We start from the raw sequence: 144,179 nt of genomic DNA, 5'->3' as shown, positions 1-144,179 counted from the left end.
ATGATGTTCATTTACGGCCCTGGAACCACTGCTAGGAACCAGGGCCTACTATGTCTCGCTGCTTGCCCTCCTGCCTGCTGCTAAATGCCAGTCTGCCACACACTTATCCTCCTCACGCTGCCTGCTGTTACATTTCCTCCTGCTGTCTGTGTCTCCTCTCCACTGCTAGGGAACACATTACAAGGTGCTGCTGCCCATGCACCACTAGCTATTACGCTCAACAATAGCTGCATTATTTTGAAAAAAAACAATTGTAATTAATTTAGAGGTGTCCAGGTTGAAAACTGTGATGTCCCAATGGTGTATTGGACACAATATGGGCTTCACGACCGCTGTCTAGAACCTCATGATGTTCATTTACGGCCCTGGAACCACCGCTAGGAACCAGGGCCTACTATGTCTCGCTGCCTGCCCTCATGCCTGCTGCCAAATGCCATTCTACCACACACACTCATCCTCCTCACGCTGCCTGCTGCTGTATTGCCTCCTGCTGTCTGTGTGTTTCCACTGCCAGGGAACACATTACAAGGTGCTGCTGCCCATGCGCCACCAGCTATTATGCTCAACAATAGCTGCATTAATTTGAAAAAAAAAATTGTAATTATTTTAGAGGTGTCCGGGTTGAAAACTGTGATGTCCCAATTGTGTATTGGACACAATGTGGGCTTCACAACCGCTGTCTGGAACCTCATGCTGTGTATTTACGGCCCTGGAACCACCGCTAGGACCCAGGGCCTACTATGTCTCGCTGCCTGCCCTCCTGCCTGCTGCCAAATGCCAGTCTGCCACACACTTATCCTCCTCACGCTGCCTGCTGTTATATTTCCTCCTGCTGTCTGTGTCTCCTCTCCACTGCCAGGGAACACATTACAAGGTGCTGCTGCCCATGCACCACCAGCTATTACGCTCAACAATAGCTGCAATAATTTAAAAACAAAAAAAAGAATTGTAATTATTTTAGAGGTGTCCGGGTTCAAAACTGTGCTGTCCCAATTGTGTATTGGACACAATGTGGGCTTCACGACCGCTGTCTGGAACCTCATGATGTTCATTTACGGCCCTGGAACCACTGCTAGGAACCAGGGCCTACTATGTCTCGCTGCCTGCCCTCCTGCCTGCTGCCAAATGCCAGTCTGCCACACACTTATCCTCCTCACGCTGCCTGCTGTTATATTTCCTCCTGCTGTCTGTGTCTCCTCTCCACTGCCAGGGAACACATTACAAGGTGCTGCTGCCCATGCACCACCAGCTATTACGCTCAACAATAGCTGCAATAATTTAAAAACAAAAAAAAATTGTAATTAATTTAGAGGTGTCCTGGTTGAAAACTGTGATGTCCCAATTGTGTATTGGACACAATGTGGGCTTCACGATCACTGTCTGGAACCTCATGCTGTGTATTTACGGCTCTGGAACCACCGCTAGGACCCAGGGCCTACTATGTCTCGCTGCCTGCCCTCCTACCTGCTGCCAAATGCCAGTCTGCCACACAAACTCATCCTCATCACGCTGCCTGCTGCTGTATTGCTTCCTACTGTCTGTGTGTTTCCACTGCCAGGGAACACATTACAAGGTGCTGCTGCCCATGCGCCAGCAGCTATTATGCTCAACAATAGCTGCATTAATTTGAAAAAAAAAATTGTAATTATTTTAGAGGTGTCCGGGTTGAAAACTGTGATGTCCCAATTGTGTATTGGACACAATGTGGGCTTCACGACCGCTGTCTGGAACCTCATGCTGTGTATTTACGGCCCTGGAACCACTGCTAGGACCCAGGGCCTACTATGTCTCGCTGCCTGCCCTCCTGCCTGCTGCCAAATGCCAGTCTGCCACACACTTATCCTCCTCACGCTGCCTGCTGTTATATTTCCTCCTGCTGTCTGTGTCTCCTCTCCACTGCCAGGGAACACATTACAAGGTGCTGCTGCCCATGCACCACCAGCTATTACGCTCAACAATAGCTGCAATAATTTGAAAACAAAAAAAAGAATTGTAATTATTTTAGAGGTGTCCGGGTTGAAAACTGTGCTGTCCCAATTGTGTATTGGACACAATGTGGGCTTTACGACCGCTGTCTGGAACCTCATGATGTTCATTTACGGCCCTGGAACCACCGCTAGGACCCAGGGCCTACTATGTCTCGCTGCCTGCCATCCTGCCTGCTGCCAAATGCCAGTCTGCCACACACACTCATCCTCCTCACGCTGCCTGCTGCTGTATTGCCTCCTGCTGTCTGTTTGTTTCCACTGCCAGGGAACACATTACAAGGTGCTGCTGCCCATGTGCCACCAGCTATTACGCTCAACAATAGCTGCATTAATTTGAAAAAAAAATTTGTAATTATTTTAGAGGTGTCTGGGTTGAAAACTGTGATGTCCCAATTGTGTATTGGACACAATGTGGGCTTCACGATCGCTGTCTGGAACCTCATGCTGTGTATTTACGGCTCTGGAACCACCGCTAGGACCCAGGGCCTACTATGTCTCGCTGCCTGCCCTCCTGCCTGCTGCCAAATGCCAGTCTGCCACACACTTATACTCCTCATGCTGCCTGCATTTATATTTCCTCCTGCTGTCTGTGTTTCCTCTCCACTGCCAGGGAACACATTACAAGGTGCTGCTGCCCATGCACCACCAGCTATTACGCTCAACAATAGCTGCAATAATTTGAAAACCAAAAAAAGAATTGTAATTATTTTAGAGGTGTCCGGGTTGAAAACTGTGCTGTCCCAATTGTGTATTGGACACAATGTGGGCTTCACGACCACTGTCTGGAACCTCATGATGTTCATTTACGGCCCTGGAACCACCGCTAGGACCCAGGGCCTACTATGTCTCGCTGCCTGCCATCCTGCCTGCTGCCAAATGCCAGTCTGCCACACACACTCATCCTCCTCACGCTGCCTGCTGCTGTATTGCCTCCTGCTGTCTGTTTGTTTCCACTGCCAGGGAACACATTACAAGGTGCTGCTGCCCATGCACCACCAGCTATTACGCTCAACAATAGCTGCAATAATTTAAAAACAAAAAAAAAGAATTGTAATTAATTTAGAGGTGTCCGGGTTGAAAACTGTGCTGTCCCAATTGTGTATTGGACACAATGTGGGCTTCACGACCGCTGTCTGGAACCTCATGATGTTCATTTACGGCCCTGGAACCACTGCTAGGAACCAGGGCCTACTATGTCTCGCTGCTTGCCCTCCTGCCTGCTGCTAAATGCCAGTCTGCCACACACTTATCCTCCTCACGCTGCCTGCTGTTACATTTCCTCCTGCTGTCTGTGTCTCCTCTCCACTGCTAGGGAACACATTACAAGGTGCTCCTGCCCATGCACCACTAGCTATTACGCTCAACAATAGCTGCATTATTTTGAAAAAAACAATTGTAATTAATTTAGAGGTGTCCAGGTTGAAAACTGTGATGTCCCAATTGTGTATTGGACACAATATGGGCTTCACGACCCTGTCTAGAACCTCATGATGTTCATTTACGGCCCTGGAACCACCGCAAGGAACCAGGGCCTACTATGTCTCGCTGCCTGCCCTCCTGCCTGCTGCCAAATGCCATTCTACCACACACACTCATCCTCCTCACGCTGCCTGCTGCTGTTTTGCCTCCTGCTGTCTGTGTGTTTCCACTGCCAGGGAACACATTACAAGGTGCTGCTGCCCATGCGCCACCAGCTATTATGCTCAACAATAGCTGCATTAATTTGAAAAAAAAAATTGTAATTATTTTAGAGGTGTCCGGGTTGAAAACTGTGATGTCCCAATTGTGTATTGGACACAATGTGGGCTTCACAACCGCTGTCTGGAACCTCATGCTGTGTATTTACGACCCTGGAACCACCGCTAGGACCCAGGGCCTACTATGTCTCGCTGCCTGCCCTCCTGCCTGCTGCCAAATGCCAGTCTGCCACACACTTATCCTCCTCACGCTGCCTGCTGTTATATTTCCTCCTGCTGTCTGTGTCTCCTCTCCACTGCCAGGGAACACATTACAAGGTGCTGCTGCCCATGCACCACCAGCTATTACGCTCAACAATAGCTGCAATAATTTAAAAACAAAAAAAAGAATTGTAATTATTTTAGAGGTGTCCGGGTTCAAAACTGTGCTGTCCCAATTGTGTATTGGACACAATGTGGGCTTCACGACCGCTGTCTGGAACCTCATGCTGTGTATTTACGGCCCTGGAACCACCGCTAGGACCCAGGGCCTACTATGTCTCGCTGCCTGCCATCCTGCCTGCTGCCAAATGCCAGTCTGCCACACACACTCATCCTCCTCACGCTGCCTGCTGCTGTATTGCCTCCTGCTGTCTGTTTGTTTCCACTGCCAGGGAACACATTACAAGGTGCTGCTGCCCATGTGCCACCAGCTATTACGCTCAACAATAGCTGCATTAATTTGAAAAAAAAATTTGTAATTATTTTAGAGGTGTCTGGGTTGAAAACTGTGATGTCCCAATTGTGTATTGGACACAATGTGGGCTTCACGATCGCTGTCTGGAACCTCATGCTGTGTATTTACGGCTCTGGAACCACCGCTAGGACCCAGGGCCTACTATGTCTCGCTGCCTGCCCTCCTGCCTGCTGCCAAATGCCAGTCTGCCACACACTTATACTCCTCATGCTGCCTGCATTTATATTTCCTCCTGCTGTCTGTGTTTCCTCTCCACTGCCAGGGAACACATTACAAGGTGCTGCTGCCCATGCACCACCAGCTATTACGCTCAACAATAGCTGCAATAATTTGAAAACCAAAAAAAGAATTGTAATTATTTTAGAGGTGTCCGGGTTGAAAACTGTGCTGTCCCAATTGTGTATTGGACACAATGTGGGCTTCACGACCACTGTCTGGAACCTCATGATGTTCATTTACGGCCCTGGAACCACCGCTAGGACCCAGGGCCTACTATGTCTCGCTGCCTGCCATCCTGCCTGCTGCCAAATGCCAGTCTGCCACACACACTCATCCTCCTCACGCTGCCTGCTGCTGTATTGCCTCCTGCTGTCTGTTTGTTTCCACTGCCAGGGAACACATTACAAGGTGCTGCTGCCCATGCACCACCAGCTATTACGCTCAACAATAGCTGCAATAATTTAAAAACAAAAAAAAAGAATTGTAATTAATTTAGAGGTGTCCGGGTTGAAAACTGTGCTGTCCCAATTGTGTATTGGACACAATGTGGGCTTCACGACCGCTGTCTGGAACCTCATGATGTTCATTTACGGCCCTGGAACCACTGCTAGGAACCAGGGCCTACTATGTCTCGCTGCTTGCCCTCCTGCCTGCTGCTAAATGCCAGTCTGCCACACACTTATCCTCCTCACGCTGCCTGCTGTTACATTTCCTCCTGCTGTCTGTGTCTCCTCTCCACTGCTAGGGAACACATTACAAGGTGCTCCTGCCCATGCACCACTAGCTATTACGCTCAACAATAGCTGCATTATTTTGAAAAAAACAATTGTAATTAATTTAGAGGTGTCCAGGTTGAAAACTGTGATGTCCCAATTGTGTATTGGACACAATATGGGCTTCACGACCCTGTCTAGAACCTCATGATGTTCATTTACGGCCCTGGAACCACCGCAAGGAACCAGGGCCTACTATGTCTCGCTGCCTGCCCTCCTGCCTGCTGCCAAATGCCATTCTACCACACACACTCATCCTCCTCACGCTGCCTGCTGCTGTTTTGCCTCCTGCTGTCTGTGTGTTTCCACTGCCAGGGAACACATTACAAGGTGCTGCTGCCCATGCGCCACCAGCTATTATGCTCAACAATAGCTGCATTAATTTGAAAAAAAAAATTGTAATTATTTTAGAGGTGTCCGGGTTGAAAACTGTGATGTCCCAATTGTGTATTGGACACAATGTGGGCTTCACAACCGCTGTCTGGAACCTCATGCTGTGTATTTACGACCCTGGAACCACCGCTAGGACCCAGGGCCTACTATGTCTCGCTGCCTGCCCTCCTGCCTGCTGCCAAATGCCAGTCTGCCACACACTTATCCTCCTCACGCTGCCTGCTGTTATATTTCCTCCTGCTGTCTGTGTCTCCTCTCCACTGCCAGGGAACACATTACAAGGTGCTGCTGCCCATGCACCACCAGCTATTACGCTCAACAATAGCTGCAATAATTTAAAAACAAAAAAAAGAATTGTAATTATTTTAGAGGTGTCCGGGTTCAAAACTGTGCTGTCCCAATTGTGTATTGGACACAATGTGGGCTTCACGACCGCTGTCTGGAACCTCATGCTGTGTATTTACGGCCCTGGAACCACTGCTAGGACCCAGGGCCTACTATGTCTCGCTGCCTGCCCTCCTGCCTGCTGCCAAATGCCAGTCTGCCACACACTTATCCTCCTCACGCTGCCTGCTGTTATATTTCCTCCTGCTGTCTGTGTCTCCTCTCCACTGCCAGGGAACACATTACAAGGTGCTGCTGCCCATGCACCACCAGCTATTACGCTCAACAATAGCTGCAATAATTTAAAAACAAAAAAAAGAATTGTAATTATTTTAGAGGTGTCCGGGTTGAAAACTGTGCTGTCCCAATTGTGTATTGGACACAATGTGGGCTTCACGACCGCTGTCTGGAACCTCATGATGTTCATTTACGGCCCTGGAACCACCGCTAGGACCCAGGGCCTACTATGTCTCGCTGCCTGCCATCCTGCCTGCTGCCAAATGCCAGTCTGCCACACACACTCATCCTCCTCACGCTGCCTGCTGCTGTATTGCCTCCTGCTGTCTGTTTGTTTCCACTGCCAGGGAACACATTACCAGATGCTGCTGCCCATGCGCCACCAGCTATTACGCTCAACAATAGCTGCATTAATTTGAAAAAAAAAATTGTAATTATTTTAGAGGTGTCTGGGTTGAAAACTGTGATGTCCCAATTGTGTATTGGACACAATGTGGGCTTCACGATCGCTGTCTGGAACCTCATGCTGTGTATTTACGGCTCTGGAACCACCGCTAGGACCCAGGGCCTACTATGTCTCGCTGCCTGCCCTCCTACCTGCTGCCAAATGCCAGTCTGCCACACACACTCATCCTCATCACGCTGCCTGCTGCTGTATTGCTTCCTACTGTCTGTGTGTTTCCACTGCAGGGAACACATTACAAGGTGCTGCTGCCCATGCGCCAGCAGCTATTATGCTCAACAATAGCTGCATTAATTTGAAAAAAAAATTGTAATTATTTTAGAGGTGTCCGGGTTGAAAACTGTGATGTCCCAATTGTGTATTGGACACAATGTGGGCTTCACGACCGCTGTCTGGAACCTCATGCTGTGTATTTACGGCGCTGGAAGCACCGCTAGGACCCAGGGCCTACTATGTCTCGCTGCCTGCCCTCCTGCCTGCTGCCAAATGCCAGTCTGCCACACACACTCAACCTCCTCACGCTGCCTGCTGCTGTATTGCCTCCTGCTGTCTGTGTGTTTCCACTGCCAGGGAACACATTACAAGGTGCTGCTGCCCATGCGCCACCAGCTATTACGCTCAACAATAGCTGCATTAATTTGAAAAAAAAATTGTAATTATTTTAGAGGTGTCCGGGTTGAAAACTGTGATGTCCCAATTGTGTATTGGACACAATGTGGGCTTCACGACCGCTGTCTGGAACCTCATGCTGTGTATTTACGGCCCTGGAACCACTGCTAGGACCCAGGGCCTACTATGTCTCGCTGCCTGCCCTCCTGCCTGCTGCCAAATGCCAGTCTGCCACACACTTATCCTCCTCACGCTGCCTGCTGTTATATTTCCTCCTGCTGTCTGTGTCTCCTCTCCACTGCCAGGGAACACATTACAAGGTGCTGCTGCCCATGCACCACCAGCTATTACGCTCAACAATAGCTGCATTATTTCGAATTTTTTTTTAATTAATTTAGAGGTCTCCGGGTTGAAAACTGTGCTGTCCCAATTGTGTATTGGACACAATGTGGGCTTCACAACTGCTGTCTGGAACCTCATGATGTTTATTTACGGCCCTGGAACCACCGCTAGGAACCAGGGCCTACTATGTCTCGCTGCCTGCCCTCCTGCCTGCTGCCAAATGCCAGTCTGCCACACACTTATCCTCCTCACGCTGCCTGCTGTTATATTTCCTCCTGCTGTCTGTGTCTCCTCTCCACTGCCAGGGAACACATTACAAGGTGCTGCTGCCCATGCACCACCAGCTATTACGCTCAACAATAGCTGCAATAATTTAAAAACAAAAAAAAGAATTGTAATTATTTTAGAGGTGTCCGGGTTGAAAACTGTGCTGTCCCAATTGTGTATTGGACACAATGTGGGCTTCACGACCGCTGTCTGGAACCTCATGATGTTCATTTACGGCCCTGGAACCACCGCTAGGAACCAGGGCCTACTATGTCTCGCTGCCTGCCATCCTGCCTGCTGCCAAATGCCAGTCTGCCACACACACTCATCCTCCTCACGCTGCCTGCTGCTGTATTGCCTCCTGCTGTCTGTGTGTTTCCACTGCCAGGGAACACATTACAAGGTGCCGCTGCCCATGCGCCACCAGCTATTACGCTCAACAATAGCTGCAATAATTAAAAAAAAAATCTGTATATATTTTAGAGGTGTCCGGGTTGAAAACTGTGCTGTCCCAATTGTGTATTGGACACAATGTGGGCTTCACAACCGCTGTCTGGAACCTCATGATGTTCATTTACGGCCCTGGTACCACCGCTAGGAACCAGGGCCTATTATGTCAGTCACATCACACTGCCTGACACACATTACTCCTCCTCCTGTAGCTGCATTGAGCTTCTGCTGTCTGTGTGCTGCTACCACTGCCAGGGAGAACAGAAGAAGAACTATTTTCTGCTGCCACCTGCCCACCCACTCTCCTACCGAGTAACGACCGACTATTACCACACACTACAAATAGCTGCAAGCCTGCAACTACTTCCTCCTCCTGCTGATGTCTATGTTTTACTACCACCAGGGTACACAGAAAAAGGCGCTGTGGCTTGCAATGTGCCACTACCTACCTATTATGCCATCAACACAAATATAACTATGGTGTTATTAAAATAAAAATTTTCCACAAATGAAGTAAAAAAAAATATTACAAAAGAAAGGAAAACAAAGACACATAATACAATGATAGAGAAGAAGAGGAAGAAGAAGAAGAAGATGAAGAAGAAGATATAGAAGAAGAAGATGTAGAATAAGATGAAGAAGATGAAGAAGATATAGAAGAAGAAGATATAGAAGAAGAAGATATAGAAGAAGATGAAGAAGAAGAAGAAGAAGAAGAAGAAGATATAGAAGATGAAGAAGATATAGAAGAAGCAGATATAGAAGAAGCAGATATAGAAGAAGATGAAGAAGATATAGAAGAAAAAGATATAGAAGAAGAAGAAGAAGAAGAAGAAGAAGAAGAAGAAGATATAGAAGAAGAAGAAGATATAGAAGAAGAAGAAGATATAGAAGAAGAAGAAGTTATAGAAGAAGAAGAGGAAGAAGAAGATATAGAAGAAGAAGAAGATATAGAAGAAGAAGAGGAAGAAGAAGATATAGAAGAAGAAGAGGAAGAAGAAGATATAGAAGAAGAAGAAGATATAGAAGAAGAAGATGAAGATGACGTAAATGAAGACTTCCAACTTACAACCATTTTGGACACACCTTCTCATGCAAACACTTTTCATGAAGTTAATTTACTATTTTTGATACCTTTTTTATAACTACTACATCACTACCTAATCACTTGATGTTTTTCTTCATAAAAAAGGTGGTTTCATGCATCATTGACCTCCAATACAAGTTATACAAGCTATTTAAGGCCAGCTCGAATATTTAACTCGAATACAGACTCGGATAGTGACGTCGGATATCCGAGGTCGAATCGGATATTCGATTACATCGGATATTGAACTTCGAGTGAATTCGAATAGTTTACTATCCGAATTCGACCAAACTCGAATAGGATAATGAGGTATTCGAGCAACACTACTTTACAAGGGTTATGTGACAGTACAACGCAATAAAGGTACCACTGGCAGTATTCCTCCTCCTTCTCACCAGTCCACGCAGGCAAGGACAGGACGCTCCAGCGATCTCGGGGTGATGTCGGACATGCGGACATTCTTTAGTCCAACGCCTCGCAGTAGCCCTTCGGGATCCACCCTCCACCAATGCCTGGACCGGCATGTAGCCGACTACCTGGCCTTAAGTGTGGATGTACACACTGCGACTGCGAGCAGCGAGGATGAACCCTTGCTCTACTGGTTGCGCATGCTTGACCTGTGGCCAGAGCTGTCGCAATTTGCCATACAACTTCTCTCTTGCCCTGCCACAAGCGTCCTGTCAGAAAGGACCTTCAGTGCAGCTGGAGGCATTGTCACTGAGAAGAGAAGTCGCCTAAGTCATGACAGTGTTCAGTACCTGACCTTTATTAAAATGAACGAGGCATGGATCCCTGAGGGCTATTGCATGACCGAAGACTAAGTCAGTCCCCACACACAGCATCTCTGCCTGCAGGCCGTTTGACTGCCTTCTCCGCCACCACCACCAGGGTCCAGGACTCTAGGCGGATTTCAGAATTTTTAAGGCCGCTGCTAGCAGCGGCCGCTATACTAACTTTTCTTGGGCAGGCACATGCCTGCCTAATTTTTATGGCTGAACTGCAGGCGGCTGCAACAAAAAACAAAAGGTTTGTACATGTGCCCATCCCCCTTCGTGATCATTACCTTGCCGTATTGAAGGGGCTTGCGTATCACAATAACGCAATGACCGCCGGCTATATGAGTGTCTCGGGTGGGGGTGGCACACCAAAGTGAATAAGGTTGTTGTTTCATTGTGGTCAGACCAAATTTGATCAGCTGGACAGTCACTGTTCTGTCATTCAGCTACATCAGCGAGCATATGGGATGAAAAGCCACCATCACCAGCACTCTCGTCATGGTGCGCACCAGTCCAGCACGGCCGTCACTACACAAACGGCTGTTTGCAGTCACTGCATACCTTTCACTGCATCTGTGACTGCACATTATACCTGGCAGTCAGTGCATAACTTGCACTTGAATGGATACAGTTTCAAACAATTTAAAAATACAACCATCTAAAGTTTCAAACAATTTAAAAATACAACCATCTACATTTTCATATGTATACATGTGTGATTCATCCAACACCAGACCACTCCTACATATATGCACAATGAACACCTATAAATATGACTCCGAGTGACTGGGTTAGAGAATTTAGAAAAAAGCAAGCAGTACCCATCTGCACCCAAGTCTCACTTCAATGAGTCATGGACACAAAATGTATATAAGTAAAAATTTACATGTATTAATACAATTAAAAAGGTTAATATTAATCATACAACTTTAGGTGATCTGAATGTCTGGGCAGCTAAGGGAAAAAGATGTAACATTGAACAGCAGCAAATGTCGAATAATGGAACATATTTCAAACCAAGGAAGGATGGCAATGCATTCTAGTTTTTAGAGGGTAACCCATATGGCTGGAGAGTCCTTCAATATAGGGATGCTAGAATGCAAAGGAATATAATAGCAGCAATCAATTGACACAAAGTTCCTGACCAAAAGCAGGCAACTGATAATACTGTGACGTTCTTGTCCACAGGCAGGCCACTGATTGTGTATAGAATTTCTGTCCAACAGCAGGCAGTTAGTGATTTTGAGGAATCAGGGATTGCCTATAGGCCATGCTGGGCCCCAGATTAATGATAGATTAGCGTCATGACAGCAGATGTCCAGCTCAATGTTCCTGTCCAGAAGCAGGCAACTGTATATCAAGAGAGTCTCAAGATGTGGTAATAGAACACTGTGTCCATGAAATGCAATATATGGCAATCAAAAGTAATCCGAAGTTCCTGTCCAGAAGCAGGCAACTGTTGTAACCACTGTAGTTGATTTGGATGGTTCAGATAATATCCATCTTTAGCATATAGTGCATGTCATAAGCATAATCATTGCATCATGTGGAACAGATAAAGCATCCATAGGATCGAATAATGGCTCAATATGAGTAATTTGTAAACAGTCCCAATGTGAGGCAAAAGAATAATCCTCAACATACTGTAAATGATGAAACAGGTTTGTGGTGCTGTTGCAAGCTTACATGTCCTTATGTAGATGCCAGATGCCAGCCTTTCCCAAGAGAAGTGATGGGTATTGCTGCAGTAAGGTCTTCCCCAGGCCGCCCAGACCTTGTCTACCGGTTTCGCCGAAAGATTCGGCTCATCAGAACACAGGCCGCCAGGTATGTATGTCAGGAGCGGTCTCCATGCGCCTTAAATGGCGTTTACGTCGAGGAGGCCCAAGCCACGTGACTTCCGTGGGCGCGGCTTCTGCGCTCCGGCGTGGTCCGTCCGGCCGGAACTGACGCATGCACGCATGCCCAATGCGTACATCGCGCCGTTCCGGTCGGTAGCCTGGCAACACAGGGAGCTGGGCCAGGGGCTGGCCAGATCTAGCCGATCCCGCCCCTCTCCTTGCCAGGCTAAGTGCTGGGCGTATGGCGAAGAAATGGAGCGGACCCTAAAGGGAGGGCAGAAGAGGAAGGTAAAGACACACATACATTAAGGAGAAGGGGGAAAAAGGAAAATAGAGCCAGCTCCAAAGAAAGCGCCCCCACCCAGCACAATGGACTCTTAAAGGAGACCCTACCTGAAACAAAATATACTATTTCAGTTCAAGATATCCTATACATCTTATATAAATAAGACAAGGAACATAGACATTTGTCAATAAGGCATCTCATATCAGGAGAGCAAATTCAACACAAAAGTACTATACAGAGGAGTTTGCATATATATAAGACAAAAAAGCAGAAAAGCAAAAAAGCAAAAAAGGGGGGACTGCCAAGACATAGAAAGTGCAGTCCTGAATTTGGGATGCTGCGGGTAGTCCCCCCACCCAACCAAAAGACTCCAAAAACAGGCGGAGGGGGCCTTATGCCCACCCACCCCAAAACACATAACCCCCTCCCTCACCCCATCCCCAAGTATATATACCCCCCTCATAGAGGTTATTATTATATATAGTTCACAAAAAAGGAGCATACTTTAAATTGTCATTACGTCCTGGAGGTTTCGTTGCCTTAAGATTATAGATCCAACGGCACTCACGTTGTGTCAGAATCTTATCAAAATCACCTACTCTCAGGGGTGGATGTATCCTATCCACAGCACTGAAAGAGATTTTATTGGATGGATTCAATTCACATGCTATGACATGTCTTGCGACCGGGGAGCCAAAATTATGGCTATCCACATAGTTGACATGTTCATAGATTCGGCGACGTAAATTTCTGGTCGTTTTGCCTATATAGAAGGCGCCACATACGCACCAAAGTACATATACGACACCCTCTGTGGCACAATTATTAAAATGTCTAATCTTAACAGTCCGATTCACATGTGGAAAGACATTAAGTTGGCCCACCTTGATATAGGGGCACTGGTTGCAGGAGCCACATCTGTAGATCCCCCAATCGGTGCATGAATCTCCTCGTTGGTTCCCCTGATAGTGACTTCTGGTAAGTTTATTTGAAATGGTAGGGGCTTTCCTTAATGTCAATTTGGGTTTATCTGAAACACATTGGCGTATCCTCACATCATCAGTGAGGACATGCCAGTGTCTCTTTAGGATTTTATGGAATTGGTCCTGTTGTTTGTTATACTTAGTAATGAGAGGGACAGTATCGAGCAAGCTGTTGCTTTTCTTAGACTTTCTCTAGACAATCAGAGTATCTTGGTCTGAGTCTATTGCTCTCTTATAGGCCTTTTTAATGCATGACCCCGAGTATCCTCTAGCTTTAAATCTAGAATTTAGTTCTGTTGCTTCCAGCTTGAAATCCTCCAAATTTGAGCATTTTCTTCTGGCCCTCAAGTATTGTCCCACAGGTATACTGTTAGGCCCGGTTCACATTAGCGGTCGCCGTCCGGAATCGCCGTGCCGGAGCCGGACCGCATGCAGAACGGACAGAACGGACGCACGGCATAGCAATGAAAGCCTATGCGTCCGTTCACATGCGTCCGTTTCGTCCGGACCGGATCCCAACATGCGCTATTTTTTGGTCCGGCTCCTCCGGCAGCCGTATCCGGAGCGGAGCCGGACTGCACCATCCGGCCAATACAAACCAATGAGAACCGGAGAGCGCACAACACACTGGCTAAAAATCTGGATGTTCTACCCCACTTCCTATGCGTATAGTAGCGGCGATTTTGGATGGGGACACATGGGCAAGCATTTTAGAGTGGAGCAGCAGTGACTTTAAACGTGCTGGAGATGTTGGCAGTATGTCGGAGGTGGAGGTGAGTGCTAAACAGCGGAGGGCCTGATTCCACAGGGCTACCTTCTGCTGACCTCCCAGACCCCACCATTTTTATTCTATTTCTACTATCTTTTGCCAAACGGATCTGGATCGCATCCTGATGAACACCTGATGCAACCTGACCGGATCCGGATCGGATCCGGATCAGAACCGTGCGGTTCCGATCCGGTCCGGATCCGGTCAGGTCATCCGGTCCGTTTGGCAGAGAACCGCAAGTGTGTACCGGGCCTCCATCAGGTGTGCAGGGTGAAAACTTTCTGCATGTAATATTGTATTGGAGGCAGTTGGCCTCCGATACAGCTTAGTAGTAATCATCCCAACTTCCTTTATCCCCACCAAGGGTCAAGGAAGGGTATTGATAATCTATCAAAAGCACATGTCAGATTCAAATTCAAAGTGTTAGTATTTAACATTTCCACAAATTCCAGGAGGAGTTCCTCCCCTCCTGTCCACAGCATAAAAATGTCGTCGATGTACCTGTGCCACACATCAATATGACACAGGTACTCGACAATGTCATCATTGGAAAATATATCCGCCTCCCACCCCCCAGGTACAGGTTGGCGTATGATGGGGCAAATGTTGTCCCCATCGCCGTCCCCTGCACCTGGAGGTAGTGGGAGGTACCAAACACAAAATGGTTGTGTGTAAGTAGAAATTCCAATAATTGAAGAAGAAAGAAGGAGTGATCCTTCTCTGTACATGGTAAGGTATTTAAGTATCTAGCCACAGTGCGGAGCCCCCCACTGTGGGGTATACTTGAGTATAGGGCCTCAACATCCAATGCGACTAGGAGGGCACCAGGCGGCGCACACACTCCATCAAGGACCCGCAGCATATGGGAGGTATCTTGTACATATGAAGACAATGTTTGCACATGTTTCTGCAAATGAAAATCCAAATATTTACTTATATTTTCCATCAAAGAACCACAAGCCAATATAATCGGTCTTCCCGGAGGGTGCACCAAAGACTTGTGCACTTTGGGCAACGCATAAAATGTGGGTATTATAGGATGTTGAATTTTAAGAAACACAGCCGTTTGCGAAGAAATAATATTCTGACTAGCTGCGTGATTGATGATGGCGAAGAGCGCCCCCTGGTCCCTCAGCACATTGGACGCGGAAGCCCTCGAATACCATTCGCGATTCCTCAGAATGCGTAGGCACATTTCCTCATATTGTTCATTGTCCATGACCACGACATTGCCCCCTTTGTCGGAGGGCTTAATCGTGATCTGTGACATCTGAGATAGTTCCTGTAAAGCCTCAAATTGGGCAGTCATGAGGTTGTCACTGCCTCTTTGAATATGTATGGAGTCCAGATCCTTTAATACCATCTCAACAAACACACTAACCCTGGGACTTGCTGACAGGGAGGGAAAATAGCGTGATTTGTTTTTAACCACTTAAGGACTGCAGTCATAAAACCCCTTAAGGACCAGAGCCTTTTTTTCCATTCGGACCACTGCAGCTTTCACGGTTTATTGCTCAGTCATACAACCTACCACCTAAATGAATTTTACCTCCTTTTCTTGTCACTAATACAGCTTTCTTTCGGTGCTATTTGATTGCTGCTGCGAGTTTTACTTTTTATTATATTCATCAAAAAAGACATGAATTTTGTCAAAAAAATTACTTTTTTAACTTTCTGTGCTGACATTTTTCAAATAAAGTAAAATTTCCTATACATTTGAGCGCGAAAGTTATTCTGCTACATGTCTTTGATAAAAAAAAACCCATTCAGTGTATATTTATTGGATTGGGTAAAAGTTATAGCGTTTACAAACTATGGTGCCAAAAGTGAATTTTCCCATTTTCAAGCATCTCTGACTTTTCTGCTCACCTGTCAGGTTTCATGAGGGGCTAAAATTCCAGGATAGTACAAATCCCCCCCAAATGACCCCATTTTGGAAAGAAGACATCCCAAAGTATTCAGTGAGAGGCATGGTGAGTTCATAGAAGATTTTATTTTTTGTCACAAGTTAGCGGAAAATGACACTTTGTAACAAAAAAAAAAGTTTCCATTTCTTCTAACTTGCGACAAAAAAAAATGAAATCTGCCACGGACTCACTATGCTACTCTCTGAATACCTTGAAGTGTCTACTTTCCAAAATGGGGTCATTTGTGGGGTGTGTTCACTGTCCTGGCATTTTGGGGGGTGCCTAATTGTAAGCACCCCTGTAAAGCCTAAAGATGCTCATTGGACTTTGGGCCCCTTAGCGCAGTTAGGCTGCAAAAAAGTGCCACACACGTGGTATTGCCGTACTCAGGAGAAGTAGTATAATGTGTTTTGGGGTGTATTTTTACACATACCCATGCTGGGTGGGAGAAATATCTCCGTAAATGACAATTGTTTTATTTTTTTTACACACAATTGTCAATTTATAGAGATATTTCTCCCACTCAGCATGGGTATGTGGAAAAATACACCCCAAAACACATTATACTACTTCTCCTGAGTACGGCGATACCATATGTGTGGCACTTTTTTGCACCCTAACTGCGCTAAGGGGCCCAAAGTCCAATGAGTACCTTTAGGATTTCACAGGTCATTTTGAGAAATTTCGTTTCAAGACTGCTCCTCACGGTTTAGGGCTCCTAAAATGCCAGGACAGTATAGGAATCCCACAAATTACCCCATTTTAGAAAGAAGACACCCCAAGGTATTCCATTAGGAGGATGGTGAGTTCATAGAAGATTTTTTTTTTTTGTCACAAGTTAGCGGAAATTGATTTTAATTGTTTTTTTTCACAAAGTGTCATTTTCTGCTAACTTGTGACAAAAATAAAATCTTCTATGAACTCACCATACTCCTAACGGAATACCTTGGGGTGTCTTCTTTCTAGAATGGGGTCATTTGTGGGGTTCCAATACTGCCCTGGCATTTTAGGGGCCCTAAACCGTGAGGAGTAGTCTTGAACCCAAATGTCTCAAAATGACCTGTGAAATCCTAAAGGTACTCATTGGACTTTGGGCCCCTTAGCACAGTTAGGCTGCAAAAAAGTGTCACACATGTGGTATCGCCGTACTCAGAAGAAGTAGTATAATGTGTTTTGTGGTGTATTTTTACATATAACCATGCTGGGTGGGAGAAATATCTCTGTAAATGACACATTTTTGATTTTTTTTCCACACAATTGTCCATTTACAGAGAGATTTCTCCCACCCAGCATGGGTATGTGTAAAAATACACCACAAAATACATTATACTACTTCTCCTGAGTATGGCGATACTACATGTGTGACACTTTTTTGCAGCCTAGGTGCGCTAAGGGGCCCAACGTCCTATTCACAGGTCATTTTGAGGCATTTGTTTTCTAGACTACTCCTCACGGTTTAGGGCCCCTAAAATGCCAGGGCAGTATAGGAACCCCACAAGTGACCCCATTTTAGAAAGACGACACCCCAAGGTATTCCGTTAGGGGTATGGTGAGTTCATAGAAGATTTTATTTTTTGTCACAAGTTAGTGAAAAATGACACTTTGTGAAAAAAATAATAAAAATCCAATTTCCGCTAACTTTTGACAAAAAATAAAATCTTCTATGAACTCATCATACACCTAACAGAATACCTTGGGGTGTCTTCTTTCTAAAATGGGGTCACTTGTGGGGTTCCTATACTGCCCTGGCATTTTACGGGCCCAAAACTGTGAGTAGTCTGGAAACCAAATTTCTCAAAATGACTGTTCAGGGGTATAAGCATCTGCAAATTTTGATGACAGGTGGTCTATGAGGGGGCACATTTTGTGGAAGCGGTCATAAGCAGGGTGGCCTCTTAGATGACAGGATGTATTGGGCCTGATCTGATGGATAGGAGTGCTAGGGGGGTGACAGGAGGTGATTGATGGGTGTCTCAGGGGGCGGTTAGAGGGGAAAATAGATGCAATCAATGCACTGGGGAGGTGATCGGAAGGGGGTCTGAGGGGGATCTGAGGGTTTGGCCGAGTGATCAGGAGCCCACACGGGGCAAATTAGGGCCTGATCTGATGGGTAGGTGTGCTAGGAGGTGACAGGAGGTGATTGATGGGTGTCTCAAGGTGTGATTAGAGGGGGGAAATAGATGCAAGCAATGCACTAGCGAGGTGATCAGGGCTGGGGTCTGAGGGCGTTCTGAGGTGTGGGCGGGTGATTGGGTGCCCGCAAGGGGCAGATTAGGGTCTAATCTGATGGGTAACAGTGACAGGTGGTGATAGGGGGTGATTGATGGGTAATTAGTGGGTGTTTAGAGGAGAGAAGAGATGTAAACACTGCGCTTGGGAGGTGATCTGATGTCGGATCTGCGGGCGATCTATTGGTGTGGGTGGGTGATCAGATTGCCCGCAAGGGGCAGGTTAGGGGCTGATTGATGGGTGGCAGTGACAGGGGGTGATTGATGGGTGGCAGTGACAGGGGGTGATTGATGGGTGATTGACAGGTGATCAGTGGGTTATTACAGGGAATAACAGATGTAAATATTGCACTGGCGAATTGATAAGGGGGGGGTCTGAGGGCAATCTGAGCGTGTGGGCGGGTGATTGGGTGCCCGCAAGGGGCAGATTAGGGTCTAATCTGATGGGTAACAGTGACAGGTGGTGATAGGGGGTGATTGATGGGTAATTAGTGGGTGTTTAGAGGAGAGAATAGATGTAAACACTGCGCTTGGGAGGTGATCTGATGTCGGATCTGCGGGCGATCTATTGGTGTGGGTGGGTGATCAGATTGCCCGCAAGGGGCAGGTTAGGGGCTGATTGATGGGTGGCAGTGACAGGGGGTGATTGATGGGTGGCAGTGACAGGGGGTGATTGACAGGTGATCAGTGGGTTATTACAGGGAAGAACGGATGTAAATAATGCACTGGCGAATCGATAAGGGGGGGTTTGAGGGCAATCTGAGCGTGTGGGCGGGCGATTGGGTGCCCGCAAGGGTCTAATCTGATGGGTAACAGTGACAGGTGGTGATAGGGGGTGATTGATGGGTGATTGATGGGTAATTAGTGGGTGTTTAGAGGAGAGAATAGATGTAAACGATGGATTTGGGAGGTGATCTGATGTCGGATCTGCGGGCGATCTATTGGTGTGGGTGGGTGATCAGATTATATAACAGCAACAATCCACAAGGACTCGACCCTCCAGGAGTGTAATACAGCACAATATTTATTTTTATACAGCGGTGTTACAGCACACTAAAAAGCACTGTGCTTTTTAGTGTGCTGTAACACCGCTGTATAAAAATAAATATTGTGCTGTATTACACTCCTGGAGGGTCGAGTCCTTGTGGATTGTTGCTGTTATATGGACTTTATGGTGAGGTGTGATGGGCCTCTGACCGCATTGGACTCCCCGTGTGATTAATGATCCCTCTGAGGCCGGCAGGCACACCGTGTTCTTGGGTGATCAGATTGCCCGCAAGGGGCAGGTTAGGGGCTGATTGATGGGTGGCAGTGACAGGGGGTGATTGACGGGTGATTGACGGGTGATTGATGGGTGATTGACGGGTGATTGACAGGTGATCAGGGGGGATAGATGCATACAGTACACAGGGGGGGGGAGGGTCTGGGGGGGTCTGGGGAGAATCTGAGGGGTGGGGGGGTGATCAGGAGGGAGCAGGGGGCAGTTTAGGGACTAAAAAAAAAATAGCGTTGACAGATAGTGACAGGGAGTGATTGATGGGTGATTAGGGGGTGATTGTGTGCAAATGGTGGTCTGGGGGGTGGGCAGGGGGGGGTCTGAGGGGTACTGTGGGCGATCAGGGGGCAGGGGGGGGGCAGATCAGTGTGTTTGGGTGCAGACTAGGGTGGCTGCAGCCTGCCCTGGTGGTCCCTCGGACACTGGGACCACCAGGGCAGGAGGCAGCCTGTATAATACACTTTGTAAACATTACAAAGCGTATTATACGCTTCCTATCCGGGGATCGTCGGGTTAACAACCCGCCGGCGCTTCCGATTGGCCGGCGGGTTGACGTCGCGGGTGGGCGGAGCCTATTGCCGGTGGATGCGCGCGCATCCCAGCGCGCGATCCCCGGCCAGAGAGTGCCCCAGGACCTGACGCCAATCTGCGTTACGTGGTCCTGGGGCTGCCACTTTGCCTCCGCCAATATGAAGTAGGCGGTCGGCAAGTGGTTAAATTTGTTTTTATCAGGGTCAGTTTGTATAGGATCAAGTTGCTCCTCTGGGATATAGCCCTCTTCTCAGAGGGCTGTTAGATCTCGCAGGGCCCTATAATCTTTTTTTGTAAAATCTGACCAATCGCGAATAGCTCCACCTAGTGGAGCTTCTTCCTTCTGCATATGTTGTAACCTTAAAATTATTTTGCGTGCAAATAGGTTCAAATCCTTTGCACATTCAAATGTATCGATATTTGTTGACAATTTAAAGTATGCTCCTTTTTTGTGAACTATATATAATAATAACCTCTATAACGGGGGTATATATACTTGGGGATGGGGTGGGGGGTGGGGGAGGGGGTTATGTGTTTTGGGGTGGATGGGCATAAGGCCCCCTTCGCCTGTTTTTGGAGTCTTTTGGTTGGGTGGGGGGACTACCCGCAGCATCCCAAATTCAGGACTGCACTTTCTATGTCTTGGCAGTCCCCCCTTTTTTGCTTTTTTGCTTTTCTGCTTTTTTGTCTTATATATATGCAAACTCCTCTGTATAGTACTATAGTGTTGAATTTGCTCTCCTGATATGAGATGCCTTATTGACAAATGTCTATGTTCCTTGTCTTATTTATATAAGATTTATATGATATCTTGATCTGAAATAGTATATTTTGTTTCAGGTAGGGTCTCCTTTAAGAGTCCGTTGCGCTGGGTGGGGGCGCTTTCTTTGGAGCTGGCTCTATTTTCCTTTTTCCCCCTTCTCCTTAATGTATGTGTGTCTTTACCTTCCCCTTCTGCCCTCCCTTTAGGGTCCGCTCCATTTCTTTGCCATACGTCCGGCACTTAGCCTGGCAAGGAGAGGGGCGGGATCGGCTAGATCTGGCCAGCCCCTGGCCCATCTCCCTGTGTTGCCAGGCTACCGACCGGAACTGCGCGATGTACACATTGGGCATGCGTGCATGCGTCAGTTCTGGCCGGACGGATCACGCTGGAGCGCAGAAGCCACGCCCACGGAAGTCACGCGGCTTGGGCCTCCTCGACATAAACGCCATTTAAGGCGTATGGAGGCCGCTCCTGACATACATACCTGGCAGTCTGTGTTCTGATGAGCCGAATCTTTCGGCGAAACCGGTAGACAAGGTCTGGGCGGCCTGGGGAAGACCTTACTGCAGCAATACCCATCACTTCTCTTGGGAAAGGCTGGCATCTGGCATCTACATAAGGACATGTAAGCTTGCAACAGCACCACAAACCTGTTTCATCATTTACAGTATGTTGAGGATTATTCTTTTGCAAAAATTCACATACATTTGTGTGCTAAGCACACTATGACACTAATGAAAAAAGTTCAAAAACCCGTAATTGCAAAAGTATAAATCCATTTATTGCTAAATATTCTATAAAAGATAACGCAGTGTGAACCCCAGAGTGCAAACCCCCCCCATATAAAAAGACCCAGGATTCAAGCCCCAACACCACCCACAAGCAATACCCCTGACATGGGAGAGAAACCACCACAGGTAGACCTCCCTGTCTTCAACCCTCAGAGCTCTTATAGGACAGGCCTGCCCAAGAAAAAGTTCTTGATGTTGTCAGCAAAGCAACATGCTGTGTGGCATCTAGCTGGAGAAGTTCATATTATGGCATGTAGCACAATTCCTGCATGCAGACTAGAGAAGTAAAACGCTATCATTCAATTCACTGATACTGATGAAATTTCTCAGTCTCTCCAATGATGATGGCACAAATATTCATCCAGCACGATTGCTATGCACTGCTTAAGCGGCAGGTAACAGTTCATAATTCAAATATATGGACATGATGCAATTGTAATCCACAATGGAGTTATACTGTTGCTTACCAGCTCCTTCCTGGGTGTGCTGTGGGAGTGGTGCAGCAAAGGATCCGGGCTAGGTGGCTGAGTCACCATACAGAAAGTGAGTCCAGATAGCAACTGGTTTTCTACCCTGTCAGGGACGTCTCCCTGTCACAGGGAAAAGTAGATGTGGAGATAACCAGGGGACACGCCAGAGCCTCTCCCCTCTTCACACAGTTCAATCGAACGCTGTAGTCAGCATGAACTTCCTAGTGACATCACTCACTCTCCTCCTACGGTGGCTCTGCACAACCACAAAGGATTGACGTTTCAGCTGTGAGCCAGCTTTCCTCAGAATCAAAAGCCTTTCTTGGGCAGGCCTGTCCTATAAGAGCTCTGAGGGTTGAAGACAGGGAGGTCTACCTGTGGTGGTTTCTCTCCCATGTCAGGGGTATTGCTTGTGGGTGGTGTTGGGGCTTGAATCCTGGGTCTTTTTATATGGGGGGGGTTTGCACTCTGGGGTTCACACTGCGTTATCTTTTATAGAATATTTAGCAATAAATGGATTTATACTTTTGCAATTACGGGTTTTTGAACTTTTTTGATTATTCTTTTGCCTCACATTGGGACTGTTTACAAATTACTCATATTGAGCCATTATTCGATCCTATGGATGCTTTATCTGTTCCACATGATGCAATGATTATGCTTATGACATGCACTATATGCTAAAGATGGATATTATCTGAACCATCCAAATCAACTACAGTGGTTACAACAGTTGCCTGCTTCTGGACAGGAACTTCGGATTACTTTTGATTGCCATATATTGCATTTCATGGACACAGTGTTCTATTACCACATCTTGAGACTCTCTTGATATACAGTTGCCTGCTTCTGGACAGGAACATTGAGCTGGACATCTGCTGTCATGACGCTAATCTATCATTAATCTGGGGCCCAGCATGGCCTATAGGCAATCCCTGATTCCTCAAAATCACTAACTGCCTGCTGTTGGACAGAAATTCTATACACAATCAGTGGCCTGCCTGTGGACAAGAACGTCACAGTATTATCAGTTGCCTGCTTTTGGTCAGGAACTTTGTGTCAATTGATTGCTGCTATTATATTCCTTTGCATCCTAGCATCCCTATATTGAAGGACTCTCCAGCCATATGGGTTACCCTCTAAAAACTAGAATGCATTGCCATCCTTCCTTGGTTTGAAATATGTTCCATTATTCGACATTTGCTGCTGTTCAAAGTTACATATTTTTCCCTTAGCTGCCCAGACATTCAGATCACCTAAAGCTGTATGATTAATATTAACATTTTTAATTGTATTAATAAATGCTAATTTTTACTTTACATTTTGTGTCTATGACTCATTGAAGTGAGACTTGGGTGCAGATGGGTTCTGCTTGCTTTTTTCTAAACCATCTACATTTTCAAACAATTTACAAAAATGCCAACAAAAATTGCCCTCCGTAAAACATTCTTGGCAAATGCTTTCGACTTGGTTTGTCTTCCGCTGGCTCAAGGGTCCATCTGACCACAGATGCCTGGTCTGCAAAGCACGGTCAGGGCAGCTACAGCATAGGTCTCAGCAGGCTCCCACTTCGGGCCGGAATCCAACCTTCAATCCCCGCGGTGACAATGTCAGACTTGCCATCCATAACGGATTCCCGTTAAAGGATTTAAAGTTGATTCATTACAATTTGGGCCTCAAAGTCCTGTATTGCATGCCTGCCTGCTGCCCTCCTTGGATGTGCAGTGGTAGCCGTTGCTCAGGCTCCACACCGGATTCCATCCCTCATTCCCCGGCCATTACCCGGGGTCACAATGCCAGACTTGCCCGCCTCCATATGATTCTCGTGAAAGGAATGTGGTGTCATCTTTGCCCACCATAACTGGTTCTCGTTAAAGGATTTAAAGTACATTCATTTCAAATACACAGCAGGGCCTCGAAAGTCCTCTTCCTGTATTGTTATTTTTGGTCACTACCTCGGGGCGGGCGTGCATGCCTGCCTGCTGCCCTCCTTGGATGTGTAGCGTTTCTCAGGCTCCACACCGGATTCCATCCCTCATTCCCCGGCCATTACCCGGGGTCACAAATGGCAGACTTGCCCGCCTCCATATGATTCTCGTGAAAGGAATGTGGTGTCATCTTTGCCCGCCATAACTGGTTCTCGTTAAAGGATTTAAAGTACATTCATTTCAAATACACAGCAGGGCCTCGAAAGTCCTCCTCCTGTATTGTTATTTTTGGTCACTACCTCGAGTCGGGGCGAGCGTGCATGCCTGCCTGCTGCCCTCTTTGGATGTGTAGCGTCGCTCAGGCTCCACACTGGATTCCATCCCTCATTCCCCGGCCTTTACCCGGGGTCACAATGTCAGACTTGCCCGCCTCCATAGGATTCTCATTGTAACAAGTACACAGCAAAAAAAAAAACATAAGCTTTTTAACAGTGCCATGGAAAGTTGAGAAGGAAGTCATACATTACCTGACATCACTGAGTGAGGAAGAGCAATCTCGCCATGTTGCGCAGTAGTCCAGCACGGCCGTCACAACACACAACAAACCGCTATTTGCGGTGCGTTACACAGTGAGTTTGGTGTGTCAGTGTGAAGCAGTACTCTAATTACACTCCCTGATTGATGTATACACATGCAAGATGTTTGAAAGCACGTTAGGCCTGCAATTTAGCATTCAATGTGATTTCTGCCCTTAAAACGCTGCTTTGCGTCACATCCAGATTTTTCCCCGGGACTTTTGGCATGTATCCCACTCCGCCATGCCCCCGTCCAGGTGTTAGACCCCTTGAAACATCTTTTCCATCACTTTTGTGGCCAGCATAATTTTTTCTATTTTTCAAAGTTCGCCTCCCCATTGAAGTCTATTGCGGTTCGCAAACTTTTCCTCGAACCGAACCTTCCGCGGAAGTTCGCGAACCCGGTTCGCGAACCTAAAATCAGAGGTTCGGCCCATCTCTAGCCCTCTGTGTTTATGTGCTCCGATGTCCTCCTGGTGGTGTCTTGTCCAGAAGGCGTCGGTAGCGCCACATGCCTTAATATGGTTCTAATTCCTAAAAACTCTGTTTGTGACAGTTGTCCTTGTGACTTTGGCTTGGGGGTTTCCCTGAGTCATGTGGGGGGTCCTGTTGGATCACCATGTGACTCTCTGGGATCTTCTAATCTCTTGGGGTCTCTTTGGAATTGTGAGTCATTCTGGGAGATTCCTGGGGGGTCTTGCCTTGGTACTTTGGACTGGTCCAATAATGAGTATTATGCTGGAGAAGACCGTTGTAGTGGGCACAACTCTGAAGGTTTCAGATTCTTTGGACTTGACCTGGGGGACTGGGCGTATCATGCCAAGGCTCTCGGTGAGCATTGCTCTGGTAGTCGCGGTACTGATGGGTATCACTTTGGAACTTGTTGTACTGATGGGCATGGCTTTTGGGATTCTGGGGCTGATTGTTTCCGTCATGGTTTAGTCAGTTCAGGAAGCATGCCCGGTTGCTCTACCCCGGCCGTTCTGAATCATCTTTTTGATTGTTTTGCGGGGAGGAGGGTCTTCTGTTTTGAAAGACGTCTGGCATCCGTCTTTAAAAGGGGGGGGGGGTAATGTCAGAATCCGCTCTGCTGGCCTTGATTCTCTGGACAGTTTCTTGGTTTCCTATGCAGGCTGCATAGTTCAGTCCAGGGAAAAGAGGCCTTTTTATCAGCTTGCATGATTCGGGAGGCTTGCTGCTGTGGTGACTGATTTGCATCCACTTATCTTGCAATTTGCATTTCTGCTTCCCTTGAAGGTTTTCAATATAAATGTCACTTCCTCCCAGAATTCCTGGCTCGTCATAGGTTCTGTTTTATGAGACTGACCTTAGAGCCTCAGCCTCTTTGTATCTTGTTGCTAAAATATGCTAGTGTAGTTAATTCTTGGGGAGTGCATTTTGCACTCCTACTAGTGCAGTCAGGTTTGTGTATTATTTGTACAGCCTAGTCTTGTCTTGTCCTGTCCTTGCGATTGCACTATCTCCAGCGGTGGCTGATAGTGAATCGTTCAGTCCTGTTCCTTGATCGCATTCGCCCTAGCTCTAGAGGTGGTGGATCTTCCTTGTCTGTGTCTTGGATCATAACCTTGGCAGCGGTTGCTACTGGTTACTCCATCAGTCTGTTTTGTCTGGAACGAACACTTGCTGTTGTCTGGTGTTAGGCAACCAATTAGCAAGCGTTCCCGCTATCTGTTTGTCTTTGTTTTCCGTGTTCATTCGTTAGTCAGAGTTGGTACGTTTGTCACTGTTGTGCTTCTCGTGTGGTTACCGTGCTATTAACGCGCTTGTCACTGTTGCGCATAACGTGCGGTGACCGCGTTTAGTTAGTTAATTTGTTATTTTCCTTGGCGTTCGGATTGTAGTTATTTGCTGTGTCTTCCTTTACTCAATTCATGCTCTGTCTTTGCTCAGTCTTGTGTTTCTGATAGCAATCGCCTCTCTTGCGATTGGCTTTCTCACTCTGGTCTGTTCGGTTGTTATATGTCTACCCTCGCCGGGTGGCGACTAGATTGGTAGACATTCATATAGTCTGTCTCTGTTCTTGCTCTCTATTGAGTTGCTACCTTGTTCCTATTGCCCAGTGCTGCTTCACATCGTACAATTTCAATCTGGCATCTGTGTTTGTACAGAGGTCTTGTTCCTCTGTACTCCACAGCTCCACTTGCTGGTTGGAATTCCCCTTTACAAATGTATTTGCATATACTGGGTACTCTGCTTCTGTGATTGTGGGGATTCCCATCTGCTTCAGCGCACTTGGTGTACGCTGACTGTGGAAATCGACCCCAAATCATTACACCAGGGTTCAGTTTGTGCGGCTGAATAATAGGGTAGCTGGACAAATAAAGGACGGTAGCGTCGTTTATTAAAAATGCAATATGAATAATTAATATATAAAGAAAATACAGTCAACAATTATAGAAACATTAGTAGCCAGTATGAAAATAAAAGGAAGGAGAACATACTTAGGTTCGTGGAAATATGTCCTTTCTGGGAAAGAAATACGTCCTTGGTTTCAGAGTGGAGGACTCAGTATCAAAGTCCAAACAAGCCAGATGCCAGCATGTTCTCAAGCTGGCAAGGATGTAATCAGGATGATATTTCAAAGTGGAGGACGTTGATTTTGGGTCCTCTGCCATTCTTATACCCCTGATCCAGTAGGAGCAGGGGAGGACTGGGACCTTTTGGCCAGGGGGGAAAACACAAACTAGAGGCCCGTTTTCACGGTAGCCCCAGCCCAAATGACATCACACACGTGCCCCACGTGCTATATGTCAGTAGTCACGTGGGAAATACAGCAAGGACACTCGAGGGACAGCGTGACAGGTAAAGTATAAATGCACTGGCTCCGGGGGGCACATAATACATTTTGAGTTACAACGGTTAGGGTTTCTATCACTTACACAAGTCCTGCAAGCAGCCCTTCTGGAGTCTAGGGACTGTCTGCAAGCAGCCCTTCTGGAGTCTAGGGACTGTCGAAAACTTTTCAACCTAGACAATAGCTGTGCACATGCAGTTAACAATGGTGAGAGACAAGACAGATTTTTTTTCCCACGGACCCTGCAGGCAAGCCTCTGCTCTGTATCATGCTGTGTATACTTACTAGCTTGCCCGTCCTGCAATTGCTCTGTAATTGGGCATTTATTTCCCTCATTCAGCCTAGTGTTTCACATTGCCTTATACAAAAACCTGAATTCACCAGGCACAGTGCCAGCCCTAAATCACTAAATGAGAGGCAGCCTGGGGGGAAATCTCCCCCCGTCCCCCCTGGCCAGTCCTCCCCTGAGTAGGAGGGAGTGAGGGCGGGAACCACACACCCCCTTAGAACATGAGATGAGTCCTCCCCCTTTCCTGGGGAACAAAAATCATATCTAACCATATATGGGCTCTATCTCACAGAACCGTACAGGTCAAGGCAGATTTACTAACATTTTCAGGTCCGTCCCGATTTACCTAGCCCCCTTGTAAGAAATACGATATTGCTGAAAATATTGCCTCAACAATGGGATATTAATAAAGACAACAATACCGATTTCTCGTAAGTTCTAGGTGGTCGTTTGGCAAAGAAATACACATCAACAACAGTATAAATAAAGTTTATATTGCAAGTGGTATTTGCGATACAGGTACAGATACTGATGAACTACAGAAAACAACATGTACAGAGCAATCCAACATTATAAACACATAAAGCTTAGAAACCAATGCCCACAATGTATACATTAATACATAACATTAGTGCAGCTTCCCAATATATCCTAAAATACAGCCCACAATGCGCAGATACAGCTTACCTAGCCATGGTTTCCCGCTAACAGCCTCACCAGTCCATTCCAGCAAAAGCCCCATTTCAGCAAAAGACCCCTCTCACACCTGGTCAAAGACTCTATATACTTCTTGACTCCACCCCCTCACCACACATCACTTCCCTTCAGGGAGGCGCAATGTCATTGGCTGAAAGGATGCTTTTCAGGAGATTTAAACTTTATCTCCGCCTAAGGTCAGTTAAGCAGGAAGTTAATTATTTTGTCTGAAACATGTGCTCTAAGAATGGATTTTCAAACAGTCCAATTCTTACAATCCCCCACTTGAAGGTGATCGAAATTTATGAGAGAACCTTCACCAAAATGCAACAGTCCATAGATCCATGAATGGGACTAAATTGGATTCCAATGTCCATATAAAGAATCCATCAATGTAAATTTCCCACAAAAAACGGTCCATAAAGTTCTCCTTTTATGCAAATATTTTCCAAATTGCAGATGTAAAAGTTCATAACGACTCCAGTGTGGATGCATTCAGTCTCTTGCACAGTCCCAGAAGTTATCAAGACATCTGCAGATAGCAGATCCGGCTCAGGGTTCCAGCACACTGGATTCTTGGTTAACCTACATTTGCGCAAAATAACAGAACACAAAACAACACAGTTCACAGAATCACAAGTCCTACCCCATTATTTACTTTAAGCAGCTTTGATAGGACTTCTGATTGAAAATGACAATGATATATCAAGACACTGCATGGGACCCATACAATTTTCCAAGATTATCAATTTAGAGACTAGCGCATGCTCTATCCACTACCTCTCCAATATCAGGCCACGCCTAGAATGCACACATCTGCAATTGTCTGCTTAGCTCACAGTCTCAGCTCTCTGATCACTCACCACTCTGGGTGGTCACACTCCAGCTCTGTGTGGCTTCTGCTGCCGAGTCCCTCTCCCAGCTCATACTGGTTCACAGTGGTTTTGCGCGGTTGCTGAGATTTAGACTTCTATGGCAAGTTACACCTGCCTCTCCACTTACTCAGCCCGCACTGACAGTACCACGTCATACTCTGGCAGCACTCAAGCATGCCACTTACCAAGCCAGGATGGACTCATGATGCTCCCACACTCAGTTTGTTAGGCACACAGCACCTTATTTGCCACATGCACTGGAAAATTAGCCAAAGAGCTCTCCACTCCGTGATTCTGAAACAGACAGGTTAGCAGACAAAGCCAGGCAATGGAACCTCATTATGATTTCATAGCTTCAAAAGCATATGCGTGAACTATATTACCCAAAAAGTATAATAGTACTGCAAACTGATTTCAATCACTAGGGTCACCCATGTTCTTGTACATCAGCATTAAATCCAATTGTGACTCTGTAAACTTGCAACACATAGAAACATTATAAAAACATAACCAACTTTGATATCTGGACTGTAACACTCTAAATGCAATGCCATTACAACTCTCTGCAAAAGGATCTCTGTTAGATGTAGACATACACAGTTCAATCCCATTACACAGTTTTACAATCTTGTGGACCTCTAACTGCAGACTGGATTTACAAAAACACATCTCCAGGGTGAAGATACTCATAATGAGTGCACATGGGGCTGTCAACATTTGCTGAATCTGATTAATAATTCTGGCTAAATCTTGGCTAAGATAGCTAAGATATGATCTGCAAATGGAAACTGTACAATTATTTGGGCATCTACAATAACAATAGGAACAGTTTAAATTGTGCTTTCTGTAACAACCCATCTGTACTAGAGCAAACATCCCCCACTTGACTATCTATAAAACCCCCCAACCCAGTAAAAGGATTGAAAGCAAAAACTGTTGTTGTGTGCTTTGCAATTCTCAAGTATATGCAAAGTACCTGAAACAAAGCTCATAACCAGAAACAAAAACTCCAGATTGAACAAGGCCTTACCATTTGTTCATTAACATAATTGACCTTACATTACAAATTTTAAGGCATTTTAAATCTGGTTTTCCCAAAATAAATTGTTGCCTTTGTAAAACGCTATATTCAAAAACATTTCAATGGCCCGCAACTTTGTGCATGGATCCTTACAAGAGGTGAGAAAACAAAAATACAATCTCACCTGCCATGCCTTCAGGCCATTCACAAAACCCTCTACTATAGTAAAGTAACAAAGGCAACCCATTCACATTTCCATGGCTACAGTCAGAACCTGAAACTACAAAAGTAATTTAGAATTTAACTTTTCTGACTGCAGATAAAATGATCAATTAAATAAAGAGGCTTATTCCTAACTCTAAAAAAATATGTTAGGATCCTCTTTATACATAAATGCATACATAGACAGACAAACAACAAAACACAGCCAGGATCTTCTTTTGTTCCTCGGTTTCCTACGAAATAGAAACTGAAAAACCATTATTAACATTTGACAAAGTTCCTCCTAGGAAAACTGTGTTTTGGAATGTTCCTCATTGTTCTACATTCCAGTATCTCCTGCTTTATTTCACTAACCTCCTGAGCAAATTTCCCTCGAAGCCAACTTACCTCAGCTTGTAATTGCTCAGTATGTGATCTGAGAACTTTGTAAGGAACCCAGGCCCTGTACTGGCTCCTCTGCCTGCTCCCCCACCTGGGAGAATACACCTCAGTTTCTCTCCTCATGGTACGGTAGCTATTATTTCTCATAACATTATTCCTGTCTCCTCCAAGAGATGGACAAAACCACTTGATGTGGCCTTGTTTCCGACAATGGAAGCACCTCCGTATCTCATTGCTGTGGAAAGCCTGTGGTAGAGGTGCTCTTGCTTGATGGAAGGAACAGTTTTGTGCAATATGGTTACTGCTTCCACATGCAAAACATTTCTTAGAGGGATCTCTGAATTGGGGCGAGGGCTTACTATGAACTCTATGGGCTGGAGCAGGCCTCTCCATAATTGGCAAGCTACATTGATTAGACCTGTTATGTTCTTTTAACATTGCTTCAGCCCTCTTAAAACAGTTTATAATTTCAGTGTAAGAGCTTTGGGCTGAAATCACAAATCCCACTAATCTACGGATTTCAGGGAGGGCTCTGTTGAGTAACGCACGTTTATAGAGTTCATCGTTTAATGTCCCTTGTGTTTCAACTGGCAATGTATATTTGTACAAGGTAAATAATCGGTCGGTGAAACCCTGGACAGATTCTTGCCCTCTTTGTGTACAGTTCCCAAAACGGGCATGATAATCTATCTCTTCAATACCCAGAGACTTCAACACCTCATTCACTAAATTATGTTTAATTCTGGGTTCAGTAAACACTGAATGAGGCAAGCTTGATCTTAGAGCATTATCCAGACTGGCCACAATGACATCAAACACATCAATATTGGGATTCAGATTCTTATGCACTTTTTCAAACTGCTCAATTCTCATCAGAATTTCTATAGGATCATCATTCAAATCGATACATCCTAACTCCTGACTTAAAGCATGAATTTCTGAGCTGGACAATGGTCTTACAACAGTAGTCTGTGAGATAAGCATGCCTAGAGGATCCACCCTGTGTTCTGTACTTATAGGAGCCATTTTTAACTCTCTATCATAGCAAGCCTCCTCACCATCCATCTCATTCATCCATGCATCATCCCAGTCACACTCATCACTCTCTGACATGGAAACATTAAAAGCAGCAACCACTGCACTGTGTTTTCCCAACTGTTGCTTCAAATACTCTATCTGGGCTAAACACTGAGAGTGATCAATGTCTGCCTGTGTATGGGACACTGCTAAAGATCTTATGGCTGCCTCTGCATCTTTGAGACGTTCAGTTAATCTCTCATTCTCACTTTGCAACTCCTTATTTTTCTCCATTGTCTTCTGATTATTTAATCCTAGAGCAGCAGCATTTTGAGCAGAAATGGTCAATCTGCTGACTGCACTATTTAAATATTCCACCCTGTCTTCTAATTTTCTTTTCTCTATTCTCATACATTCAAACTCTTTTGCCATCCAACAGGCTGCAAATACCAAGGCATGTATTGCTTCTGTCTTGGAATATTTCTTGGCCAACATAGCCTCAGATATAAAACTTTTAATCTGAAGCCATGGTTTTTCTGAGTCCTGTATCTGGTTAACTATTGTTTGGAAATCTTTAACTTTTGTGATTTTACCAAGCAATAGCTCCACAGCATTGTCCATTCTGTTTACCCCCAAAACAAGTCAATGGCCAATCTATTAAATGCGAACACTTTGATCTCTGTACACAGGCAGGGTTTACAGTGAAACTCACTTGGCTATCTCACTACATGGCTGCTTGCTCAAATTCCTCACAATATATCTGTAGTATAACATCAATATCAAACCTAAATCACAAATCCAACATCCAACATTATACAGTTATTAATATGCTTTCCCGCCAAATCATAACACACCTCCTCCCTGGCTCACCATTTATGTAAGAAATACGATATTGCTGAAAATATTGCCTCAACAATGGGATATTAATAAAGACAACAATACCAATTTCTTGTAAGTTCTAGGTGGTCGTTTGGCAAAGAAATACACATCAACAACAGTATAAATAAAGTTTATATTGCAAGTGGTATTTGCGATACAGGTACAGATACTGATGAACTACAGAAAACAACATGTACAGAGCAATCCAACATTATAAACACATAAAGCTTAGAAACCAATGCCCACAATGTATACATTAATACATAGCATTAGTGCAGCTTCCCAATATATCCTAAAATACAGCCCACAATGCGCAGATACAGCTTACCTAGCCATGGTTTCCCGCTAACAGCCTCACCAGTCCATTCCAGCAAAAGCCCCATTCCAGCAAAAGACCCCTCTCACACCTGGTCAAAGACTCTATATACTTCTTGACTCCACCCCCTCACCACACATCACTTCCCTTCAGGGAGGCGCAATGTCATTGGCTGAAAGGATGCTTTTCAGGAGATTTAAACTTTATCTCCGCCTAAGGTCAGTTAAGCAGGAAGTTAATTATTTTGTCTGAAACATGTGCTCTAAGAATGGATTTTCAAACAGTCCAATTCTTACACCCTGATACCAAACATGAGGGGTAGGACCTCTGTGGCATCACCAGGGCACTTTCAAACTGCCTGACAGCCCTTACCTCAGAATGTTCTGAAACTTTCTCAGTACCAGCGCCAGACAAAGCCCGGCACACGCTGTGAGTTTGGAGGGCCTGCCAGCCTTGTAACACAGGAAATATGACAAATATAGCAGTTTATGGATTATTATAGACATCTAGGAATTACAGCAGGTCAGTTCTAGGTGAAGGGCTCTTTGAAGCTAGGACAGCAGGCTATGTGTCGGCTTCCCTGCTGAGACCAAGGCCGAGAAGTCTCACTCTCTCTCCTCTAAATTGGTTCTGTCAGGCTACTTATCTGACTTCATCTGATGGATGGGCCCTTAGCACAGCTGGGTGCCTGGGTCAGTTCCTGCTGAAGGCTTCCTGCTATTTGGTAAAAAGAAAAAAAAACTGTTTTCAAAAGAAGTAATGTCATTCTGTTCGCTGCAATGACTGCGCAAATCTAACCAGGAAGCGATCAGAAAATGGACTGCGCAAATTTTCCCGATTCGCCTGCGTTTCTCACGGCTTGTTCCGTGACACCTACCTTTTGTGTTGAGTGAACCTACCTCACTGCATATACCTACCTTTTGTGTTCAGTGAACCCACCTCATCACAGCATATACCTAGCTGTTGTGTTCAGTGAACCCACATCACTGCATATACCTAGCTGTTGTGTTTAGTGAACCCACCTCACTGCATGTACCTACCTTTTGTGTTGAGTGAACCCACCTCACTGCAAATACCTACCTGTTGTATTCAGTGAACCCACATCACTGTATATACCTACCTTTTGTGTTGAGTGAACCCACCTCACTGCATATACCTAGCTGTTGTGTTCAGTGAACCCACCTCACTGCATACACCTACCTTTTGCGTTGAATGAACCCACCTCACTGCATATACCTACCTTTTGTGTTCAGTGAACCCACCTCATCACAGCATATACCTACCTTTTGTGTTGAGTGAACCCACCTCACTGCATATACCTAGCTGTTGTGTTCAGTGAACCCACCTCACTGCATATACCTACCTTTTGTGTTGAGTGAACCCACCTCACTGCAAATACCTACCTGTTGTATTCAGTGAACCCACATCACTGTATATACCTACCTTTTGTGTTGAGTGAACCCACCTCACTGCATATACCTACCTTTTGTGTTGAGTGCACCCACCTCATCACTGCATATACCTAGATTTTGTGTTCAGTGAACCCACCTCATCACAGCATATACCTAGCTGTTGTGTTCAGTAAACCCACCTCATCACAGCATATACTTAGCTGTTGTGTTCAGTGAACCCACCTCATCACAGCATATACCATCACCCTCCCCCCCCCCCCCCCCGAGATGGACTAAACGGACAAACCAGGTAGAGGAAGAGTTAGAGGCAGGTCCAGAGGAAGGACACCCGGCACCGGCAGGTCTGTGTGAGGTCGTGTTGATGTGATTTATTGCGGCCCTGACCCCAAGTACAGTGCTCAGAAGAAGGCACGTGCCATCACCTCCCAAGATTGTCAGGACGTGGTTGACTATTTAACACAGAACACCTCATCTACCGCAGCCACCAGCGCTACTACAAGCACCACATCCGCTGCATTTGACACTTTGCAGGAGTTATTTGGTGGTGAAATCACTGGTTTCCAGCCACTACTGCAACAACAAGATGAAGGCGCTAAGCAAGTTACACCACCTCATATGTGTGAGTTAGGCGACACTATGGACGTAACGTGTGAAGATGAGGATTATGAAGTACCTGCTGTTGGTGCAGTTTTGGAGGTGTCTGAGGCAAGCGAAGCTGGGCAGGATGATTATGATGATGACGATGATACGGATCCCACGTTTGTTCCCAATAGAGGAGATGAACAGGGGGACAGTTCAGAGGGGGAGTCAGAGAGGAGTAGGAGGAGACGAGTTACTGAAAGAAGCAGGGGGAGCTCGACGTCAGAAACAGCTGGTTGCAGCGTCCGGCGCCATGTATCGCCACCTATGGACAGCCAGCCAACATTCCCTTCAACGTCAGCTGCTGAGGCCACCATGACTACAGGGGGGCTCAGCAGTTTGGAAATTTTTTAGTCTGTGCGCCTCAGATCGGAGCAAAGCCATCTGTACTCTCTGCCAGCAAAAATTGAGCCGTGGAAAGGCCAACACCCACGTAGGGACAAGTGCCTTACGAAGGCACCTGGAGAAAAGGCATAAACTGTAATGGGAAGAGCACCTGAGGAAAAGCAGCACACAAAAGAAAAGCCACCCTCCTTCTCTTCTTCCTCCTTCAGGTGCAGCGTCTTCAGCCACTTTCTCCCTTGCACCTTCACAGCCACCCTCCTCCACTCCGCCTCTGACCTTGAGCGGTTCCTGCTCCTCTGCCCACAGTAGCCAGGTGTCCGTGAAGGAAATTGTTGAGCGGAAGAAGCCAATTTCTGCCATTCACCCCCTTGCTCGGCGTCTGACAGCTGGCGTGGCGGAACTGTTAGCTCGCCAGCTGTTGCCATACAAGCTGGTGGACTCTGAGGCCTTCCGTAAATTTGTGGCTATTGGGACACCGCAGTGGAAGATGCCAGGCCACAATTATTTCTCTAAAAAGGCGATACCCAAACTGTACCGTGAAGTGGAGAGGCAAGTGGTGTCATCTCTGGCACACAGCGTTAGGTCAAGGGTCCACCTGACCACGGATGCCTGGTCTGCCAAGCACGGTCAGGGCCGCTACATTACTTACACAGCCCATTGGGTAAACCTGGTGACCGATGGCAAGCAGGGAGTACGTGGCTGTGCAGCGGACCAACTTGTGACACCTCCACGGCTTGCAGGCAGGCCTCCTGCCACCTCCTCTCTGCCTGCTACATCCTCTTCGCTGTTGTCATCTTCCTCCTCCTTGGCTGGTGCTGCGATCTCCTCTCCAGCTACACAGCCCCAGCTACACAGGGCCTATGCTGCATGCCAGGTACAATGGTGTCATGCCATCTTAGACATGTCTTGCCTCAAAGCGGAGAGTCACACTGGAGCAGCTCTCCTGGCTGCTCTTAACAAACAGGTGGATCAGTGGCTGACCCCGCACCAGCTGGAGATCGGCAACGTGGTGTGTGACAACGGCAGCAATCTCCTTTCCGCTTTGAATTTGGGAAAGCTGACACATGTACACTGCATGGCACATGTGCTGAATCTAGTCATTCAAAGATTTATGTCAAAGTTCCCAGGCTTAGAGGACGTCCTGAAGCAGGCTAGGAAGTTATGTGGGCATTTTAGGCGGTCTTACACGGCCATGGCACGCTTTGCGGACATTCAGCTGAGAAAAAACTTGCCGGTGAGACGCTTGATATGTGATAGCCCGACTCGCTGGAATTCGACCCTGCTCATGTTTTCTCACCTGCTAGAACAGGAGAAAGCTGTCACCCAGTACCTGTACAATTACAGTAGAAGGACACAATCTGGGGAGATGGGGATGTTCTGGCCCCCGAACTGGACACTGATGTGAAATGCATGCAGGCTCATGCAGCCTTTTGAGGAGGTGACCAACCTGGTGAGTCGCAGTGAAGGCACCATCAGTGATTTGATCCCCTACGCTTACTTCCTGGAGCGTGCCATGCATAGAGTGGTGGATCAAGCTGTGGAGGAGCATGAAGAGGAACAGTTACGGCAGGAACAGTTGTGGGAGCAATTTTCATCAGAACCAGATTTTTCCTAAACACCTGCGGCAGCACCGAGGCGGGAGGAGGAGGAGGAAGAGTCGTGTGGGGAAAAGGAGTCAGACTCGGATGATGAGGAATGTGTTTCTGGCTTGTGCTGCTCAACGTCCCCGTGGTATTGTTCGTGGCTGGGGGGAGGCGGAGGAGGACTTACCTGACGCCACTGAGGAAGAGCAAGAGGAGATAGAGAGTATGTCTGGATCCAACTTTGTGCAGATGGCATCTTTCATGCTGTCCAGCCTGTTGAGGTACCCCCGTATAAAAAAACTCAAGGTTAATGAGCTGTACTGGGTGGCCACGCTACTAGACCCTCGGTATAGGCACAAAGTGGCGGACATGTTACCAACTCACCTGAAGGCAGAAAGGATGCAGCATATGCAGAACAAGGTGGCAACTATGCTTTACAATGCGTATAAGGGTGATGTCACAGCACAACGCCATAAAGGTGCCATTGCCAGTAATCCTTCTCCCATGTCCATGCAGGCAAGGACAGGATGCTCCAACGATCTCATGGTGATGTCGGACATGCGGACATTCTTTAATCCAATGCCTTACTTTAACGCTTCCGGATCCACCCTCCACCAATGCCTGGACCGGCAGGTAGCCGACTACCTGGCCTTAAGTGTGGATGTAAACACTGTGAGCAGCGATGAACCCTTGGACTACTGAGTGCGCAGGCTTGACTTGTGTCCAGAGCTGTCCCAATTTGCCATCCAACTTCTGACTTGCCCTGCCTCAAGCGTCCTGTCAGAAAGGACCTTCAGCGCAGCTGGAGGCATTGTCACTGAGAAGAGAAGTCGCCTAAGTCACAAAAGTGTTAAGTACCTCACCTTTATCAAAATGAATGAGGCATGGATCCCGGAGGGCTGCTGCTCGCCCCAAGACTAAGTCAGTCCCCGCACACACAGCATCTCTGCCTGCACGCCGTGTGACTGGCTGCCTGGCCTGCCCCAAGAAGACTAAGTCGCTCCCAGTCCCTCCACACAGCATGTCTGCCTGCAGGCCGCTTGACTACCTTCTCCGCCACCACCAACAGGGTCCGGGACTCCAGGCGGATTGCTGAATTTTTTAGGCCGCTGCTAGCAGCGGCCGCTGTAATAATTTTTCTGGTGCGTGTACATGACTGCCTAATTTTTCTGGCTGCACTGCGGGCAGCTGCAACAACAAAAGAAAAGGCATGTACATGCGCCCATTCCCCTTCGTGATCATTACCTTGCCGTGGTGAAGGGGCTTGCGTATCACAATGAAGCAATGACCGGCGCCTAGATGAGTGTCTCGGGGGGCACACAAAAGATAATAAGGTCGTTGCTTCATTGTGGTCAGACCAAATTTGATCAGCTGGACAGTCACTGTTCTGTCATTCAGCTACATCAGCCAGGCGACCATATGGGCTGTAAAGCCAACAAAACCTGCACTCTCGCCATGGTGCGCACCAGTCCAGCACGGCCGTCACTACACAAACAGCTGTTTGCGGTGCGTTACACGGTGAGTTTGGTGTGTCAGTGTGAAGCAGTACCTTAATTACACTACCTGATTGAGCATGGATCCCGGAGGGCTACTGCCCGCCCGAAGACTAAGTCAGTCCCCACACACAGCATCTCTGCCTGCAGGCCGCTTGCCTTCTCCGCCACCACCAACAGGGTCCAGGACTCCAGGCGGATTCCTGAATTTTTAAGGCCGCTGCTAGCAGCGGCTGCTATACTACTTTTTCTGGTGCGTGTACATGCCTCCCTAATTTTTCTGGCTGCACTGTGGCTGCAACAACAAAACAAAAGGCATGTACATGTGCCCATTCCCCTTCGTGATCATTACCTTGCCGCGGTGAAGGGGCTTGCATATCACAATGAAGCATTGTCCGCCGGCTATATGAGTGTCTTGGGGAAGTGGCACACCAAAGATAATAAGGTCATTGCTTCATTGTGGACAGACCAGATTTGATCAGCTGGACAGTCACTGTTGTTCTATCATTGAGCTACCACAGCCCGGCGACCATATGGGCTTGAACACCGCCACGGCCTGCACTCTTTCCATGGTGCGCACCAGTCCAGCACGGCCGTCACTACGCAAAGAGCTGTTTGTGGTGCATTACACAGTGAGTTTGGTGTGTCAGTGTGAAGCAGTACTCTAATTACACTCCCTGGTTGATGTATACACATGCAAGATGTTTGAAAGCACTTTCGTCCTGCAATTTAGCATTCAATGTGATTTCTGTCCTTAAAACGCTGCTTTGCATTTCCCCAGGACTTTAGGCGTCTATCCCACTCATCCATGCCCCCCCCTCCAGGTGTTAGACCCCTTGAAACATCTTTCCCATCACTTTTGTGGCCAGCATAATTTTTTTTTAGTTTTCAAAGTTTGCCTCCCCATTGAAGTCTATGGCAGTTCGCGAACAATTGCAAGTTCGCGAACCTAAAATCAGAGCTTCGGGCCATCACTATTCATAATCCAGATCCATGGAGGACGCCATCCGTGCCCTCCCGTTCATTCCGCCATGGCTCCTGCAGTATACTGGCCCCGGTCGGGTCCCGACCCCTCCGAACGGGTCGGGTTCTCATTCCCCCCTCAATATGGCCGCCACATATTTCCACATCTGTGCAGTCCGCATAGACGCGATTGCGGCTCCGCAGCTCTAGGAACTCCTCCTGATGCGCCCGATGTATGCACGCATATTGATGACGCGGTGGGAGGAGGCCCTAGAGCTGCACAGCCGCAATCGCGTGTATGCGGAATGTGCAGCCGCGGCAATCTGTGGCGGCCATATTAAGGGGGAATGAGAACCCGACTCATTCAGAAGGATCGGGACCCGACCGGGGCCGGTATTACGGCAAGTGCCATGGTGGAATGAACGGGAGGGCGCGGATGGCGTCCTCCATGGATCTGGATTAAGAAAAGGTATTTCACTTTTTCACATTTGTGGCCTCGAAAGTCCTTTAAAAAAAATAAAAATATTATTTTTATGTGCTGAGTGTGGGAAATCTGAAAAAAAAAATGGCGTGGGGTCCCCCCTCCCGAGCCTCTGTAACACCTTGTCCCCCATGTAGGCTGGGATAGCCAGAATGCGGAGACCTGGCCGACTGGGGCTTCACACCCTGAGCTATACCAGCCCGTATGGTCCATGGTATGGGGGGCTCTGGGGGGGAGGGGTGGCCAAGCCTTCCCCTCCCCCCCCTCCCCGCACCCTTGTCCAATCCATGGACAAGGTGCTCTTCCCCACCTCCGGTGCCCCAGGAGGAGGTGGGGGCGATGACTCCCTGGGGGGGTTCATGGTGGCATCTGGGAGTCCCCTTTAAGAAGGGGACTACAGATACCCACCCCCCTCCCAGGAGAACTGAGTATAGGAGTATAAAGTACCCCTTACCCATTTCCACAAAGGGTTAAATGAAATAAAAACACAACCACGAGAAAAGTATTTTATTATTCTAAATTAACCATAAATATTTACCTGTACCTTTAAAAAAATTCCCACGCCAATATCCTCGGTAAATGATCCAATGAATACAGTATCCTCTTATCTTACGATCTTCAATTAAATTGATTGAAGATCTCCGACGCCTCCCACATAGCAGATAATGCATCCTTTGGGATGCATAGCTGCCGGCTCCCGCTGTCTCTCCCCACCTGCCTTCACCTGTCACCCTTACCTAGCCTGGCACCTGGTGCACCCATGGGTGCACCAGGTGCGGCAGCTATACGTCCTGCTCAGGATGCATTGTAAGCTATACTATCGGTTCATGAATCATCCGGTTCTTTTTAATGAATTGGTTCTTTTTTTAATGAATCAACTCTTTTTTTTCTTTGAAACTTTAAAGTTGATTTTCTCAAAAAGTATAAGGTCTTTTTGAAAAAAAAAATTTCCTCTTGTAGTCACTGAAAAAAAACTCAAGTGTTAGACACCTTGAAACATCTTTTCCATCACTTTTGTGGCCAGCATAAATGTTTCTAGTTTTCAAAGTTCACCTCCCCATTAAAGTCTACTGCAGTTCGCAAAAGTTCCTGCGAACCAAACTATTTGCAGAAGTTCGCAAACCGAAAATCGGAGGTTCGGGCCATCTCTATTGGTAACATCTCTGCCATGTTGTGCTTATACCGATGGTCTAGTAGCGTTGTCACCCAGTACAGGTCATTCCCCTTGAGTTTTTTTATATGGGGGTCCCTCAACAGGCTGGACACAATGAAAGTCGACATCTGCACAAAGTTGGATGCAGACGTACGATCCATCTCCTCTTGCTCTTCCTAAGTGATGTCAGGTAAGTTCTCCTCCTCCCCCCAGCCACGAACAATACCACAGGGACGTTGAGCAGCACAGGCCCCCTGCAACGCCTGCTGCGGTTGTTCTTCAGCCTCCTCAAAAAAAAAAAAACACCTTCCTCATCATCTGACTCCTCTTCCCTACATGACTTTTCCTCCTTTTCCTCCCCCCTCTGTGCTGCCGCAGATGCTGAGGAAACATCTGGTTCTGATGAGAATTGATCCCACAACTCTTCCTCCTGTTTCTGTAACTGTTCCTTTTCACGCTCCTCCACAGCTTGATCCACCACGTTACGCATGGCACGCTCCAGGAAGAAAGCATATGGGATGAAGTCATTGATGGCACCTTCACTGCGACTCACCATGTTTGTCACCTCCTCAAACGGCTGCATGAGCCTGCAGGCATTTCGCATAAGTGTCTAGTACTTCGGCCAGAACAACACCATCTCCCAAGAGCATGTCCTTTTACAGTAGTTGTAGAGATACTGGTTGATGGCTTTCTCCTGTTGTAGCAGGCGGTTAAACATCAGGAGCATTAAATTCCAGCGAGTCGGGCTATCGCAAATCAAGAGCCTCACTGGCAAGTTGTTTCTCCGCTGAATATCGGCCAAGTGTACCATGGCCATGTAAGACCGCCTGAAATGCCCACACACCTTCCTGGACTGCTTCAGGACGTCCTGTAAGCCTGGGTACTTACACACAAATCTCTGAATTATTAGATTCAGCACATGTGCCATGCAGGGTACATGTGTCAACCTTCCCAAATTCAAAGCCGAAATGAGATTGCTGCCGTTGTCACACACCACGTTGCCGATCTCCAGTTGGTGCGGGGTCAGCCACTGATCCACCTGTTTGTTAAGAGCAGCCAGGAGAGCTGCTCCAGTGTGATTCTCCACTTTCAGGCAAGACATGTCTAAGATGGCGTGACACCGTCGTACCTGGCATGCAGCATAGGCCCTGGGGAGCCGGGGCTGTGTAGCTGGAGAGGAGATTGCAGCACCAGTAAAGTAGCACTGCCACTCAGCCAAGTGGGGGGATGACAGCGAAGAGGATGTAGCAGGAAGAGTAGGAGGAGAAGGAGAGGAGGTGGAAGCAGGCCTACCTGCAAGCCGTGGAGGTGTCACAATTAGGTCTGCTGCACAGCCACATACTCCCTGCTTGCCAGCGGTCACCAGGTTGATCCAATGGGCTGTGTAAGTAATGTATCTGCCCTGACCGTGCTTGGCAGACCAGGCATCCGTGGTCAGATGGACCCTTGACCCAACGCTGTGTGCCAGAGATGACACCACTTGCCTTTCAACTTCATGGTACAGTTTGGGTATCACCTTTTTTAAAAAATAATTGTGGCCTGGTATCTTCCACTGCAGTGTCCCAAAGGCCACAAATTTTCTGAAGGCCTCAGAGTCCACCAGCTGGTATGGTGACAGCTGGAAAGCTAACAGTTCCGCCAAGCCAGCTGTCAGACGCCGGGCAAGGGGGTGACTGACTGGCAGACATTGGCTTCTTCCTGTAACGATCGGTATAACGCAGAGAGGATCTGATTATCGGTGATCTGCAGTATCACCGAGAATACAGATATATACCCGATTATTGATGATCTGCAGTATCACCGATAATCAGATATATTTCTAACCTCTGGACACCTGAGAAATAAGAGTGTTTGTGCAACAGTAATACCTTGAGGAGAGCACCCGTATAGAGATACTGCTCAGAGAACAGGTTCCTTCCAATGGTCTGGTGCTCCCCAAGGGGCGGAGCTAGGCTGAAAGTGGGAAGGACCAGAGAGTGTGTGACTAGAGTTGGGCCGAACGGTTCGCCTGCGAACGGTTCCATGCGAACTTCCGTGGTTCGCGTTCGCGTCCCGCAGGCGAACCTTTGCGGAAGTTCGGTTCGCCCCATAATGCACATGGAGGGTCAACTTTGACCCTCTACATCACAGTCAGCAGGCCCAGTGTAGCCAATTAGGCTACACTAGCCCCTGGAGCCCCACCCCCCTTATATAAGGCAGGCAGCGGCGGCCATTATGGTCACTTATGTGCCTGCATTAGTGAGAGTAGGGCGAGCTGCTGCAGACTGTCTCTCATAGGGAAAGATTAGTTAGGCTTAGCTTGTTCCTGGCTGCATACCTGTTCTGTGAACTCACCACTGCATACCTGTACTGTGAACCCACCACTGCATACCTGTTCAGTGAACCCACCACTGCATACCTGTTCTGTGAACCCACCACTGCATACCTGTACTGTGAACCCACCACTGCATACCTGTTCAGTGAACCCACCACTGCATACCTGTTCAGTGAACCTGCCACTGCATACCTGTTCTGTGAACCCACCACTGCATACCTGTTCTGTGAACCCACCACTGCATACCTGTACTGTGAACCCACCACTGCATACCTGTTCAGTGAACCCGCCACTGCATACCTGTTCTGTGAACCCACCACTGCATACCTGTACTGTGAACCCACCACTGCATACCTATTCAGTGAACCCACCACTGCATACCTGTTCAGTGAACCCGCCACTGCATACCTGTTCTGTGAACCCACCACTGCATACCTGTTCTGTGAACCCACCACTGCATACCTGTACTGTGAACCCACCACTGCATACCTGTTCTGTGAACCCACCACTGCATACCTGTTCAGTGAACCCACCACTGCATACCTGTTCTGTGAACCCACCACTGCATACCTGTTCTGTGAACCCACCACTGCATACCTGTTGTGTTCAGTGAACCTGCCACTGCATACCTGTTCTTTTCAGTGGACCCGCCACTGTATACCTGTTCAGTGAACCCGCCACTGCATACCTGTTGTGTTCAGTGACCCTGCCACTGCATACCTGTTCTGTGAACCCGTCACTGTATACCTGTTCTGTTCAGTGGACCCGCCACTGTATACCTGTTCTGTTCAGTGAACCTGCCACTGCATACCTGTTCTGTGAACCCGCCACTGTATACCTGTACTGTTCAGTTAACCCGCCACTGCATACCTGTTCTGTTCAGTGGACCCGCTACTGTATACCTGTTCTGTTCAGTGAACCCGCCACTGTATACCTGTACTGTTCAGTGAACCCGCCACTGCATACCTGTACTGTTCAGTGGACCCGCTACTGTATATCTGTTCTGTGAACCCGCCACTGTATACCTGTACTGTTCAGTGAACCCGCCACTGCATACCTGTTGTGTTCAGTGAACCTGCCACTGTATACCTGTTCTGTTCAGTGAACCCGCCACTGTATACCTGTTCAGTGAACCCGCCACTGCATACCTGTTGTGTTCAGTGAACCCGCCACTGTATACCTGTTCTGTTCAGTGAACCCGCCACTGTATACCTGTTCTGTTCAGTGAACCCACCACTGTATACCTGTTCTGTTCAGTGAACCCGCCACTGTATACCTGTTCAGTGAACCTGCCACTGCATACCTGTTCTGTTCAGTGAACCCGCCACTGCATACTTGTTGTGTTCAGTGAACCTGCCACTGTATACCTGTTCTGTTCAGTGGACCTGCTACTGTATACCTGTTCTGTTCTGTGAACCCGCCACTGTATACCTGTACTGTTCAGTGAACCCGCCACTGCATACCTGTTGTGTTCAGTGAACCTGCCACTGTATACCTGTTCTGTTCAGTGAACCCGCCACTGTATACCTGTTCAGTGAACCCACCACTGCATACCTGTTCTGTGAACCCACCACTGCATACCTGTACTGTGAACCCACCACTGCATACCTATTCAGTGAACCCACCACTGCATACCTGTTCAGTGAACCTGCCACTGCATACCTGTTCTGTGAACCCACCACTGCATACCTGTTCTGTGAACCCACCACTGCATACCTGTACTGTGAACCCACCACTGCATACCTGTTCTGTGAACCCACCACTGCATACCTGTTCAGTGAACCCACCACTGCATACCTGTTCTGTGAACCCACCACTGCATACCTGTTCTGTGAACCCACCACTGCATACCTGTTCTGTGAACCTACCACTGCATACCTGTTGTGTTCAGTGAACCTGCCACTGCATACCTGTTCTTTTCAGTGGACCCGCCACTGTATACCTGTTCAGTGAACCCGCCACTGCATACCTGTTGTGTTCAGTGAACCTGCCACTGCATACCTGTTCTGTGAACCCGTCACTGTATACCTGTTCTTTTCAGTGGACCCGCCACTGTATACCTGTTCTGTTCAGTGAACATGCCACTGTATACCTGTTCTGTTCAGTGAACCTGCCACTGCATACCTGTTCTCTGAACCCGCCACTGTATACCTGTACTGTTCAGTTAACCCGCCACTGCATACCTGTACTGTTCAGTGAACCCGCCACTGCATACCTGTACTGTTCAGTGAACCCGCCACTGCATACTTGTTGTGTTCAGTGAACCTGCCACTGTATACCTGTTCTGTTCAGTGGACCTGCTACTGTATACCTGTTATGTTCTGTGAACCCGCCACTGTATACCTGTACTGTTCAGTGAACCCGCCACTGCCTACCTGTTGTGTTCAGTGAACCTGCCACTGTATACCTGTTCTGTTCAGTGAACCCGCCACTGTATACCTGTTCAGTGAACCCGCCACTGCATACCTGTTCTGTTCAGTGAACCCGCCACTGTATACCTGTTCTGTTCAGTGAACCCACCGCATCAGTGCGCATACCTGTGCAGTTAAGTGAACCCACCTACCTACGTGAGTGCACGCAGTGTGATATACCACTCCGTGCATACCCAATATGGACAAAACAGGTAGAGGAAGAGGTAGTGCCAGAGCCAGAGGAAGGCCACCCGGCAGGTCTGCGCGAGGTCATGTAAATGTAATTTCGTGTGGACCTGGCCCACAGTACAGTGCTTGGAAGAAGGCACGTCCCATCACCTCCCAAGATTGTCAGGACGTGGTTGAGTATTTAGCGACACAGAACACCTCATCTTGCTCAGCCACCAGCGCTACTACTAGCACCACTTCCGCTGCATTTGACACTTCGCAAGAATTATTTAGTGTTGAAATCACTGATGCACAGCCATTGTTGTTACAGCCAGATGAATTTTCACCAGCTCATATGTCTGAGTTACGCGGCAACACTATGGATGTAACGTGAAAGGAGGATGAAGGACCTACTGATGTTGCATGTTTGGATTTGTCTGAGGCAAGCGAAGCTGGGCAGGATGATTACAATGATGACGATGATAGGAATCCTCTGTATGTTCCCAATAGAGGAGATGAAGAGGGGGACAGTTCAGAGGGGGAGTCAGAGAGTAGTAGGAGGAGAGAAGTTGCTGAAAGAAGCTGGGGCAGCTCTTTGTCAGAAACAGCTGGTGGCAGTGTCTGGCACCATGTATCGCCACCTATGTACAGCCAGCCAACTTGCCCTTCAGCATCAGCTGCTGAGGTCCCCATAGTGCCCACATCCCAGGGTGGCTCAGCGGTGTGGAAATTTTTTAATGTGTGTGCCTCAGATCGGACCAAAGCCATCTGTTCGCTCTGCCAACAAAAATTGAGCCGTGGAAAGGCCAACACTCACGTAGGGACAAGTGCCTTACGAAGGCACCTGGAGAAAAGGCACAAACATCAATGGGATGGCCACCTGAGCAAAAGCAGCAGCAGCACACAAAAGAAAAGTCACCCTCCTTCTCCTCTTCCTCCTTCAGGTGTATCATCTGCTTCTGCCGCTTTCTCCCTTCCACCTTCACAGGCACCCTCCTCCACTCCGCCTCTGCCCTTGAGCGCTTCCTGCTCCTCTGCCCACAGCAGCAGTCAGGTGTCCGTGAAGGAAATGTTTGAGCGGAAGAAGCCAATTTCGGCCAGTCACCCCCTTGCCCGGCGTCTGACAGCTGGCGTGGCGGAACTGTTAGCTCGCCAGCTGTTACCATACCGGCTGGTGGACTCTGAGGCCTTCCGTAAATTTGTGGCCATCGGAACACCGCAGTGGAAGATGCCAGGCCGCACTTATTTTTCGAGAAAGGCCATACCCCAACTGCACCGTGAAGTTGAGAGGCAAGTGGTGTCATCTCTTACGAAGAGCGTTGGGTCAAGGGTACACCTGACCACGGATGCCTGGTCTGCCAAGCACGGGCAGGGCCGCTACATTACGTACACAGCCCATTGGGTCAACCTGGTGGTGAACGATGGCAAGCAGGGCGCAGCAGACCAAATTGTGACACCTCCACGGCTTGCAGGCAGGCCTCCTGCCACCTCCTCTCCTCCTGCTACATGCTCTTCGCTGTCCTCCTCCTCCTTGGCTGAGTGGCAGTTCTCCTCTCCAGCTACACAGCCCCAGCTCCGCAGGGCCTATGCTGCATGCGAGGTACGACGGTGTCACGCCATCTTAGACATGTCTTGTCTCAAAGCGGAGAGTCACACTGGAGCAGCTCTCCTGGCTGCTCTTAAGAAACAGGTGGATGAGTGGCTGACCCCGCACCACCTGGAGATAGGCAACGTGGTGTGCGACAACGGCAGCAATCTGCTTGCCGCTTTGCATATGGGGAAGCTGACACACATACCCTGCATGGCACATGTCATGAATCTAGTTGTTCAAAGATTTGTGGCAAAGTACCCTGGCTTAGGGGATGTCCTGAAGCAGGCCAGGAAGTTCTGTGGGCATTTGAGGCGGTCTTACATAGCCATGGCACGCTTTGCGGAAATTCAGCGGAAAAACAACATGCCGGTGAGACGCCTCATTTGCGATAGCCCGACTCGCTGGAATTCGACCCTGCTCATGTTCTCCCGCCTGCTAGAACAGAAGAAAGCCGTCACCCAGTACCTCTACAACTACAGTAGAATGAAACAGTCTGGGAAGATGGGGATGTTCTGGCCCGACAAATGGACACTGATGAAAAATGCATGCAGGCTCATGCGGCCGTTTGAGGAGGTGACCAACCTGGTGAGCCGCAGTGAGGGCACCATCAGCGACTTAATTCCCTACGCTTACTTCTTGGAGCGTGCTGTGTGTAGAGTGGCGGATGAAGCTGCGAATGAGCGTGACCAGGAACCGTTATGGCAGGAACAGGCATGGGACCAATTTTCATCAAACCCAGCTGTTTCTTCAACACCTGCGGCAGCACAGAGGGGGGAGGAGGAGGAAGAAGAGAAGTCGTGTGCAGAAGATGAGTCAGACTCAGAGGATGATGAGCAAGGTGTTTCTTTGGGGGAGGAGGAGGAGGAGGGGACGGCGGCAGGAAAACACCCGCAGCAGGCGTCGCAGGGGGCTTGTGCTGCTCAACCTTCCCGTGGTATTGTTCGCGGCTGGGGGGAGGAGGTTGACTTACGTGACGTCACTGAGGAAGAGCAAGAGGAGATGGAGGATGCTGTCCTGCCTGTTGAGGGACCCCCGTATAAAAAACCTCAAGGGGAATGAGCTGTACTGGGTGGCCACACTACTAGACCCTCAGTACAGGCACAAAGTGGCGGACCTGTTACCAACTCACCTGAAGGTGGAAAGGATGCAGCACATGCAGAACCAGCTGTCAACTATGCTTTACAATGCCTTTAAGGGTGATGTGACAGCACAACGCCAGCAAGGTACCACTGCCACTAATCCTCCTCCCGTGTCCACGCAGTCAAAGACAGGACGCTCCAGCGATCTCATGGTGATGTCGGACATGCGGACGTTCTTTAGTCCAACGCCTCGCCGTAGCCCATCCAGATCCACCCTCCACCAACGCCTGGAACGGCAGGTAGCCGACTACCTGGCCTTAAGTGTGGATGTAGACACTGCTGTGAACAGCGATGAGGAACCCTTGAACTACTGGGTGCGCAGGCTTGACCTGTGGCCAGAGCTGTCCCAATTTGCCATCCAACTTCTCTCCTGCCCTGCCGCAAGCGTCCTGTCAGAAAGGACCTTCAGCACAGCTGGAGGCATTGTCACTGAGAAGAGAAGTCGCCTAAGTCACAAAAGTGTTAAGTACCTCACCTTTATCAAAATGAATGAGGCATGGATCCCGGAGGGCTGCTGCTCGCCCCAAGACTAAGTCAGTCCCCGCACACACAGCATCTCTGCCTGCACGCCGTGTGACTGGCTGCCTGGCCTGCCCCAAGAAGACTAAGTCGCTCCCAGTCCCTCCACACAGCATGTCTGCCTGCAGGCCGCTTGACTACCTTCTCCGCCACCACCAACAGGGTCCGGGACTCCAGGCGGATTGCTGAATTTTTTAGGCCGCTGCTAGCAGCGGCCGCTGTAATGATTTTTCTGGTGCGTGTACATGACTGCCTAATTCTTCTGGCTGCACTGCGGGCAGCTGCAACAACAAAAGAAAAGGCATGTACATGCGCCCATTCCCCTTCGTGATCATTACCTTGCCGTGGTGAAGGGGCTTGCGTATCACAATGAAGCAATGACCGGCGCCTAGATGAGTGTCTCGGGGGGCACACAAAAGATAATAAGGTCGTTGCTTCATTGTGGTCAGACCAAATTTGATCAGCTGGGCAGTCACTGTTCTGTCATTCAGCTACATCAGCCAGGCGACCATATGGGCTGTAAAGCCACCAAAACCTGCACTCTCGCCATGGTGCGCACCAGTCCAGCACGGCCGTCACTACACAAACAGCTGTTTGCGCTGCGTTACACGGTGAGTTTGGTGTGTCAGTGTGAAGCAGTACCTTAATTACACTACCTGATTGATGTATACACATGCAAGATGTTTTAAAGCACTTTAGGCCTGTCATTTAGCATTCAATGTGATTTCTGCCCTTAAAACGCTGCTTTGAGTCAAATCCAGATTTTTCCCGGGGACTTTTGGCGTGTATCCCACTCCGCCATGCCCCCCTCCAGGTGTTAGACCCCTTGAAACATCTTTTCCATCACTTTTGTGGCCAGCATAATTTTTTTTTTCAAAGTTCGCATCCCCATTGAAGTCTATTGAGGTTCGCGAACTTTAACGCGAACCGAACGTTCCGCGAAAGTTCGCGAACCTAAAATCGGAGGTTCGGCCCAACTCTATGTGTGACACCAATGGTGAAGTGTCACTGACAGGTCTGTGAACTATCTCCAAACAAGGCAGATAGTTCTCGAGGTCGGACAGGCCAGGTCGGCAACAGACAAACAGATCAGATACAGAGACAGGAGACAGATTCGGAATCAAAAGACAAGCAGGGTTCAGCAACAGAGTATCAGATATAGTGAAGTACCAAATCAGAGATCAAGAGAGTGGTCAGGAAAGCAGAAAGTCATAACAGATAATAACAATGCCTAATCTTAGGTGTGAGTTCCGTGATCTTCAACACCCTGGAATTAGTCTGATATATAACAGAATGGTAATACAGTTCCCTAGTCTTGGGTGTGAGTTCCTTGATCATCAACACCCTGGAACTAGTCTGAAGTATAACACAGAAAATATCACAGATACTGACAAGGTCTGAGTGCTACCACGTAGTGATCGCAGCGCCAGACACTAGAGAAATGACCAGCACCCAGTATATATACTATAGCGCTCTCCATCGCCTCCCCTAAGTGCTGGACCAATCAGAAATGGTTGAATTGTCAGCTGACCGCCTTGGTCAGCTGACACCCTTCTGGCTGTCATAAAAGTTCTGCCTCTTCACGCGCGCGCGTGTCCTTCTGAATCTGTGTGGACTATCAGTCCCAGCCACGTCTTGCAATGTATCCGCTGTGCAGGACGCGGAACCAGCCGCACCGCCATCCGGGCATGCGGCGGTTTCTCCGCGTTCAGCCATGCTGACAGATGTAGGCCTATGCGAGCAAACCGGCGCGTCAGATGCGGAATCCGCCGCATTCGACGCGGAAACAGCCGCCTTGCTCTGAGCACCCGCGGTGGCTTTTCCGCGTTTTCTCACACTTCCACTCAAAGATTTCCCTCACGGACACCTGGCTGCTGCTGTGGGCAGAGGAGCAGGAACTACTCAAGGTGAGAGGTGGAGTGGAGGAGGGTGGCTGTGAAGGTGCAAGGTGTAATGCACCTGAAGGAGGAAGATGAGAAGGGGGGTGGCTTTGCTTTTGTGTGCTGCTTTTGCTCAGGTGGTCTTCCCATTGCAGTTTGTGCCTTTTCTCCATGTGCCTTCGTAAGGCAGTTGTCCCTACGTGGGTGTTGGCCTTTCCACGGCTCAATTTTTGGTGGCAGAGAGAACAGAGAACAGAATTTCCACACCGCTGAGCCCTGGGGTGATGGCACTATGGTGGCGTACTGGCGTCAGCTGCTGACGTTGAAGGGCATGTTGGCTGACTGTCCATAGGTGGCGATACATGGCACCTGGCACTGCCACCAGCTGTTTCTGATGACAAGCTCCACCTGCTTCTTTCAGGAACTAGTCTCCTCCTACTCCTCTCTGACTCCCCCTCTAAACTGTCCCCTTGGTCATCTTGTCTATTACGATCCCACTTGACATCCATGGCAATATCATCATCATCATCATCATCATCATAATCATCCTCCCCAGCTTTGCTTGTATCAGACACCTCCAAAACTGCACCAACAGCAGGTACTTCATCATCCTCCTCCTCACACCTTACGTCCATATTGTCGCCTAACTCAGACATATGAGGTGGTGTAACTTGCTTAGCGCCTTCATCTTGTTGTAACAATAATGGCTGTGACTCAGGGAATTCCCCACCAAATAACTCCTGCAAAGTGTCAAATGTAGCAGATGTGGTGCTTGGAGTAGCGCTGGTGGCTGCGGAAGATGAGGTGTTCTGTGTTAAATAGTCAACCACATCTCGACAATCTTGGGAGTTGATGGGATGTGCCTTTTTCTGAGCACTGTACTTTGGTCCAGGGCCGCACAAAATCACGTTAACACGACCTCGAACAGACCTGCGGGTGGCCTTCCTCTGGGTCTGCGTCTGGCTCTGCCTCTGCCTGTTGTTTTGTCCATATCGGGGGGGATAAAGTGAAAGGTATGCACTGACTTGACTAATACAATGGCAGTCACACAGGTGCAGTGAAAGGTATGTAGTGACTGGTATTACAATACAATGTGCAGCTGTCACACAAGTGCAGTAAACAGGTATGCACGGACTGGTAGATAAAACAGTATGCGGTCATACAGGTGCAGAGAACAGGTATGCATGGACTGGTATTACAAATGTGCAGCTGTCACACACACAGGTACCCTGAACAGGTATGCAGTGACTAGTATTACAAATGTGCAGCTGTCACACACACACAGGTACTGTGAACCGGTATGCAGAGACTGGTATATAATATAGCACTGTGTGCGGTCACGTAGGTGCACTGAACAGGTATGCAGTGATTGGTATTACAAATGTGCAGCTGTCACACACACACAGGCACCGTGAACAGATGCAGTGACTGGTATATAACACTGCATGCTTCTGTCACGCAGCTGCAGTAAACATAAACAGGTATGCAGTGATTGGTATTACAAACATGCAGCTGTCACACACACACAGGTACCGTGAACAGGTGTAATGACTGGTATATAACACTGCATGCTTCTGTCATGCAGCTGCTGTAAACATGAACAGGTATGCAGTGATTGGTATTACAAATGTGCAGCTGCCTGTCACACACACAGGTACCGTGAGCAGGTGCAGTGACTGGTATGTAACACTGCGTGCTTCTGTCACGCAGATGGAGTAAACATGAACAGGTGTGCAGTGATTGGTATTACAAATGTGCAGCTGCCAGGGCGTGACTGGAAGCCAATGCAGCCAGACGCATAAACGAGGAGCTCCGGGGAGATAGGCGCCATAGAGACATTTGAAGGCTGACAGAGCGACATTGGAGATGGTGAAGGAGAAGGACAAGCAGCCGAAGCAGTCGGGAAAGCAGAGAGACGCTTCTCCAGGCCCGGGGCAGCGAGGAATCCCGGAAATCTTCAAAACCCAAAAGGCCACGCCGGGCATGGGGAACAGAAGTAAGATGGTGGCGGAAAGCGAAACACTACTTGCTGCGTCACAGACAACAGCAGACAGTGGGACGGAGGAACACGGCCTGACTTACCCTGCTTCAAAGGTACTCACCTTGGGAGACTTAAACGCTGTAGCAGGAGACCTCAAACATGCACTGCAGACAGCGGTGGCCTCGGTGAGAGGAGATATACAAGGCCTATCCTCTAAAGTGGAAGACATCTCTAGCTCGGCCAAAACCCAAGCCAAGGATATCCGCTGCTTAAAAGAACGTTCTTCTAAGCAAGACAGACAGTTACAGCACGCCTTCCGAATCATTGAGGACCTGGATAATCGGGGCAGAAGGAATAATCTCAGAGTAAGAGGTATGCCTGAAGCAATTCCCCCTACGCAGATAGCAGGTGCCCTGCAATCTTTATTTAACAACTTACTGGAAAGAGACGCTGACACAACTATAGAATTTGTGTGTGCCCATAGAGCTTTGAAGGCGTGAAATGGGGACTCAGATCTACCGCGGGACATTATTGTTGTCTTAGTTCCTTCATCTTAAAAGAAGATATAGCCAAGGCCGCCAGAAATAGGAAGAAAATCTTCTTTAATGACTCCGAGATATCCATCTTTCAAGACCTGTCCCCAATTACGCTACGACAAAGGAGGGCCCTAAAGCCGTTACTGCAACTGCTGAGAGATAAAGGAATGATTAATAAGTGGCGGTTTCCGTTTGGGCTAAGTGTCACACACCAAGGCAACGTATTTTCCCTACAAACACCGGAGGAGGTAGAAGACTTTTGTACTGATCTTGACAACTCTGTACCTGACTTGGAGGAATGGAAGTCCGAATTCGGACGCGCATCTCCATGGACAACCCCCAGCGCTCCCAAGCCACAATGGCCTAGAAACAGAAATGGCCGCCGCAAGAACAAGAATGCGCAAGCAATACAAGCACCCATGGACACGGCTGGAAGCTGCAGATCATCCGAGGACTCAAGTGGAGATGCGATGTCGCAGGATGAAGATCAATCCTAAACTCCGGTTAAAGAGAGTGTTACCTTAATAATAATCTTTCTCTAGGGACATACTCTCTAAAAGCAGACCCTGAGACCATGTAAGACGAATGTCTGTGTGTAGCACATACCAGTTGGTAGTTCTTACCGCTTAGTCAGAAATTTAAATCTTTGTAGCTAGTTCTGTTTTGTATGTTCACCAAAGCATGGCATTTTTGGTCTGGGTCTTTATATCGGGCTATATTGTTATAATGTTTGTTTACTTTCTCACCCACTATATGATAAGGTTTGAAATGTGCTCTCATTGTTACAATATAATACAGAAGCAGGACTCGCTATTCGCTTTACTGTACTGTATATTTAAAAAGGCTTAGATGCTCCTCTTGATCCGCAACACGGACTCTATAATCTGGGGCATATATATGCGTGGATTCAGAGGAAACTTAAAGAGACTCCGTAACAAAAATTGCATCCTGTTTTTTTATCATCCTACAAGTTCCAAAAGCTATTCTAATGTGTTCTGGCTTACTGCAGGACTTTGTACTATCACAGTCTCTGTAATAAATCAACTTATCTCTCTCTTGTCAGACTTGTCAGCCTGTGTCTGGAAGGCTGCCAAGTTCTTCAGTGTTGTGGTTCTGCTATGAACTCCCCCTTCCAGGCCCCTCTATGCACACTGCCTGTGTGTTATTTAGATTAGAGCAGCTTCTCTCTTCTCTCTTATCTTTTACAAGCTGGATAAATCGTCCTCTGAGCTGGCTGGGCTTTCACATAGTGAGGAATTACAGACAAGGGCAAAGCTGTTTGCAGGAAGGAACAAGCAGCCTGAAACTTCAGTGCATGAGAGATACAGGGGGAAAGAAACACACAAACGATCTCTTGAGATTCAAAAGGAAGGCTGTATACAGCCTGCTTGTGTATGGATGTATTTTCTATGTGTGGACATATTGTACATCAACCTACTTCCTGTTTTGGTGGCCATTTTGTTTGTTTATAAACAAACTTTTTAAAACTGTTTTTAACCACTTTTTTTTTTATATTATCTTTATTTTCAATTTCATAATAATACAGCTTTTACCATCCATAATTACAACCATTTCCAGGGTTAGAGGGGACATAGGTTATAGGAATTTCTACCCTGTACTTTAATTTTCCACTTCACATGATATACAATTCGTACAGTACTTTATTAACCTTTTCCCGTTCGCCTATCCATTCCCCTATTTTACTTTACTTTTACTAATATTATCTTACTCCTATTTTACCTAAAACTGTATTCCTTTATTTTACGCCCCCTTTCACCCCCCCCCCCTCATTCACACTTCCTACACACTTCCCCTCCCCCCCCCCCCCCCCGGGTCACCCCTCCCCACTCTCTCTCGATTCTACCTCCACTCCAGCTTTTACCATTGAACGTCAGGGTGGTCCTCCCTTGCCTTATTCTTCTTAGATTTTCAAATACTTTCATAAGTCTGTGTATGTTTAAATTCTTTCCAATCTTTCCACCTCTCCTCATGAACCTCTCCCCTCTCCTGTATATAATTAATTAGTTCTTCCATTTTACACACTCTATCAACTTCTCCTATCCATTCTTTAACAGAGGGGGGTTGAGTGGTCTTCCAGTGTCTCGCCACCAAGATCCGGGCTGCGTTTATCAAAAATCTCATTAGTGAATTCTCGTATCTTTTCCGTGGCCAGTCATTACAGTGTAACAAAAAGAAGGCAGGGTCCTCCGGTGTCTCAATCCCCATGATGCCAGTTATACTGTTTCTGATCTGAGACCAATATGGTTTTATCAACTTACACCCCCAGAAGATGTGTATTATATCCCCTTTCTCCTCTCCACACCTCCAACACATCTCCGATGTTCCTGGGAACATCTTATTCAGTCTCACTGGCGTATAGTGCCACCTCGCAAAGATTTTATACCCTGCCTCTTGTCCATTTGCTGAGATAGATGATTTGCTAGACATTTTTAGCACTCTTAGCCATTGCCTTTCAGTGAAGATTCTACCCAGGTCTCTCTCCCACTTCACTCTAATAGGAGCTGTTGGGTCTTCCATTTCATTAAGTAGCGAGTATATCCTGGAAAGTACTCCCTTCTCTATCCCTCCCCCCCTACAAATCTTTTCAAATGGTGTTAATCCTCTACTCATATCACTTCTTGTACCACAACATGCTAGAAAATATTTACACTGAAGATAACTCCAGTCATCCATCCTCTCCATCCCTTCCTGTTCTCTTATTTTCTGTAATTCGACCCACTCCCCATCTTCCACTAAATCCCGGGCATTTAATTCTACCTCTTTTTTCCTTCCCCAATATTTCCACAGCTCCATTCCTAATGGGAAATTTTTATTACCCAAAACCGGCATCATGGGGGTAGGCCACGGGGAGATCGCTACCCTCCTCCTATTCCTAAAAAAAACCCTTAATGTATGTACAATCAGTGATTTGTCCATGCCTAGCCCTATATCTCTCCTCTTCTCCATGGACCATAGTATGTTCTTAATTGAACCCCCCACCATTTCCTCTTCCAGTTTTACCCATTTCTTACTATCCCTGTGTTTGTGCCAATCCACTATTCTCACTAATATTGCTGCCTCATAATATTTCCTAAAATTAGGCACTGCCAGACCTCCCTTAGCTCTCTCTGTTGTTTGTATTTTAAAATGTACTCTCATTTTCTTTCCCCGTCCCAGAAAACTCCCCACCGCTCCCCTAAGTTCTCCGAAAAAACCCAAGGGGACCGGTATCGGAAGAGTCTGGAATATATACAACAGTCGGGGTAGTATATTCATCTTGATAATGGCATTTCTGCCAAACCATGAGAATTGTGGACGGTCCCAATTCTTCAAATCCTGTTTTATCTGTTTCAGCATGGGTGTATGATTATGTTCCACCATTTCTTCCACTGTAAAAGCTATTCTGACCCCCAAATACTTTAGAGTCCTTTCTTGCCATTTAAATGGGAAGTTTTCTTTTAGTCGATTTATTTGTTCTTCCCCCAATCCCTTCCCCAACACCTCACTCTTATCCATATTAATCTTCATATTTGACAGGGAGCCATAGGTCCTGAACTCATTAAACAAATTTGGCATGGTTATATGTGGTTCTGGAATAAAAAATAACATATCGTCCGCATACGCAGCCACCTTATGTGTATCCTTCCCCACCTTTACACCCCGTATGTTGGAGTCCCCCCTCACCCTACACAGAAAAGGCTCCAGTGTGAGAGCAAAAATCAACGGCGAGAGAGGGCATCCCTGCCTGGTCCCATTCCTAATATCAAAAGGACCAGACAGGGTCCCATTTGCTTTAACTCTGCCGTTTGGGCTGGAATATAGGGCCATAATCCTATTTATCATCTCCTCCTGTATTCCCACATACCTCAGGACTCCTTCGATGAAGGCCCACTCCACCCTATCAAATGCTTTCTCAGCATCCGTCGATAGTAATACTATAGGGTTGGAGTGGGCCTCCTCCCACTGGATCAAGTCCAATGTTCGGATCGTGTTGTCCCTGGCCTCCCGACCCCCTATAAATCCCGTTTGATCTACGTGAATCAGCTGAGGCACAAGTGGGGACAATCTATTGTATAGTATTTTTGCGTATATTTTAATATCCACATTTAACAATGCAATGGGCCTATAACTCTGACATCTCAACGGATCCTTGCCCTCCTTATGCAACACTGAAATATGGGACTCCAACATACGGGGTGCAAACCCCGTCCCCCCGTTAAATGTTTCCAGCAAGGGTCCCATTAATTGATCTTCAAACATCCTATAATATTCCGTATTTAGCCCATCCGGTCCTGGTACCTTTCCCTTGGGTAACTGCCCTATTGCCCTTTTAATCTCCTCCCTTGTAATCGGGAACTCCAGGGACGAGGCCTCTTCTCCCGCCAACCTGGGCATGCCACTTTGATCCAGGTATTCCATTATTTCCTTCTTTCTTTTGTCCTTTTTCTGCCTATCTTCCGCCTCCCTTAAATTATATAATTTAGCGTAATATTCTCGGAATACCTGTGTTATTTCTTCTAATTTATGATGTTTCTTTGCATGTTCATCCTTTAATACAAGGAATATAATTACTTTTTTGCTGTTTCTTAAGAGCTCTAGCTAACATTGACCCACATTTATTTCCATATTCGTAAAAAGATCGCTTACATCTCAACGCTGTATTTTTAACCTTAATAAACAATAATTCCCCTAACCTTTCTCTCTCCTTTATAATCTCTCTCATAATTTCTTCATCTTGTTTTTCTTTATGTTGTCGTTCTAAGCCCATTATCCTCTCTAAGGTCTGTTCTATCTCTTTTTCTCTTTCTCTCTTTCTCCTCGCTCCCTCTTGTATTAATATCCCTCTTATAAAGCACTTATGGGCCTCCCATACTAACGGTTCCGACACCTCGCCCCCGGAGTTCCATAGGAAATAATTCCTTAATTCTTCTCTAACCCTACACACCACTTCTTTGTTTTTCATTAGGGCATCATTTAACCGCCAGGTCATGGGCCCTTTGTTTTTTCCACTCCAATCCAATTCGGCCATTACATATGCATGATCTGTTATTGTAGTTGGACCTATTTTAGTAGTCCTTACATATGAAAGCAGGTCATGGGACACAAAAATGTAATCTATTCTCGTATAACACTTATGGACTTGTGAGTAATATGTGTAGTCCCGACTAGAGGGGTTTCCCACCCGCCAAATGTCCACCAGTTGGGATCTGTATAACATATTCTTACATTTTCTCAATAAACTATCCCTTACTGTAGATTTCCCCCGTGATGTGTCTATTTTTGGTTCTAGTGCCATATTTAAGTCTGTCCCAATCATTATACTTCCTTCCGAGAATTCCTCTAACTTCTCCAAGAATCCTCCTAGCGTTTTTACCTGGCTCTTATTTGGAGCGTAATATGATCCGATCGTAACCATCCTACCCCCCATTAGCCCTTTAATCATATTAAATCTGCCCTGTGGATCGGCAAATTCTCCTTTGAGTTCATATGGCATTTCTTTTGCTATCAAAATTGCTGTACCCTTTATCTTAGCTGTTTGTGGGGTGCTAACATACACAGATTTATAGTATCTATCATATATCCTAGGTATTATAGGGCCTTTAAAATGTGTCTCTTGTAGACAAATTATATTAGCTTTCTCTCTATGGCAAAGTCTCAGGATCGCTGACCTCTTTTCTGGGATATTTAACCCCCTGACGTTCAATGTCAATATTTTAAGTTCCACCATTCTTAATTCTCCCCCGTATAGCGTTTGTGGTGACCCGTTGACTCTCAATTCTCCATTCACACCCCCATTCATTCATACCTTTGCAACCCCTTTTCCTGGGAGAGCTGGGTCCCCCTCCCCTACCCCTCGGGTCCGGGCCCCATTCTCCTTTTTTTATAAAAAGGAATATATCCATTGAGAACCTCCCCACGGTTCTCTTGGTGTGTTGCATCACCTTCTAGGGTACTAAAAAAAAAGACATTTTCCGGAATGAGGTTTCTCCCCCCCTCCCCCCCCATCCAGCCCCCCCCTCGAGGCCCAGGATGGCCTCCTCACCTTTTTCCAGCACATAGAGGGGATGAAGAGTGGGAGGCGGAGAGGTATAGAGTAGAGAGAGGGAAGAAAAAAAAAAAAAAAAAAAAAAAAAAAAAAAACCCTTTGCCCTAAGACATATATTAGTGGGGGGTGAGGGGGAAGGGGGGGGGGGGGGGCAGAGGCGGGGCCGGCCAAATCGATCAGCCATGCCCCTTCAACACTCCTTCCATCACGACCCCACTTCCTCTCTGCTATACTCCTCCCATCCCCACCAGTCCCCCCACCCCACACCCCCCAAGGCATACAGTATTATCACCTTATTGAGTTCTCTTTATTCCTTTATCTATTATCCTTAAATAAACCAGCCCCACCTCCTCCCCCCCCTTTATAACCTAATACCCTTTATGTCTCACTTGTCATTTTCCTCCCACCCCCAAATACGTCCTCCCCTATATATTGATTTTATATTTCTTTACCTACATACATCTCTATACCTAATATTTGTGTTCATCATACAATCAAAATACACTTATCTTCTGTTTTCAATAAAATAATGAAAAAAGAAGAAAAAACAGAAAAGAAAACCCAAAGTGTGTCCTTTAACAACCCCCTCATACCCCAATACAAATTACTCATATACAGGGGAGTGGAATGTCATCTCGGGCTCGGCCCCCACTTATTAAATCTGGGGCCCTCTTGTGACCTTAATATTCCACTGTATCCCCTTACCCCAACCCTTATCTACCACCCGCATCCTTCCCTTTTAATTTCCTTCAAGCTCTCCCGTGATTACATTCCACTCCCAGAACATTTTTCTTTCCCTTTTCCTTCCCCTTTTATAGTGCACTATATTATCACCATGTCTTATTCCATTTATTCATTTATCTATAATCTTTCCTTGAGTCACCCCCTCCCCCTTCCCTGCCACCCCATTCCACTTTAATTCCAATCCCTTTAACCTCTATAAATATAGATTACCCAACCCCCTCTTTAATTTCAATTCTCCTTATGCTCTACCCCATTACAATCAATATTCATCTGTGCAATCCAAATCCAGTTCCCATCATACCATCAAAATACACTTATCTTCTATTTTCAGTGCAAAAGAGAGAACTCGCAACTCAATACAAATTTCTCATATACAGGGGAATGGAGTGTCATCTCAGGCTCGACCCGCTCTTATAAAATCTGGGGTCCCCTTATACCCTTATTACTCCACCCCCTCCCCTTAACCTACTTATTCCTACTCCTATCTACCCCCCCCCCCCCCCCCATATTCCCCTTTTAATTTCCTTCAAACTCACCCGTGATTGCACTCCAATCCCCTTTTGACCATATTTTTATATTGCACTATATTATCACCATATTACATTCCGTTTATTTATCTATATAATTTTTCCCCCTTAGAACAATCCTTCCCCCCCCCCCCACCACCCCACCTTAATTCCACTCCCCTTAACCTCTCTAGATGTAAATTACCCAGCCCCTTCTTTAGTTTCATTTCACCTTATATCCCACCACATTATATTCGATATTCATTTGTATATTCCAAGTCCAGCTCTGTAAAACAGACATATCCTCTACATGGAGAAAAAAAAAAAAAAAAAAAAAAGGGGGAAGAAAAAAAAAAAAAAAAAAAAAAGCACACTCTTTCCCCCTCTCCGTCCCCATCCCCCCCCCCCATCAGCCCCCTATTCACTACTCGGTTTGCTCTTGCCCAAATTTCCCATATCCCAGTCTGGTAGATTTATCAGTGGTATTTCCAGTTCTTTACATATATAAGGGAGGTCCTCTGGTTTCCTCAAAATCAGTACATGTTGATTCTTGCGAATAATTAATGAAAAAGGGAACCCCCACTTATATTGGATCCCCTTCTGTTGTAGCACCTGCAGCAGTGGTTTCATTGCTTTACGCAACATCAAAGTCATAAAAGACAGATCTTGATAGATACTAATCTTGGCTCCCTGCCATTCCAGGTCTCCCTTTTGTCTTGCCTTTTCTGAAATAGCCTCTTTATCCCGATAATTGTGGAACCTGCAGATTATGTCTCTTGGGAGTTCATTCCCTTTAGGCTTTGCCTTAAGTGCCCTATGAGCTCTATCAAATTTAATACTAGCTTCTTCTGGGCGACCCAGTAATTTGTTAAATATAACTTGCAAACAGCCGTCTATCTCCTCACTCTGTATTGTCTCTGGGATCCCCCTTATCCTTAAGTTATTTCGTCTCTCCCTATTTTGCATATCATCGATTTCATACTTTAAGGCCATATTATAGTCTTTTTGCTTCTCACCTGTCTTCTTTAGTACCTCCATTTCTGCTTGTAGCTTAATCAATATCGCGTCCATAGTACCCGTCTTTTCCTTTAAATCGTTTAGCTCCTCCTTGACTTCTGCTATCTCCTGTTTCACTGAAGCCACAATCCGGTCTGTTTGCGCCTCCAGATCCTGTCTGGTTGGTAAACCCTTCAAACATTTCCAAATATCTTCTAAATTACCTCTTTGTGCAGCATCTTCCTCTGATGTTTCCAGCCCCGGGGAGCTGGCATTTGATGATAACATAGTGCTGTCCAACAGCTCCGGTTCCTTTATAGGGGTTTTGTTTGCTGGATTAAAGAGTTTATTCATCGCCCGCTGGCCAGCTCCCTCCTGTTCCTTTACCAGATTCTTTCCTTTCTTTTCTTTATCTTTATCTTTTACCATCTTGGCTATTGTTGGATGCAGCTATATAGGAGGTTTGAGAGTAGTAGCAATATGAGGCAGTAACAAGCTGTATGAGAAAGCTGTACTAGTTATAGAGGTCTGGAGGATACAGAGTAGTGGTGTTGAAGGCAACTGTATAGGAGAAGAGTAGTGGTATTGGAAGCAGCTATATTGGAGGTTTAGAGAGGAGTATCAGTGTGAGGCAAATCCAGGCTGTATGAGGGGGTTGTACCAGTAATAAAGATCTGTATGTTACAGAATAGTGATGTTGGAGGCAGTTATATAAGAGAGGAGTAGCGGTGTTAGAAGCAGCTGTATAGACGGTCCGAGAGGGATAGCAGTGTGAAGCAATTTATTCTGCCTTTGTCCGTCCAAGCCTCCCCCTCAAGTCTCGTTTTATCTGCCCCTGCAGCTTTTCTCTCCGATCCCTTGCTTCACAGGCTTTTCAGGCTCTCAGGACCCAAGCGATCCCGGATGCAGCACGTCTCTCCAGCTTAGGCTGCCCGTTCCAGCTCTTCCTCCCCCTGCTCCGTTCGCTGCCCCTTTGACTCCGGCCCCCACCACTCCTTAGCTGTTTTTTACCTGGCGTCGGGTACCGGAGTCTGGCAGGACTGGCTGGGCAACGCTGGTACTTCCAGGAAGTCCCTCTATTTTCCTCCACTTCGTCCGCTGCCACCTCTCCTGCACATATGCTCCTGTGCTGCTGACGCTTGTGGAAGCTCCACCGGTCTCCCGTCTATCCGTTGGTTTGGCTAGCCGCCCCCTCTCCTCCACTTCTATTGGTGGTGGTTTTTAACCACTTTTAATGCGCGGGGAGCGGCGAAATTGTGACAGAGGGTAATAGGAGATGTCCCCTAACGCACTGGTATGTTTACTTTTGTGTGATTTTAACAATACAGATTCTCTTTAAGCAATAAGTGGAGACATATCTGTGTACCTTATCTTTTATATTATGCTTTAAGAACAACCTTTCCTTTATGTTGGCTAGGACTGGATCAGTCCCCTCGGCTTATTTCCAGCAAGGAGAGTTATTGTACTATCACTGTAGTTTGATATAGAGACAGGGGTAACACTATAGAAATAGTGAGGATGGGTCAGATAAATGAAACTTAAATAGCTTTTCCAGGCTGGGGTTTTAATTCAACTTAATTTAAACCCATTATTTGCAAAGCCCTTCAAACCCCTCATCTAAACATGAGACACACCTTAAAATTGTAATAGCCACTTCCTATTGCTTAGCAGGGCCGGATTTGTACTTTTCCCTACCCTAGGCCCAACTTTCACCAAGTGCCCCTTGCAAATTTAAATAGAACTTGCAAATGTGCAATAGTAGAGCATATTATTAAATACAACACAGAACATAAGATGGTGAAGTGGCGGGCTGTGGTACGTATATTTTCAGAGCATCACATTCCAGATAAGAAAACGTATTCACATATTCAGTAATGCATTTCTTTAAAGGTTTAAATTAGTGTTGCGGGCGTCGTGATGATGGATAGCGTCATCGATAAGGAAGTGTCAGCCCGACACTTGGCCCGGGTGTCGCCGGTGGTGTATTCTGCAGCTGAACCGGGAGAGGAGCCAGGAGGACACCGGGGGACCTCCCGACCTATGGTGGGCTGGAGAAAGCCCCAGGTAAGTCCCGATTTTGTTTATTTTTACTGCTCAGGGTCCCTTTAACTAGGTGAGTCACAAGAGCTTACTGAAAGTTCTCCTAAATCCCCACACTTGTATTGCAGTTGCTACTACTTTGCCAGTTACCCACCATAAAAATTATAATGCAACTACACTGCATGGAGGAAAGATGGCCAGTAAGATCAATGTCTGTATGCCTAACAGTAAACTGCACCAGAAGGGATGTTGAGGAGCAATAAGTGAGTATTGGAGGACCCCAAAATCAGGTGTCAGCAAAACTTTTTACTGCTGCTACACCATGGAAAGTATAATGCAAAGTTAAAATGTTTCCCTTATCTCCTAAGTTTTTGAATTTAAAGGCAAAGCCTTAAAAACACACTTCTAGCTATACCTCTTGTCACACATATGAAGATAGCATGCAGAAAATGCATAGGTTCATTGTTCAAAGTCAAACCGTGCCAGATATTTTTGTGCTCACTGCTTCATATTAGAAATAAGCAAAATCAATTTAGATTGATTAAAGTAAACCTGTAGTGAAAACACTAATTTCAGATTTGATACTTACCTTAGTAGAGGGAAGGCTGAGGATAGCATAGAACAGGGGTCCCCAAACGTTTTGGGGGCAAGGGCCGGTTCAACATACTTCAGACTGCTGGGGGGCCGGAGTATACATAAACTGATGTAGAAGTCTTTGCGGGCCAGATAGCGAAGCATATCCAGGTGACAACCTGCAGTCCAATTGGCCAGCAGTGTCACCTGATGTGGAATTTGATTGGAAACCAGCGAGTTACTGCTTTCTGGCTTCCATGTGGATGGGTGGTGCCAGAAATATGTGGACCACTAATATTTAAAGATGTAGCTGAACGCATCTATAAGTAATACATTTTGTGTTTTTGGGGCCGGTAAAAAAAAGGCTCAGGGGGCCCATTTGGCCCGTGGGCCTTAGTTTGAGGACCACTAGCATAGAGCCTTCGTCTGGCCTGTCATTCCAGCGCTGCTCTCTGGTAAAGATATACAAGCTGCTCGGTGAAACAGCTCTACAAGACTACTCATGTCCCTGATCAGGTCCATGGATGAGCCCATACCTACTGTGCATGTGCAAGTCCGGCCCCACACATGAGCCGTAGTGATGCCCTCGTCCTCTGAACTTATCGGGGGACATAACTATTTCAGAAGAGATATTTGGTGGAATACCGTTATTGAAGAAGGTTGTTGGAATGACCGGCCAAATGGAGGAAAGGGAAGGCTCTGTTATCTAAAGCCTTCCCTATACTTCAGTAAGTATAAAGCTTGAAGAACATTTTCTCACTTCAGGTTTGCATTAAGTGTTGAGGCTCTAAAATATTTTATCTCCCAGCATGCACACACCTTTGCTGGGAAAATGAAAATGCTGCACTGTGCAGAAGTATGTGGATCCCTTTGGGACAATAGACATGAGGAGCAGCACCCTGTAGCTATGGAACAGGAGCAGGCGCAGGAGGAGAAGGCCATGCTTTTTGAGACACAACAACCCAGGCCTTGCATGAGGACAAGAAGCGTGCGGATAGCATGCTTTTTACCGCCATGCAGTCATAAATGTAATAAAGATAAGAGGTTCAATAAACAGGGACCGAGCGTCAACGCTAACCCAGCAGCAGCAGACGTGATGGAACAGGAGGAGGCGCAGGAGGAGAAGGCCACGCTTTCAGGTGCAACCCAGGCCTTGCATGAGGACAAAAAAATGTGTGCGCAAAGCAATGCAATGAGTAGTTTTCAGGACACAATGGGCTATTCGGAGGAGCTATTCCCACCCCCACAATCTTCTACCTGTGAAAGGTCAATGGAACAGCCACAAATGTTGTGCCCGGATTCACAACCTTTTTCTGTGGAAAATGCACCTCGCACTGAAATGCAAGGCGAGGCCGAGGATGAACATGAGGTCAACAACTCAACATGACGCAAAATGGGGGCGGAACAGAAAGCTGCTTTCAATGTTTTGAAGGCCTTAATTGCCTCCGGTGGCCAGTTAGATGCATCATTCATCACACCCAAATCCCAGAGCAATGTTTGCAGGAATTTGAATCGCAGGAGGTGTACCGAGATCATCTGGACAAGTGACCAAGTGACCAAGTGACAAGTGACAAGTGACCAAGTGACCAGTGACAAAGTGACAAAGTGACAAAATGACAAAGTGACAAAATGACAAAGTGACAAGTGACAAAGTGACAAGTGACAAAGTGACAAGTGACAAAATGACAAAGTGACAAGTGACAAAGTGACAAGTGACAAAGTGACAAGTGACAAGTGACAAAATGACAAAGTGACCAGTGACAAAGTGACAACTGAGAGGTTGTTCTGGGGAGCTCCACTGCACTCAGTCGCATATGAGGAGAGGTCTCGTCGGGACTGCTGATCCTCCTCAGCTTGCTCAAAGCCTTGAGGGTTCCTGAAGATCCTCTGCTTGGAGTTCGCCGGGGTTCAGCTTGGTGTCGGGGTCGGCGGCGTCCTCCTCACTCCAACGTGGCAGATCTTCTGTTGAAGGAAAAAAAAAAACATTGTTAAAAGTCCAGTACCACCTCTGAAGGACTTACCAAGAGATGCAGGAGCGCTTTAATCTAGCGCACCATCGCTCGCTGGGTGATGTCCCTCCCTACGCGCTGGAATTCTACGCTGCACATGCTAGCACGCTTTTGCGCAGTGCCGAGGTGCATTCCAGCAGCTAGCTACCAAGCTTCTGTGGATCTGATTGGGCCACCATGTTGGATCTCTGCCAAGTCCTCCAAAATTTTGAGCAATCCACGTTGCGTGACTGAGCAGTGACAACTCTACAGTCAGCATTACAATACCACTGCTGTGTTTACTGAAGAAATCAATGTTGAAGATGGAAACCGCTGGCATGATGCAAGTGGGGGATTCTGAAGAAGAAAATGATCAGCGTGATGATACCAACATCAGGCAACCTGCCTCAGGAAACGCTGGTCCCAGCTATGACAAAGAACAGGACGAGGAACAGCTGGAGTTGGAGCAGGAATTGGATGCCCCCACTGCCGAGGGACAGAGCGGTGCACGTTGGACTTTCACAATTTAGCGGGAATGGACAGCAGAAGAGGAAGAAAGTGATGCTGGTGACAAATATGGTGCATCACAACAATCACAACGCTCACAAGAACATGAAGACAAAGGAGTCTGGCAGGACTCTCTGGCACACATGGCTCAATTCATGCTAGACTGCATTGAACGCGGCCCGCACATTATTCACTATTCATTATTATTCATTATTCTGGAATCTGGACAACACCAATTACTGGGTTTATACCCAGTTTATACAAACACAATGTTAAAAAACTGATTGAAGAAAGTGTCAGACAGGTCAAAAATGGAACAATTCCAGCAGGCCCTTGAGGATGGAGAATTTAGAGAGGAGATTGACATCCTCCTCCTTCTCTAGCCAGTTGTACGCCGACAGACTGACTTCAGCAAACCCAGGAGGACCAGGAGGGCAGCAAAGAACACAAGCTGCTGCTAGTGCCGAAAAGGGAATGGTATTGGCAGTGTCCTTGGAGTGGGAACATTTTCTGACACCCATGCAGCAGCCCACAGAACAGCAATCGGGCAGTTCCACGTCCTCCAACACCAATCGCCTGAAGAAGATGGTCAAGGTCCAGGACTACATGTCAGATGGCGTAGCTGTGTTGAACAATCCATCTGCAGACAGACGGTGAGTGTGACAGGCAGCACAGAAGGACCATGGCAACTCACTCATAGTACCACAGTTTGATAGTGCTGCCCAAAAAATTATATGGATCCGTGGACCCGGGCACTGCGGGCAGTACTGGGAAGTAGGAACGCAGATTTTAGTACCTAAACACACGATACAACATGTTTTCCGGGGTCGGACTCTGAGGCACATACAGATGGTCCCGATCATCATCCTCATCATACAACTCTTCTCCTGAGTCTGACCCACCCACCACCTCTGCCACCCCAACATCCCCAGACACAGACCCCTCATCGTCCTCAACATTAACTTGGGATGCTGGCCTGAGCCAGACCTCCTCCTCCACATCAGGCCCCATCATCTCCTCAATGGCAGCCCTCATTAATCGCTCTGGCGACGGACCGATGGACACAACGTTCTCCTCCGGGGAGGGCTGCTGCTGACCACTGGCTGCTGGGGTGGATGTTATAGCTTCCATGGGGCGTTGGCTGTTGCTGTTGTTGGCAGTGCTGCTCACAGCGGAGGTCTCTGAGGAACTCATGGTGAGCTCATATAGTGGTTGGCGGTGAGTGGAGTATTACTGATCCCAGCAATATACACACTGACTGGCAGAGTACGCAATGCTATATAGTCTGGCTGAGCGGTGTACACAGAGTGGCAGTACACACAATGCTATATAGTCTGGCTGAGCGGTGTACACAGAGTGGCAGTAAACAATGCTATATAGTCTGGCTGAGCGGTGTACACAGAGTGGCAGTACACACAATGCTATATAGTCTGGCTGAGCCGTGTACACAGGGTGGCAGTACACACAATGCTATATAGTCTGGCTGAGCGGTGTACACAGAGTGGCAGTACACACAATGCTATATAGTCTGGCTGAGCCGTGTACACAGAGTGGCAGTACACACAATGCTATATAGTCTGGCTGAGCCGTGTACACAGAGTGGCAGTAAACACAATGCTAAATATAGCGTGGCTGAGCGAGGTACACAGTGGCAGTACACACAATGCTATATAGTCTGGCTGAGCCGTGTACACAGAGTGGCAGTAAACACAATGCTATATATAGCGTGGCTGAGCGAGGTACACAGTGGCAGTACACACAATGCTATATAGTCTGGCTGAGCCGTGTACACAGAGTGGCAGTAAACACAATGCTAAATATAGTGTGGCTGAGCGAGGTACACAGTGGCAGTAAACAATGCTATATATAGTGTGGCTGAGCGAGCGGTGTACTACTGTTCCCAGCAGCAACACACAATGACTGGGGGGGACCCTGGCTAGCGTGGCTGGAGAGCGAACTACCCTGCCTGCCTACCCAAAGCTAAACCCACAGACAAATGGCGGAGATATGACGTGGTTCGGGTATTTATTTATCCGAACCACGTGACCGTTCGGCCAATCAGAGCGCGTTCGGGTCCGAACCACGTGACCCGTTCGGCCAATCACAGCGCTAGCCGAACGTTCGGGGAACGTTCGGCCATGCGCTCTTAGTTCGGCCATGTGGCCGAACGGTTTGGCCGAACACCTGATGGTGTTCGGCCGAACTCGAACATCACCCGAACAGGGTGATGTTCTGCAGAACCCGAACAGTGGCGAACACTGAGCACTGCACTCTTCATGTCTCCCGCTCTGCTGTGTCGGCTCCGCCCCTCAGTATCAGAGTCAAGGAAAGGGGCGGAATCAACCATAAAACATGCATGAGAGACTCGAGGAGGAAAGAGGACAGCGTTGTACAGATAGGTGATTATAGAACAGCCGATCTGCCAACAGCTATAATATCGCCCCAGCTCAAGCCCCGCCCTAGTCCCGGGCCTACGGGGGCCTGCCCACAAATCCGGCCATGGGCACATCATGTGAGGAGGGTCATCGAGAAAAACTGGTCTTTGTTGATCAGGGACCCAGCTTTAAAGGAGATTTTGCCCGCATCCCCGTTGATTGCCTTTAGACATGCCCCCACAATTGGGGATAAGGTCACAAAGAGTGAGTTTAGGTCTGAAAGGGTGGAGAATTCGCTGCAGAGGGGACGGCCGAGGGGGAATCACAGGTGCAGACACTGCTCCCACTGCCAATACATGAAGACGGGTACAATGTGCCGTCTTGGTTCATTTGATTGGACAGTGCGGGAGCTTATCACTTGCAACACACCGTACGTGGTTTATGCCCTGTGGTGCCCCTGCGGCCGTTTCTATGTAGGCAAGACCACTCATCCCATGAAAGAGAGAATTCAGAAGCATTGGCGCTCCATTGAGAATGGGAAGGGGGCCCCAAGGCTAATTGAACATGTACGTGAGGTACATGCTAGTAATCCAGCAGTCCTGCAATTTTGTGGACTCACCCAGGTTAGTATTCCCTCAAGGGGAGGGGATCGGGCACGTCTCCTTCTTCGAAGGGAGTCCCTGATTATTATTAATAGTCAGGGCCGGATTTGTACTTTTTACCGCCCAAGGCCCATTGTCATCAACTGCCCCTCTCCCCATTCCCCCCCCATTGTCCTCTTTCCTTCTGCTCCGCCCAACTTTCTAAAACATTTAGGGCAGGTCATGGGACATAGGCTCTCTGAGGGGGTGAACGTATTGTATGGCTGCTGGTGAGTTGGGCGCAGGGCGTGCTGAATGACAGCTCTCCATCCTGCCGCTAAACTCCCCGAGCATTAACTATTCACCCACACTGGGAGACATAATTCGGGGTCTGCTATCACCGGAGCCCCAAATTACTCTTGCAAGTAACCTGCCTTGTCTGAGTAATAGTACAATTCTCTCCCACATCCCAAGCCCCCCTTCCAGTGCTTCCCTGTAGCTGCAGCTCAAATAAAACTGCTGCAGTTCAGAGTAGCACAGCAGAGCATGTTATTTTAAAGGGAACCTGTAGGGTAAAAATCGACCCTGGGGTACTTGCCTAAGGAGGGGAAGCCTCTAGATCCTAATGAAGCTTGCTTCTGTCCTCCTCTGCAGCATGGATCCAGCACTGGCTCCCCTGGCAAAATGAACACCATAATATTTACACTGCGAGCCTCGCGCAGGCGCAGTATCAGCTTCTTGCATGGGCGGAAATATAGGGTCCGCTCTACTGCGCAGGCGCAAGGCGCCTGCGCAGTAGAGTGAGTCCAATCGGGCTTGGCTATTTCCGCCGGAGCCCAACTGGAAAGCAGCTGCTGCACCTGCATGAAGCGCATTGTTCAGGTGGAAGCCATAGTGCGCCTGCGCAGACTTTCCAGGGGGCCAGCGCTGGATCGGGGTTGCTAAGGAGGACAAGGGGAGCCTTATTAGGATCCAGAGGTTTACCCCTCATGAGGCAAGTATCTCCCAGGGGCACTTTTTCACTACAGATACTCTTTAAGTACTGTGGTTGGACAGGTTCACATACCTCTCCTCTGCGGGAGCTATGCTGTAGCATACTTCTATACAGCACCTGACATGTCACACCTGAGAGCCATACAGAAGTATGCAGCATAAGTCCAGGTTTACATTGACACTAAAAACAGACTGTTAGCAGATGGTGGCAGAACAGATCCTAACGGATGGTAACGGATCCAATGTTACCCTATGGATTCCGTTCCCATTGCTCCATTAGAATTGATCCGTTCCGCCAAAATCGAAAACTTGGGTCTGCAGCGATTTTACCGATGGACGTCACAGTGACCGCACGCTAATGGCATGGATAAAAAACTGATACCTTTAAAAACGTATCAATTTTAATGAATACTTTTTTATGCGGGTCAGTTTTTTATCACAAGTGCGAACCAAGCCTAAAAAAAACAGAACTTGCATAACTAAAAAGATGTATACATACCTGGGGCTTCGTCCAGCCACATCCACACGGATCGCTCCCACGCCGCTGTCCTCCGGTGTCTGCAGCGCTGTTACCAGGTCCCCATACTTCCATCAGTCGGGTCCAGTCTACGCAGGAGAAGTGCGCCCTCTACGGATCTCTACAGTAGCTGCTGGAGACATACACAAAGCACTTCTAAATGCGCAGACTGGAGCCGACTGACGGAAGTGCAGGGACCTGGTACCGGCGCTGCAGACATCGGAGGACAGCGGCGTGGGAGCGATCCGCGTGGATGTGGCTGGACGAAGCCCCAGGTATGTATACATCTTTTTAGTTATGTGAGCTCTGATACACTTTTAAGTAGTTAGCTGCAATGAAGAACAGAGAGGAGAGTTTAGATCAGACCTGCCACTGGAATAGGTAGAATACCCATGCTTTGCTACTCTGAATGTAGGGAGAGGGTGTTATTATGGTAGAGGGTGTCACACACTAGTTTGTGTTTTTGCAGCACTGTACAGCAAAAGCATTTGCATTAGATGCATGTTATGTGAATGGCACACACATAACTTCTTAACAGCAATGTGCTGCCTTGTCAGCCTCCTCTCCTGCCCAGACGAGCTTAAACTTACTTTTTCTTTGTGGAGGTCTGCACCTCTGCCCTGGGATTCCAGACCATTCATCACTCCCAGCGGCAGGGCAAAACCTCCCCAGCACCATCAGTGACAGTGAGGAGAGAGTAATGGGGATTGGGGAAGAGCAGACGTTTGAAGCATACAGCAGATGCCAGAAGAATACAGCGAGACACAGAACGGGGAGAAGCAGGGAGTGCAGCTCTATGTTACAGCCATGTGCACATTACATCAATAGCTTGGCAGAGGGAATAACACTAACACCATACCGAACAGTCTGCTGATGTCTTTTCCTCCACCTCCATCATCTCCTGTATCCCCGCCCCTCTGAATTTCCGATTGGCAGAAGCAAAGAGGAGGGCGGGGATACAAAGTCCTCCTCCATAGACTGAAAGGGAGGCGGAGGGAAGCTTTGAATGACAGCGGGCAGAGCTGCATTGATTCGGCCACTGCTCCTGTCATAATAGCAAAGCGCCCGCTCTGTCCGTGTCTGTAGCTGCCCCTGCACACACAGAGATATGCAACTGAGTTCAGATTAGTGGTGGGCGGCTGCAGACAAATAAGGTGACGCTGCATCATTGTGGGGAATGGCATGGGCGGCTATTGGAACACTGCTGCCTGTTTAACCCGCCCCTTTCTTAGCTCCGCCCTAGCCCCAGGCCTACTGTGCCTGCCCACAAATCCGGCCCTGTTGCTTAGTACATGCGATCCTCAATGATAAGAGTTACACCAACACCAATATTAGTTAGATAATTCAGCTCAATAGGCTATCACCAAGGGCCTATCTCCCTATTGATATCACCTAGTAATTTCAAATTATATTTCAACTTTTTGTTTGTATTATTTGGCAAAGAGTTGTGTAGTACAGTGCAGGGTTCACACTAATTCCATCCAACCAATTGTGAATCCAACGTACTGTGTACTTTGACTACACCTGAATACGCCCCCACACCCAAGACCCCACACAAATCTGTGTGAGAGTCACCAGTTACAGTAGAGTGTAGGGGGCAGTTAAACCCCCCCTACTCTGTTTGTTTGTCCTAGGCCTTGGCCGCTCCCCCGCTTGGTCGCTCTCCGCCATACTCCCCTATCTGGTCTTTTTCTATTGGCTCTGACCCCCCCCCCTTTTTTTGTAGTAAAGCAATTTTCAAGCTCACTACCCACTGGGAAAACCTATTTGGGTTAAAGCAGAGACTAAGGGTTGTGATTGAACATACAATATGGCAGGGAAGGAAAAGATCTCACTGATGTCCTTAAATGCCCAGGGCTTGAATTCGCCATACAAAAGGAAGTGGGTGTTTTCAGAAGCAAATAGACTGAATAGTGATGTTTTAATGATCCAGGAGACTCATTTTCAAAGGGGGAACTCTCCAGTTTTTAGGGACAGAAAGTTCCCTCATATCTATAATGCTACTTCCCCAGAAGGGAAAATAAAAGGAGTTTCTATTATTATCTCTCGAAAGGTTAACTGGGTACTTCATGATAGTATGTTTGACGAGGAAGGAAGATTTATCCTCCTTAAAGGCACCATAAACTATGTACCTACTACTCTCTGTAATATCTATGCACCTAATACAGGGCAGGCAATATTTATGGCAGGAATCACAGACCTGCTGCTGAAATTCACTCAAGGATTACTTATACTGGGGGGAGACCTCAATGTGGCCTTAAACCCTTTGCTAGACACCTCTGATGGCAGATCATCAACGAGGTTTAAAATCCTGAATAAAATTAAGCACAATCTCTCCCTGCTCAGACTAGTCGATACTTGATTTTACATTTTGGTCAGCTGTACACAATAAGTCTACTAGAATTGATGATTTGTTTATTTCACAGCAAGACCTCCTCAAACTGGTATCAGCAAAAATTGATCAGACCACTCTCCAATTACATTGACTTTAGCTTTGGGGAACAAACGAGAGAAAGATTACATCTGGAGATTCCCTGCCTAAATTTTAACTGAACCTGGGGTTCAGCTAAAGTTAAAAGAGGAGCTGGAAGCTGTGAGAAAACGCGGAAAAGCCGCTGCAGGTACTCAGCGTAAGGCGGCGTAAGGCGGCTGATTCCGCGTTCAACATGGCAGCTTGCGTGCAGGGATCTGCATTCACTGGCCTGACGGAACACGGAGAAACCGCTGTATGCCCAGAGAGCGGGGCGGCGGATTCCGCGTCCGACACGGCGGTTTGCACGCATTGGCCTACTTCTGGCTGTGCTGCTGAATGCGGAGGAAACGCTGCATGCTCAGATAGCGGGGCGGCGGATTCCGCATCCAAAACATCAGAGGCATTTCAACATATGTCTGGTGTGGCTGGGACTGATAGTCCACACAGGTTCAGAAAGACTCGTGCGCGCGCGGAAAGGCAGAGCATTTATGGCAGCCAGAAGGGGGTCAGCTGACCAGGCTGGTCAGCTGACAATTCTTTCAGTTCTCATTGGTCCAGCACTTAGGGGAGGCGCCGGAGAGCGCTTGTGTATATATACTGGGTGCTGGTCAGTTCTCTGGTGTCTGGCGTTGCGATCACTACATGGTAGCACTCAGACCTTGTCAGTATCTGTGTTACTTTAGACCAGTTTCCAAGGTGTTGATGACCAAGGAACTCACACCTTAGTCTAGTGTAACGATCGGTGAGCACAGAGAGGATCTGATTACCGGTGATCTGCAGTATCACGGGGAATACAGATGTATACCAGATTATATGTGATCTGCAGTATCACCGATAATCCGATATACTAGCTAACCTCTGTTCACCTGAGTAGAGTGTAGTGTTTGGTGTAACAGTAATACAGAGGACTAAGCCTCAGTGCAGCAAGGAGTACTGCACAGATTCCTTCCGCAGACCTGAGCTCTCCAAGACGGGAGGAGTCAAACTGACAGTAGGAAGGCTGATCTGAAAGTGACACTCTGGAGAAGGTGTCACTGACAGGACGGGGAACCGCCTCCAACAGTGAGGTCGGTTCTCGAGGTCGGACAAGCCAGGTCGTACACACACGGACAGATAACGTACAGTATCGTAAAGTAAAGGCGGAGTCAAGGTACAGGCAGGGTTCGGTCTAAGGACGAGCCGGGGTTCGGCAACAGAGTATCAGAAATATCGAGGTACAGGATCAAAGTTTCAGGAGGATAGTCAGGCAGGCAAATAGGTCATAACAGATAATCACAATCAAACTAGTACTTTAGCTATCAAAAGAATCTAGCTAAGTGTAGGATTACAGCTCCAGCTGGTCCCGGCACACTTGCGGATCTGACTACGGATCTGGGTGCTTCCACGTATGTGATCGCAACGCCAGACAAGGAGCAAGTGAACAGCCAGCAGTATATATACACAAGGACCTTTCCAGGACCTCCCTAATTGCTGGATCAATGGGAGCAGTGGAAAATGTCAGCTGACCCCGCTGGTCAGCTGACTCCCTTCTGACTGTTATTTAAACTCTGCCTCTGTGCGCGCGCGCGTGTAACTCTGAATCCAGGTGGACTATGAGTCCCAGCCACACCAGAACTGTTTAACAAAGTCTCGAGTGCAGGAGCCGCCTCTGATGCGGATTCCGTCGTTACCAATGCGGATTCCGCCGTACTGCCTATGCGGCATGCGGCGTTTTTTCCGCGTTGTGACGCCATGCTGGACGCGGAAACAGCCGCCTCACCTTGAGAGACGGCGGCTTTTCCGCGTTTCCTTACATCTAGGAATTCTGTTATCATTTGTGTTATTATCTAGACCAGTTTCCAAGGTGTTGATGACCAAGGAACTCACACCTTAGTCTAGGAATTCTGTTATCATTTGTGTTATTATCTAGACCAGTTTCCAAGGTGTTGATGACCAAGGAACTCACACCCTAGTCTAGGAATTGTTGATTATTTGTTATGACCTTCTGCTCTCCTGACCATTCTTCTGATCTCTGATTTAGTACTTCGTTATATCTGATACTCTGTTGCCAAACCCTGCTAGTCTTAGGATTCCGCATCTGTCTCCTGTCTCTGTACTTTATCTGTCTGTGTGTTAACGAGCTGGCCTGTCCGACCTCGAGAACTATCTTCCCTGTTGGGAGATAGTTCCCAGACCTGTCAGTGACACTTCACCCTTGGTGTCACTCACTCTCTGATCCTTTCCACTCTCAGCCTGGCTCCGCCCCTTGGGGAGCATCTGACCAGTGGAAGGAACCTGTTCTCTAAGCAGTATCTCGTGCTGCCTAGCACCCTCTACGCGGGTGCTCTCCTCAAAGTATACGGTTGCATCAAACACTCATATTACTCAGGTGTCCAGAGGTTAGAGATATATCTGATTCTCGGTGATACTGCATGATAATGGTAGAGCCTACTTCCCCTTACCCCCCAGAGACCCCACATTCCCCCTCAACTTAAAACCTCCTAAAATAATAGACACGGACTACCTGGCATTGGATTAATTTAAGGCCATAGCAGCCCCTTCTTTATTCAGCCAATTAACAATGTTCCAAACAAAAATAGAAACCATAACGTAACTAAAACGATCTCCATCAAGAACTGGGGTAAAAGGGTCCGGAGGCACCGAAACTCGTACTCCAAAAACACCCGTGTGACATGCAGCCTTGTACCGGCCCCCAGCCGCGTAGCTCGGCTCGGGGACAGCTGCATGCCCCAAAGTCGTCTCTCTCTTGCTTCCCTTTTTCAAACCAGCGGATTCGTCCCACGACAAATCTCCTTCCCAAGGCACTAACCTCCGGAGCCCCTTTTTACCCCTCCACCACGACAAGGGCGTGACCCCTTATGCCCTTGAGGCCCCCAACCTCAGAGCTCGCTGAATCCCATCTTCGATGCCCAGGGCCCATAAGTCCATCCCAATGTCATTAAGATGCACCCCATCTTTCTTTAAGAACAGTTCAATCTCCTCCTCCAACTCGAAATGCCGTATGGCCAACCCTCCGTTCCTTATGAAGAACCTCGCAACCTCTTTGTTTAACTTAATTCTAGCCTTGTTAACTTTCGGGACAGAATTGGCCAACCTCCAGTAACCCCGGGCCACAATGTCTGACCACACCACAATGGTCTCCGGGAACAAAGACCGGATCCTCAAGAAGTCAAACTTGACCTCCTTGATGACCACCCTGGTGGACCTAGCGGCCAGATCGTTCCCCCCTACATGCAACACCAGGATATCGGGGGGCCTATCTATACGTGCTAAAGTGTGCAGCTCCGGCAAAAGGCTGGGCCACACCATCCCAGGGAAACCTATCCACCGGATACGTACCTGATCCCTGGGAAAGCCGAGCTGCCGGCCCTCAGTCCTAACATCGGCCCTTCTCGCCCCCCTGCTGACGTAGGAGTGCCCTACGATCCAGACCACAACCTGCGGACCTGCAACAAAAGAAACAAAAAACTGACAGCATTTTTTGCCCGGATACTCCAAGACAAACCGCCCCCCCCCCCCTTCTACACTAAATGGGGTCTGATATATGTCCTGTACCGAGCTGACTCCCAACGCCCTATCTGCTTTATGACCCCCTCGCTCAATCCCCACCGTGACGCATCAGTGGCCGCCCCAATGCGAAAAGAGTGGGAGGCAAACTCCAGGAAAGGGAGGCCGAGGTGAGCCAAGCATTTTCTAAATATCGCGACAAACTGAAAGCGGGACATAGCTGTGCCATCCGAATGGACCAGAAACACTAGCGATTGAGCAGGGCGGGCCGTCATCAAGCTCTGTACGTTTAGAAGAGGGCATAAAGGTCCACCGATCTGGAAGAGAGTAATGGACCGGCCCTTGCCCCGTTGGTCGGTCTTTGAGCGCGGTAAATAAATGACCACCGAATCCGCGAGGACGGTGACATGTTCCGCGAGGATGCCTCCCACTCCTGACTTATTCCTACTCACTAATTCCCCGATTCTAAATGCCCCAAAAAAGGCTAGCACAAATGCGGTCTGAAAAAGTCCGCACTCATAGCTTGAAGAACACAAGCCTGGCAGCGCCTCCGCCAGCCTGCCCAACAAATCAAACGTCACCGGGCGTCTTGCTTCCCTGCGAATGGCTCCCACCCGGTACCCCTTTAGCGCCTGTCTTACCCGAAAATCTTTAGTCACGTCCGAGAACCCCCTAACTTTAAACCAAAAGGCCAGAGCAGCTAACTTTTTGAGCACTGCCGACACCGAAATGCCTTCCACGAAATTAGTACCCAGGAAATATAATAGCAAACACAGCCGCTGCTCGTCTGAAGCACAGCCGCCCACTTGTATCAGCAAAGCATCCCACGCGTTCCATACCAACGTGTACGCTGCTGCCGACGACTCGGACAAGGATCTCCCAATCATGAAGGATACCGCTCGAAAGGAATCCTCCACGCCGTGGACGGGCAAGGAACCCCACGCTCTTCCGCCGTGGGAACCGCCGCCCGGAATCTGTCCCACTGAAATCGAGAAAGTGCGTCAGCGACCACGTTATCAACCCCTGGCAGATGTACCGCAAACAAATAAATATTAAAACGTAAACAGTCCAAGACCAATTGCCGCATCAGACTTATCACCGGGGGAGAGGATGCCGAACACCTGTTGATCGCCAATACCACTCCCATGTTGTCGCAATTGATCTTGACTTGCCTATTGGCCAGCTGCTGTCCCCAAATCTGAACCGCCACCACTATGGGAAAAAGCTCCAACAACACCAGATTGGAAGTATAACCCGCCTCCACCCAGGACCTGTCCCAAGGAACCGCACACCATTGACCCGCGAAAAAAGCACCAAAACCATGGGCGCCCGACGCATCCGTGAAAAGCTCTAAATCCGAGTTACTCACCGTTTCCTGCATCCACAGGGACTTACAATTGAAGTCTGACAAGAAAATCAACCACACCTGCAGGTCCGACTTGAGATCCGCCGTTAACCGAATCCGGTGGTGTGGCGCCGCTATCCCAGCAGTAGCCATAGCCAGGCGCCTGCAGAAGATCCGCCCCATGGGCATTATTCTGCAGGCGAAATTCAACTTACCTAGCATAGACTGCATCTCCCGCAAAGTTATTTTCTTGCAATGAATCGCGGCCAAAATGGTCTCCCTTAGGTTCTCCACCTTGTCGGTCGGCAAACTGCATTCCATAGCAACAGTGTCTATGGTGATGCCTAAAAATTTTAGCGACGTGACCGGGCCCTCCGTCTTATCTTCCGCGAGTGGGACCCCGAAGCGTTCACAAACGTGCCGCATGGTAGCCAGCGCATAGGCACAATCAGGGGAACCTGCTGCTCCCATAAACAAAAAATCGTCGAGATAATGCATAACTGATGGCACGCTCGACATATCCTTTACGACCCACTCCAAAAACGTGCTAAACCGTTCAAAATACGCGCAGGAAATTGAGCACCCCATGGGTAGGCACCGGTCTATGAAATACTCACCTTTCCAAAAACAACCCAACAAACGAAAACTGGAAGGATGAACGGGCAGCAGCCGAAAAGCCGATTCAATATCGGTTTTTGCCAACCACGACCCTTGACCCAAGCGCCTGACCCAGCATAGAGCCGCGTCGAATGAAGTGTACACCACTGACGTATCATCGCATAACAAACCATCGTTAACCGACGAACCACGAGGAAACGACAAATGATGTATTAACCGAAAAGACCCCGGTTCTTTTTTGGGAACCACACCCAACGGGGCCGCAATTAAATCAGCTAAGGGGCGAGAAGTGAACGGACCAGCCAAACGACCCGCCGCCCCTTCCTTCGCAATCTTCGTATCTACGACCTCTGGGAACTCATAGGCAGACTTCAAGTTCCGAAAGGGGGGCTCCGACCGCAACAAACAACTACTTTTGATCCGGAAACCCTCCTCAAAACCCGCCCTTAAGAATTCGGCCACCTCCCGCTCAGGATACCTGTTTAGGAAGCGCGCCATCTCTACCCCCTTCACCGGCGTCGTCCCTCTTACGTGCAGAATCCCCAGACCTTGCCTTTCGCTGCTTGTAGCACCCGGAAGCCGCATGCGAGCCTCCGCAATTAGAGCACTCGTGCTTAAAGCGGCAGGACTGACCAAAACGACAGGATCCGTCGTTGTACTGCCAGCAGATGCCCTTTCCTCGGTTAGCCGGTTGGCCAGTAGGGGCCGACCCGCCAGCAACCGCGGGAAAGGACTGAGTGGTTCTGGCCGGGATCATCAGCCGCATCCACAAGGTAATATCCTTGTGATCCCAGCGGATCACGGGCCTTACCGCCTTCTCCTGCCTGAACTGCTCGTCGTACCGCAGCCAAGCGTTCCCACCGTACGACCGGTGAGCCTCCCCGATCGAGTCCATATAACCAAACAACGCCGAGCAATGCTCGGGCTGTTTTTCCCCAATCACGCTAGCCATGATTGAAAAGGCCTGAAACCAATTCTGGAATGTGCGGGGAATCAGTCTATAACGCCGTTCCTCCTCCCTCTTTTTCTCATCCGGCTTACCCTTATCTAGATTAAACTTTTCCAGCTGAAGGAGCGAAAATATCTCGATATACTCGCCCTTCCAGATCCGTTCCTTCACTTCTTGCTTCAGATGGGAACCAAGAAGGCCATTAAAACAAATGTAAAGCTCCGCGTGCGATGCATCTGCTAAACGCACCTGCCCCCCCCCCCCACTAGACCCAGTAGAATCGCACCCTGCCCCCTCCGTCTGCACCGCCACCTCCGACTGCACACTATACAATCCCGTCATAACAGGCTGCGCCACCTGAACCACCCCTTGCGTGCCTGCAACTGCTGCCAGGGGTAAGGGAGCCCCCAAGGGTACTAACCCCGCATGTGACGCCACTACTGGGGGTGCGGACGCCCAAGCTCCCACCGGTGACAAAGGTGACCCGATTGGCGGCACTACTAGCGCCGTGGAAGGTGAAGGCTGCGCCTGCCCTGGCTGCGGCCCTGGCGCTACTGACACGCCCCCAGCCCCCCCCCTGACGACCCCCACAAATCCCCAACAATAATGTGGCTAAGGCATTTACTGCGGCTAAATTGGTCTCACCTGGCTGCCCCGGACGCAAGTCCCTGCCAGCCGTCATGCCGGATCCACCCGCTGGGCTGTCATCCTCTTCTGCTGCAGAATCGACCTCGGAAGCAGAGCCGTCCCCCTGTGCAAGGCTCCTGCTGTGCTGTTCTTGTCGCGTCTGCTGTTGCTGTGAACCGCTGACTTGCTTGCGCTTCTTCTTGGCGGACCCCTTCGACTTGCCCCTGGCTGCGGAGCTCCTGTTCCCGCCCTGAGTCCGGTGGGCTGCCGCCGCGGAAGGAGGGGCGGCACCCGTGTGATGGCCATCCTTGTGCTGGGCCCGCCTAGTCTGCCGCGCCGCGCGGGGACTAATGGCCGCATCCCCTCTTGCTGCCTGCTGGTGGGAGGAACTGGCCGCGCTGGATGGCCCTGACGAATCCCGGTGTTGGCTGGGATTCCTCCCGCCGGACCCCCGTGTTTTCTGAGTGCGCTTTGCTGGGGGGGGGGCGGAGGGTCCCTAATGGGGCTCCCTGAGCGACGCCGCGCTCCTGCATGGGGGTCTGGGCTTAGCCTCTCCGGAGGCCTGGACTGTCTCCTCTCCTCTCCTCTCTGCTCACCTGCTTCTGCTGGGGAAGCGCTGGGCTCTGCCGCCGCTGCCGGCGCGCTATCAGCAACAGCCTCCGCTGAGGTGCCTGCTCCCATGGCCGCCAATTGCACCGTGACCCATGAGGGGCCTCTCGATCCTGCCTTTGCACGGATCCGGGCAACCAGTAGCTCTAGTCCCTCCATGTCCTCGGGAGCAGCGGGCGTCCGGCAAGCAGCTTCTTCCATTGCTGCTCAAACCGGAAGTGCCCGCCCCGCTACTTCCGCCGCCTTGCCCGGGAAAGACTGTCACTCCCCTCACCACCAACACCCGCCCCCTCCTCTTCGCTGCGCTGCCTCCTAGCCTGCACCGCCCCCAACCCACGCTAACCCCTACACTGCCGGGGAGACGGCTACCCCATCATGCCCGGGCCCTCCGCATTCCGCTGCGCTACAGCTACGGACCCTCACTGATCACCGGCAATCAGATCCTTCTCTCTACAGAAGCCTTTTTCGCTACAAATATTACACCAGAGGTCAGTGACTCAACAGTGTGGTTAGCCCATAAGTGCACTATGAGAGGGGTTCTCCTTGGAGAGCAGTCCAGAATGAGAAAAGACAAAAGAGCTTATTTAGACACCCTTTTTGAGGAACTACGCCAGCTCGAGCTTCTAAATAAAGCTAACACGTTGCAACTTAATAAAGATAGGGCTTAAGAAATTCGAGATTTGATAAATAAAGTTTTAGATAGAAGGTTCCAGTCAGAGTTTACACGAAGGACAGGAATATTTTATGAGGCAGGAAACAAACCGGGCAAATACTTAGCAAGAGCGTTAAGAGAAAAACAAATAGGAGGGGATATAAAAGCTATCAGAAATAAGGAAGGGATGTTAATGCAGAAAACTGCAGATATAGCCTGCAGATTCGTAGATTTCTACTCAGATTCTTTGAAATCTACCACAGAGGAATCTGGAGATACCCCTATAAGAATCCAAAAAATCAGAGAATACTTGGTGAGTTCTGAAATGCCTAAAATTAGTGAGCAAACATTGGAGGAATGGGGGAAGGAGTTTCAAGAAGATGAAGTGCTTGCTGCAATTAAATCATTACAACCGAATAAGAGCCCCGGCCCTGATGGCTTCTCAGGAGCATACTACAAGGCCTTCAAAAACATCTTGGTCCCTCATCTGACATCTTTGTTTAATGAGATTTCAACAGAAAACCCATTAAAAGCAGAAATGCAAGCTGCCCACATTACAGTCATCCCCAAAAAAGGAAAAGATGACACAGTTTGTGCCAATTACAGGCCCATATCGTTACTCAATGTTGACACCAAATTATTTAGTAAGGTCATCGCAAACAGGCTTGTACAAATGATCCCTTCTCTTATAAGAGGTGACCAAGTTGGATTTGTCCCTGGCAGAGAAGCCAGGGACAACACCACTAAAGCCATTACCCTGATTGAATATATCAATAAGCGAAAGGTCGAAGGCCTTCTCCTCTCAGTTGATGCGGAGAAGGCCTTCGACAGAGTAGCATGGGATTTTATGAAGGAAGTACTACACCATATTAACGTAGGACCAATAATGCTGTCTACAATTCTAGCACTCTATAACTGCCCAACGGCCCAGATAAAGGTGAATGGATGTTTATCTAGCTCGTTCTCTCTTAAAAATGGCACACGCCAGGGCTGCCCGTTGTCACCCCTGGTGTTTATTATGACTTTGGAGCCTTTTATCAGACATATAAACAAAATGAAAATATTCAGGGTATTAGGGTGGGAGAGTTGCATGTCAAAGTGGCAGCATTTGCGGACGATATTCTACTATTTATCTCCAACCCCAGAATATCCATGAATGCCATAATCAAAGCTTTTTCTGAGTATGAGTCTATTTCTAACTTCAAAATGAACCTGTCAAAATCTGAAATCCTTAATATTTCGATTTCTGAAGCCTTGGTGAAAGAGTTGAAACGTACCCTACCTTTCAAATGGAGTAATGGGGTAATTACTTACCTAGGGGTCAGATTACCAAACAATGCTGGACTGCTCTTCACGTTGAACTTCCTAAAAATCCAGAATACCATACTTGAGGACCTTAAAAGGTGGGAGGGCCTAACATTATCTTGGTTCGGACGCATTGCTGTAGTCAAGATGAACATCCTGCCGCGCATTCTGTACCTATTCCAAGCAGTGCCCATCCACATCCCCAAACAATTCCTGAATGGATTGCAGAGCAAATTGGGCCAGTTTATCTGGAATGGCCGCCCCCCCCCCAGAGTTAATAGGCACATCCTGTACCTTCCAAAACAAAAAGGAGGGGCGGCAGTTCCTAATCTGGAAAGATACCATATGGCCTGCATACTAACTAGAATAATTGATTGGTCCTGCCATGGCACAGACAAATTATGGACACGATTAGATGAACAGATTTTGGGTCAACCGGTAAGGAGTATTCCTTGGATACCCAACCCAGTCGCCAAGCATATTATACAGGATTTTATGCTGATACAGAATGCGCTACGGATGTTTCGGAAGGCTTGCAAGGCGTATAAACTTTCTTCAGAATTGAGACCCTTAACAAGCTTGATTTTTAATTCTGACTTTGGCCCTGGAATTAAAGGCCCATTCTTTAAGACTGAAACTCATAACCTTAAACCGGAGTCTGAATTTAAAGCATTTCAATTTAAGGAAGGAAATAAAATAACAAATAGATACTTGGGCTCCATAATTCAGCCATGGCCTTTTTCGCCAGATATGCTCTTATCTTACTAACCCATCTAACAAACGTTTCCTGTGTAGGGCCTTGACCGGTTTTGAGGAGTTGTGCCAGAGGAGGGAAGCAGTTCCCCACACAGTATCTTTAATGTACAAGGGCCTTGACGATTTGAGTCCTGAGACGCCATTACCCTTCACTAGAGATGTCGCGAACCTCCGATTTTCGGGTCGCGAACCTCCGCGAAAGGTTCGGTTCGTGAAAAAGTTCGCGAACCGCAATAGACTTCAATGGGGAGGCGAACTTTGAAAATTTGAAAAAATTCTACCAGCTAGAAAAAATGTTTCAAGAGCTCTAATACCTGGAGGCACACCTGATTGAGTGAAATACACATCACTGCTGGAGGACCCACCCTCCCTCCTCCAAGCTAGGTCCTTATACCATTTGACTCAGTTGTCTGCCTACACTAATTAGTTATGGGACAGCTGATACACACTCTGCTAGGGAGATTTTAATTAGCCTCTTGTGTCCTCCCACCTCCCTTCTCCCTATTCCCTCCTCCCGGAGGGAGGAGGGTCTCTTCTGCCAGGGAATTATACTATTTTAAAAACCAGTATACATCATACTAGTTAGCAATAGCTGGGAATTGAACACAGATCTCACTGTGTGGTGGGCAAGTCACCCTAACCACTGTACCACTACAGTAGTAAGTGAAGCTGGCCTAAAATTTACCATTTATGCTCAATGCAATAGAAACAGTAGGTTGCTTAAAGGAGAACTGTAGTGAGAGGTATATGGAGGCTGCCATATTGATTTCCTTTTAAGCTATACCAGTTTCCTGGCAGCCCTGCTGATCTATTTGGCTGCAGTAGTGTGAATCACACCAGACACAAGCATGCAGCTAATCTTGTCAGATCTTACAAAAATGTCAAACACCAGATCTGCTGAATGCTTGTTCAGGGTCTAGGGCTAAAAGTATTGGAGGCAGAGGATCTGCAGGATAGCCAAGTAACTGGTATTGCTTAAAAGGAAATCAATATGGTAGCCTCCATATACCTTTCACTACAGTTCTCCTTTAAAGGGAACCTTAACTGAGAGTGATATGGATGTTTCCTGTAAACAATACCAGTTGCCTGGCAGTCCAGCTGATCTTTGTGACCGCAATAGTGGCTGAATCACACCCTAAAAACAAGCATGCAGCTAATCCAGTCTGACTTCAGTCAGAGCACCTGATCTGCATGCTTGTTCAGGGGCTGTGGCTAAAAGTATTAGAGACACAGGATCAGCAGGCGATTCAGGCAACTGGTATTATTTTAAAAAGGAAAAATCCATATCCTTCTTCGTTTGGGTTCCCTTTAAGGATTTGTAGCATAAAAGCCAACTCACATCGGCTGGGATTTGAACCTGGGTCTCACTGCGGGTGGGCAAGCACACTACCACTGTACCAACTGAAGCTGGCTTAAAATTTACCATTTGTGCTCAATACAAGAGAAAAAGTAGACAAGACAAATAACATTTATATCACATTTTTCTCCTGGTGGACTCAAAGCACCAGAGTTGCAGCCACTAGGGCATGCTCTATAGGCAGTAGCAGTGTTAGGAAGACTTGCCTAAGGTTTCCTACTGAATAGGTGCTGGCTTACTGAACAGACAGAGCTGAGATTTGAACTCTGGTCTCCTGTGTCAGAGGCAGAGCCCTTGACCATTACACCATGCAGCCACTGCTTACAGATATGTAGCCAGACATGGCCTTGTCTTTTGTGTTCAACAGTTGTCAAGAGAAAAATTAGACAAGATAGCAGTGTTAGGAAGACTTGCCTAAGGTCTCCTACTGAATAGGTGCTGGCTTACTGAACAGAAAAAGCTGAGATTTGAACTCTGGTCTCCTTTGTCAGAAGCAGGGCCCTTATCAGCAGTTGGCTGATGGTGTAATGGTTAAGGGCTCTGCCTCTGACACAGGAGACCAGGGTTCGAATCTCGGCTCTGCCTGTTCAGTAAGCCAGCACTAATTCAGTAGGAGACCTTTGGCAAGTCTCCCTTACTCTGCTACTGCCAATAGAGCGCGCCCTAGTGGCTGCTGCTCTGCTCTGGCGCTTTGAGTCCGCAAGGAGAAAAGCGCAATATAAATGTTATTTGTCTTATCCATTACACCATGCAGCCACTGCTTACAGATATGTAGCCAGACATGGCCTTCTCTTTTGTGTTCAACAGTTGTCCAAAGAGAACCCCAGATAGCCAGATAGATTCATATCTCTCTCTCTTCCTAACACTGCTACTGCCTATAGAGCATGCCCTAGTGGCTGCAGCTCTGGTGCTTTGAGTCCGCCAGGAGAAAAGTGTGATATAAATGTTATTTGTCTTGTCTACTTTTTCTCTTGTATTGAGCATAAATAGTAAATTTTAGGCCAGCTTCAGTTGGTACAGTGGTTAGGGTGCTTGCCCACCACACAGTGAGACCCAGGTTCAAATCCCAGCATATGTGAGTTGGCTTTTATGCTACAAATCCTTAAAGGGAACCTAAACAGAGAATAATATGGATTTTTCCTTTTAAAATAATACCAGTTGCCTGAATCACCTGCTGATCCTGAGTCTCTAATACTTTTAGCCACAGCCCCTGAACAAGCAGGCAGATCAGGTGCTCTGACTGAAGTCAGACTGGATTAGCTGCATGCTTGTTTCAGGGTGTGATTTAGCCACTATTGCAGTCACAAAGATCAGCTGGACTGCCAGGCAACTGGGATTGTTTACAGGAAACATCCATATCACTCTCAGTTTAGATTCTCTTTAAAGGAGAACTGTAGTGAAAGGTATATAGAGGCTACCATATTGATTTCCTTTTAAGCAATACCAGTTACCTGGCTATCCTGCAGATTCTCTGCCTCCAATACTTTTAGCCCTAGACCCTGAACAAGCATGCAGCAGATCTGGTGTTTGACATTTTTGTAAGATCTGACAAGATTAGCTGCATGCTTGTTTCTGGTGTGATTCACACTACTGCAGCCAAATAGATCAGCAGGGCTGCCAGGCAACTGATATAGCTTAAAAGGAAATCAATATGGCAGCCTCCATATACCTCTCACTACAGTTCTCCTTTAAGCAACCTAATGTTTCTATTGCATTGAGCATAAATGGTAAATTTTAGGCCAGCTTCACTTACTACTGTAGTGGTACAGTGGTTAGGGTGACTTGCCCACCACACAGTGAGATCTGTGTTCAATTCCCAGCTATGGTATGATGTATACTGGTTTGTAAAATAGTAAATTTTAGGCCTGGCAGAAGAGGCCCTCCTCCCTCCAGTAGGAGGGAGCCCACAAGAGGCTAATTAAAATATCCCTAGCAGAGTGTGTAGTAGCTGTCCCATTACTAATTAGTGTAGGCAGACAACTGAGTCAAATGGTATAAGGACCTAGCTTGGAGGAGGGGGAGGGTGGGTCCTCCAGCAGTGTGTTTGGCAATAACATGTCTGCTGACAGTGATATGGAGGGTCAAAGTTTTGCTCAATAGAGCATTATGGGGCGAATCGAACTTCCGCAAAAGTTCGCCTGATGTACACGAACCCCCAAAGTTCGCCTGGAACCGTTCGCGACATCTCTACCATTCACTGATAAATGGGAAGCGTCCAGAGAGAATGGCACGGAAAAATTAGACTGGGAGAACATATTTATCTTAACTCACAAATGCTCAGTGAATTCTTCAGTTCAAGAAGCAAACTATAAAATCCTAACCAGATGGCATAAGACCCCCGAGTTGTTAAACAAAATCATCCCAGATTATCCAGCACATTGCTGGCGCTGCAATGCTGCCCCAGCTTCCTATGATCATATATGGTGGGACTGCCCAGCTATTATCCCATTCTGGAGATCAATACATAAGTGGTCTATAAAAATTTCATCTCTCCATATTCCATTTACTAAATTGACCATGCACTTACACCATAATGATCTATCAATTAAGACATACAAAAACTCCCTGCTGGTTCACCTCCTCAATGCGGCTAAGGTACTCATTCCTAGACACTGGAAATCAAAAAGGCTACCCTCTATGAAAGACTGGTTAACCAAAGTTGACTATATCCACACTATGGAAGAATTAAGAGCAGTCAAATTAGACAGATCTCACAAATGCTTTGTTACATGGGCCCAATGGATTGATTTTAAAAATACTGAGGACTACAAAAAGCTAATGGGGATTGAGACCTGAAAAAGCACTGTCATACCCTCTTTGTAGGATATTCCGGTGGGAGAAATGATAACTACCCAATGCTAATAATTTTCAGAGAGGGGGTTCAGATTACCACCACAAGTGGATGGTGACAATAGCTTGTCAAATTGATACATCTTTCACACATGCTGGTTAATCCTTTTTGACTTGTATTGCCGTTATATCATCTGTTCTGTTTCTGATGGATGCTTTTGTACGAACACTTTAAGAAATGTATTGTAAATTTTATTCTGCTTCATTTTGAATAAAAATTTTCTTGGTTAAAAAAACAAAAACAAATGTGCAGCTGCCTGTCACACACTTGCAGTGAAAAGCTAGGCACTGAATGTGCTGGGCCTGGCAGTGGCACAGTAGAAATTAGCAAGGGGCCAAGGGCCAGCTGTGACTGACTGACAGGGCTGTATATGCAAGTGTCAGTTGGACACACACAAAAATATACAAAAATAGATCACAAGAACAACATAAGCTTTCAAAAGAGCTGTTGAGGGGTGCTTTTTAGCAATAAGTATCAGCAGGGAGCTAGTTAACAAGCCTAACAAGAGCCTAACTAAGCTTTCCCTATGTCTCTGCAGCAACTCTCCCTTCTCTAATTACTGCAGCCACACAAGGGAAATGGCTGACGCTGCCTGCCTTTTAAAAGGGGGGGAGGGCACCAGGAGGGAATGTAGCCTGATTGGCTACCATGTGTCTGCTGACTGTGATGTAGAGAGTTAAAGTTGAGCCTAATGATGTAGTATAGGTGGCTGGTCGAACTCGCACATAGTTCGCGGTTCACCGCAAGAGATGGGCAGAACGGTTATCTGGCGAACGGTTCCAGGTGAACTTTGGGTGGTTCGCCTCCGCAAGCGAAGGCGAACTTTCCCGGAAGTTTGATTCGCCCCATAATGCTCCAATAGGGTCAACTTTGACCCTCTACATCACAGTCAGCAGGCACATTGTAGCCAATCAGGCTACACTCAGTCCTGGAGCCACTCCCCCCTGTATATAAGTCAGGAAGCAACGGCCATTACACTCACTCGTGAATCTGCTATAGTGAGAGTAGGGCGAGCTGCTTCAGACTATTTCTCCTAGGGAAAGATTAGTTAGGCTCTTGGCTTGTTAGCTTGCTCCTGGCTGATTCTTATTGCTATAATAGCACCCCACAACAGCTCTTTTGAGAGCTAATCCTGTTCTTGTGTTTTTTTTTCTGTGTACCACTGACACTTGTGTTGCATTATAGACAGCCTTGATAATTCATACTGTGTTTGTGCCAGCCCAGGCCCAGCACAATCAGACAGTGAGTCAGTGACTAGTGACACTGACTACCTGTGTCAGTCAGCTGCACATTGTGTAATACCCATTATTACTGCACTTGTGTTGCGGTGAAAGCTTTTGTAATTCATACTGTGTGCAGTGTCACTGCCAGGCAGCCAGGCCCACCACATTCAGTGACTGACTAACTGTATCAGCTGCACATTGTGTAATACCCATTATTACTGCACTTATGTTGCGGCGACAGCTTTTGTAATTCATACTGTGTGCAGTGTCTCTGCCAGGCAGCCAGGCCCACCACATTCACTGACTAACTGTATCAGCTGCACATTGTGTAATACCCATTATTACTGCAGTTGTGTTGCAGCGACAGCTTTTGTAATTCATACCGTGTGCAGTGCCACTGCCAGCCAGGCCCACCACATACAATGACTAACTGTAACAGCTGCACATTGTGTAATACCCATTATTACTGCACTTGTGTTGTGGCAACAGCTTTTGTAATTCATACTGTGTGCAGTGCCACTGCCAACCAGGCCCAGCACATTCAGTGACTAACTGTATCAGCTGCACATTGTGTAATACCCATTATTACTGCACTTGTGTTGCGGCAACAGCTTTTGTAATTCATACTGTGTGCAGTGCCACTGCCAGCCAGGCCCAGCACAGACAGTCAGTGACTACCTGTGTCAGTCAGCTGCACATTGTGTAATACCCATTATTACTGCACTTGTGTTCCGGCGACAGCTTTTGTAATTCATACTGTGTGCAGTGTCACTGCCAGGCAGCCAGGCCCACCACATTCAGTGACTAACTGTATCAGCTGCACATTGTGTAATACCCATTATTACTGCACTTGTGTTGTGGCGACAGCTTTTGTAATTCATACTGTGTGCAGTGCCACTGCCAGCCAGGTCCAGCAAATTCAGTGACTAACTGTATCAGCTGCACATTGTGTAATACCCATTATTACTGCACTTGTGTTGCGGCGACAGCTTTTGTAATTCATACTGTGTGCAGTGCCACTGCCAGGCAGCCAGGCCCACCACATTCAGTGACTGACTACGGTAACTGTATCAGCTGCACATTGTGTAATACCCATTATTACTGCACTTGTGTTGCGGCAACAGCTTTAGTAATTCATACTGTGTGCAGTGCCACTAGTGTTGATCGGATACTTCTTTATCCTACTCGAGTTTGGTCGAATTCGGATAGTAAACTATCCGAATTCACTCGAAGTTCGATATTCAAATTAATCGAATATCCGATTCGAACTCGGATATCCGACGTCACTATCCGAGTCTGTATTCGAGTAAAATATTCGAGCTGGCCTTAAATAGCTTGTAAAACTTGTATTGGAGGTCAATGATGCATGAAACCACCTTTTTATGAAGAAAAACATCAAGTGATTTTGTGGTGATGTAGTAGTTATATAAAAAAGGTATCAAAAATAGTAAATTAACTTCATGAAAAGTGTTTGCAAGAGAAGGTGTGTCCAAAATGGTTGTAAGTTGGAAGTCTTCATTTACGTCGTCTTCATCTTCTTCTTTATCTTCTTCTTCTTCTATATCTTCTTCTTCTTCTTCTATATCTTCTCCTTCTTCTTCTTGTATATTTTCTTCTTCTATATCTTCTTCTTCTATATCTTCTTCTTCTTCTATATCTTCTTCTTCTATATCTTCTTCTTCTATATCTTCTTCTTCTATATCTTCTTCTTCTTCTTCTTCTTCTTCTTCTTCTATATCTTCTTCTTCTTCTTCTATATCTTCTTCTTCTATATCTTCTTCTTCTTCTATATCTTCTTCTTCTTTATCTTCTTCTTCTTCTTCTTTATCTTCTTCTTCTATATCTTCTTCTACTCGAATCATCTTCATCTTCTACTTCTTGTATCTTCTTCAATTATCTTTTTCTTCTTCTATATCTTCTATATCTTCTTCTTCTTCTATATCTTCTTCTTTTTCTTCTTCTTCTATATCTTCTTCTTCTTCTTCTTTTTCTTCTTCTTCTATATCTTCTTCTTCTTCTTCTTCTTCTTCTTCTTCTTCTTCTTCTTCTTCTTCTTCTTCTTCTTCTTCTTCTTCTTCTTCTATATCTTCTTCATCTTCTTCTTCGTTTTCTTCTTCTTCTATATCTTCTTCTTCTTCTTCTTCTTCTTCATCTTCTTCTATATCTTCTTCTTCTTCTATATCTTCTTCTTATTCTTCTATATCTTTTTCTTCTTTGTCTTCTTCTTCTATATCTTCTTCTTCTATATCTTCTTCTTCTTCTTCTTCTTCTATATCTTCTTCTTCTATATCTTCTTCTTCTTCTTCTATATCTTCTTCTTCTTCCTCTTCTTCTCTATCATTATATTATGTGTCTTGGTTTTCCTTTCTTTTGTAATATATTTTTTTACTTCATTTGTGAAAATATTTTATTTTAATAACACCATAGTTATATTTGTGTTGATGGCATAATAGGTAGTGGCACATTGCAACCCACAGCGTCTTTTTCTGTGTACCCTGGCGGTGGTAAAACACAGACATCAGCAGGAGGAGGAAGTAGTTGCAGCTATTGTAGTGTGGTAATAGCTGGTAGGAGAGCGGGTGGCAGCAGAAAATAGTTCTTCTTCTGTTCTCCCTGGCAGTGGTAGCAGCACACAGACAGCAGAAGCTCAATGCAGCTACAGGAGGAGGAGTAGTGTGTGTCAGGCAGTGTGATGTGACTGCTGACATAATAGGCCCTGGTTCCTAGCGGTGGTACCAGGGCCGTAAATGAAGTTCATGGGGTTCCAGACAGCAGTCGTGAAGCCCACATTGTGTCCAATACACAATTGGGACAGCACAGTTTTAAACCCGGACACCTCTAAAATAATTTAAAAAAAAATTTCAAAATAATGCAGCTATTTTTGAGCGTAAATAGCTGGTGGCGCATGGGCAGCAGCACCTTGTAATGTGTTCCCTGGCAGTGGAGACACAGACAGCAGGAGGAAATACAACAGCAGGCAGCGTGAGGAGGATGAGTGTGTGGCAGCAGGCAGGTGGGCAGTGAGACATAGCTGGTGGCGCATGGGCAGCAGCACCTTCTAATGTGTTCCCTGGCAGTGGAGACACAGACAGCAGGAGGAAATACAACAGCAGGCAGCATGAGGAGGATGAGTGTGTGGCTGACTGGCAGCAGGCAGCAGGAGGGCAGGCAGCCAGACATAATAGGCCCTGGTTCCTAGCGGTGGTACCAGGGCCGTAAATAAACACCATTAGGTTCCAGACAGCGGTCGTGAAGCCCACATGGCGTCCAATACACAATTGGGACACCACCGTTTTCAACCCGGACACCTCTAAAATAATATTTTTTTTTTTCAAAATAATGCAGCTATTTTTGAGCGTAAATAGCTGGTGGCGCATGGGCAGCAGCACCTTTTAATGTGTTCCCTGGCAGTGGAGACACAGACAGCAGGAAGAAATACAGCAGCAGCAGCAGGTGTAATGTGTGTGTGCCGCTTCATGTCCCCCTCTCGCCGACAACAGGGGCCAGGCATTTGCCTTCCACCCAAGCCTGGTTCATTTTGAGAAACGTCAGTCTGTCCACAGACTTGTGAGACAGACGAGATCGCTTCTCAGTGACGACTCCACCGGCTGCACTGAAGCAACGCTCTGACAGTACGCTGGAAGGGGGGCAGGAGAGCACTTCCAGGGCGTACTGCTCAAGCTCGCTCCAGATCGGCAGGTGCTTGACCCAATACTTCATGGGATCAACAGGGGCAACGCTGTCAAGCCCGCTGAAGGACCCCATGTAGTCAGCCACCATGCGGGTCAAGAGCTGTCTGTGACTGGAGAAGGATGCTGCTGCAGGCACCTCCTCTCTAGTCCCTGGCAGCTCTATGCTCATGTAGAGCTCGTTGGTCAGAGATAGCAGGTCTGTGGTGCGCGTGCGCTTGCTGCTGGTGGATGCAGGCAGTGGTGCCCACCGCCAGGTCGTGATCACGCTTACGCGTGGATTCACGACCATTTTGAAGCATTCCGCCTCGGACACGCTAAGCCGTGAATAGATTTTCAACCACGAAAATCTGCTTCGGCTTCGCGTGAATGCGGACAGAAATCCGCATTCACGCTCGTGAAACCCGGCGCTGAAGTCGTGGTTAGCGGAAATGTGTCAAACTATGCGTAAGTGACACATTGCAGGCCAATCAGAGGGCCCCAGCCAGGCCCTAGCAACCAATCACAGGAGGGGAGCTATGCCCTCCCCTCCTGAATATAAAGCGGCGGCCATGATGGAAAAGCTCTGTCCTTGCTAGACTGTGGTGCTGAGAGGATTATCTCCAGGCCATTGTTGTTTGAGCGAGTGCATTTATTGTGTTAAAAACAAAGCGGTTTTTTTTGCTAACACTGCTCTTATACTGTACACAGTTAGCTAGTCAGTGAGTGATTGCTGTAGTTAGTTGTAGTCAGTGTAGTGTAGTGGGAGTGTGGGAGTCTAGTGATTATTTAACTGTGTGTAGTGCAGGCAGGTTCAGTGCTGCAGTGTAGTCAGTGTAGTGGGAGTGGGGATTATCTGTGTGTAGTGCAGGCAGGCAGGTTAGTGCAGCTGCAGTGTTCACTTGTATATTCCAGTGACAGTTATACACTTGTACTATTTGCAGGCAGCCAGTCACACCGCCGGCGCCGCCACTCTCTGCCAGCGCTGTTCATTCATTCTGTCAGTGACCTTGTGCCGTGCCCACTGCTCGCTCGCTGGCATATAAGCATCTCATTACACAGTGTGACATCCTTGTGTGCCCACTGCATCCTTCAGTGACCTAGTTGTATATCCAGTGCCCACTGCTGTGCCCACTGCATCCTTCAGTGAGCTTGTACTGTGCCCACTGCATCCTTCAGTGACCTAGTTGTATATCCAGTGCCCACTGCTGTGCCCACTGCATCCTTCAGTGACCTTGTACTGTGCCCACTGCATCCTTCAGTGACCTAGTTGTATATCCAGTGCCCACTGCTGTGCCCACTGCATCCTTCAGTGACCTAGTTGTATATTCAGTGCCCACTGCTGTGCCCACTGCATCCTTCAGTGACCTTGTACTGTGCCCACTGCATCCTTCAGTGACCTAGTTGTATATCCAGTGCCCACTGCTGTGCCCACTGCATCCTTCAGTGGCCTTGTACTGTGCCCACTGCATCCTTCAGTGACCTAGTTGTATATCCAGTGCCCACTGCTGTGCCCACTGCATCCTTCAGTGACTTTGTACTGTGCCCACTGCATCCTTCAGTGACCTAGTTGTATATCCAGTGCCCACTGCTGTGCCCACTGCATCCTTCAGTGACCTTGTACTGTGCCCACTGCATCCTTCAGTGACCTAGTTGTATATCCAGTGCCCACTGCTGTGCCCACTGCATCCTTCAGTGACCTTGTACTGTGCCCACTGCATCCTTCAGTGACCTAGTTGTATATCCAGTGCCCACTGCTGTGCCCACTGCATCCTTCAGTGACCCTGTACTGTGCCCACTGCATCCTTCAGTGACCTAGTTGTATATCCAGTGCCCACTGCTGTGCCCACTGCATCCTTCAGTGACCTTGTACTGTGCCCACTGCATCCTTCAGTGACCTAGTTGTATATCCAGTGCCCACTGCTGTGCCCACTGCATCCTTCAGTGACCTTGTACTGTGCCCATTGCATCCTTCAGTGACCTAGTTGTATATCCAGTGCCCACTGCTGTGCCCACTGCATCCTTCAGTGACCTTGTACTGTGCCCACTGCATCCTTCAGTGACCTAGTTGTATATCCAGTGCCCACTGCTGTGCCCACTGCATCCTTCAGTGACCTTGTACTGTGCCCACTGCATCCTTCAGTGCCATTGTACTGTGCCTGGTGCATCCTTCAGTGACCTTGTACTGTGCCCATTGCATCCAGTGATTCATTACTAGCAACATGTCTGGCAGGGTTTCGTGGGGTGAGAGGAAAGGGAGTTCAATTGCCTCAGCCACTTCTTGGACTGCTCCACATCCAGGGAGAGGACGCCCAGCTGTACGTGGTCGTGATGCAGCAGAAAGGGGGGCAGCAAAGCCTGAGCCGAGTCAGCGGACGCCATTGTCCAAATATTTTAAAGTTTCTGGTCCCCGTGTGGTGGTTGAGCAAATGGAACCTGACGTACTCATGGACATCATGACTTCCTCCCAGACCTCTACTGTGAGCACCACTCCAAGCAGCAGCAGCAGCCAACGTCCCACGCTTGTTGTGACATCCACCCCAGCACCCACTGGTCAGCAGCCCTCCCAGGATGACAGCGTTCTGTCCCTCAGTCCGGCATCTGGGAACCTGCTGATGCAAGAAGCTCAGGACTTACTGGGGACTGATGTGGCAGAGATTGAGATCGGGCCACAATCACAAGCGTTGTTGAGTTCTGGTGATGAAGAAGAGGGGTCTGTGTCTGGGGATGTAGGGACAGAAGAGGAGGCGGGGGAGTCAGAGGAAGAGCTGGATTATGATGATGCTGCTGATGATGACGACGTTGTGGACCCTAACTATGCGCAGCCTGCTGAGTCCGGGGAAGAATGGTCAGAGCAGGGTGATGAGTCACCTCGGCCTAGGCAAGGATATCGCCATATGTCAGGCAGGGGCAGGGGCATCGGCAGCAGTGGGCGTGGAGGGAGTAGACAGGACACTGCTTCAGCCGGCACCACCACCATGCAACCCCCGGCAACTACTACCACACATTGTTCCGCTGCACCCTCTGCTAGTGGGGGCCGCAGTAAATTAAAGTCACCAGTGTGGGATTGCTTTGACGAATGTACTGATGACAAAAGGTATGCGGTGTGCAGGTTATGCAGCAAAAGATTGAGCCGTGGGAAAAGTCTGAGCAAGATGGATACCTCATCCCTCCAGGGCCACCTGAGAAGCCGCCACTGCCGCGAGTATGCGGAGTTTAAGAGGAAGCAGGCACTGCTGGCAGGGGTTCCTGAGAGCACAAGGCCCACCAGCGCAGCAGCATCATCCCTCCCTCAGGGTCGTGAATCCCCACAGCAGCAGCAGTAGTAGCACGCAAGCGCTCTTCCACCTCGGCTACTCAGGACACAGACATTGAGGCTGGCAGCCAGTGTTCGTCTCTCTCCTCTGTCTCCCCTGCATCCCAGCATCGTCAGACCCTGCTGAGCGACACCTTTCAGGGTCTGACCAAGCCTCTGCTTCCAAGCCACAGGCGGATCCGCAAACTAAATGGCTTTCTGGCCCGGGCCATGGCATCACAGCTGCTTCCCTACTCCCTGGTGCAGGAGGGGAGCGCCATGCGGACGCTGCTCCAATTTGGCATCCCCAAGTGGCAAGTCCCCAGTCGCCACTATTTCAGCAGGAGCGCGATCCCAGCACTCCACAAGTTTGCGGTGGAAAACGTGGCCCGTTCCCTGGACTACTCTGTGGGCAAGCGGGTCCACGTGACCATGGACTCGTGGAGTAGCAGATTTGGGACAGGTCGCTACCTGTCCTTTACGGTCCACTGGGTGACACTGATGGAAGGGAGGGAGGACAAGAGCGCATCAGCCCAGCTAGTGGTGCCATCACGCGGGATCAGGGGGGATGCAGAAGGGTCCTGTCACGACACTCCCTCTGCACCCGGAAAGCAAGCCCGCCTCGGCAGCAGCAGCGCCAAGCCTCAGCACTGCCAAGCCCTTTTAAAATTGGTGACCCTGGGGAAGGAGAGGCTTACGGCCACCAACGTCCTGGCCGCCCTCAGGAAGCAGGAGCGGAGGTGGCTGACCCCCAGAGGCCTGGAAGTGGGGCATGTGGCAGCCGATAACGGGGCCAACCTGGTGGCAGCAGTGCAGCAGGGAAACCTCCAGCACATCCCCTGCTTGGCCCACGTGCTTCTTGCGCACCTACCAGGGGATGAGCGAGCTGCTGCAGGATGCCCGGGCGGTGGTACGCTTTTTCCGCCTGTCAGCCACTGCCTCTGCACTCTTGTCCACCTTACAGCAGCAGTATGGAAGGCCACAACACCGGCTGATCATCGACATGCCAGTTCGCTGGAATTCGACTCTGGCCATGTTGGAGCGGCTGTGTCAGCACAGGCTGGCTCTAAGGGCCTACATGCTAGACCCAAGTGTCCCCAGCAACCAGCAAGTCCCCATGATTACTGCCACTCAGTGGACACTGATGCAGCAAGTATGCCTGGTGCTGAGTCTCTTCCTGGAGGTAACCAAGATGATCAGTGAGGAGCGGGCCTCTGTGTGCCAGTGGGTGCCCTTGGTTTGTCTACTGGAGCAGGCAATGGACAATTTAATTGAGCGTGGGGATGAAGCCCTGAGGCAGTTGGAAGAACAGGAGCAGATGGCAGCACAGTCCAGCTCAGAGGAGGGCTCACAGCAGGTAGTGGAAGAGTTGGAGGTCCCTAACCTGAATGAGGAGGAGGAGCAGAGTGCAGCAGGCATTGTACGTGGATGGCGGTTTGAGGAGGACAACGACATGGCACAGGAAGAGGACAGGCATGCGTTATGGGACAATGGCGAGGACGAGGAAGATCTTGCTGGCAGGGCCCACTTGTTTCCCATGGCTGTGCACATGTTGCGCTGCCTTCGCAGGGACCCCCGGGTGATCCAGATGCGTTCAAGGGAGGACATCTGGATTACCTTGATGCTTGATCCCCGTCTGAAGGGGAAGCTGGGAGACTTAATGACGCCATCCACCACGAGCAACGCACAAGGGAGTTGAAGGAGGCCCTTGTGCGCAGACTACTGGAAGCATTCCCCCAGCCTTCCACCCCCACTGTAACTGCTCTGCCAAGCCAGCAAGAGGTGCCTGCCATTGCCATTAGCAGCACAACAACAACCACCAGCAGCAGCAGCAGCAGCAACTGGCGCCCTGGAGACCTGAAGAGCCTAAGCAAGAGCCTGTATGCAGTGCAGCAGCCCAGAACAGAGGTGCCCGCCACAGCATCCACCACCAACCAGCACAAGCAACGACTGACCACCATGGTGTCTGACTATATGGAGTCATCCAGCGGGCTCAATGACACCGACGGCCCCGTGGACCCCTTGGAGTACTGGGTCAAGAGACTGGACATCTGGAGCGAGCTTTCCCAGTACGCCCTGGAACTCCTATCCTGCCCTCCTTCCAGTGTCCTCTCAGAGAGATGCTTTAGTGCGGCCGGTAGCGTGGTCACAGAGAAGCGCTCTCGGCTCTCCCACGCCTCTGTGGACAAACTCACCTTCCTGAAAATCAACCAGGCTTGGGTGGAAGGTGAGTTCCTGTCCCCTATTGTCGGACACAGGGGGACATGAAGGGCTGCATGTGCTGTTGTTAACTATGCCTGCCTTTATAAAGACAGTTACTACCTGCCTAGTGCCTACCTTGGTTAATTTTTTGGTGTTATGGTACTACTACCAGTAAGTTTCCATGGTCCTCCTTCTGAGCTGCTGAACTGACCGCCCGCTTTGTCCTCCTGACTCAGTCGCTACTACACTCTGCATTCACACTGCCCGGGTCACTGGGTGCATTTAATTTTTTGGCCAGCACTATGACGCTGTGCTACTACTACTACCACCAGTATGTTGCCATGGTCCTTCTGTACTGCTGAACTGACCGCCCGCATTGTCCTCCTCCTCCTGACTCAGTCGCTTCCACCAATGTACTCTGTCTGCGTTATCACTGCCCGGGTCACCGGGTGCATTTAATTTTTTGGCCAGCACTATGACGCTGTGCTGCTACTACTACCACCAGTATGTTGCCATGGTCCTTCTGTGCTGCTGCTGCTGTTGCTGCTGAACTGAACACCCGCTTTGTCCTCCTCCTCCTCCTGACTCAGTCGCTACCACGGTACCACCAATGCACTCTGTCTGCGTTATCACTGCCCAGGTCACCGGGTGCATTTAATTTTTGGCCAGCACTATGATGCTGTGCTGCTACTACTACCACCAGTATGTTGCCATGGTCCTTCTGTGCTGCTGCTGCTGCTGCTGAACTGAACGCCCGCTTTGTCCTCCTCCTCCTCCTGACTCAGTCGCTACCACAGTACCACCAATTTACTCTGTCTGCGTTATCACTGCCCGGGTCACCGGGTGCATTTAATTTTTTGGCCAGCACTATGACGCTGTGCTGCTACTGCTACTACTACCACCAGTATGTTGGCATGGTCCTTCTGTGCTGCTTCTGAACTGACCGCCCGCATTGTCCTCCTCCTCCTGACTCAGTCGCTTCCCGCTGCTGCACTCTGCGTTCACACTGCCCGGGTCACCGGGTGCATTTAAATTTTTGGCCAGCACTATGACGCTGTGCTGCTACTACTACCACCAGTATGTTGCCATGGTCCTTCTGTGCTGCTGCTGCTGCTGCTGCTGCTGAACTGAACGCCCGCTTTGTCCTCCTCCTCCTCCTGACTCAGTCGCTACCACGGTACCACCAATGCACTCTGTCTGCGTTATCACGGCCCGGGTCACCGGGTGCATTTAATTTTTTGGCCAGCACTATGACACTGTGCTACTACTACTACCACCAGTATGTTGCCATGGTCCTTCTGTGCTGCTGCTGCTGAACTGAACGCCCGCATTGTCCTCCTCCTCCTGACTCAGTCGCTTCCACCAATGTACTCTGTCTGCGTTCACACTGCCCGGGTCACCGGGTGCATTTAATTTTTTGGCCAGCACTATGACGCTGTGCTGCTACTACTACTACCAGTATGTTGCCGTGGTCCTTCTGTGCTGCTGAACTGACCGCCCGCATAGTCCTTCTCCTGACTCAGTCGCTACCACCACTGCACTCTGCGTTCACACTGCCCGTGTCCACTGACAACTCTGCTGCGATGTCATTGCTAATTGCTGCAAAAAAACAAAAAAAAAATTACAAAAACCTCTCTGGGGCCTTTTTGGCATCAGCCACTCATCCTCCTCCAGCGGTACCTTCGCCGCCAAGTGCCATTGGAACTCGCCTTCACCTCTTTGACTGCTTAACGCGTATATCCCTTTTTAAAACCACTTATTACCAATTAATAGCCCTATTTAAAGTGTTGATTTCACTTTAAAATCCATTTTCTCTAGAAAAAAAAATTTGGGGGAATTTTTTATGTTGAAGTTATGTTGCCCCTTATCACCTCGATAATCCATGCAATTTGGGGGATTGTAGCATGTATGGGGGCTTTGTTATTAACGTTAAAAGAAAATCCGCCTTCGGGCGGGAATCCACGCGTGATTACGCCATTCACGGCAGAAAATCCGCGTGGTTGCGTGGACGCGGATGAAAATCCGCATGCGGCGGGGCCGAATGCGGATTTTTTTTTGCAACCACGCGGATTGCCGAATTCGTGGATGAGGCACATCCGAGCATCCCTGGTGAGGGTGACAGACATGGGGGGGGGGGGCAGGGAGGACAGCGAGAGCCAGCGGGAATGCATCCGCATAGGCAGATGCGCTCTTAGCTATACTTAGTATAGCTGACAGATGCGACAGGGAGCGACGAGTGTGGCTTCGTCGGCAGAGATCTTCAATCAAGGTGTTAAGAAGATCGCAAGAGGATAGAGGATATTGGAGTGGGATCTTTTTCGAGGATATTGGCATGGGAAGTTTTTTTTAAAGTGAACCTTAAGTCTGAAAAAAAAAGTGTTTTACTCACCTGGGGCTTTCCTCAGCCCCTGCAGCTGATCGGTGCCCTCGCCGTGTCCCTCCGATCTTCCTGTCCCCACCGGCGGCCACTTCCGGTTTTGCCATCGCCGGCCATCAGTCTGGGAACGCGAGTGATTCTTCGCGTTCCCAGCCACAATATCGCCCCCTATGCTGCTATTGCCCCAGGTGAGTAAAACTCATTTTTTTTTCAGACTTAAGGTACAGGTAAGTATTTATGGTTAATTAAGATTAATAAAATACTTTTCTCGTCGTGTTTTTATTTAATTTAACCCTTTGTGGAAATGGGTAAGGGGTATACTCATTTCTCCAGGAAGGGGCGCTGGCATCTGGGGTCTGCTTCTTAAAGGGGACTCCCAGATGCCACCATGATCCCCCCCCCCCAGAGAGTCGTCACCCCCCACCTCCTCCTGAGGCACCGGAGGTGGGGAAGAGCCCCTTGTTCATGGATTGGACAAGGGCTTGGGGGAGAGGGGAAGGCTTGGCCGCCCCTCTCCCCCAGAGCCCCCCATAGCATGGATCATGTTGGCTGGTATAGCTCAGGGTGCGAAGTCCCAGTTGGCCGGTGCTCCACATTCTGGCTATCCCAGCCTGCATGGGAGACAAGGGGTTACAGAGGCTCTGAAGGAGGAACCCCATACCATTTTTTATTTAATTTCCCACACTCTAAACATAAAAAATGTAAATTTTACATTTTTTTTAAATATTGTTTCCCTCTATCTTTTTAACATATCCTGCAAATTTGGTGTTGCTGGGATGTAAGGGGCCTTTGCTATTAACTGCTAAAGTCAGCGGGAATTGTTTCCCTAAGAACTGTCATTACCGGATTTAAATGTATACTTTTTCCTTTGAAATTTAAATTCGATTTTCTCAAAAAGTATAAGGTCTTTTTGAAAAAAATATTCCCCTTGCTCCCACTTTTCTTCTTAACATAATCTGCAAATTTGTTGATTCTGGCATTTAACCACTTCCCGACCGCCCACTACACAGGGGCGGCGGGGAAGTGGAGCCCTGCAGGACGGCCTCACCCACAGAGGCGGCGGTCCATTTAAGGGCATGGGCGGAGCGATCGCGTCATCCGTGACGCGATCCTCCGCCGGCGCCTGTCACCGCTCGCTCGCCGCAACATCCCGCCGGCTATACGGAAGCGCCGGCGGGATGTTAACCCCGCGATCGCCGCATACAAAGTGTATAATACACTTTGTAATGTTTACAAAGTGTATTATACAGGCTGCCTCCTGCCCTGGTGGTCCCAGTGTCCGAGGGACCACCAGGGCAGGCTGCAGCCACCCTAGTCTGCACCAAGCACACTGATTTTCTCCCCCCCCCGCCCCAGATCGCCCACAGCACCCATCAGACCCCCCCCCTGCCCACCCCCCAGACCCCTGTTTGCACCCAATCACCCCCCTAATCACCCATCAATCACTCCCTGTCACTATCTGTCAACGCTATTTTTTTTTTATCCCCCCCCCTGCTCCCTGCCCCCTCCTGATCACCCCCCACCCCTCAGATTCTCCCCAGACCCCCCCCCCCCAGACCACCCCCCCCTGTTTACTGTATGCATCTATCCCCCTGATCACCTGTCAATCACCTGTCAATCACCTGTCAATCACCCGTCAATCACCCATCAATCACCCGTCAATCACCCCCTGTCACTGCCACCCATCAATCAGCCCCTAACCTGCCCCTTGCGGGCAATCTGATCACCCCCCCACACCAATAGATCGCCCACAGATCCGACATCAGATCACCTCCCAAATCCATTGTTTACATCTATTCTCTCCTCTAAACACCCACTAATTACCCATCAATCACCCATCAATCACCCCCTATCACCACTTGTCACTTTTACCTATCAGATCAGACCCTAATCTGCCCCTTGCGGGCACCCAATCACCCGCCCACACGCTCAGATTGCCCTCTGACCCCCCCTTATCAATTCACCAGTGCATTAATTACATCTGTTCTTCCCTGTAATAACCCACTGATCACCTGTCAATCACCTGCCAATCACCTATTACCCATCAATCACCCCCTGTCACTGCCACCCAACAATCAGCCCCTAACCTGCCCCTTGCGGGCAATCTGATCACCCACCCACACCAATAGATCGCCCGCAGATCCGACATCAGATCACCACCCAAGCGCAGTGTTTCCATCTATTCTCTCCTCTAAACACCCACTAATTACCCATCAATCACCCATCAATCACTCCCTATCACCACCTGTCACTGTTACCTATCAGATCAGACCCTAATCTGCCCCTTGCGGGCACCCAATCGACCGCCTACACGCTCAGATTGCCCTCAGACCCCCCCCTTATCAATTCGCCAGTGCAATATTTACATCTGTTCTCCCCTGTAATAACCCACTGATTACCTGTCAATCACCTATCAATCACCCATCAATCACCCCCTGTCACTGCCACCCATCAATCACCCCCTGTCACTGCCACCCATCAATCACCCGCTGTCACTGCCACCCATCAATCAGCCCCTAACCTGCCCCTTGCGGGCAAACTGATCACCCACCCACACCAATAGATCGCCCGCAGATCCGACATCAGATCACCACCCAAGCGCAGTGTTTCCATCTATTCTCTACCCTAAACACCCACTAATTACCCATCAATCACCCCCTGTCACTGCTACCTATCAGATTAGACCCCTATCTGCCCCTAGGGCACTCAATCACCCGCCCACACCCTCAGAATGCCCTCAGACCCCAGCCCTGATCACCTCGCCAGTGCATTGCTTGCATCCATTCCCCCCTCTAATCACACCTTGAGACACCCATCAATCACCTCCTGTCACCCCCTAGCACACCTACCCATCAGATCAGGCCCCAATTTGCCCCGTGTGGGCTCCTGATCACTCGGCCAAACCCTCAGACCCCCTTCCGATCACCTCCCCAGTGCATGGATTGCATCTATTTTCCCCTCTAACCACCCCCTGAGACACCCATCAATCACCTCCTGTCACCCCCCTAGCACTCCTATCCATCAGATCAGGCCCAATACAACCTGTCATCTAAAAGGCCACCCTGCTTATGACCGGTTCCACAAAATTCGCCCCCTCATAGACCACCTGTCATCAAAATTTGCAGATGCTTATACCCCTGAACAGTCATTTTGAGACATTTGGTTTCCAGACTACTCACGGTTTTGGGCCTGTAAAATGCCAGGGCGGTATAGGAACCCCACAAGTGACCCCATTTTAGAAAAAAAAGACACCCCAAGGTATTATGTTAGGTGTATGACGAGTTCATAGAAGATTTAATTTTTTGTCAAAAGTTAGCGGAAATTAATTTTTATTGGTTTTTTTTTCACAAAGTGTCATTTTTCACTAACTTGTGACAAAAAATAAAATCTTCTATGAACTCGCCATACACCTAACGGAATACCTTGGGGTGTCTTCTTTCTAAAATGGGGTCACTTGTGGGGTTCCTATACTGCCCTGGCATTTTAGGGGCCCTAAACCGCGAGGAGTAGTCTAGAAAACAAATGCTTCAAAATGACCTGTGAATAGGACGTTGGGCCCCTTAGCGCACCTAGGCTGCAAAAAAGTGTCACACATGTGGTACCGCCGTACTCAGGAAAAGTAGTATAATGTGTTTTGGGGTGTATTTTTACACATACCCATGCTGGGTGGGAGAAATTTCTATGTAAATGGACAATTGTGTGTAAAAAAATCAAACAATTGTCATTTACAGAGATATTTCTCCCACTTAGCATGGGTATGTGTAAAAATACACCCCAAAACGAATTATACTACTTCTCCTGAGTACAGCGGTACCACATGTGTGGCACTTTTTTACACCCTAAGTACGCTAAGGGGCCCAAAGTCCAATGAGTACCTTTAGGATTTCACAGGTCATTTTGCGACATTTGGTTTCAAGACTACTCCTCACGGTTTAGGGCCCCTAAAATGCCAGGGCAGTATAGGAACCCCACAAATGACCCCATTCTAGAAAGAAGACACCCAAAGGTATTCCGTACGGAGTATGGTGAGTTCATAGAAGATTTTATTTTTTGTCACAAGTTAGCGGAAAATGACACTTTGTGAAAAAAAACTATTAAAATCAATTTCCGCTAACTTGTGACAAAAAAATAAAAACTTCTATGAACTCACCATACTCCTAACGGAATACCTTGGGGTGTCTTCTTTCTAAAATGGGGTCATTAGTGGGGTTCCTATACTGCCCTGGCATTTTAGGGGCCCTAAACCGTGAGGAGTAGTCTTGAAACAAAAATGACCTGTGAAATCCTAAAGGTACTCATTGGACTTTGGGCCCCTTAGCGTACTTAGGGTGTAAAAAAGTGCCACACATGTGGTACCGCCGTACTCAGGAGAAGTAGTATAATGCGTTTTGGGGTGTATTTTTACACATACCCATGCTAAGTGGGAGAAATATCTCTGTAAATGACAATTGTTTGATTTTTTTACACACAATTGTCCATTTACATAGAAATTTCTCCCACCCAGCATGGGTATGTGTAAAAATACACCCCAAAACACATTGTACTACTTCTCCCGAGTATGGCGATACCACATGTGTGGCACTTTTTTGCACCCTAAGTGCGCTAAAGGGCCCAAAGTCCAATGAGTACCTTTAGGATTTCACAGGTCATTTTGAGAAATTTCGTTTCAAGACTACTCCTCACGGTTTAGGGCCCCTAAAATGCCAGGGCAGTATAGGAACCCCACAAATGACCCCATTTTAGAAAGAAGACACCCCAAGGTATTCCGTTAGGAGTATGGTGAGTTCATAGAAGATTTTATTTTTTGTCAAAAGTTAGCGGAAATTGATTTTAATTGTGTTTTTTCACAAAGTGTCATTTTCCGCTAACTTGTGACAAAAAATAAAATCTTCTATGAACTCGCCATACTACTAACGGAATACCTTGGGGTGTCTTCTTTCTAAAATGGGGTCATTTGTGGGGTTCCTATACTGCCCTGGCATTTTAGGGGCCCTAAACCGTGAGGAGTAGTCTTGAAACGAAATTTCTCAAAATGACCTGTGAAATCCTAAAGGTACTCATTGGACTTTGGGCCCTTTAGCGCAGTTAGGGTGCAAAAAAGTGCCACACATGTGGTATCGCCGTACTCAGGAGAAGTAGTATAATGTGTTTTGTGGTGTATTTTTACACATACCCATGCTGAGTGGGAGAAATATCTCTGTAAATGGACAATTGTGTGTAAAAAAAATTAACAAATTGTCATTTACAGAGATATTTCTCCCACCCAGCATGGGTATGTGTAAAAATACACCTCAAAACACATTATACTACTTCTCCTGAGTACGGCAATACCACATGTGTGGCACTTTTTTGCAGCCTAACTGCGCTAAGGGGTCCAAAGTCCAATGAGCACCTTTAGGCTTTACAGGGGTGCTTACAATTTAGCACCCCCCAAAATGTCAGGACAGTAAACACACCCCACAAATGATCCCATTTTGGAAAGTAGACCCTTCAAGGTATTCAGAGAGGGGCATGGTGAGTCCGTGGCAGATTTCATTTTTTTTTGTCGCAAGTTAGAAGAAATGGAAACTTTTTTTTTTTTTTTTTTTCCTCACAAAGTGTCATTTTCCGCTTACTTGTGACAAAAAATAATATCTTCTATGAACTCACTATGCCTCTCAGTGAATACTTTGGGATGTCTTCTTTCCAAAATGGGGTCATTTGGGGGGTATTTATACTATCCTGGAATTCTAGCCCCTCATGAAACATGACAGGGGGTCAGAAAAGTCAGAGATGCTTGAAAATGGGAAAATTCACTTTTGGCACCATAGTTTGTAAACGCTATAACTTTTACCCAAACCAATAAATATACACTGAATGGGTTTTTTTTTATCAAAAACATGTTTGTCCACATTTTTCGCGCTGCATGTATACAGAAATTTTACTTTATTTGAAAAATGTCAGCACAGAAAGTTAAAAAAATCATTTTTTTGCCAAAATTCATGTCTTTTTTGATGAATATAATAAAAAGTAAAAATCGCAGGAGCAATCAAATAGCATCAAAAGAAAGCTTTATTAGTGACAAGAAAAGGAGCCAAAATTCATTTAGGTGGTAGGTTGTATGAGCGAGCAATAAACCGTGAAAGCTGCAGTGGTCTGAATGGAAAAAAAGTGGCCGGTCCTTAAGGGGTAGAAAGCCCTAGGTCCTCAAGTGGTTAAGGGGGCTTTGCCATTAACCGTTAAAGTCGTCGGGTTTTGTCGGTTAATAACAGTTAATATTTGGACCACAATCACAAGTACATTCGGATCTGAATTCATGGGGCTTGAAAGACAAAAATTAAACCGAGAGCCCAATCTAGTGTAGTATGTTAAGTAAATCAAGATATCTTGTGTAAATGAAATTATACTCACAAGTGTGGGTTACCACACAGGCAACCACTGGATAGGCAGGTGGGGAGAATTATAACCTGACCCCACTCAGGTCTAAAAAGTCGCTCTCTGTAGACAGAAGATGGGGATACACCCCTCCACCAAGGGTGAACTAGATCAACAGTATAACAGGCGTAACAGAGGCGCTGTAACGAGGACTGCATAGCCACCGCGGCTGCCTCTGGGCCCCTGCCCGTCCCTCTGGTGTCTAGGACCCCGGGGACAGGACTGTCTGTTCCCTGCAAGGTCGCTGTCCCGCGCGGGCGCGCACATAGAGAGGACCTTTGTGCGAGGAGAAGCCTCGTCAGCTGACCTGCTGGTCAGCTGACATCGGAGGGCACTCACGGCTTGGCTGGCAGCAGGGGGCGTGCCAGTGAGGTCTCCTCTGCTTCTTAAGCCTTCGGGCTTCAGTCTAGCGCTGTTTGTTGTCGCATCCAGTGTTAGCGCTCAGACCTTAGAATAGATCCCAGGTGTTGAAATCAAGGACTTCACACCTAGATTAGGATATTGCTTATTTTGTATATCATAGTGAGGTTCCTGTTGATGATAGATGTATATGCGATAATTGCGATATACATCTATCTATTGTTAGCTTATCTGACTGTATTATTGTTATTGATTTCCTGTCTATGACTCTGGCTAAACTCTGACTCTGATCTTGCTTGCTGATTCTGCACTTCCGTCTATCTGCCTCAAAGTTGCTGAACCTCTGCCTGATTACCGATTACTCTTCTGCCTCACGTTCTGCTCTGAAACTGTCCTCTCTGTTGCCGACTCTTGCCTGCCTGACCATTCTGCTCACCAGTGGGCCCTAGCCACTGGTGAGGTGTTAGCTTCACCAGCTCCTCTGGTGAAGTGGTTCTGCTAGGCTGCAGTACAGCCTTAATCGCCTGCTCCTCAGGTGATCACTAGGTAGCAGTGCTATTTGAATCACCCGCTCCCCGGGAGATTCCATATCTTAGTTCCAGCGTCCCCAGCTTGCTGGGGTTTGTACTTTATTGTACGGGCTGTTCACTGATAGTGCCTCACCAGCCCCTTTGGGGAGGCCTGGTTATTCTATTAAAGTTCTGAGTTCTATTATTACGGTCAGTGTATCAATAGTACCTAACCAGCACCTCTGGTGAGGTCTTGTCAAACTATTCTGTTATTGTATCTGTTAGTACATTCCCAGTACCCTTGGAGGTCTGGTCATATGTAGTAGTACCGAGTAGCTAGTGCCAGCCAGCACCTCTGAAGGGGTCTAGCCTTTATTAGTTCCAGCTTGGGGCAGCCAGCACCTCTGAAGGGGCCTAGTCTGTGTGGTTTCTGAGGCTCATCAGTTCCACTGATGAGCACCCGTTCTTTATTTATTATTCTCACCAGCTCCACTGGTGAGGTGTTGCCTGGTGACTGATAGAGATGGGCCGAACCTCTGATTTTAGATTTGGGAACCAGGTTCGCGAACTTCCGCGGAAGGTTCGGTTCGCGGAAAAGTTTGCGAACCGCAATAGACTTCAATGGGGAGACGAACTTTGAAAAATAGAAAAAATTATGCTGGCCACAAAAGTGATGGAAAAGATGTTTCAAGGTGTCTAATACCTGGAGGGGGGCATCGCGGAGTGGAATACATGCCAAAAGTCCCGGGGAAAAATCTGGATGTGACGCAAAGCAGCGTTTTAAGGACAGAAATCACATTGAATGCTAAATTGCAGGCCTAACGTGCTTTAAAACATCTTGCATGTGTATTCATCAATCAGGGAGTGTAATTAGAGTACTGCTTCACACTGACACACCAAACTCACTGTGTAACGCACCGCAAATAGCTGTTTGTTGTGTGTTGTGACGACCATGCTGGACTACTGCGCAACATGGCGAGATTGCTCTTCCTCACTCAATGATGTCAGGTAATGTATGACTTCCTTCTCAACTTTCCATGGCACTGTTAAAAAGCTTACGTTTTGTTTTTAAATTACATTTTCTACTTGCTGTGTACTTGCCACTGCACATCTAAGGAGGGCAGCAGGCAGGCATGCAATACAGGACTTTGAGGCCCTAATTGTAATGAATCAACTTTAAATCCTTTAACGGGAATCCGTTATGGAGGGCAAGTCTGCCATTGTCACCGCGGGAAATGAAGGTTGGATTCCGGCCCGAAGTGGGAGCCTGCTGAGACCCATGCTGTAGCTGCCCTGACCGTGCTTTGCAGACCAGGCATCTGTGGTCAGATGGACCCTTGAGCCAGCGGAAGACAAACCAAGTCGAAAGCATTTGCCAAGAATGTTTTACGGAGGGCAATTTTTGTTGACATTTTTGTAAATTGTTTGAAAATGTAGATGGTTGTATTTTTAAATTGTTTGAAACTTTAGATGGTTGTATTTTTAAATTGTTTGAAATTTTAGATGGTTGTATTTTTAAATTGTTTGAAACTGTATCCATTCAAGTGCAAGTTATGCACTGACTGCCAGGTATAATGTGCAGTCACAGATGCAGTGAAAGGTATGCAGTGACTGCAAACAGCCGTTTGTGTAGTGACGGCCGTGCTGGACTGGTGCGCACCATGACGAGAGTGCAGGTGATGGTGGCTTTTCAGCCCATGTGCTCGCCCGGCTGATGTAGCTGAATGACAGAACAGTGACTGTCCAGCTGATCAAATTTGGTCTGACCGCAATGAAACAACTACCTTATTATCTTTGGTGTGCCACCCCCACCCGAGACACTCATATAGCCGGCGGTCATTGCTTCATTGTGATACGCAAGCCCCTTCACCACGGCAAGGTAATGATCACGAAGGGGGATGGGCACATGTATGGAAGGGGCGCTGGCTGAACTGCAGGCAGCTGCAACAATAAACAAAAGGCATGTGCCTTTTGTTTATTGTTGCAGCTGCCTGCAGTTCAGCCATAAAAATTAGGCAGTCATGTGCATGCCCAAGAAAAATTAGTATAGCGGCCGCTGCTAGCAGCGGCCTTAAAAATTCTGGAATCCGCCTAGAGTCCTGGACCCTGGTGGTGGCGGAGAAGGCAGTCAAACGGCTTGCAGGCAGAGATGCTGTCTGTGGGGACTGACTTAGTCTTCGGTCGTGCAATAGCCCTCAGGGATCCATGCCTCGTTCATTTCGATAAAGGTCAGGTACTGAACACTGTCATGACTTAGGCGACTTCTCTTCTCAGTGACAATGCCTCCAGCTGCACTGAAGGTCCTTTCTGACAGGACACTTGCGGCAGCTCAAGAGAGAAGTTGTATGGCAAATTGGGACAGCTCTGGCCACAGGTCAAGCATGCGCAACCAGTAGAGCAAGGGTTCATCCTCGCTGCTCGCAGTCAGGGATGCTCAGCAGAGCTCGAATATTCGAGTAGCTCGAATATTCAAGCTCTTTTTCAGCTATTCGAGGTCGAATACCGAGCTCGAATAGCTGCAGCTATTCGAATGGGCTATTCGAGTGAACTCGAATAGCCCACTCACTATTCGAGCTATTCGAGCAAACAGCGCTATTCAAGCTCGAATACCGAGCTCGAATAGCGTCATAGCCCAGATTGATGTCCTTAGAGCCGATCAGAGGGCTCCTAGGCCCTCTGACGGCAGCTAATCACAGAGGGGGACCCTGGCCAGCCCCTACCCTATAAATAGCAGCCTCCATGTTCGGTTTTTCCGTCCTTGCCTGAGACTTGTACAGAGAGAGATCTGCTCCTTTGTGCTTTGGCTTAGTAAGTGCTCTACAGTGGTCAATTACCTAGCGTTTTTGCTCACATACACCTGCTATATACACCTATATTGTTGTTAGCTAGATAGAGATTGTATTTTAGTTAGTAGCTTGTGTATTACATAGAGACAGCTGCTGCTGCAGGCAAGCTTACACAGCTTTAGGCCTCAGGGCCTTGCCTGTGTGGGCAGCTGTCCTCCTGTCCTCTGTCTTGTCCTTTACTTACTGAGTGATTATTGTATTTTGTAGTTATTATACTACTGTACTAGGGACACTCACTGTCAGGGGAGGACTGGGACCTTTTGGCCTAGGGGGAAAACACAAACTAGAGGCCCGTGTTCATGGTAGCCTCAGCATAAATGGTGTCACACATGCGCCCCACTTGCTGTATGCCGCTAGTCACATGGGGCGCCCATGCGGAAATACAGCAAAGACACTTACAGAACAGCGTGACAGGTAAAATATAACTGCACAAGCATCGGGTGTCACATAGTACATTTGGAGAGACGACAGCCAGGGGTTTCGGCCGTGTTCGTTGTTCGTGATTATCGCACTCTGTTACCGATGTGCACCGGATTAACCACATCAGCCTGAGATTTCCCAGCATCTCAGATTCTACCAATTTCCACTCCAAAACAAAAAGTTGTTGATTAGTTAGGCAAGCTTGTGGCAGCACTGATTTTCATCCAAGTCGATAGTAATTATCAAAACAGTTGGTTGATCACCGAGTCGACAGATGTATGGCCACCTTAATTCCCCAAGGCCCCCCCCCCCCCCACACACACACACACATACACACATCCAAAGAGGGACTGTCCCTTCAAAAGAGGGACAGTTGGGAGCAATGATGGTGAGAGAGCAGGCAGAGTTTTTTTTATTCCCACTGACCCTCCAGGCAAGGCTTTGCTCTGCATCATGCCATGTATATTTACTAGCTTTCCCACCCTCTAATTGCTAATTGGGCTTTTATTTCCCTCAGCCAGCCTAGTGGTTCACCTTATACAAAAACCTAAATGCAGCAGGCCCTGCACCAGCCCTAAATCATTAAATGAGAGGCAGCCTGGGGGGAAATCTCCCCCCTTCCCCCCTGGCCAGTCCTCCCCTGCTCACTGTCACTGTTCATAGCTCCTGTGTGTGTGTGTGCGTGCACTGTCTGTAGTGTACACAGTACATAGTATTCCCTTCTACTGAATCATCTGATTATTACTACTGAATCTGATTATTGTATTTTCTAGTTGCTTGTACTTACTGTACTAGGGACACTCAGTCACTGTTCATAGGCTAGCACCTGCGTGTGTGTGTGCGTGCACTGTCTGTAGTGTACACACACACTCTATTTCCTTCTACTGAATCTGATTACTACTGATTATTGTATTTTCTAGTTAGTGTACTAGGGGACACACTCAATGTTCACTGTTCACACTTACTGATTACTGAATTATTGTATTTTGTATTTGTACTGTACTAGTAATCACTTAGCGATCTAATCACTTAGTGATTAGTGTCACCTCACCCACTAACCCACTCCATTAAAGTACCCCACTTTTTCACCCGCCCTTTTAAAAAACTTTTGTTTACGCCCAAAACATCTAAGATGTCTGGAAGTGGCAGCCAGCGCGGTTTGGGCAAGAGGAAGGGCAGCAAGGGAATCAGGAGGAGAGGGAGCAGCATTGTGGCAAGCCGCGGCCGCGCCACCATGCCCAGTTCCGCAGCAGCAGCAGCTGCGTCAGTGGCTAACATTCCGCCTATAGCCACCGGCCGTGGACGCCTTGGGCGCCGCCCAGCAGGAGCATCTGCAACTCACGCTGCAGAGACACAGCAGCAGCAGCAGCGTGTAGTACCTGCTCCTATTTTCCTCCAGCTGGGTCGGAAACGTCCCATTGAGGAAAAGGATGCAGCCACTGTGGTGCAACTGATGACGGAGGATGAGCAGCCCGCCATCAGCTCTGCATTCGAGGCCTCCACCCTCACCACCACCACCACCCCTGTTCGCAGCAGCCGCCCAGCAGGGACGGGGGAGGAGGCCAGTTCACCGTCAGTTGGCGATCTGTCATTCAGCAGTCTTTTGACCTAAGGCATCATGAGTAAATTGTCTGCTGTTGTTGGCGATTTTGAGGAGGAGATGCTGATGGGCACTTTGGGGGAGGAGGGATTGGACAGCAAGACTGTGGCGACAGTCAAGCAGCCCATCCATGCATCAGGAGAGGAGTTTGGGGGGTCATCATCCCAGCAGGACATGTTTCAGGAGGGGGAGGATGATGATGATGATGATGACGGGGTGACAGACAAAGACTGGGTGCCGCCACCACCAGCACCTGGGGATGTCATCATCAGCAGCTCTGAGGAGGAGGAGGAGAATGCGCTTGTGGGCCTTGCAAGGAGGCGCATCATTGCAAGCATTGGCAGCAGTAGGCAGGTCCCACAGCCTGCTGGTGTCTCAGGCTCAGCAGTAGCAGCATCTGCCAGTACCACCACCAGCCGCACCCAAGCTCCCCCCCCAACCACAGGGAGACAGGCAGCAGCGGCTCCAGGCCGTAGGGGGGTTTTCTTGTCACCGATCTGGCAATTTTTCACCATGCCCACAGTTTACAGCAAGTACGCCACTTGCAACCACTGTCAGCGGAAGTTGAGCAGAGGTGCAGACCCCTTAAAGTTCAGCACCAGCTCTCTGATCAACCATCTTGCTGCTAAACATTACCACCAGCATGAGGAGTTCCAGAGGCTGAAGGCATCTGGTGCTGGCAGTGGCACCACACCCATCACTGCACAGCCTTCAGCAGCAGCAGCAGCAACAGCAGCCACCCGCCCTCCTGCTCCTCCAGCACCACCAGCAGGAGTGCGGAAACGCACTGCTCCTCCCCCCTCTGCAACTCCTGCTGCCGACACTGAGGCCTGTTCTGGCAGCCAGTCCTCAGTAGCCTCCTCTGCTGTCTCCGCTGGTTCCCGTGCTAGCAAAAGGCAACGCCAGAGCCTTTTGAGCGAGTCCTTCCAGGGGGTGGTTAGGGCTCTGCCTGGCAGCAGCCGTCGCGTGCGGCAGCTGAACGGCTTGCTGGCACGGGCCATGTGCTCCCAACTCCTGCCGTACACACTCGTGCAGGAGGGGAGCGACATGCGTGTGCTGCTTGCTTGTGCAGCCCCAGACTGGCAGCTCCCCAGCAGACACTTCTTCGCCCGCCAAGTCATGCCTGCACTGCACCGCTTTGTCATGGCCAATGTGGAGCGAGGGCTGGAGCACGCGGTTGGTGAAAGGGTCCACGTCACCATGGACTCCTGGAGCAGCCGCTTCGGGACAGGCCGCTACCTGTCCTTCACTTTCCACTGGGTCAGCTTGGTGGAAGGGGGTGAGGATGGGAGAGCAGCAGCGGACACAGCAGCAGCAGCAACACAGTGGGTGGTGCCACCCCGCAGGGTCAGGGGAACTGCAGCAGGTTCCTCCGATCCTCTGCCATCCTCCGGCACACCTGGCCAAACCCCCCGCCTCAGCAGCAGCGTGAAGCCACGCCACTGCCAAGCGCTGCTGTAGTTGGTCAGCCTTGGGAAGACCAAACTGACGGCAACCCATGTGTTGGCCAAACTCCAGGAGCAGGAGAGGATTTGGCTGACCCCCAGAGGCCTCAGAGTCGGAGAGGTGGCGGCCGACAATGGGGCCAATCTGGTTGCCGCAATCGACAGGGGAAACCTGACCCACATCCCCTGTCTTGCCCACGTGCTGAACCTGGTGGTGCAGAAGTTCTTGCGCACCTACCAGGGGATGGGCGAACTGCTGAAAATGGCAAGGAATGTTGTGCGTCACTTCCGGCGCTCGGCTGCAGCCTCTGCGAGCCTGGAAGACATGCAAAAGGAGCTGGAGCTGCCACGCCATCGGCTGATCCTTGACGTTCCAACTCGCTGGAACTCCACCCTGGCGATGTTGGAGCGTCTGGTTGAACAGAAGCACGCTGTCAACCAGTACCTTGCCCTGGCCACTGTGTCCGCCGCTCAGAAAAGGGACAAGACCAGCAACATCCATCGTCCCCGATGACGACTGGGGGCACATGCAGCAGGTGTGCTTAGTGCTGGCTCCCTTTCTGCAGGCCACCAACATGGTGAGCAGGGACCATGCTATGGTGTGCGAGTGGGTGCCCCTGGTTTGTCTGCTGAACAGGGCCCTCGATGCTTTGCTGGAACAGGGAGCGGCAGCCTTGGCCCAGCAGGAGCGGCATGCAGCTGCACAGTCCACCTCTGAGGGGGAGGAGGAGGAGGACTTGGTGGAGGTCCCTGACCTTGCTGCTGATGAGGGGGATCAGCACAGTGCAGCTGAGTTGGTGCGGGGGTGGAGGGAGGATGAGGCGGCAGAGGAGGAGGATGAGGACACACTGCCGTCGATGTGCCAGCACACGTGGCCCGCCTCTTTCCAATGGCAGAGCACATGCTGACGTGCCTGCGCAAGGACCCCAGGGTGATCCAGATGAAGCAGAGGGAGGACATCTGGATCAGCATGATGTTGGACCCGCGCCTCAAGGGGAAGTTTAGCCAGTTCCTGCCTCCTGCAGGAGGAGACCCAGCGCAACAAATAAGGAGCTTGCAGCAGGCCCTTGTTGAGCGCTTGGAGGAAGCCTTCCCCCAGCCTTCCACCCCCACTGTCCAGCCAGCACAGAGGCAGCAGCAGGTGCCTGCATCCAGCAGCAAGCGCCCCACAGACCTGCTGTCTCTCAGCAACGAGCTCTACAGGACTGTAGAGGCTCCAGCAGTGACTAGAGAGGAGGTGCATGCAGCAGCATCCTCCTCCGGTCACAGCCAGCGCCTGACCCGCATGGTGGCTGACTACATGGGGTCCTACAGCGGGCTTGACAGCGATGCCCCTGTTGATCCCATGGAGTATTGGGTCAAGCGCCTGGAGATCTGGAGCGAGCTGGCACAGTACGCCCTGGAAGTGCTGTCCTGTCCCCCTTCCAGCGTGCTGTCCGAGCGCTGCTTCAGTGCAGCTGGTGGCGTGGTCACCGAGAAACGCTCACGTCTGTCTCACAAGTCTGTGGACAGACTGACGTTTCTCAAGATGAACCAGGCGTGGGTGGAAGGCGAGTTCCTGGCCCCTGTTGTCGGCGAGAGGGGGACATGAACTGGCTGCAGGAACCATCGTTAATATGCCTTACCACCCTTTACCACCTCCTGGCTCCTGCTCACTACTAATCCAGCCTGGTTCAGTTTGACTATTACGTCGCTTGTAGCCACACATTTTACACCTACAGTGGGCTGCTGTGTACTGCCCTTCTGCTGTCTGTCTGTGTTTCCCACTGCCAGGGTACACAGATTTACCTTCTGCTGCCACTCTGCCACCAGCTATTACGTCCAACAATAGCTATATCTGTGTAATTTGCTGTAAAAAAAAAAAAAAAAAAACATTTAAAAAAAAAAGGTTTAATTTTTCTGAGGTGCCCGGGTTGAAAACTGTGTTGTCCCATTTGTGTATTGGACACGATGTGGGCTGCACGACCGCTGTCTGGGACCTCCTGTTGTGTTTATTTACAGCCCTGGTATCACCGCTAGGTACCAGGGCTATTATGTCACGCTGCCTGCCTGCTGCCACACTCACACTACTCCTCCATTCCTCCTGCTGCTGCTGCTGCTGTCGGTCTGTTTCCCACTGCCAGGGTGCACAGATTTACCTTCTGCTGCCACTCTGCCACCAGCTATTACGTCCAACAATAGCTATATCTGTGTAATTTGCTGTAAAAAAAAAAATAAAAAACATTAAAAAAAAAAAAGGTTTAATTTTTCTGAGGTGCCTGGGTTGAAAACTGTGTTGTCCCAGTTGTGTATTGGACACGATGTGGGCTGCACGACCGCTGTCTGGGACCTCCTGTTGTGTATTTATGGGCTGGTGCCACCGCTAGGTACCACAGCCTATTATGTTTCGCTGCCTGCCTCCATGACTGCCTGCTGCCACACAATCATCCTCCTCCTGCTGCTGCTGCTGAATTTACCTCCTGCTGTCTGTGTGTTTCCACTGCCAGGGAGCACATACAATGTCGCTTCCACCATGCGCCACCAGCTATTTATTACGCTCAAAAATAGCTGCATTTCTTTAAAAAAACGAAGAAAAAAATATATATACTTTTTAATACTTTGTGATATTATTTTTAGAGGTGTCCGGGTTGAAAACTGTGTTGTCCCAGTTGTGTATTGGACACGATGTAGGCTTCACGACCGCTGTCTGGAACCTCATGCTGTGTATTTACGGCCTGGTACCACCGCTAGGTTCCACAGCCTATTATGTCTCGCTGCCTGCCTCATTGACTGCCTGCTGCCACACAATCATCCTCCTCCTGCTGCTGCTGCTGAATTTACCTCCTGCTGTCTGTGTGTTTCCACTGCCAGGGAGCACATACAATGGCGCTTCCACCATGCGCCACCAGCTATTTATTACGCTCAAAAATAGCTGCATTTCTTTAAAAAAAATATATAGAAGAGAAATAAGTGAAGAAGAAGAAGACGATATAGAAGAAGAAGATATAGAAAAAGAAGAAGAAGAAGAAGAAATAGAAAAATAGTAATATGAAGAAGATATAGAAAAAGAAGAAGAAGAAATAGAAAATAATAATAAGAAGAAGATATAGAAAAAGAAGATGAAGAAGAAGAAGAAGAAGAAGAAGAAGAAGAAGAAGAAGAAGAAGAAGAAGAAGAAGAAGAAGAAGAAGAAGAAGAAGAAGAAGAAGAAGAAGAAGAAGAAGAAGAAGAAGAAGAAGAAGAAGATATAGAAGAAGAAGAAGAAGAAGATATAGAAGAAGAAGAAGGAGAACAAGAAGAAGATATAGAAGAAGAAGGAGAAGAAGAAGAAGATATAGAAGAAGATATAGAAGAAAAAGAAGAAGAAGAAGAAGAAGAAGAAGAAGAAGAAGAAGAAGAAGAAGAAGAAGAAGAAGAAGAAGAAGAAGAAGAAGAAGAAGAAGAAGAAGAAGAAGAAGAAGAAGAAGAAGAAAATATAGAAGAAGAAGAAGAAGAAGAAGAAGAAAATATAGAAAAAGAAGAAGAAGAAGAAGAAGAAGAAGAAGGAGAAGGAGAAGAAGAAGAAGGAGAAGAAGAAGAAGAAGATATAGAAGAAGAAGATATAGAAGAAGAATATATCGATGTACAGAGGCGCCAACAGAATAAAATGCAATAAAAATGCAATAAAAAGTTTAAAATAATCAGGTGGTGGTGGTGGACCAACCAACCCAAAACCGACTCAATGCCGTTGATTGAATTCAAAAACGATTTATTCACATACTCCAAGGTACACTGCAACGTGTTTCCCGGGCAAGATCCCGCTTCTTCAGGCATTAAACAACAGGAGTATCACACTACAAATGACAGAGATAAACATAAAAGACCTTATCAGAAAGCTGTGTGTGTATATTTGTACATATGGGAAATTACTGCCATAATATTTTATGGGGGGATTTGGTATACAATTATTGCTCAGTGTGTGGGGTGGTACATGTTATGGTGACTATGGATAGTTCGTATCCTAGTAAACAGCCCGAGTGTTGAAAAGATTGTTGAATAAGGGAAGGAGTGATATAAGGGGAGATGGGGGGGGGGGGATACAGGGAAACGTATCGGGAATAGCCTCAAATAGGTAACCTGGCTGTGGACGGTCAGAGAGGCCAAGGAGGTGTATATTATAATGTGAGCTGAGGGAGGAAGGGTGGAGTGGGGAGAAGAACAAGCACAGAATATATAAACATGTATAGAGTATTTACATACAACGCATTACAGTAAATGTCACTTACCAGCTAAAGGTCCAGATCAGGCTTGGCACCTCTGTGCTCGTATGTCCGATCTGGACCTTTAAATAGCCGGATATGATGTGATCAGGCAGTTCACGGGGCTGTGGCTGGAGGGGGTGGGCGTGGTTGTCAGCTAGGTTGGTCTGCCAATAGGGCTGGCGAACGGGTGGGGGCAGATCTAGTGAGGTAGATGGACGCTGCTGAATGATAAAACCGTCTTAAAAGAGAAATATAAATAAACTAAAAACTGATAAAAAAGAGAGCGCAAAATTAAAAAGAGAAATCGGTAATAATTTGATGAGTGGAGCTAGTAGATTTTCTCCAGTGCTTCATTGAGACCGTCTGGAGATAGCGTTTTGAGAATTTGTATCCAATACATTTTTCTTTTTTTGAGGGAGTCAAAAGAGTCTGAGTGGTGGTGTGGGATGGATTCGACAAAGGTAATACGAAACCGTGCGGGGTTGCTATTACTATAGACTCAGACGCAGGCGCACTGCGCACCCAGTACCCTTCACTACCCACGTGGCATCTCTCGTAACTGACGCATGCGCAGGGAGATTAAGCGTAACCTACGCATGCGCAATGACTATATGCGGCTTGACGCATTCGGCGCACCGCTCCGTCACCTAAATCAGACACACCCCCTTCAGCAGCGTCCATCTACCTCACTAGATCTGCCCCCACCCCTTCGCCAGCCCTATTGGCAGACCAACCTAGCTGACAACCACGCCCACCCCCTCCAGCCACAGCCCCCTGATCACATCATATCCGGCTATTTAAAGGTCCAGATCGGACATACGAGCACAGAGGTGCCAAGCCTGATCTGGACCTTTAGCTGGTAAGTGACATTTACTGTAATGCGTTGTATGTAAATACTCTATACATGTTTATATATTCTGTGCTTGTTCTTCTCCCCACTCCACCCTTCCTCCCTCAGCTCACATTATAATATACACCTCCTTGGCCTCTCTGACCGTCCACAGCCAGGTTACCTATTTGAGGCTATTCCCAATACGTTTCCCTGTATCCCCCCCCCCCCCCCCCATCTCCCCTTATATCACTCCTTCCCTTGTTCAACAATCTTTTCAACACTCGGGCTGTTTACTAGGATACGAACTATCCATAGTCACCATAACATGTACCACCCCACACACTGAGCAATAATTGTATACCAAATCCCCCCATAAAATATTATGGCAGTAATTTCCCATATGTACAAATATACACACACAGCTTTCTGATAAGGTCTTTTATGTTTATCTCTGTCATTTGTAGTGTGATACTCCTGTTGTTTAATGCCTGAAGAAGCGGGATCTTGCCCGTGAAAAGCTTTGGAGTATGTGAATAAATCGTTTTTGAATTCAATCAACGGCATTGAGTCGGTTTTGGGTTGGTTGGTCCACCACCACCTGATTATTTTAAACTTTTTATTGCATTTTTATTGCATTTTATTCTGTTGGCGCCTCTGTACATCGATATATCCAGTTTTCCCCCCTTGGTGGAAGGGTGATACACCCTCCTTTCCATCTACCACAGAGAGCGACATCTTAATCTTGAGTGGGGACAGGTCTAATCTCCCCACCTGCCTTTACAGTGGTTGCCTGAGTGGTAACCCATGTCTGTAAGTATAATACTTACTTCTCATTTATTCCGTGTCCATAACGCCATATCGGGCTCTCGGTTTGTTCTTTTTATATAGAAGAAGAAGAAGAAGAAGATATAGAATAATAATAAGAAGAAGTATATACAGTACTGAACAGAATTTTGGACACAACTTCTCTTTCCACCTTTTGTTTTTTTTTAAGGAACATCCCTACATAATCACTTGCTGTTGTTACTTGGAAAAAAAGATGTTTCTTGCATCATTCACCCCCAAAACAAGTGTTACTTAAGGGGGGACCCTCTTTCCGCGGCGGCGATCGGGCAGCACACGCGGCTGGCAAAGTGCCGGCTGCGTGTGCTGCTTTTTTCAGATTGCAAATCGGCCCAGCAGGGCCTGAGCGGCGACCTCCGGCGGCATACCCCGAGCTCAGCTCGGGATTACCGCCAAGGAGGTTAAGATGCAGTGAGGTGGGTTCTCACTCAACACAACAGGTAGTAAGATGCAGTGAGCTGGGTTCACTGAACATTAAAGGTACTTAAGATGCAGTGAGGTGGGTTCTCACTCAACACAACAGGTAGTAAGATGCAGTGAGCTGGGTTCACTGAACAGTAAAGGTACTTAAGATGCAGTGAGGTGGGTTCTCACTCAACACAACAGGTAGTTAGATGCAGTGAGGTGGCCAGGTGGGTTCACTCAACACAACAGGTAGTTAGATGCAGTGAGGTGGCCAGGTGGGTTCACTCAACACAACAGGTAGTTAGATGCAGTGAGCTGGGTTCACTCAACACAAAGCTAGGTATATGCAGTGATGAGGTGGGTTAAGTAAACACAACAGGTACTGGGGTATATGCAGTACTGGGTAGTACAATGTGCAGCTCCCTGTCACACACACAGGTAGTCACTGAATGTGCTGGGCTGCTGGCAGTGGCACACACACTATCAATTAGCAAGGCTGTGCATGCAACAAAAGTGTCAGTTTGACACACAGAAAAAAAAATATGTACAGGATGAGCTCTGAAAAGAACTGTTGCTGTTGATGGGTGCTTTAAAAGCAATAATAATCAGTCAGGAGCAAGCAAAGCAGCCTAAAACCTAACTAATCTGTTCCTAGGAGAAAAAGTCTGCAGCAGCTGTCCCTTTCCTTTCTCTAGCAGGCACACGAGTGAGTGTAATGGCTGCCGGACCCTGCCTTATATAAGGGGGGGGGGGGGCTCCAGGGCTTAGTGTAGCCTGAATGGCTACAATGTGCCTGCTGACTGTGATGCAGAGGGTCAAAGTTGACCCTCATAGTGCATTATGTGGCAAATCGAACTTCCGTAAAAGTTCGCCTGGTGCAGGCGAACGCGAACCCCCTAAGTTCACCTGGAACCGTTCGCCGGCGAACCGTTCGCTACATCTCTATAAACCAGGGCAGGTAGGTCTTTAGCTGGGATAAGATGTTTGATTTTCGCTATATTTCTTAGATGGAAGAAGGAAGACTTGACGACAGCTGATATCTGCTGTTTGAGTTTTAGATTTCCATCCAGGATCACCCCAAGGTTTCGCACAGAGTCTTTATACTGTACGGTATATCCCCCAAATACTAGTTTGAGGTGGTGAGCATTTTGAACTTTCTCCATCATGTGTGGACCACCTACCACCAACACCTCTGTTTTGTCAGAGTTCAGCCTCAACCAGCTGGTGTTCATCCAATTTTGTAAATCCACTAGACACGCATTTATGGATGCTGATGGGTCTTGGGTACCTGGCTTGAAGGACAGATACAGTTGTGTGTCATCTGCATAACAATGGTATCCTAGGCCATAGTTCTGGAATATTTTGCCCAGTGGGAGCATATAGACTGCAAAGAGTAATGACGATAGTACAGAACCCTGTGGAACTCCATAATCCAGTGGCACTGGATTAGAGTAATGTGTGCCCAGACAAATTTGCTGTGTCCTGCCAGATAGGAAGGTCTGAAACCAGCTAAGAACAGTACCCCTTAGGCCCCAGTAATTCTTCAGTCGCTGGATTAGTATTTCATGATCCACAGTATCAAATGCTGCAGACAAATCAAGAAGAATCGGAATTGAGCAATCACCCTTGTCCCTTGCAGTAAGTAGATCATTCATTACTTGGACTAATGCCGTTTCAGTGCTGTGCCTTTTCCTGAATCCTGACTGAAAAGTATCAAAAATGTTGTTATCTGTAAGTCTGACTTCTAGCTGGTTGGCGACTGCTTTCTCGATAACTTTTGATAGGAATGGTACGTTTGCCACAGGTCTGTAGTTGGTCACAGAATCAGGATCTGTAGTGATGGTTACTTCAAGAGGGGTTTTATAGAAGAAGAAGAAGAAGAAGAAGAAGAAGAAGAAGAAGATATAGAAGAAGAAGAAGAAGAAGAAGATATAGAAGAAGAAGAAGGAGAAGAAGAAGAAGATATAGAAGGAGAAGAAGAAGAAGAAGAAGATATAGAAGAAGATATAGAAGAAAAAGAAGAAGAAAAAGAAGAAGAAGAAGAAGAAAATATAGAAAAAGAAGAAGAAGAAGGAGAAGGAGAAGAAGAAGAAGGAGAAGAAGAAGAAGAAGATATAGAAGAAGAAGATATAGAAGAAGAATATATCGATGTACAGAGGCGCCAACAGAATAAAATGCAATAAAAATGCAATAAAAAGTTTAAAATAATCAGGTGGTGGTGGTGGACCAACCAACCCAAAACCGACTCAATGCCGTTGATTGAATTCAAAAACGATTTATTCACATACTCCAAGGTACACTGCAACGTGTTTCACGGGCAAGATCCCGCTTCTTCAGGCATTAAACAACAGGAGTATCACACTACAAATGACAGAGATAAACATAAAATACCTTATCAGAAAGCTGTGTGTGTATATTTGTACATATGGGAAATTACTGCCATAATATTTTATGGGGGGATTTGGTATACAATTATTGCTCAGTGTGTGGGGTGGTACATGTTATGGTGACTATGGATAGTTCGTATCCTAGTAAACAGCCCGAGTGTTGAAAAGATTGTTGAATAAGGGAAGGAGTGATATAAGGGGAGATGGGGGGGGGGGGGGGATACAGGGAAACGTATCGGGAATAGCCTCAAATAGGTAACCTGGCTGTGGACGGTCAGAGAGGCCAAGGAGGTGTATATTATAATGTGAGCTGAGGGAGGAAGGGTGGAGTGGGGAGAAGAACAAGCACAGAATATATAAACATGTATAGAGTATTTACATACAACGCATTACAGTAAATGTCACTTACCAGCTAAAGGTCCAGATCAGGCTTGGCACCTCTGTGCTCGTATGTCCGATCTGGACCTTTAAATAGCCGGATATGATGTGATCAGGCAGTTCACGGGGCTGTGGCTGGAGGGGGTGGGCGTGGTTGTCAGCTAGGTTGGTCTGCCAATAGGGCTGGCGAACGGGTGGGGGCAGATCTAGTGAGGTAGATGGACTCTGCTGAATGATAAAACCGTCTTAAAAGAGAAATATAAATAAACTAAAAACTGATAAAAAAGAGAGCGCAAAATTAAAAAGAGAAATCGGTAATAATTTGATGAGTGGAGCTAGTAGATTTTCTCCAGTGCTTCATTGAGACCGTCTGGAGATAGCGTTTTGAGAATTTGTATCCAATACATTTTTCTTTTTTTGAGGGAGTCAAAAGAGTCTGAGTGGTGGTGTGGGATGGATTCGACAAAGGTAATACGAAACCGTGCGGGGTGGCTATTACTATAGACTCAGACGCAGGCGCACTGCGCACCCAGTACCCTTCACTACCCACGTGGCATCTCTCGTAACTGACGCATGCGCAGGGAGATTAAGCGTAACCTACGCATGCGCAATGACTATATGCGGCTTGACGCATTCGGCGCACCGCTCCGTCACCTAAATCAGACACACCCCCTTCAGCAGCGTCCATCTACCTCACTAGATCTGCCCCCACCCCTTCGCCAGCCCTATTGGCAGACCAACCTAGCTGACAACCACGCCCACCCCCTCCAGCCACAGCCCCCTGATCACATCATATCCGGCTATTTAAAGGTCCAGATCGGACATACGAGCACAGAGGTGCCAAGCCTGATCTGGACCTTTAGCTGGTAAGTGACATTTACTGTAATGCGTTGTATGTAAATACTCTATACATGTTTATATATTCTGTGCTTGTTCTTCTCCCCACTCCACCCTTCCTCCCTCAGCTCACATTATAATATACACCTCCTTGGCCTCTCTGACCGTCCACAGCCAGGTTACCTATTTGAGGCTATTCCCAATACGTTTCCCTGTATCCCCCCCCCCCCCCCCATCTCCCCTTATATCACTCCTTCCCTTGTTCAACAATCTTTTCAACACTCGGGCTGTTTACTAGGATACGAACTATCCATAGTCACCATAACATGTACCACCCCACACACTGAGCAATAATTGTATACCAAATCCCCCCATAAAATATTATGGCAGTAATTTCCCATATGTACAAATATACACACACAGCTTTCTGATAAGGTCTTTTATGTTTATCTCTGTCATTTGTAGTGTGATACTCCTGTTGTTTAATGCCTGAAGAAGCGGGATCTTGCCCGTGAAACGCTTTGGAGTATGTGAATAAATCGTTTTTGAATTCAATCAACGGCATTGAGTCGGTTTTGGGTTGGTTGGTCCACCACCACCTGATTATTTTAAACTTTTTATTGCATTTTTATTGCATTTTATTCTGTTGGCGCCTCTGTACATCAATATATCCAGTTTTCCCCCCTTGGTGGAAGGGTGATACACCCTCCTTTCCATCTACCACAGAGAGCGACATCTTAATCTTGAGTGGGGACAGGTCTAATCTCCCCACCTGCCTTTACAGTGGTTGCCTGAGTGGTAACCCATGTCTGTAAGTATAATACTTACTTCTCATTTATTCCGTGTCCATAACACCATATCGGGCTCTCGGTTTGTTCTTTTTATATAGAAGAAGAAGAAGAAGAAGATATAGAATAATAATAAGAAGAAGTATATACAGTACTGAACAGAATTTTGGACACAACTTCTCTTTCCACCTTTTGTTTTTTTTTAAGGAACATCCCCACATAATCACTTGCTGTTGTTACTTGGAAAAAAAGATGTTTCTTGCATCATTCACCCCCAAAACAAGTGTTGGAAGCTATTTAAGGCCAATTCAAATAGTCAGCTCGAATAATGAGCTCGAATACCGACTCGAATAGTGAACTCGAATTACGAGGTCGAATCGAATAGTAAAAAATATTCGACTCGAATATTCGACCAAACTCGAATAATTTACTATTCGAATTCGACCTAACTCGAATAATAAAAAGGGGTATCCGAGCATCACTGGTTCTCACTCAACACAACAGGTAGTAAGATGCAGTGAGCTGGGTTCACTGAACAGTAAAGGTACTTAAGATGCAGTGAGGTGGGTTCTCACTCAACACAACAGGTATTAAGATGCAGTGAGCTGGGTTCACTGAACAGTAAAGGTACTTAAGATGCAGTGAAGTGGGTTCTTACTCAACACAACAGGTAGTTAGATGCAGTGAGGTGGCCAGGTGGGTTCACTCAACACAACAGGTAGTTAGATGCAGTGAGCTGGGTTCACTCAACACAAAGCTAGGTATATGCAGTGATGAGGTGGGTTAAGTAAACACAACAGGTACTGGGTAGTTAGATGCAGTGAGCTGGGTTCACTGAACAGTAAAGGTACTTAAGATGCAGTGAGGTGGGTTCTCACTCAACACAACAGGTAGTAAGATGCAGTGAGCTGGGTTCACTGAACAGTAAAGGTACTTAACCTCCCTGGCGGTTTATTTATTTTGCCAGGGAGGCTGAAATGGGTTTTTTTTTAAATTAAAAAAAAAATATTTCATGCAGCCAACTGAAAGTTGGCTGCATGAAAGCCCACTAGAGGGCGCTCCGGAAGCGTACTTTCGATCGCCTCCGGCAATCGAAAGTAACAAGATAGGCCGCAATGAGCGGCCTATCTTGTTTCGCTTTCCTCGTCGCCATGGCGACGAGCGGAGTGACGTCATGGACGTCAGTCGACGTCCTGACGTCAGAGCCGCCCGATCCAGCCCCTAGCGCCGGCCGGAACTGTTTGTTCCGGCTGCGCTGGGCTCGGGCGGCTGGGGGGACCCTCTTTCCGCGGCGGCGATCGGGCAGCACACGCGGCTGGCAAAGTGCCGGCTGCGTGTGCTGCTTTTTTCAGATTGCAAATCGACCCAGCAGGGCCTGAGCGGCGACCTCCGGCGGCATACCCCGAGCTCAGCTCGGGATTACCGCCAAGGAGGTTAAGATGCAGTGAGGTGGGTTCTCACTCAACACAACAGGTAGTAAGATGCAGTGAGCTGGGTTCACTGAACAGTAAAGGTACTTAAGATGCAGTGAGGTGGGTTCTCACTCAACACAACAGGTAGTAAGATGCAGTGAGCTGGGTTCACTGAACAGTAAAGGTACTTAAGATGCAGTGAGGTGGGTTCTCACTCAACACAACAGGTAGTTAGATGCAGTGAGGTGGCCAGGTGGGTTCACTCAACACAACAGGTAGTTAGATGCAGTGAGCTGGGTTCACTCAACACAAAGCTAGGTATATGCAGTGATGAGGTGGGTTAAGTAAACACAACAGGTACTGGGGTATATGCAGTACTGGGTAGTACAATGTGCAGCTCCCTGTCACACACACAGGTAGTCACTGAATGTGCTGGGCTGCTGGCAGTGGCACACACACTATCAATTAGCAAGGCTGTGCATGCAACAAAAGTGTCAGTTTGACACACAGAAAAAAAATATGTACAGGATGAGCTCTGAAAAGAACTGTTGCTGTTGATGGGTGCTTTAAAAGCAATAATAATCAGTCAGGAGCAAGCAAAGCAGCCTAAAACCTAACTAATCTGTCCCTAGGAGAAAAAGTCTGCAGCAGCTGTCCCTTTCCTTTCTCTAGCAGGCACACGAGTGAGTGTAATGGCTGCCGGACCCTGCCTTATATAAGGGGGGGGGGGGGCTCCAGGGCTTAGTGTAGCCTGAATGGCTACAATGTGCCTGCTGACTGTGATGCAGAGGGTCAAAGTTGACCCTCATAGTGCATTATGTGGCAAATCGAACTTCCGTAAAAGTTCGCCTGGTGCAGGCGAACGCGAACCCCCTAAGTTCACCTGGAACCGTTCGCCGGCGAACCGTTCGCTACATCTCTATAAACCAGGGCAGGTAGGTCTTTAGCTGGGATAAGATGTTTGATTTTCGCTATATTTCTTAGATGGAAGAAGGAAGACTTGACGACAGCTGATATCTGCTGTTTGAGTTTTAGATTTCCATCCAGGATCACCCCAAGGTTTCGCACAGAGTCTTTATACTGTACGGTATATCCCCCAAATACTAGTTTGAGGTGGTGAGCATTTTGAACTTTCTCCATCATGTGTGGACCACCTACCACCAACACCTCTGTTTTGTCAGAGTTCAGCCTCAACCAGCTGGTGTTCATCCAATTTTGTAAATCCACTAGACACGCATTTATGGATGCTGATGGGTCTTGGGTACCTGGCTTGAAGGACAGATACAGTTGTGTGTCATCTGCATAACAATGGTATCCTAGGCCATAGTTCTGGAATATTTTGCCCAGTGGGAGCATATAGACTGCAAAGAGTAATGACGATAGTACAGAACCCTGTGGAACTCCATAATCCAGTGGCACTGGATTAGAGTAATGTGTGCCCAGACAAATTTGCTGTGTCCTGCCAGATAGGAAGGTCTGAAACCAGCTAAGAACAGTACCCCTTAGGCCCCAGTAATTCTTCAGTCGCTGGATTAGTATTTCATGATCCACAGTATCAAATGCTGCAGACAAATCAAGAAGAATCGGAATTGAGCAATCACCCTTGTCCCTTGCAGTAAGTAGATCATTCATTACTTGGACTAATGCCGTTTCAGTGCTGTGCCTTTTCCTGAATCCTGACTGAAAAGTATCAAAAATGTTGTTATCTGTAAGTCTGACTTCTAGCTGGTTGGCGACTGCTTTCTCGATAACTTTTGATAGGAATGGTACGTTTGCCACAGGTCTGTAGTTGGTCACAGAATCAGGATCTGTAGTGATGGTTACTTCAAGAGGGGTTTTATGATTGCTTTCTTTCGTTCTTCTGGGAAAAGTCCACTTTACAAGGAGCACTGAGTTATTTTGTGAAGTGCTGGCCTGATCAGCTCTGGGCACTGCATTAAGGATCCAGTTGGGCCAGGATCCATGTCGCAGGTAGTGTTGGGCGAACAGTGTTCGCCACTGTTCGGGTTCTGCAGAACATCACCCTGTTCGGGTGATGTTCGGGTTCGGCCGAACACCTAATGGTGTTCGGCCAAACTGTTCGGCCATATGGCCGAACTAAGAGCGCATGGCCGAACGTTACCCGAACGTTCGGCTAGCGCTGTGATTGGCCGAATGGGTCACGTGAAGTGTTGGGCGAACATCTAGATGTTCGGGTTCGGGCCGAACATGGCCGAACTCCGAACATAATGGAAGTCAATGGGGACCCGAACTTCCGTGCTTTGTAAAGCCTCCTTATATGCTACATACCCCAAATTTACAGGGTATGTGCACCTTGGGAGTGGGTACAAGAGGAAAAAATTTTTAGCAAAAAGAGCTTATAGTTTTTGAGAAAATCGATTTTAAAGTTTCAAAGGGAAAACTGTCTTTTAAATGCGGGAAATGTCTGTTTTCTTTGCACAGGTAACATGCTTTTTGTCGGCATGCAGTCATAAATGTAATACATATAAGAGGTTCCAGGAAAAGGGACCGGTAACGCTAACCCAGCAGCAGCACACGTGATGGAACAGGAGGAGGGTGGCGCAGGAGGAGAAGGCCACGCTTTGAGACACAACAACCCAGGCCTTGCATGAGGACAAGAAGCGTGCGGATAGCAATTTGCATTTTGTCGCCATGCAGTCATAAATGTAATACAGATGAGAGGTTCAATAAACAGGGACCGGAAACGCTAACCCATCACAGATGTTCATTGTTCATGTTACTTGGTTGGGGTCCGGGAGTGTTGCGTAGTCGTTTCCAATCCAGGATTGATTCATTTTAATTTGAGTCAGACGGTCTGCATTTTCTGTGGAGAGGCGGATACGCCGCCGATCTGTGACGATGCCTCCGGAAGCACTGAAACAGCGTTCCGACATAACGCTGGCTGCTGGGCAAGCCAGCACCTCTATTGCGTACATTGCCAGTTTGTGCCAGGTGTCTAGCTTCGATACCCAATAGTTGAAGGGTGCAGATGGATTGTTCAACACAGCTACGCCATCTGACATGTAGTCCTTGACCATCTTCTCCAGGCGATCGGTGTTGGAGGTGGATCTGCACGCTTGCTGTTCTGTGTGCTGCTGCATGGGTGTCAGAAAATTTTCCCACTCCAAGGACACTGCCGATACCATTCCCTTTTGGGCACTTGCTGCGGCTTGTGTTGTTTGCTGCCCTCCTGGTCGTCCTGGGTTTGCGGAAGTCAGTCTGTCGGCGTACAACTGGCTAGAGGAGGGGGAGGATGTCAATCTCCTCTCTAAAGTCTCCACAAGGGCCTGCTGGTATTCTTCCATTTTGACCTGTCTGGCTTTTTCTTCAAGCAGTTTTGGAACATTGTGTTTGTACCGTGGATCCAGAAGGGTATAAACCCAGTAATTGGTGTTGTCCAGAATGCGCACAATGCGTGGGTCGCGTTCAATGCAGTCCTAGGCCGAAGAGGTCATAGCCTAGGGTCACAAAACCTGTTTATTTGGGCAATTTCAATGGTGGCGAGTCTGACGTACATAAATCGCAGCAATGGCCGTTAGCAACGTCTGAATCTCACAAAATGTCTCATGCAGGTAGAAGACATATTGTTAGACTTGGGCTCCAAAGATGGGTTCCCTACATCTCTGCAAACCAGAGTTACAGGGCTCCAAATTTGGTAAAATCCCCCATAGGCTTTCATTGGGCCTCCTATTTACAGTTCCAAAATCTCACATCTTTTCAAAGGGCAATTACTCAGCAGTACCAAATTTTCTAGCATTGTAGGGACCCTTAGGGGGAACATGACTGGTGAGTTTCGGGCCCCTAGGCCAAAGAGGTCATAGCCTAGGGTCACAAAAACCTGTTTATTTGGGCTATTTCAATGGTAGTGATGGTGACGTACATAAATCGCAGCAATGGCCGTTAGCAAAGTCTGAATCTCACGAAATGTCTCATGCAGGTAGAAGACATATTGTTAGACTTGGATTCCAAAGATGGAATCCCTACATCTCTGCAAACCAGAGTTACAGGGGTCCAAATTTGGTAAAATCCCCCATAGGATTTCATTGCCTCCGTATTTCACTTTCCAAAATCTCACATCTTTTCAAAGGGCAATGGCTCAGCAGTACCAAATTTTCTAGCATTGTAGGGACCCTTAGGGGGAACATGACTGGTGAGTTTCGGGCCCCTAGGCCGAAGAGGTCATAGCCTAGGGTCACAAAAACCTGTTTATTTGGGCTATTTCAATGGTAGTGATGGTGGCGTACATAAATCGCAGCCATGGCCGTTAACAACGTCTGAATCTCACGAAATGTCTCATGCAGGTAGAAGACATATTGTTAGACTTGGATTCCAAAGATGGGGTCCCTACATCTCTGCAAACCAGAGTTACAGGGGTCCAAAATTGGTAAAATCCCCCATAGGATTTCATTGCCTCCCTATTTCACTTTCCAAAATCTCACATCTTTTCAAAGGGCAATGGCTCAGCAGTACCAAATTTTCTAGCATTGTAGGGACCCTTAGGGGGAACATGACTGGTGAGTTTCGGGCCCCTAGGCCGAAGAGGTCATAGCCTAGGGTCACAAAAACCTGTTTATTTGGGCTATTTCAATGGTAGTGATGGTGACGTACATAAATCGCAGCAATGGCCGTTAGCAAAGTCTGAATCTCACGAAATGTCTCATGCAGGTAGAAGACATATTGTTAGACTTGGATTCCAAAGATGGGGTCCCTACATCTCTGCAAACCAGAGTTACAGGGGTCCAAAATTGGTAAAATCCCCCATAGGATTTCATTGCCTCCCTATTTCACTTTCCAAAATCTCACATCTTTTCAAAGGGCAATGGCTCAGCAGTACCAAATTTTCTAGCATTGTAGGGACCCTTAGGGGGAACATGACTGGTGAGTTTCGGGCCCCTAGGCCAAAGAGGTCATAGCCTAGGGTCACAAAAACCTGTTTATTTGGGCTATTTCAATGGTAGTGATGGTGGCGTACATAAATCGCAGCAATGGCCGTTAGCAACGTCTGAATCTCACGAAATGTCTCATGCAGGTAGAAGACATATTGTTAGACTTGGATTCCAAAGATGGGGTCCCTACATCTCTGCAAACCAGAGTTACAGGGGTCCAAAATTGGTAAAATCCCCCATAGGATTTCATTGGGCCTCCTATTTACAGTTCCAAAATCTCACATCTTTTCAAAGGGCAATGAAATCCTATGGGGGATTTTACCAATTTTGGACCCCTGTAACTCTGGTTTGCAAGATTTTGGAACTGTAAATAGGAGGCCCAATGAAAGCCTATGGGGGATTTTACCAAATTTGGAGCCCTGTAACTCTGGTTTGCAGAGATGTAGGGAACCCATCTTTGGAGCCCAAGTCTAACAATATGTCTTCTACCTGCATGAGACATTTCGTGAGATTCAGACGTTGCTAACGGCCATTGCTGCGATTTATGTACGTCAGACTCGCCACCATTGAAATTGCCCAAATAAACAGGTTTTGTGACCCTAGGCTATGACCTCTTCGGCCTAGGACTGCATTGAATGCGACCCACGCATTGTGCGCATTCTGGACAACACCAATTACTGGGTTTATACCCTTCTGGATCCACGGTACAAACACAATGTTCCAAAACTGCTTGAAGAAAGAGCCAGACAGGTCAAAATGGAAGAATACCAACAGGCCCTTGTGGAGACTTTAGAGAGGAGATTGACATCCTCCCCCTCCTCTAGCCAGTTGTACGCCGACAGACTGACTTCCGCAAACCCAGGACGACCAGGAGGGCAGCAAACAACACAAGCCGCAGCTAGTGCCCAAAAGGGAATGGTATCGGCAGTGTCCTTGGAGTGGGAAAATTTTCTGACACCCATGCAGCAGCACACAGAACAGCAAGCGTGCAGATCCACCTCCAACACCGATCGCCTGGAGAAGATGGTCAAGGACTACATGTCAGATGGCGTAGCTGTGTTGAACAATCCATCTGCACCCTTCAACTATTGGGTATCGAAGCTAGACACCTGGCACGAACTGGCAATGTACGCAATAGAGGTGCTGGCTTGCCCGGCAGCCAGCGTTATGTCGGACCGCTGTTTCAGTGCTGCCGGAGGCATCGTCACAGATCGGCGGCGTATCCGCCTCTCCACAGAAAATGCAGACCGTCTGACTCAAATTAAAATGAATCAATCCTGGATTGGAAACGACTACGCAACACTCCCGGACCCCAACCAAGTAACATGAACAATGAACATCTGTGATGGGTTAGCGTTTCCGGTCCCTGTTTATTGAACCTCTCATCTGTATTACATTTATGACTGCATGGCGACAAAATGTAAATTGCTATCCGCACGCTTCTTGTCCTCATGCAAGGCCTGGGTTGTTGTGTCTCAAATCGTGGCCTTCTCCTCCTGCGCCACCCTCCTCCTGTTCCATCACGTGTGCTGCTGCTGGGTTAGCGTTACCGGTCCCTTTTCCTGGAACCTCTTATATGTATTACATTTATGACTGCATGCCGACAAAAAGCATGTTACCTGTGCAAAGAAAACAGACATTTCCCGCATTTAAAAGACAGTTTTCCCTTTGAAACTTTAAAATCGATTTTCTCAAAAACTTTTTGCTAAATTTTTTTTCCTCTTGTACCCACTCCCAAGGTGCACATACCCTGTAAATTTGGGGTATGTAGCATGTAAGGAGGCTTTACAAAGCACAAAAGTTCGGGTCCCCATTGACTTCCATTATGTTCGGAGTTCGGGTCGAACACCCGAACATCGCGGCCATGTTCGGCCTGTTCGGCCCGAACCCGAACATCTAGATGTTCGCCCAACACTAGTCGCAGGTAGTGGGGTGGAGACTTTGAATGAGAATTCCAAAATTTTCTTCACTCAGAGTGTTAGACTTGCCATGGTGGTACGGTAGTAGGCATATGCAAAGTCCAGTGGTCAATTGATGTTGTTGGTGTAATGCTGGCAGTGACTGACCAGTGGCAGTGAATGCAATTAACTGAAGTTGATCACTGGCTATGAGCTGAATACAAGTGTCAGATATTGTAAAATATAGAGCGCAAATATTAGTGGACAGCCTGCAGTGCACTAATAGAACAGTACAATGTTGCTGACTAAACTTAGTGACTGAACAACAGTGGCAGTGACTGTCTGGAACTAACTGAAGTTGATCACTGACTGGCTGGCTTAGCTAGCTAATAGAGAAGTGCAATTAGTGTGACATTGAACCTGCCTGCACTAAGCACAGCAATCAATCAGTACACTGTCACTGTCACTGACTACAGCAAACTGAAGTTAATCACTCACTAGCTAGCTAAATACAAGGATTTACCCAGGTTATACATATGCATGATTTTAATTTAGTTAGAGCTAGGGCCCCTCCCCGACGAGGATGACCTCATCGTGGTGGGAGGGTCGAGTACTTGATAATTTGCATGCAAGCTATTATGGAAACTACCATCCTCCAGTAGTAGTCAGCGCATCTCTGTAATTATACCAATCTGAGGCGACCTGGTGATGTGCTGATCTACCGTCTTTTGTATTTTGAATTTCACTTCATGTCGCACCCAGGTTATACATATGCATGGCTATAATTTAGTTAGAGCTAGGGCCCCTCCCAGCCGAGGATGACCTCATTGTTGTGGGAGGGTTGAGTACTTGATAATTTGCATGCAAGCTATTATGGAAACTAACATCCTCCAGTAGTAGTCAGGTGCATTTCATTTGAATGCAGGGTGTGTACTTTGTCTACAAGTATTTACATAGTTACATAGTTACATATTTATTTTGGTTGAAAAAAGACATACGTCCATCGAGTTCAACCAGTATAAAGTACAACACCAGCCTGCTCCCTCACATATCCCTGTTGATCCAGAGGAAGGTGAAAAAACCCTTACAAGGCATGGTCCAATTAGCCCCTAAAGGGAAAAATTCCTTCCCGACTCCAGATGGCAATCAGATAAAATCCCTGGATCAACATCATTAGGCATTACCTAGTAATTGTAGCCATGGATGTCTTTCAACGCAAGGAAAGAATCTAAGCCCCCTTTAAATGCAGGTATAGAGTTTGCCATAACGACTTCCTGTGGCAATGCATTCCACATCTTAATCACTCTTACTGTAAAGAACCCTTTTCTAAATAAATGGCTAAAACGTTTTTCCTCCATGCGCAGATCATGTTCTCTAGTCATTTGAGAACGTCTAGAGACAAAAAGCTCATCCGCCAAGCTATTATATTGCCCTCTGATGTATTTATACATGTTAATTAGATCCCCTCTAAGGCGTCTTTTCTCTAGACTAAATAAACCCAGTTTATCTAACCTTTCTTGATAAGTGAGACCTTCCATCCCATGTATCAATTTTGTTGCTCGTCTCTGCACCTGCTCTAAAACTGCAATATCTTTTTTGTAATGTGGTGCCCAGAAATGAATTTCATATTCCAGATGTGGCCTTACTAGAGAGTTAAACAGGGGCAATATTATGCTAGCATCTCGAGTTTTTATTTCACTTTTAATGCATCCCAAAATTTTGTTAGCTTTAGCTGCAGCTGCTTGGCATTGAGTATGATTATTTAACTTGTTGTCAATGAGTACTCCTAAGTCCTTCTCCAAGTTTGACGTCCCAAACTGTATCCCATTTATTTTGTATGGTGCTAGACCATTAGTACGTCCAAAATGCATGACTTTACATTTGTCAACATTGAATTTCATCTGCCATGTATGTGCCCATATAGCCATCCTATCCAGATCCTGTTGCAATATGACACTATCTTCCTGAGAGTTGATGATTCTGCACAATTTTGTATCATCTGCAAAAATAGCAACATTGCTCACTACTGCATCTACTAGGTCATTAATAAATAAATTGAAGAGCACTGGACCCAGAACAGACCCCTGTGGGATCCCACTGCTAACAGTCTCCCATTTTGAGTACGATCCATTGACCACAACTCTTTGTTTTCTGTCCATTAGCCAGTTCCCTATCCATGAACACAGACTCTTCCCCAGTCCTTGCATCCTCAACTTTTGCACCAGACTTTTGTGGGGAACAGTGTCGAAGGTCTTTGCAAAGTCCAAGTATATCACATCTACAGCATTCCCAATATCCATATTAGCATTCACTACCTCATAAAAGCTGAGTATGTTAGTCAAACAGGACCTGTCTTTAGTAAACCCATGTTGATGCTGAGAAATAAGATTATTTTCTACTATGAAGTCATGTATAGTATCTCTTAGTAACCCCTCAAATAGTTTGCATACAACTGATGTTAAGCTTACAGGTCTATAATTTCCTGGATCTAATTTTTTGCCCTTCTTAAATAATGGGAAAACGTGGGCTGTACGCCAATCCACTGGGACTCTGCCAGTTGCAAGAGAGTCACAAAAGATAAGATAAAGGGGTTTATCTATAACTGAACTTAATTCCCTTAGGACCCAAGGATGCATGCCATCCGGGCCAGGTGCCTTGTCTATTTTTAATTTATTTAGTCTTGCCTTCACTTCCAGATCCTGTTGCAATATGACTGGCTGGATAGTGTAATGGTTAAGGGCTCTGCCTCTGACACAGGAGACCTGGGTTCAAATCTCGGCTCTGCCTGTTCAGTAAGTCAGCACCTATTTCAGTAAGGAGTTCCTTGGGCAAGTCTCCTTAACACTGCTACTGCCTACTGAGTGCGCTCTAGTGGCTGCCTCACAAGCGCTTTGAGTCCGACAGGAGAAAGGCGCTATACAAATACTGCCATTATTATTATTATTATTCTTCCTGCGTTAAGTATTTAAAATTACAGTTAGAAGATTGAGACTCTTCCGCCTCTGTAGTTTGCAACAGTGCTGTTTCTTTTGTGAAGACAGAAGCAAAGAAAGCATTTAACAACTCTGCCTTACCTCGGTCATCCACCATTGAGTTCCCACCCTCATCCTTTAGGAGTCCTATACAGTCAACCTTTCTTTTTTTAGAGTTAATGTACTTGTAAAACTGTTTTGGGTTAGATTTGATATCCTTAGCGATTTGTTTTTCAGCTTCAATCTTTGCCTGCCTAATTTCTTTTTTACAATTTTTATTGCACTCCTTATAATTGCTTAGTGCAGCCTCGGTCCCCTCCTGTTTTAAGACCTTATAGGCATTCTTTTTCCTCTTAGTTTTATCTTTAACCTTTCTATTCATCCATAGTCCTTGCACACTTCGTGTTGGTAGTCATTTGAATGCAGTCTGTCCAAAGTAGCCCTAGCCATTGTTCCCTGTATTGGTTTAGACCACAGGTGTCGAACTCCAGGCCTGGAGATCCAGATCCATCCCAGTGTTTAGGATTGACTGAGAAAGAGAGGAATGTGTTCTACCTGATGGACCACACCTTTCCTGATTCCAACCCATCAATTAATTTGAGCTGTGTCAAAAATGTGTGAGTACCTCGGCCCTCGAAGGACCAGTTTGACATCCCTGGTTTAGACAATAAAAAAATAGTAGATGAAGACATTCAACACACTTAGTTCTTTAGTAAGCAATATAATCATTTTAGAAAAATATATATGTCAGATCTGATTTTAGCATGTAACTGTACCACACAAATAATGCTGAGTAGAATTTACAAATACATACACATTCTGAGAGGTAGAGGTGATTTCTGGGTATTGACTCTAAATCCTTTTTCTTGCAGAGAGAAAGCAAATGGTATTTCTGCTTTTTGAAAACAGTCTCTTTTACTCGGGGGCATTTTTTCCCATGATCATCAAGGGATTTCAAAAGCAATAAAGAGTGGAATCATTGTTCAACTTGAACAGTATTAAAACTTAGGTTTTAATTTTGGTGAAGTAATACGTTTTCAACTTGTTTCACATTACAGCACTCTAAGGCATTTAAGAAATGTTATATAGAGGTGATTTAGAATGGGACCTACTTTAGTTAGTCTTAAAATTACTAAGTTATGTCTGTCTGTCAGTCCGTCTGTCTTTCTTTCATCTAGTGAACTTAAAATACAGGTGTCCATACATTACTAGATTTTGCAGGCTGATTGATCTTAAAGATACGATAAGTTTATTAAATCGAGAGTCGTGTTTGTTCCATTTTGCTTGATCAATAGAGATGGCCAAAACGGTTCACCGGCAGACAGTTCCTGGTGAAATTCAGCTGTTCGCTTCCATGGCAAGACTCAAACACATAGGGCTTGATTCACAAAACAGTGCTAACTGTTAGTACACTGTGAACAGTGCTTCGCATGAAATTTCGTGTGATAACGGTTATCGCAGGTAAAAATTCGTGTTTGTGCGATAAATTTGCATTATCGCGCAAACATTAACGCGCGAAAAGCCATGCTAACAGCCGTGCTAACAGTTAGCACCGTTTTGTAAATTAAGCCCATAGCGCGTTTCACCCGCCCCATCCCTCGTCATTGTGCTAAACTTTGACCCTCTACATCACAGTCAGCAGACACATGGCAGCCAATCAGGCTGCACTCCCCCATGGACCCCCCGCTCCCCTATAAAATGCAGCAATGTCAGCCATGTTCTCAGTCTGCTGCTGCTGTAGTGAGAGGAAGGGAAAGACATTGCTGGAGATAGAGAAAGCGTTAGTTAGACTGTTGTTAGTTTGCTACTCGCTGCAATGTATTGCTGAAAGCACCCCAAAAAATGCACTTTTGAGGGCTAATATTCTTCTGTTTATTTTGTTTTTTTGTGTGTGTGTGTGACACTGCATACAGCCCTGTCGCAGCTGGCCCATGCTGTACTCAGCCAGCACACTGTATTACCAGTGTATATTTTTCCGCTGAATTTGTGATTGCACGTACGCTAGGTGAAATTTGCCTTCTTAAAACAGAAGGAAATTTGCAATAATTCAGCTATAAGTGAACATTGGTGGTTACCCACAATGCTCCACTACTGAATATGCAAATTATCCCTTTTTGCCCTTGTAAGCAAGGCATGCATCCAGAACTGCTGGTGTATAGCAAGCCTATAGCTTTAAATATTACACAGCCACATTAACCCCACATGTAGACAGCCTGTTTCAGGCTTTTGGCCCTCATCAGTACATGGCAGGGATTGATATGGCTGTATGGGATAGGGCTTGGACCAGTACAACAGAGTAACCAAGCAGCCAAGGCTGACCCATACCACTAGGAATGTATAGGGATATAAAAGAGACCAAAAAGTCCTCCTACTAATAAGCAATGCTTGTAGGGGGGCTTTTTGGTCTCCTTCATCCCCCTATACATTCCTAGTGGTTTGGGTCACCCTAAGCTGCTTGGTTACTCTGTTTATTGAACTTACTATAGCATAGCTCTCTGTGTGGGTGACACTGCATACAGCCCTCAGTCCCAGCTGGCCCTTGCTGTACTCCACCAGCACACTGTATTACAAGTGCATATCTTTCCACTGTATTTGTGATTGAACTTACTATAGCATAGCTCTCTGTGTGGGTGACACACTGTATACAGCCCACAGAGAGACAGGAACAGTTAGCTAGGCTGCTCTTTATCGCTGAAAGCACTCCAAAACAAAAGCCCTTTTGAGGGCCCATATTGTTCTACTGTGTGTGTGTGTGTGTGTGTGTGTGTGAGAGACACTGCATACAGGCCAGGCCAGGCCACAGTCATTGCTGGTCCTTACAGTTCCACTATTCTCTTCTATCTATTACAAGCCAGCACACTGTGTATCATAAGCAGTGGATAACTTGCAACTGTATTTGTGATTGAACATACTATAGGATATCTGTCTGTGTGGGTTACACGCTGCATACAGGCCAGGCCACAGTCATTGCTGGTCCTTGCAGTTTTACTATCCTCTTCTATCTATTACAAGCCAGCACACTGTGGCCCATATGCAATTCATTTTTTCTCCTGAGTTTTCTCCTGGGTGATATTTTTAAACTTGTCAATGAAATGCCTTTTAAACCACCAGAAAGCAAGAAAATACTCAAAATAATTCTGATGGTGCCTTTTTACGTACTTTTTCCATTGTAAAGTGTTAAAAAGTTATTACAAATCAAAGATGAAAAATGATCTCCTAGGAGAAAAAGTGAATTGCATATGAGCCAGTGTATCATAAGCAGTGCTTAGCTTGCAACTGTATTTGTGATTGAACGTACTATAGGATAACTTTCTGTGTGTGTTAAAGTGCACAGCCCTGTGATACACACACACACACAGCTGCTGTGTATTTGACACTGATTGTGCCTCTTTGTGATTACACACACTGTCTACCAGTATTGAATATTGTTAGTAGTACTGCATACCCCCAATATGGAAAAAATGACAGGCAGAGGCAGGCCACTAGCAGGTCTTTTTGAGGTCGTGCTGGTGTGATTTTGTGTGGCCCTCGACCAATGCACAGTGTTCAGATGGCACATACCCTCAACCCCCACAATTCTGAGGAGATAGTTGACTGGTTAACACAGCAGCACACCTCATCTTTTTTAGCTTCCGCACTGAACCGTGACACATCTTCTTCCTCCTGCTCTGATTCGGGCACCCCACAACTGAAGCATTTACTGATGCACAACCATTATTGCTACAAGATGAAGGCGCTAAGGATGTTACACCAACAACACCTCATATGTCTGTGTTAGGTGTCACTACACACATGGACGTAAGGTGTGAGGATGTTGATTAAGTACCTGTTGTTGGTGCAGTTTTTAAAGTGCCTGATACAAGCGAAGCTATGGATGATGATGATGATGATGATGATGTGGGCATGGATGCCACGTGGGAGCCCAGAAGACAAGATGAACAGGGGGACAGTTCATAGGGGGAGACTGAGAGGGGGAGGAGACAAGTTGCTGTAATCAGCAGGGGGAGCTCATTGCAAACAGTTCATGGCAGTGTCCAATGGCCTGTATCGCCACCTAGAGTCAGCCAGCCAACACACCCTTCAACACCCGCTGCTGCCACCACCAGAATGCCATTATCCCACAGCTCAACAGTGTGGCATTTTGTTGTGTCTCTGCCTCAGATTACAGCAATGCCACCTGTAATAGTCTGCCAACAAAAACTGAGTCGTGAAAAGAGCAACACACACCTAGGGACAACGCCTTACAAAGGCACATGATGTCCAAGCACAAACACCAATGGGATGAGCTTGTGAGGAAAAGCAGCACACAAACGCAAAGCCACCCTCCTTGTCCAGTATCTTCAGCCGCTTTATCCTCTGCTGCCCTTGCACCTTCGCAGCCACCCTCCTCCACTCCTCCTCTCACCTTGAGCAGTTCCTGCTCCTCTGCTCACAGCCAGGTGTCCGTTAAGGAAATATTTGAGTGAAAGAAGACAATGTCTGATCATAATCAGCTAATTACGATTACGCAAATTTTCACATAATTTTCCGCAATTTCGCAAATCCGTAATTACAATTTGTACATGTAATTGATTTTGTATAGGCATTTGTAATTGCGCATAAAATTTTGCGTCATTTGTGCGTAATTTTGTGCCAACTATGGCAGTGAATAGTAAAGTCCCCATACAAGCTATTTACACATATGTTAAGGAGACTAACAATAACAATAATATTTATATAGCGCTTTTCTCCCTGGGGACTCAAAGCGCTGTGACCCTGCATTATGCAGTCTCAAAGGCTAGGGAAAAGAGGTGAGTTTTAGCCTTTTTTTAAAGCTGTCCAGAGAGGGAGCCTCTCGTACTGATTGTGGAAGTGAGTTCCATAGAGTAGGGGCTGCGTAGGAAAAGGCCCAAGCACTAAATGTTAAGTGTATCCTGGGAATAATCAGCTTCATCTTGTTGGCAGAGCAGAGGGTGCGTGGAGGGGCATAAAGTTCCAATAGATCCGCTATGTATTTGGGTCCCATGTGGTGTAGAGCCTTGAATGTCAGCAGGCAGATCTTAAAATTGATTCTCCATTTTACTGGCAACCAGTGAAGAGTTTGCAGTACTGGGGTGATGTGTGAGCTGCGGGGGGCATTGGCTAGGAGTCTGGCTGCAGCATTCTGTACTAGCTGTAAGGGGCGCAGAACCTTTTCTGTAGATCCGATGAACAGGGCATTGCAGTAGTCTAGGCGGAAGGATACAAATGCATGAACCAGGGCAGGTAGGTCTTCAGCTGGGATAAGATGTTTGATTTTCGCTATATTTTTTAGATGGAAGAAGGAAGACTTGACGACAGCTGATATCTGCTGTTTGAGTTTTAGATTTCCATCCAGGATCACCCCAAGGTTTCGCACAGAGTCTTTATACTGTACAGTATCTCCCCCAATTGCTAGTTTGAGGTGGTGAGCTTTTTGAACTTTATCCATCATGTGTGGACCACCTACCACCAACACCTCTGTTTTGTCAGAGTTCAGCCTCAGCCAGCTGGTGTTCATCCAATTTTGCAAATCCAATAGACACGCATTTATGGATGCTGATGGGTCTTGGGTGCCAGGCTTGAAGGACAGATACAGTTGTGTGTCATCTGCATAACAATGGTATCCTAGGCCATAGTTCTGGATTATTTTGCCCAGTGGGAACATGTAGACTGCAAAGAGTAATGGTGATAGTACAGAACCCTGTGGAACTCCATAGGGAAGTGGCACTGGATTAGAGTAGTGTGTGCCCAGACATACTTGCTGTGTCCTGCCAGATAGGAAGGTCTGAAACCAGCTAAGAACAGTACCCCTTAGGCCACAGTAATTCTTCAGTCGCTGGATTAGTATTTCATGATCCACAGTATCAAATGCTGCAGACAAGTAAAGAAGAATCAGAATTGAGCAATCACCCTTGTCCCTTGCAGTAAGTAGATCATTCATTACTCGGACTAATGCCGTTTCAGTGCTGTGCCTTTTCCTGAATCCTGACTGAAAAGTATCAAAGATGTTGTTATCTGTAAGCCTGGCTTCCAGCTGGTTGGTGACTACTTTCTCGATAACTTTTGATAGGAATGGTAAGTTCGCCACAGGTCTGTAGTTGGTTACAGAATCAGGATCCAGTGATGGTTTCTTCAAGAGGGGTTTTATGATTGCTTTCTTTAGTTCTTATGGGAAAAGTCCACTTTGCAAGGAGCACTGAGTGATTTTGTGAAGTGCTGGCCTGATCAGCTCTGGGCGCTGCATTAAGGATCCAGTTGGGCCAGGATCCAGGTCGCAGGTAGTGGGGCAGAGACTTTGAATGAGAATTCCAAAATCTTCTTCACTCAGAGTATCAAAGACTTGCCATGGTGGTACAGTAGTAGGCAGATGCAAAGTCCAGTGGTCAATTGATGTTGGTGTAATGCTGGCACGGATGGTAGACACCTTGTTTGTGAAGAAGGCAGAGAATTCTTCACACCTTTCCCTGGAGAATGTGGTTGGACTAGTGGGTACAAGTAATTTTCCAAAAAGACCTTGTAGTTTTTGAGAAAATCAATTGTAAAAATGCAAAGAAAAAATAGTTTTTAAACTCAGAAAAATGATCATTTAAAAACCATTTTTCTTGGCATTTTTAAAATCGATTTTCTCAGAAACTACAAGATCTTTTTGATTTGACGGCCGCCCCCTCCCCCCCCACCTATGTGCGCAGCGCAGGCTTGTACACTACTGATCCAGCGGGAGGTCGGGGGAATTCCCTGTGAGGTCACATGGTGGTGGGGCCCCCTCTCTTGTCTGCACTCCATCCAGACAAGCAGCGCACGGGCCCTTCAATGTGCGGGTCACATACATCGCAGGCAGAGCACAACTCTGTGCTACTTCCTGCTCTGTGGTCTCCTCCCCCGGCTTTCCTGCTGCTGCAGAGCGGCAAGTTTGGATGTGGCTGAGAGACACGCAGCCTCTCATTCAGGCTAGCAATGGATGAATCTGCACAGCAGGGGCTAGAGATCAGAGTGCAGCAGCTGGGAGCTTCTCTAGCTGGGACAGGTGACAGCAGGGCAGAGCGCTGTCTGGTAAGCTGGACAAATTACTTGCTGTGTCTGAAAGTGACTGATCCTTATCTCTGCCTCTGCCTGTCCCCCTCCCCCTCTCAGTCACAGCGACAGCTCTGCCTGTCCCCCT

General features: G+C 47.5%; 1 pseudogene; it reads left to right on the top strand.

Annotated features, from left to right (window-relative positions):
• The first annotated feature begins 82,721 nt into the window (after window positions 1-82,721).
• LOC137562356 (uncharacterized protein NMB1333-like) lies at window positions 82,722-123,568 on the top strand (annotated as a pseudogene).
• The last annotated feature ends 20,611 nt before the right edge of the window (window positions 123,569-144,179 follow it).

Source organism: Hyperolius riggenbachi, chromosome 3, assembly GCF_040937935.1.
Source record: "Hyperolius riggenbachi isolate aHypRig1 chromosome 3, aHypRig1.pri, whole genome shotgun sequence".
NCBI classification, from domain to species: Eukaryota; Metazoa; Chordata; class Amphibia; order Anura; family Hyperoliidae; genus Hyperolius; species Hyperolius riggenbachi.
This window is presented reverse-complemented; position numbering and strand designations above follow the sequence as displayed.